Source organism: Pararge aegeria, chromosome 13 (genome assembly GCF_905163445.1).
Source record: "Pararge aegeria chromosome 13, ilParAegt1.1, whole genome shotgun sequence".
Classification (NCBI taxonomy): domain Eukaryota; kingdom Metazoa; phylum Arthropoda; class Insecta; order Lepidoptera; family Nymphalidae; genus Pararge; species Pararge aegeria.
This window is the reverse complement of record NC_053192.1, coordinates 15890839-16012734: the sequence shown is the minus strand read 5'-3', so window position 1 is coordinate 16012734 and position 121896 is coordinate 15890839. Positions and strand designations below refer to the sequence as shown.

Here is a 121896-nt window from a genome sequence, read left to right as displayed (position 1 = left end):
CGAGAAAATCTGCAGCACAGATTTATTAAAAACTTGAGAGTAGGTACTGTACGAGAAATAAATGGCCTAGCCTGAAGTTTTTATCACGCGTGCTGTGGACTTTATCTACTCTATATTAACTGCATACCTCGTGCATACGCTGTATGCATGCCACTGGCTATGACTATATTATACACAATTATTTAAGATCCTCATTATCAACGTATTACCAGCGTACTTCAGGGCACGGGGCTCCTTTACGATAAAGCAGGACTTAGTCATTAGGTAGACATCTAAGCTGGCCAAATGTGGATTGGTAGAATACATAGAGGCATGCATATTTGCTTGAGATGTTTGAATTCACTGTTACTTCTTTACTGACTGACTGATTTTAACTTAGCTTGTTGTAACGTGGATTCCCATTAATCAAGTATACAACTTGAATAATGACTGCGTCAGAAAAGTCTATATTTTATATTTAAATCAAACTATCTTCTTTTCAGGTGTAGCAGACTTGAATCTGACGAAAGTGCTGCTTAGATAAAAGAAAAGTGCGGGCCCACCATCTGGCTGGGCCCGCCGCGGCCATTTAGCACAAATAAGTAAGTGCTACATAAACCATCAGTTTCTAAAAGGCTGATCATTGCAACGATCGTAAAATAAAATACCTGTCAATGTTGACTAGATATTACAGTTAATTTGGATTCTGGTATAAGCTACATGTTCCCAAAATGTTTACATACCCATATAATCAATTTGATATTTAATTATTTGGCTAAACTGTCGTTCATAAAGCACCCACATCAAAAGTCACTGATTCAACCATCGTTGATTGACTGTTCTATTTGGTAATTTGATTAATGATCAGCGTTATAGAAGCTCTAGGTTGATATGCTCGACTGTTCAGATAGTGTTCAACGTGGACTCTTAGACTATTAACTCTACTGTGCAATTTGTGATCGTAGCTGTACGGCAAACTTTGCTTTTCAAAGCTGTATTAGAGCAGAATTTAGGGTAAATATTTCCTAACGGTTGATTCTAATAATCCGCCATAGCGTAAGATTAACTTTTCACTATTAAAGTGTAAAAGTGTATATTGAAGGATCGAAAAGAAACGTTAATTTTATAGTAGTATTTGAAGATATACTTCATGTATGAGAAGGAACGAACTCAGGACTTTCAATTATTAGACCATAGTTCTCAGCAAAGCGCTAGTGAAGTAGTGCTCTTCCGGAAACTTAGAATCTTTTCATGGATTTTGGTAGTTGTCCTTAGCCTGAGCTTTTATCAAGACTTCAACAACTCAAGTTGATGTTTGACCCCGGCTAAGTTTATATGTAAGTTAACTAAGTTAAACTAAATTGTATAGACATATTGAAGCAACAATCTCTACTTTAGCAGTGTTTCTCGAACAGGCGGCAGTTGACAGTAATTATTTAATCTCTATATTCTAAACGTCCACCATAAAATGGAGAAAATGGGAAAAGTTTGTGAGCTAGCAACATTCCGCGGTTGTGAAGGGAGATGTGCGCGGGGCGTTTTCTCTGTTTTTGGACACAATAATGGCTGAACGAGGGTTCTTAAGCACTTTATTCCCTACCTACCCACGTACCTACGTATACAATAGTACCTATTATAATATCTAGAAATTGTAGTGAAGTCATGTGTAATGTGTATATCATCTTGTTATTCCAACATTGCTAATAAAATGGCTTTAATCGTTAACACAATGTGATTACTCTATACAGATACTCATATATTTAAAGTACATACTCTGTGGTCCCTTGTGTCACCGAAAAATAAAAAAAATAATCAAAAATATAATTAACGTCTTAGCATTTCACTAAGAACCAATCAGAATTCAATTATTAATTAATCGTTCAAGTGTGTCACGTAATACGTGGGAGGGTTTCGTAGAAATGCTACTTTATAATACTACAAGTAAAAAATATACCGCAAAATGTGATCCCAAAATTTTCTATATGCCTTAGAGTGTTGTGTCGTCTTTGTCTTGTGGAATTAATCTTGAATCCTGTGGAAATTATCTTCATATTATCTTCATGCCGGTCGTATACATTTATGATTATTTTTTAACACTCAAAGTCATTAATTTTATTAATACCGTAGTGTATTTACAAGTTACAACGTAGGTATTCAACTCACATATATCCAACAATTTTTACTGAGTTATATAATATATCTATATATACCGTTACCGTTACCGTTTTGCAATTCACACCGGTCATGTTAAATTCATAAAATTAATATATAACAAAACCTGCTACTTTCTGTTGAATATACTTATTCATAGTTTCGTAAAAAATGGGCATTTGTCAGACAGAGGGTTTCTTTTTGGATGCGGAACGCCAGAAAAAGTATTCAAATCAATTATTTCTAAAAGCTACACTTTAAAAATACATTAGCATAAAGGACACAATATAAGAGTAAACAGAATGGTCTTTCACAGACTTTGGTGAGGCTTGCGGAGACAAAAATTCTCGAAGCTTTGTCATATTCAATTATGTAAAACCAAAGATACATTTGTGTTTATTTCATTGATATACGATACTCTAGATACATATATCATTCTAAAAACATTATTTCTAAATAGGGGATTCACTCCTTTCCATCCCACTACAAAGCACGGGTCTACTTTCAGAATTAGAGGGGTATAGGATGTTATCTATCTTATCTACCAGCATACAAGCGAATAAGCTGATAAGGTTATACAAAAGTCTAGAATCTTCATACAGAGCTAGGTTAGAACCAAAATATGGACAGACTTGACTTTTCAAACGAGCTTGTAAGTTAGAACTACTACGTCTTCTCCTCTCGTCTTATCAACTCATTACACTAAACCTCGGCCACGGGTCTCCTCTCACAATAAGACGGGCTTAGGCCGTCATCCATCACGCTGACCCACTGCAGATTGGTGGACTCCACACGCCTTTGAGAACATTATGAAAAATGCAGGTTGGCATGAAGGTTTCCTCGCGATGTTTTCCTGCACCGTTAAATCAAGTGATATTTTAATAGCTTAAAATGAATGTAACTTAGAAACGTCAGAGGTGCGTGACGGGATTTTAACCGAAAGGGAATCAGAATCATTACCCACTAGGCTTTCACCTCTTCAAAATGATCAGTTGATACTTCACAGCCTATCATGCAGTAATAAGTAGATTTGAATAAACCAAAGTACGCAACTGAAACTTTAAATTAAAGATCCTTTTTTCCTCAACGTAATATTTCCTAAAATACATTTATTCCGTCATATAGCACGATTATTTTCGTTCGACCTGTAATTCCTTTAGTAACGTTATACAAAGAAATGCTCTAGAAAAATATTGGTGAAAGCCTGTCCATTCAACCGTAAAGCTAAAACCTTACGCTTTAGCACTTAAGGCGAAAGCTAGCCTCATCTTAAGGGGAACTCAAACATAAGACATTAAAGTCGTCTGAAATAAATTGTATCGTCTGTAGCTTTAGTGATAGTGATTAGCGTTACTAACTGACTCACTGGCATAAAGAGAATGTACAGATAAGACACTAGAAATCTTTTTTAATGTGTTTTACATCCGAAATTAATAATCAATCTAACCCGATATCTTCAGATGGAAGATTGCATTTGCTTTGAATTGAAAGTGCTACCCTTTTCTACCCTTGCTTGTAGATAAGGATAGCAATACTAAATTTAGAAGAAGAAGAAGAAGAATAAACACTATTATTGCACGTATAACATACAGGAAAAGAAACAGTAATGGGTATACAGTACACAATGTAGACATGCAAAGGCGGCCTTATTGCTGCAAGCAATCTCTTACAAGCAACCTTTGTAGATAGGACTTACAGCAAGAGAACGGGATAGTGCCAAGAGTGTGAGTGTATAAATAAATTTAATCTGCCATTCACCTGCCATTTAACTTCAGGGTAAACGAGTTCGACACTCACTCTAACTTTTCGGAGTTTGTTTAAAGGTAAAGGAAAACGTCGCGAGGAAACCGGCACGCCTGAGCGATCACCATAATTATCAAACGCATATGAACTCTTCCAATCCGCTCTTGACCGGGTTGGACTACAACCTAAACCCTTCTCGTTATGAGAGGAGTTCTGTGTCCTGTAGTGAGCTGATAATGAAGATATCCATCTCGCGGATGTAAGCTATCGACCCATTATCGGCCCACTACAGGGCACGGGTCTCCTCCCACAATGAGTAGGGGTTAATGCCGTAGTCCACAACGCTGGCCACTGGGCCAGATTGGTGGACTCCACATACCTTTGGGAACATTATGTAGAACTCTCAGGCATGCAGGTTTCCTCACCATGTTAAACCGTTAAACAACATAAATTTGCCCACCAGCTCTCCGGCTATATTATGTCCCATTGCTCCCAACCTGAATTTTATGAAATTAGTGGATAACGTGGGATGATAATCGTTAAAGTCTGCGAACAGAGTTGGAACTGCGTGATGGATTTCTACTCCCAGAGATCTTATGTTATCAGAAGGTCAGTGCCCAGCTGAGGGAAGCAAAGTGAATGAATGAATGAATGAATACACTTTTATTGTACACCAAAGAAAAAAGTAGTTACAGAGATATAAATACATAGCAAGAGAGAACAATTTGGTGGCCTTATCGCTACATAGCGATTTCTTTCAGGCAACCAATGGCGTAAAAGGAAAAAACATAGAAAAGAGGTAGTGATGGGATCTGAATCCCAGATATCTTTAGTAAGAAAAGGTGTCCAGCTATTGGATTTTTTTTTTATTCCATAACAAGTTAAGATGGTAGCGGGCTAACTTGTTAGGGAGTACGGTAGTCATACCCCTAATCGGTTTCTACGCGACATCTGCACGTCTTTGTCGGTAGGGTGGTAGCTAGCCATGACCAAAGCCTCCCAACAGACCAGACCGGAGAAAATTCCGAAATTAGAAATTCCCAAACTACCCCTGCCGGTAATCGAACCTCCCACTTAAATTCACAGCGCTCACCATTGCGCCAGGGAGGTAGCCAAAAATTAAACTGAGCGTTACGTGTGTAACAAAATCCGACGATAATTTATTGTTTTAGTGAAACCAGTTAGCACTCTCATCACACTTCCAATTTTTTATAGTAAAAGTAAAAAGTAATACGCAGCGCAATAAAATCGCAGAGTTTTATTTATTTCGATACGTGGAGAGATTTTAATACAATACGTGAGTGTGAGACGTTAACACTGCTCTATATTCTTAAATCACACCTTTTCAGAACAAAGGGGAATAAATTGCCACGTTGGAATTGTTATGGTCCAAGAGCTAGTGTTACATTTGAAACCTCGTGGATGAGTACTTAGTACGAACATGCGAAGCGGTTTGTTTGCTCCTTTCTAATACGCACCGAAAACTTCAAGACTTCCCATTTCCAGTCTAGAATTAACCGTAGACTCGCTTTGTAGTACTGAAACGCTAGAACGTCAGAGTAGATCTTATCCCCACTATTTTACCTAATTCTCAAATTTGTCTATAACTTTACAGCTGACTTACGGGAAATGAGATGGCTGATACCCTGACTAAAAGAGCATTGTCCGAAGGAGATTATATTGAGGTTAAACCAAACTATTGCGATATTTTTACGAAATTCAAAAAGGAATGTTGCAAAAATTTCAAAACGAACGGTCAAAAAGTAAAGGTATCTGGTATACAATGCGAGCCTACTCGTGTCCCGTGGTTCTGCGAGGTAAGATTGAAGTGCCAACAAGTTATGATGGCATTGAGACTGCGTGCTGGACATGTTTCTCTAAACAAATTTGGATATCTTATAAAAAGGGTCAGTTCACCTAAGTGTGAATACCCTACTAAGTTTGTTGTGGGCTTCTTCTTAGACTAGGACGCGTTTGGAACCCTCGTAGCTTTAGTTTTAAGTTTACGAATGTGGTTATCGCCATCATCTCACTACCGTATAATTCTTATGTACGCATCAAAAGTGCCACCTATGGGCCTACTTGAATAAAGATATTTTTGACTTTGACTTTGACTTTGTGAAATTTGTAATATAGACGAAGATGACGTGCATTTATTGGGCGAGTGTGTTCGGAATAGACCAATGAGGGACCAATTAATATGTAAATTTAAAATTAATCTTTATGATGTGGGGATTTGGCAAAGTATCCTGGCGGAACCTTATTCAGAGGTAGCCAGAATGCTATTCTATTCTAAGCTAAGATAAGAGAAGTAGGAAGTATTAAATTTCGTAAAGGGAACGATGGGGCTGACATTCTTATTGTTAAGAAAAGTCCCGAATAAATAAAGAATTTAAAAAAAAAAGCTTTACAGCTAGTGCTTTTGTCTTAGAGCGACTCTTAAACAACTTATCCACTTTGCTGTAGCTGTAAATTGTTTCAATATGCGAAAGCACCTCCACGCTTGTGAGCGAGCAAATGTTATAAGAAAGAGCTATGTTGGTTTTTCTAGATAAGTTCGCTACGTTTGTTATTATAACTTCTCATTCCTTTATACAAAAATAATATGTTACTATGTGGAGGCCGATTGTGGAAACTTTAATTAAGTTCTGGTCTGGTCAAGTAGACAGCATTTGTATTGTTTAAAGAATGTTCAGTTTAGCACTACTTTTTATTGAAAAATAGTGAGGTCCGATTGCCGCAGTCGTTTGATTTAATTTAATTTGAGTCTCTGACAATATATTTAGCTTTAAACGCCTAAACCTGCGTGATCAAAGACTCATTCCTATGCAATTTTTATTTTTATGGTTGTTCACGATATTGACGATCCACAACCTATGAAAAGGGTCATTTCAGGAGTTTATCTGAAAGTTAAGATCTGAAATAGAGTCCTCTCTGACAGTCTATTTATTCTCATTATTACATAAACCATTATCCCCTATAGGGCAGTGGTCTCCTCTTTGAGATGGGTTTAGGTAGTGAATTGGTGGCAAACACTCCAACATGCAGTTTTACTCACAATATTATCCACTACATTAAGAGATTAAAAAAGTGAGGCCAATATCCTAACTACTAGGCATCACCTTGATAGTTACAGTCATGATATCAACCACTTTTACAAACTTAAACTAGTAATTAACCAGTAACAGATAGCAGTGGGCTAGTGTGTATTGTATAAGCAATAGAAACTATTAAAACCCTACAAACTAAGAGAACCCTAGAGTGAAGACAATATTCAAGCAAACGCCATACTGCCACTATTGTATAAACTAGCTGTAAAGCTTCAGTTTGCTATGTCTCAGTCGGATATTAGTTAGAAACTTAGGGATAAACAGTAGATAATACAACAATCTTATATGTATATAAAATGAGTATTGTATAAAAAATACAAATAAATTGATTACTTTTCTAGGTAAACAGTAACATATTGGGGCTGAATTTTTATATATTACATGTAGTCCAGACAAAATATGTGCTCTTGCCAAATAAATATAAAATCTGTAATCTGGTCACATATCCCCACATGTTCCTTGCATGCCCTGCGAAGTGTCACTCTGGTACTCGGCGATAGTTCCACGTAACATCCGATAAGCAACGAGCTGGGTCCGTCAATTATTCCTATAAAAAACCGTAAATTAACATAAATTTTCCTACCAGCTCTCCGGCTATATCATCTCCCATTGCTTCCCACCTGTTAAGCTGCGCCGGGTGTAATAATAAAAAATAAAATACAGACGCCATAAAGAGAACATAATGTGAACTCGCGCGTGAGAGCTGGCCCTACTTGGTATCCTTACTAATATTACAAATGCGAAAGTATGCTTGTTTGTTTGTTTGTTTCTCCTTCCTTCACGCCCTAACTATGCAACCAATCAACTTGATTTAGGGCATAGAGTTTGTTGAAAGGTCGTACGAATACTTTAATTCACTTCCAATAGAAATTGACAGCTGTCAGATGACAGAGACGGCGTAGCCAAGTTCAATAAACGTCACAGACTTTAAATTTACAGATAATGTGAACTATGGTTTCGGGCCAAAACAAGCTCTTTATTATCTCGGGACACAAATTGTTTCGCACACAATTTGTATTACGGTATAATAAACGCGGACGAAGCATTGGTGGTGGTGGTGCAACATTTAATAATAATCTAATAGTGTGCAATAGTTGTTGACATTACTATTCCACATGACGATAATCTGGTGAAAGCTGAAAAGGAAAAAGTATTTAAATACTGGGACCTTGCTCACGAAATTTCCGCCATGTGGAATGTTGCGTCGACCGTTACCGTCCCGATCGTCGATTCAGTCAATGGTCTTCTCGCAAAAGGCTTCGACCAACATCTTAAGAAGCTTTCGCTTGGTTGTTTGATCAAGGGTCGGATACAGAAGGCAGTAGTCTATGAAACAGCGCGTATTGTGAGGAGGTTCCTCACTCTGGAGCCCTGACAGCCGGTTGCTTGGGCATTCAAAAGCCCCGCAAGCGGAGGGTGGATGTTTTTTTTTTTTATAAATTTTTTAATAGTGTTTTTTATTTTTTTAAGCATTGTTAAGAATTAAAAAAAAAAAGAAAAAGAATAAATGATAGAAAAGATAATAGTTTATTTCAGATCTTATAGAATTTCAGCGATTAAATGATAAGCCTCAGTCATCATTTTGATCTCAGAAAGGGGATCATTCGTAAAATAAATCAAGTTTGAATAGTACAAGTAGTAATAGATCTTTTTGTGAAATAGCTGGACCGGAAAAACACTATTGCCATAGATATTTTTGCTTGTGTTCTGAATCCGAAAGGCGTGGATGATACAACAGGCGTAACCAGACGAGTTCCTTACATGCTCAAGAAGTGTTATAGGTGATGGTTTTGCTTGTACCATCAGCTTGTTCCGTCAATGCATGTTTACTAATTTTGATAAACTACCCTATAATGTTAGGAATTATTGACTATACCCAAAAAAAATATATATTTTTACAGAAATGGTTTATTTATTTATTAATTATTCATAAGTAGTAATAGGAACAACATTCATATAAAAAAATTGTGGTAGAATTACAAATTGTGTCTAGTTCCATTACAGTTTAGTTTATATAAAACGAAACCTCAGAGAAAATTGCTATTGTAATGATTCCTATTGGATTACTTAAACGACAAAAATGCTTGGTTGTGAATTGCTCTAACTTCATAGCTTAATATTAATTTACTGTGAGATTGTGATTACAAAAAATATATACCCGGCTAAGTTTGTTGTGGACTCTTAGCTTTAGGTTTTTATTTTTGTTATTACCACCTCACATTGTCATTTGAAAATATTTAAGAAGCAACCTGGTTAGAGCACTAGTTGACACCTAAGCTTTTTTCATCAGACTCATCTCATGACCATCCCACTATTAATTAGTATCGGCGCCCACCGCTGGGCAAATGTCTCGAGATGTAGGTACACATCTCCATTTCCAAATACAAACATTAACCTCCGCTGTTTAATGGCTGAAACACATTACTGTTCGCGTTAAAAGTATCCATAAGTAGAAATGGTCTCATTACATTAGCCGACAAGTACCCTTACTATGAGGTTTGTAAACTTGCGATCGTAGAACCGCTTTCGAGTATCGAAAAACTATGAATTCAAAGTAAAACGGACCTAATATTTCTATTTCGGGTTTTAAAGTCTTATTTTCGTTACTAACGTTGTTTTCTTAAAATCGTTTCGCTAGGAGAACTGCTAAAAGGTTATGAAATGACTTTAATATTTAAACTTAAAGATCACTAAAATAACGTCTAAATCCGCAAGTGAAATTAAGTTAGAATTAATTTATTTGACTAAATAAGCTCTTTTGAAACGTCAAGTCGAGAAGAAACTAGCAAGAAATTAAGTGCCTGCTCTTTATCAAGGTGTAAGGGATATTTTTTTTTAAACTCTATAACTTCACACACAAAAAAATGGTTTACAAAGGCGGTCTTAATGCTAAAGCATTTTCTACCAGCTTACCTAGGAAATTTAACCTTGAAACTCTTGTTCTAATTAAAGACTTTTTAAATGTGTTTTATCACACAGAGGTATTTAATACACACAGTTTAAACATAATATGACCGATTGAGCTTAAATAATGACAGTATTATAAAAACTTAATCGTATACTCAACCCCAGAAAAAATGTTTGCTCTGTTTGCATTTGATATGCAGATATCACTAAAGTTATTGTATAAAATCAAAATTCATTTATTTCAAGTAGGCCTAACATAAGCATTTTTGAAACGTCAAGTATGTCTGTTTGTAGTGACTCTACCCTCGGTTCGGAAGGCAGATTCTACCGAGAAGAAGCCGCCGAGAAATTCAGCAGTTGCTCTTTTCCAACATCATTTTTGCAATTGAACAATCATTGTTCCATCTAGTGTGAGATGAAAGCGGAGCGGCTTGCTTCCAGCGGTTGTAGCTTAGGATTTACACTGTTTTGATACTTTATAACAGCTTTACGATCGTGAGCGGGCAAATTTCATACTAAAGGAACTGTAGTGACGGTCGTATTCACACTTAAACATACAATAGAAATGAAAGAGAATAAGTGTACCTACGAGCAAAAAAAGCATTATCCCTGATAGACGGGAAAAGTTAGAACAAAGTTTGTACCTACTAATAATAGCATTTAAAAAATAAAAAACGACTTCTGTTTGCTGTCTCAAGAACGGTTAACTAACCAGGGTGCCTAGTGCCTCAGACGACACACTGTACGCATGGTTGTCGGTATAATAACAGACACACGAGGCTTAACACCTACGCCTCGGATTAATTGTAACGGGGCAGCAATACTCTTCGAAGTATTCAAACTCAAAGTCAAAAATATCTTTATTCAACTAGGCCCATAGGTGGCACTTTTGATGCGTGCATAAGAATTACACGTTAGTGAGATGATGGCGATAACCGTATTCGTAAACTTAAAACTAAAGCTACGAGGGTTCCAAACGCGTCCTGGTCTAAGAAGAAGCCTACAACAAACTTAGCCGGGTGTTTTTTTTTGTTATCACCATCTCACATTGTCTTTTAAAATTATTAGAAGAGCAACCTGGTTAGAGCAATAATTCACACCCAAGCTTTATTATCGATTACGTAGTCCTTTACACTATATTATACGGCATATTTGACGGCCGATTGGCGCAGTGGGCAGCGACCTTGATTTCTGAGTCCAAGGCCGTGGGTTCGATTCCCACGACTGGAAAATGTTTGGGTAATGAACATGAATGTTTTTCAGTGCCTGCGTGTTTATATGTATATTATAAGTATTTATGTATCCTATTCATAAAAATATTCATTAGTCATCTTAGTACCCATAACACAAGCTACGCTTACTTTGGGGCTAGATGGCGATGTGTGTATTGTCGTAGTATATTTATTTATTATATCAACCCATTATCGTCTCGCAGCAGGGCACGGGTCTCCTCCCACAGTGGGAAGAGTTTAGGCCGTAGTCCATAACGCTGGCCCAGTGCGGATGAGTGGACTTCATACGCCTTTGAGGACATTATGGAGAACTCTAAGGCATGCAGATTTACTCACGAGGTTTTTCTTTACCGTTTAAATAAGTACCTAATTAAAATATCAGCAAGTGATATTTTAATTAGGTACTAATTTATTTATTTATAATGGACAACCAACAGTAGATACATTAAAACTTGCTTTTTTTTTGGAATGAGTCACATAGTAAATGTTCAACTATTTAAAGGTTATCACAGCATGCATTAAAATGTAAAAAGTCATTCTTATAAATTATTTACAATTAATTATTAGTCAGCTAATATAAACCTTTAAAAGTATAAATATTTAAAGCTAAATTACAATAAAAAATTTAACTAAATCAATTATTAGGAGACAAAACAAAACACAAATTAATTAAATCGTATTAAAATAATTGATTTTGATGTCTTAAAAATAATAAATAGAATTAAACTTAAACTTAACTAACCAAAATGTAAGTCAGGTTAATTAGTAGAACAAATATCAATAACTTTTCGTCTAAACTATACTATACTATACTATACTTCTCTTTATCTCATAACTATCTTTTTTACGCCTTTGTTACACAAATTTAAATGACTTGTACCTTTGTTCTCTTTTATTTATTTCTTGTGTGCAATCAAGTATTTTTGATTGATTATCTCTTTTTCTTGCTTGCTGTTTTTAATAATTATTTAACTATTCTTTTTTCTCACCACTTACTTAGAAATTTTAAATGCATTGATTAAAAATTTAAGTTATTGTAAATAATTGTAATTTTTCGGCAATGTTTAATCTGTATCGATTGTTATTATATGAGTATATATTTTATATATATATAGCAGGTACTGATTAAAATTATTTAATTTTTTTGTTTTTGAAATTTTATTAATTTGAAACTTAATAACTTATTTAAATTTTAATATTGTTTTTAATTTTTTTTGTATTTTTTGTTTTAATTTTTGTAATTTTTGTCATACGGGTATTTGGCCTGAATTATGGCATTTATTTGAATTATTATTATTATGTACTAAGTTACTTCTATGTAAAGACCGTTTTGCCAATAAAAAAAAACGCATGTAACTTAGAAAAGCAAGAAGTGCGTGCTGGGATTCGAATTAAGACCCCTAAAAGTGAAGCCAAAGTTGTTACCACTGTTACGGCAATCACCGCTATCCGTACTGTGAATTCTTATAAGAAGAGTTAACCAAGTAATTTCTTGTCGCATTTAGCGAACGCTGACATCTCATTAATTTTTCACTTGATTAAAACATTCTACCTCAGCACTTAATAAACTAAGGTGACTCCAGCGATCCCCCGACGCAGTCTGTCAGATTAATTAAAACAATGACAAGCGCTGCGGGGACCGGGCCACTCCATTATGATTATAATAATTACCTGAGTTACAATTTGTAAAATAACTCTTACTTATAATATAATATAATACGGCTTATATAGTGCGGAGAATCACTTAGAGCTAAAATCGCATCGAAAGACGCATCATTAAGTCGAGACAACATCAAACTAGTCTCAGGAATCCACTTCACAATACCCGCAGCTCTTGAATATTGGTTGTATAATACTTTTTCTGTTTAAATTTTATATGATATATTTATTTCACTATTCTATCATTTATTTATTTTGTATTTTTTTTTATTTCTTAACAATGTTTACTTATAATAAAAAACCACTATTAAAAATGTATAAAAAAATATATCTACCTTCCGCTTGCGGGGCTTTCGAATGCACAAGCAACCGGTCAGGGCTCCAGTGTGAGAAACCGCAGTAGTCCTGGAAACCTGTAGACCTGTATCCTTTTTTTGTGTTTGAAGGCCTTGTGTATCTGACCCTTGATCTAACAACCATTCGAAAGCCTCTTAAGATGTTTATCAAAGCTTTTCGCGAGAAGACCATTGACTGAAACGATGATCGGAACAATAACAGTGACTCAACACTCCACATGGCGGTCATCTCGTGAGCAAGGTCCGATTGCATAAATATGTATTGTTTACGCCTGGACACTCGAAAATGCTACGCAGATGTATTCAGTATACTTTGATAGAAAATTCGGTACACCCACTTTTTCTATCATAAGTAGTAATAGTTACATATTTTTTCATAACTACAAGCTAGTTGTAGCAAACAGTCTTCAAGTTTAATATATACTCGTACAAAAATGGATTCACTTTATAGTTGGTATAATTATTTTATTCTAATCAGGGGTTATTTTTGTTGTTGAACTAATCTTTTAAAGTTATTCAATGGCAGATCTACGGCACAGTGGTGAATGATGTAGTCTTATAAATCGGGAGGTCCTGAATTCGATCCCCGTTAGGGTCAATTTGGAAACTTATAATCGCTGAATTTTCTGCGCTATCGCTTATCGGACCAAACGAGATAACAGAAAATTCAGCGTTCCGGTTCAGCAAGCGGTTAGGTCTATTTGGTTTTATATAACTGCCATACCCGTAACAGGTTAGCTGGCTAGCATTTTAAACTGCATCATAACTGGTTGTTAAGTAGTTTAAATTGTAATGAAGTGCTAACTTGCAATATAAAAAGATCTAAAAATTATTTGGAATCATATTATAAAAGAGTACACAGAACCCATAAACCCTCTGCGCGTGATATGACACAACCACTTTAAGTAGACTGACGATATCGAACAAGTTACAGGCGACTCTTGAAACGTGGCATAACACTTTGAAGAGTTGAGATCTGTACGGATAATCAATTACTTATGTCCTTTAACAGACATAAATCCACCACATCCATTAAGTACTGCCCTTAAGTCAAAAAAGCAAGGACACTATAAAAACACATTCAAGTAAAAAATATGAAATTCAAGCAAGAATAGTCTATAAAGTACAAGCAAAACAAACTTGTGCCTATAAAGTTCCATACATATTTTAGCAGTTCGAGATTTATGTGCCCTAGTTAATGAAAACAAAAACATAATGTAGCGAAGTTCAACTTTGCTGTTTCGTTATTTGGACGTTTGTCTATTTTGTTTTACGGTGCAAGCAATATCTTAGTAATTTATTAAGTAAAATAACCTTGTAGTGGCATATTTTTAAGAAAAAGAGGTTAAATGTTTTTGATATTACTAGCTGTTTATTTAACTGTGTTTTTGCTGGAGTGTACCATTTACTCTCTTACTATGGAACGGAGAAGTAAAGAGTTAAGAGCCACCACACTTCCCAAATGTTAGCTGCCGGGCTTTTGTTACATACTCTGGCTCTAAGGTGAGGATTATTATCAGGCGATAGTCATCAGTAGACTGGTACGAGTAGCTTAACGTGATCAGAGAAGTATAAATGCCAAATGCTAATGCAAATTTACCCACCTATTCAGTTATCAACTTATGTCAGAAATAGAATGCACTTTTTGACAAACATATTATTTTTTCTCTGGATAAATAATATGTTACAGTAAATTTATAAAGTGGGTAAATAATTAAACTTTTGATAACTATAACTTCATATTTGCCAGATATTTATGTTCATGACATTGAGTTGGTGGGTATTTTGATATAAATACGACTGCATTATCGATGCACCTCAGTCCTACATGGACTCGAACGATGCAAAAATACCTCCCGGTGTCTTAGTCGTTTATCAAATATTTTAACCCTTTCTCGTGTTATTATAACATGTATGTTTTTCAAAATTGAAGACAGACTTGTCTTTTCGATTTTTTCCATATTTTTTACGATCCACCTGCCTGACATCAGTTTTCCTTACAAAAAGTTATTTGAACAATAATATCGTATGAGTTTTAAAGATTTTAACGAAAGGCAGTTATTAAAAAACCACTATATTTCACTACCATAGTTTTACGCCATTCATCAATTTAAAATAACTGTACAGAGTAGGTAAGCAGTATTTTTTTTAAGACTGTCAAAATCGCTGTTATTTGAGGCGGGTAAAGCTTTGGGTAAAAAGGTAAACCGCCGATTCAACTTCCATTCGGGAAGCTTCGTGGCATCTTTCATTAACGACTCCTTGGTATTTGAAGTGCAATTAAATTAAAACGATGTCTTGTAGCTTACACACAGGTTCGCTTAGTTTAATCTGAGGGCTATTAAGAGAGCATAGGGTTTATAGGTTATTGGTGGGGATATTGTAGTGGTAGTAGTTGAGCTTTATATGACCGCTCGTCGGGAGAAATACTACCATTAGGCTTTATTATGAAAATTAAGCTTAATTTGCTATACTCCGCGAAAAGTAGTAGAATCTGGAACGGAATGTGGAACGCCTCAGAGCGAGGTAACGCCGCATACGTCATGTTTTTTCGTGCGTGCAGCCGGCTCCATCGCATTATAAGACGTTGTCATGTCAAAAAAAATTAAAAAAGGCCGTAGTCCAACATGTCGCATAAGTGCAGATCGATAGATTTTGTCTTTGAGAAAATCTATCGATCATGCCGGGCATATCGGGGATGCCGGTTTCTAAACCATGTTTTCGTTTACAATTAGAACAAGAAGAAGAAAAAGAAACACTTTATTGCACGTATAACATACAGGAAAAGAAACAAGGAGTATACAGTACACAATGTAGACATGCAAAGGCGGCCTTATTGCTTCAAGCGATCTCTTACAGGCAACCTTTGTAGATAGGACTTAGTGACAAGTTAGACAAGTGTTATTTAATTGACTTAAACGCACATAACTCAAAAAGTTAAAAGTTGGCTTCGCCCGGAAGGAAGGCTTGTATGTGTTCACTATCACCGTTGTACAGTTGGCGTCTTTCGGTTGAAAATGACGATGACATTTGCTTTCGCTCATTTGATTAAGTGTCAATCACGCAGATAAAAAATGAGATGAAAGTAAATTCAGTTGTCCCTTTAAAGCTATCTCTAACGTGTTTGGGTAATTCATAAAAATAAAAAAAAAAACTTCTTAAGATTTGCTTTGTAACGCGTTTATATTTTATGCTTACATCTATATTGTACACTGTCTTCACCTCTCATTATCTATTCATAACGTTATCTACTCAAAATTCGTTTAGGAAAAATAAGGTGGATGAAAATTTATCTTTGACTAGAATCTGATAGGTGCTTTTGACCTCAAGTCTAAGGAAGTCTTTGGTTATGAAATGTCTTTTGTTAAACCTTACCAAGGTTTTTACTTTGCATTGTTATTGCATACTTACTTAATTCGTATGAGTTTATTTTAAAATTCAGTTTTGAATTAATATTGTAAATAAATATAAGAACTATGAAAATACACACATCGCCATCTAGCCCCAAACTAAGCGTATGTGTGTGTATTGTCATAGTACCTATATTTATATTTATTTAACTTATAAACACACAAACGAATAGTAAAATAAACTAATACGAATGAGATTATGTTTTATAACATGACTGATCAATATTTTTATGAATAATATACATTAATACTTATAATCTTATGTATATAAAAGGCAAAGGTGACTGACTGACTGACTGATCTATCAACGTACAGCTCTAACCACTTGACGGATCGGGCTGAAATTTTGCACACAGATAGCTATTACAATGTAGGCATCTTAAATGGTGGATTGAGTTTGTATAAAATCCTTCATTTGTCAAATTATTTTTCATGTTAATTCCACGAAACTTTGATTTTAGGTTTTCGATTAAAAATAAAGAAATACGTGTTTCACATATTTTAAAAATTCCAACTCCAAAGGCTTCAAATAGGGTATGAAAATGTATATATAAGATCTTGATTTTTTAAGTACGTTCATATTTTTTAACAGTAGCAAGACATTTATTTAAACCTTTGTAGTTAAAATTTACCAAATCAAAAATTTTATTTAACGTGAGCGAAGCCGCGGGCGAAGCTTATATACAGATAAACACCCAGAAACTGAAACATATTCATGTTCATTACACAAACTTTTTCGAGCCTTGGACTCAGAAAGCAGGATGACTGCCGAATGCGCCAATCGGCTGACAAATTTTGTGATTTTTGTTGCTCAATCGACAAGAGACTACTTTGCAAGTCTTTGCAAGTCCTAAACATTCCCTTGAGCGTTTTCAGTGTGTCTGTAATCCAGCTAGTTTAGATACATGTATTATGAGCCATTCGATATGGTTTAAGAATGTAATTGACTTGCGTAATGCATATATAGATGTATGTTTTGCGAGATATTCGTTATAAGTTTGACGTGTCTGTGTTTGTTGGCACATAGGGAATGGTTAAGTCCGTAGTCCACCACGCTAGACCAGTGCGGTTTAGTGGACTCCACGTAACTATGAGAACATTACGGAGAACTCCCAGGCATGCAGGTTTCCTCACGACGTTTGCCTTCACCGTTGAAGCAAGTGTATAGTAAATGCTTAATACACAAACGTAACTTAAAAAAGTTAGAGGCGTGCTGGGATTTCAACTCGGCCAACTGAAAGTAAAGCCGAAATACTAACCCAGAGCTATCACCGCTACTAAAAGCTATCACCAATATCGAGAAAATTTAATTACAACATATTAATAAATATTTTATTAATAACTAGAATTAACTGAATTCTTAAGGTAAATGAAGAAGAAGAAGAAAAAGTCTTTATTGCACATACAAATAGAGAGCCAGTTTAACAAAAAAAAAACTATAATTTACATATACACAGGCCTTATCGCTTGAAGCGATCTCCTCCAGACAACCTTTGTAAACGTTTAATCTATATATATATATATATATATATATATATATATAAAAGAAAGTTGTGTTAGTTACACCATTTATAACTCAAGAACGGCTGGACCAATTTTTATGATTTTTGATTTTTTGGATTCCTCTTAGACCTATAATAGAAATAAAATTAAAAAATCTTTAAAAACGCCGCAGCGACTAAGATTGTGGTATGAGTAGCATTGCCTTGAAATCGCAAAAATCTTTGGCCAATGTAAATGCTAGAGCTCTAGGAATCCTTTTGCAGTTAACTTGAAAATACATTTTTAAAATACTCGTGCCAATAATTCGTGGGGGGGCCATAATAATAGATTACCTTATTATAAATGATATTGAGATGCGTAATGAAAACTTGTCTTCATTTTCAGCTTAAACTCACAGGTGTGTAATAAATAGAAGCAATAACCGTGAAAATGAACTGTTATGTGCGCGGTGGACCCTAATGTAGCGCGTAATACCTATTTAGGATATAATAATACTACTAAATTAACAACGCAAAGCAACTTTTTTTACATGGTATTTCTGGTTTTCGATTGACACTTTTTTTTGTAGTAATAATTGCCCTCTGAAAATGAAATCGAAAATCGACTTCACTTCGCCACTCTTACTTTTCTAATTTACGTGCGTTTAAGGCAATTAAAATATCACTTGCTTTAACGGCGTAGGAAAACATCGTGAGGAAACCTGCATGCCTGAGAGTTCTCCACAATGTTCTCAAAGATGTGTGGAGTCCACCAATCCACACTAGACCAGCGTGGTGGACTAAGGCCCTTACCCTTCTCATTTTGGGAGGAGTCTAGTGCCCTGTAGTGAGCTGGTAATGGGTTGATATGATGTTGAGATGTCCCACCTGATGGTTACCATAAAACCATCGGCTATAATTCACCAATAAAATTCCCTTAGTCGCCTCGTACGACACCCGCGGGAAGAGGGTATAATAAACACTAAATAATTATTTGTATACTTTATTCCGTTTATTTTTTTACATTGATACACTTTACTTTTATACTATCTCGTCCATATTAATATGATAAATGTGAAAGCATGGGGTGTTAGGCTGTCCACCACCAATTCTTCTAGACACGCCTTTAAGAAGTTTACTGCCCTTCAGAACAAAACAGCAAAGCTTAGAGGCAGAGAGCATGGCTGTAGTTTTTTTCAAGACGAGCGTCGTCACAAAAAGTTCTACTACTACAAAAATAGTATAGATAGTATCGTTAAACCTGTTCAATTATAAGAACCTCATAATGACGAAGTCTTCATTGTGAGTTTGAGCACGCAGGTGTGTAATAAATACACGCAATAACAGTTTACAGGAATTGTTATGGCCGCAGTGAATCTTAATGTAGCGAGCAATTTATATTTGGGGTGCAAAATTTCTATTTGAGGTAAATAAGGTATCATGAAAAAAGAGCAATGAATACGTCCAAAATAATGCCGTTTTGCGTCCATCAACCTGAAACGTAGTTGTTTAGCCTCATATGCCTGTAGTTACACCGGCGTTCATACAAACAGTTCTAGGTGACATAAATCAGCACGACGGTAGTACCAACTACTACTCAGGAAGAGCTCCGTCACAAAAGGCTCTAGTTCTACTAAAATAGTATCTAGATAGTGTAGTTAAATTAATGTCCAATTGCTGTGTTGATTGCTTACAGCAATAAGGCCGCCTTTGCATGTCTACATTGTTTCCTGTATAATCTGTACTACTCTAATGTTTCTTTTCCTGTGTGTTTACGTGCAATAAAGTGTTTCTTCTTCTTCTTCAATTATAAGAACCTCATAATGTCGAAGTTTTCGTTGGGATGTTGAGCACGCAGGTGTTTAATAAATACACGCAATAACAGTTAACATAAATCTTAATGCAACGAAAAATTTATATTTAGGCTGCAAAATTTATATTTGAGATAAGGTATCATGAAAAAAGAGCGCATTTTGTTAGTTCAATAAAAAAAAATGTTTACAGTTTTATGTCATTTTTTTTCAATAACTTAAAATTTGAGCTCTCGTTGGTGTAGCCCTCTACAACCTTTCCTTCCCATGACCCTATTTTTAACCTCCTTTTAAGTGCAAAGATGTTTTCTTCTGTTCGGAATTTTTGCCTGAGGCATGCATTTATTATTATTAATGGATAGTAGACAAGTATATTAAGGTTACGTTTATAGTTATTTTTATATATTGTAAAGTATTTAATGTGCTTTTTATATGGGCCTATAAGTTATATAATATAAAAGTATTAATAAATAAAAAAATAATTCCCTACACCAACCTTCCGTTAAAAAAATTTTTTGGCTCGTTTTTCCTCTTCTCATATCTCCAAATAATTCTAATATATATATATATATATATATATATATTAGAATTATTTGCATATATTAGAATTGTAATCCTCTACGGACTTAGTTCAGCAGTGCCAAAGATTAACAATTAACATTTTTTTTCGTGGCACCGATTATACGCGATGCCAACTCCTGTAACTCTATTTACCAGTAATCGAATTACATTTGCGAACTTTGATTACAATGTGATTCTATTTTCTTTGAACAAAAGCCTATAAGGCTGGTCGCACATTAACAACTTATGCTTAAACAAATAAATACCATATTATAGTGGCTCGACACTTCAAGTGCAGGTATGGAAGCTTTGGGCCCTAATTTTCACTAAACAATTTAAGCTAAAAAAAACTAAAATTAATTTCTTGCGCCGTAAATAATTCAATGCTGTAAAAAACTGAGGCCCTAGAAGCTGGGAGTTAAAGCAAGGTTCAGCTATGGCGTCTAACCTTTATCCTTAGCAATGTTCAGGTTTGCGTCCAGCGTACAATCAATAACAACAATTATTCGTTTGAGCTAGTTTTTTTATTGATTAAACTCAGGACGCAAACTTGAATGCAGCATCCTTATGCAGGCTGAATGTTACAGAGTGGCCTCCTCTTTTAGTAGTAGTTAAGCTTTTCATGACAGAGCTCGTTCGGGAAAGTACTACCCGCCATGCTTAGAGCGTTGTTGCCGTAATAACAAGCATATTAGACATAACACCTACGCCTTAAATTTATATACACAGAGTAGCATATTGCAGGACGTGTGAAGAGTTGCCCCTTTTATACGCGATGGTTTTTCACTTACCATCAGATGGGTACTTCAATTATTACTATAAAAGAGTTTAAGAAGCATATGAATATCAAATCTCCTGCTCAACATGTGACAACATGCCTCGGGTGCTATTTCTTTACTTGCAACGCGTATTGCCTAAGCTTGCAAAGCGTTTTAGGCTTTTTGGAGTCACACCAGGCTGCATAATATTAAAACTATTTTAAAACATATTTAATTACTACTTAATTTATAAATAGCCATAGATATGTACAAAAGACTATGAGTAAAGTTTCTTTCTTACTTAAGCAATCGATGGTTTGCTAAAACGATCAAAAGGTCTATTGCGACTAGCCTTATAAATACAGTTATACTCATTTATAATTCTTATATTAATTAAAAATAATTGAATGCTAAGCGCTCAAGCCGCGACTGGCAGAGAGTTGCAGGTTCAAATCCTGCCAGATACGAAATATTTATTCGCATTTTAAAATTGATAATAATTCAACAAAGGTTTAAAAAAATAATTTAACAAAAATTACAATAACTCAATTTTAATGAATAAAATTTTTCTTAAACTGACGCTTAGATAAATCCATTCCAGTCTAGAACTGGAATTATGTAATCAGCCGTTATTAATATAACCTAGATGTTATACAAAGTAAAACAAAAACTACTAGAGCGTCATATAACCGTGGAGTTTACAACTTTTCAACACATTTGCATGAATCACTTTATGGTCCGATAGCACATTTATTACTATGATAACGGCATAACGATGCCGCGGGTATGGAAATGTTTTAATGGCCCATTCCCATATTAGGAACTTGTGCTGTTAACTAACTACAATAAAATGGTATATTGGCTTTTTGTCTTTACGCTGAGTACATACAAAACTATATATTATATATAATTCCGATATTTAATTTGGCTAATAAGGCTTATGATAAAGCCAATGAAATTTAGCATGCTAGCTGATCTGATTAGCGGTTCTAAAATCTATTTGTGTTTATCGCACTTGAAAAGTGTGTACATGTTTTTAGTAGTAGGTATATGAGAGTCACTGATGTAAAAGACATATACTAATTTCGGCATCGATGGTAGAAGAGCCGTAGCTTAATTGATTAAAGCGCTCAGACCGCAATTGCCAGAAAGTCGCAGGTTCAAATCATGTCGGTTCCGAAAACTTTTATATGCATCTCAGATTTATAAATTTGATAATTCCTCCACGTGTAGGTAAAAACACTAAAAAAAATTTTGAAATTATTAAAAAATATCATAGAATTCTGCATAGAAACGCTTGAAGCCTGAACGCCAAAGAAATGCTTTAAATCCTGTCGGTCAACATTTTTATAGTTTGTAGTTTTAAATTTATAAAAAGGTATATGAGACCTTTTTGTGTCTACTCTGGATAAGTACAACTTCCATACTTATTTCTGCTACTAAGCAGCAATGCTGTGACTCGGTCTAAAGGGTGTGATTGCCGGTGTAACTACAGTCACTTGCGCCTAAGATTTATGGACACACGGTGGCCTTTTGTAGGACATCTTCCTTTCATGCCCTGCAAAGTGTTGCTCTTTTTAAGACGATGGTTTCTAACTAACCATCAGCACGGCTAGCATGGGCAGCAGACAAATAGCTCCCCAGGAAAGGATGAAAATGTATCTACTCCCACAGCTTTATCAACTCTCAGACCATTAGCGCACAAGTGGAAATAATATCCAAATAATATATGAAATTCAAAATTCACCCAGCACTTTTGAAACGTCAAGTATGTCTGTTTGTAGTGACTCTACCACGGGTTCGGAAGGCAGATTCTACCGAGAAAATTCTAAAGAGAAGCCGTCAAGAAACTCAGTAGTCAAAAGTCAAAAGGGCACTTTTACAACATCAACAATTTACATTTTATATTTTAACATTAATTTTTCCATCTCGTGATTTCTTTGCGTAATATAAACAGGGATAAACTTCTCCTATTTATGTTACCTTGCTATAGTAGATGGACAAGTTCATTATATACATTTAAAAATAATCTTTATCATGTGGGGATTTGGCAAAGTATCCTGGCGGTACCTTATTCAGAGCTAGCCAGAAAACTATTAGATCTTAAGGTAAGATAAGAAGTAAGTATTCATTTTCGTAAAAGGAACGATGGGGCTAACATTCTTATAGTTAAGAAAAGTCTCGAATAAATAAAGAATTAAAAAAAAAATTATATACATTGTCAATTAATCGGGAGATATAATTTTTGTGCCTGACTGTGGAATATTTGTTCCCTGCAGATAGGCCATCAAATTAAAAATTGTCTAGTTATAACTGTCACCACTACAGGACACGGGTCTTCTCTCAGAATAAAACAGATTAATGCCATACTCAACGACGTTCGCCTTGAGTGGATTGGTAGACTACGCACCTTTGATAACATCATAGAAAACGCAAGTTTCCGTTTATCATTTTCATTTGCGGTTAAAGTATTTGTTGCTTATGTGATATATATAGCTTAAAACGCACTTAGTTATGAAAGAAAGAAAGGGAGGCCGAAGTAAAAAAAAGTTCAGACCGCTAGTATATATTCCGATCCGTATAACTTTCTAAGTGTATTTTTACTATCTACATCTCATCGGCTTTCTTCGACAATTGTCTTTAAAATTTTAAAGGAAAGTATGCATTTCGACGTTTAACCTAAATCGCATGTGCAGTTTGTCGTGAGACAAAATATCGTACTTCAACTCACTCTTGAATATATAATGATCGTGATATACATCGAAATACCACATAATACTTCACATCACATAGATTCACATTATTATATAGATTTAGGATCTAGAGGTGAAATGTTATTAAAAAGAGAACAATTACGACTACCCGCATTTATAAATTGTACACTTTTTGTTAAATTTATTTATAATTTTACTATATCTTTATGTGATGTACAATAAAAGTGTATTCATTCATTCATTCATATTTTTAATACAAATTGAATCAAAGTATGTACTAAAAAAAACTCTAAGAAATTAATTACTTAAAGAAATTCAATTTATAAATCTAATTCACAACGACATAACCAAATGAGCAAGTTGACTTCCCAAACGGACAGGGGTTCCCCTCAAACTAGTTAACAGTGCGCGAATATCCTCGTGAATTAAGCGCGCACCGACTTTTATAGCCTCGACACCACCACGCAGTCCCGCCCTCCACGACGACGTCTCCTGACTATTCCTCCAACAATAGATACATTTCTATATGAAATATACTTATGCACCGTTCGAAAGTAATTTGGAATTCACTTACACGTAGTGTACAGTAGATTTACGAAAGCTAATAAAAGGAAGTTTGCGCACCATCACCATCATTTTCAACCTAGTAAAAGACACGTGTCTCCTCTCAGAATAACAAGGTTCTAGGTCGTTCACCACACAAGCCTTGGCTTCACACTGCGTAGACTTCATACAAATCAGAAGATTAAGGACAACTCTCTAGCAGGTTTCCTCACGATGTTATCCTTTACGATTAAACTGATATTTAATTCCTTCAAATGTGGTTCAAACCAATTTTACCAACTTATATATAATTTATTTACTTTGCATAGCCAAAAAAATAAAGTTTACGTGATTTATACTCTGTATTTGTACATCACCGATTTCTGATTATTTAGTCAGCAGACATTATTAAAAACGCAAATAACTCTGAAAAGTCTGAGGTGCGTACCGAGGATTCAACTGGGGCCCCAAGAAAAACAGGACAAAGTGTCAACCGCTTGGCTATAGCCACTCAAGATTAATAATCTGTGAATCAATAAGTTTAACTAGTAGTAAAGCTTTTTGTGACAGAGCTCGTCCGAGGAAGTACTACCACCATGTACCATGCTTATTTCTGCCGCTAAGCAGCATTGTTGCAATGCTGTGTTCCGGTCTGAAGTGCGTGGGCTTCTACGCCTCATGTTGATGGACACAGGGCTACACTTCACGATATGTATTGAAACTTACACCAGGTTTTCTGAAATAAGATCTAGATTGAAGATTCGTATCCCAGAAGCGTATGATGGTTACATTGGGCGCGCTGACGGTAATATTAAAACCAATCCTTTATATCCTGAGATTATATCAATTGTTTGCGATCTAAAGGGGAATTTGAGCTTAACGTATCATTTAACGGTTGTATGCATACGGGAGTAGATGCCTCCGAAGCCTTTGCAAAGTTATTTGCGAATGTGTTTCTACCTGAAGTGCCAAATTTAAGTGTAGATCAGGCTTCAAAGCACTGACAGCCATATTCCAAAATTTACAGTAACTGACGTCAGATATGGCATTGATAAACTTAAACAAAATTCAATGGGGCCAGATAACAAAAATACCTTAGTCTTCTTCTTTGTCATATTTTACATTTGATATTAAAAATATGGCAGTACCCTTCTCAATGGAAGATGACCCGAGTTACACCGATTCCTAAAAACCCTTGGATGTGTTCCTTTCATGCCCGCGAAGAAATTCATCATCATCATCATATCAACCGATAGACGTCCACTGCTGGACATAGGTCTTTTGTAGGGAGTTCCAAATTCAACGGTTCTGTGCCGCTTGGATCCTGCGGCTACCTGCAACGCGCTTAATGTTGTCTGTCCACCTCGTTGGGGGTCGACCAACGCTGCGCTTACCAGTTCAGGGCTGTCATTTCAGCCCCTTGGGACCGTCCTTTCTCCGAACTACGTGCCCGGCCCATTGTTGGTAACTCTGGTTCTTCTACGAATCTCCGCATTTCTGATTCGATCGCGTAGAGATACTCCGAGCATAGCTCTCTCCGTCGCCCGCTGAGTGACTCTGAGCCTTTTTATGAGGCCGATAGTTAACGACCATGTCTCAGAACCATAGGTCATCACTGGCAACACGCACTGCTCGAAGACTTTCGTCTTCAGGCACTGAGGGATTTTTGACGAAAAGAAGTCACGAAGTTTCCTGAACGCTGCCCATCCGAGTTGAATTCGGCGGTTCACCTCCTTCTCGAAATTGGACCTACCTAACTGGATCTCGCAAAGAAATTATAAGGTATAAAAAAAAGTCTCCGGTATGCTCTAAGACAAAAAAGACTTAGTTCCGGTAGCAGGTAAGTTTGAATGCTTGAACGAACCATTTCCGCACGTGCAATGGAAGACCGGTAACTTAAAATGCCTTTCTACAACTTTATTCAACTTTTAGTTAGATCTTTCCACCCTGAATTTATTCCGTAATGGATTATTCCCGCTACACTGTTTGCATAGTAACTACGTCCAATACTTAATATGTATAGATAGATTTAACTAGTATAGGTATATAATGTGAAGCGGTGATAGCGCAGTGTGTAGGAGCTAGACTTCACTTGCGGGGGACCGAGTTCGAACCACGCACCTCTTACTTTTCTAACTTATGTGCGGTTTAAGCAATTAAAATATCACTTGTCTCAACGGTGAAGGAAAACATCGTGAGGAAATCTGCATGCCTGAGAGTTCTACATAATGTTCTCAAAAGTACGTGGAGTCCACCAATCCGCACTGGGCCAGCGTGGTGGACTACGGCCTTAACTTAACAATGGTGGGAGGAGACCCGTGCCCTGTAGTTGTGCGGTAATAAATTAGGATAATGTAGAATCTAATTGCAAAGAAACGATTTGTCTGACGATTGGCGCAGTGGGCAGCTACCCTGTTATCTAAGTAAAGATTTTAAAATAATGACAGTGTATAGTCAGTACATATTTGAAAATTTAATGTACGTTCATAAAAACATTTCTAAATTTAAGAAAAAATGTGACTGCAATAATTTAAGCATTAGAAGTAAGAATAAACTTACAGTGCAATATAGTAGGTTACATAAAATTCATAATTCGTTTAAAGGAAATTGCATACAATTCTACAATAAACTACCAATTGACATCTTGGAGATGTCTCTTAAAAAGTTCAAAGTTTGTATTAAACGTAAGCTTATAGAAAAGTCCTATTATAGTATAAAGGACTACGTAAACGATAAAAAAGCTTGGGTGTAAATTATTGCTCTAACCAGGTTGCTCTTCTAATAATTTAAAATGACATTGTGAGATGGTGATAACAAAAAAAAAACACTCTGCTTAGTTTGTTGTGGGCTTCTTCTTAGACCAGGACGCGTTTGGAACCCTCGTAGCTTTAGTTTTAAGTTTACGAATGTGGTTATCGCCATCATCTCACTACCGTGTAATTCTTATGTACCACCATACCACCATGTAGTACCACCTATGGGCCTACTTGAATAAAGATATTTTTGACTTTGACTTTGACTTTGACAAGGCGATGGGTTTAATTCCCAACAGGAGAATGTTTGCGTGATGAACATGATAGTTTTTCAGTGGCTGGGTGTGTATTATAAGTGCAGATCGCAATCATTTCAGTCATCAATAGCCTACGACTGTAATAAAGGATGTTACAAGGACCGCAATGTTACGGACCGTTATTGACCGTTATTTGTTACGGGAATAGATAATTAAATAGCATAGGATATAGCATAAAGATGTTAAGATTATTTTTTTAAAAAAGCGACACCATCGCGTTGGTTTTAACTTTATAAGTATTCTGTAATGATAGTGTTAGAATAAGAATATAAATAAATAAAACAAAATATTTATTAATTCACTTTGTTGGAAACCAATAAAAATGATTTACAATACGAGCCACGTCCACGTCCGAAGCGAGAATAACTTAAACAATTTTAGCAAGTAAATGAAAAATTTAGTTTAAAATTCTTATATCCACATATACAATTTATATAAAGCATACGTATACAATTCCAATGGACCTCTTTAAAAATGTGTGTAACAAAAAATATGAAAACTAAATATGCGTATTTAGTTTTCATATTTTGTTATGAGAATAACATGGAGGCAAAAGATCGAACCGTGCAGAAAAGGATGTGACTCAAACTTTTTTTTAAAGGAAGAGAAATTAAAAATATATAAATTGATGGTTGGATACTTCGATATTTGCGGACGCAGCCACGGTTACAGCTAGTCATATAATACGTTAAAACATCGCGCAAGTTAAATTTTTCTCGGAATAATGTTCTCAGATTTACGTAAGTTTACGTAATGAAAATTACCAAGAACAGGCAAGCAGGGTTCATTTCTTATAAAAAATACAGAAAAAGATGTCCTGTGAAGGACAAAATGGACGTTTTCACTTTGGCTTCAATTATAAGGCTCCTCGCCATTCCAATTTCATTAGCGAAAATGTTTCGAAAAACTAATTAATTATATACTTGAGTCTCAACACTGCCAGCAATAATGGCTTTTTATCAGCAAACATAACAGTTATTATAATTTAATTACGTTTAAAATTATATTATCATATTATTACATTATATATAATCATATAAAAAAGCGTCAATAATTGTTACTCCCGCGTAGAAAGTTAATAATAAATTTCCATAGTATTTTTCTTAAAGGACATACTTTCCGCCTAATTTTCAGTATAGTGCGAAGGTGTTTTCCAAAAAGGTGAAGTGTATTGTAAATTCCAAAAGCGAGCTACTAGGAAAAATTGGAACTCAAAAATGTATAAATATAATATAGACTCCGTTCCAGGGTTATTTATAGTTAATAATTATTTAGAAACAATCCGAAACTTCATTTTCATTAAAGAAATTTTAAAAAGTCTTAAGTTATATCTTTATCACTATAATATAGGTACTTCTGTGGAATTTAGTATATTGATATTTAGTTAATTTTGGTCTTATTGTATATTTCTATGTTACCTACTAACATGAAATTCCATTTCTTTTAATAATCTTTATAGCGGTCTTCACATTACCAAACTAGATGGCGCCACAACGATCCTGCAACGCATTTTTCATACACACGCACGCGCGCACACTCGCACACACACACACACACACGCACGTACACATAACATAATCGCACTCACACTGCATGTTTTACTCGCATGTCAGAAATTAAAAAAAAAAGTAAAAAATAAAAAAGTATTATATAAACAAATTGAGATAAAAATGTGTTTTGTAATGGAAGAGCGAGATCTTCTGGCGCAGGTTTTAAACTTAACAGAAGTTCTCCGCCTTATCTGCTATTGTTTTATGTGAACAAATAAATTTTCATTTCATTTCATTTCATTTCATTTCAACGCGCTAACGAAGTGTTTACAAAAATTGACAATATATACAACTTCCAAAGATCCGACCAGACCTCGGATCCCGAGCACGATCATCTGTTTGGAGGAAGATTTTCTTATTGTTACGGTCGAGCGTATCACCATAGCTCATGTACAACCTTGAAAGTAGTTAACTTACTATATTTTAAATTTTAGTACGTAGTACCTTTTAGTATTTATATTGATTTAGGCTGAGCTTTTTAATACTAAATACATGTTTGTTTATAGCCATATAACTTCATAATATTCGGAAAACCTTTCACGGGAATTCCAAGCCAGAATTGGAAATAATTTATGATATAAGAAATATGGAATATTCCTGTATCACTGTAACGCCTCATCCTTTGTGAACGCTTCCTTGAACCATTTTTTTTGCATGTTTAACGATTCCTAGGATTCGAGGGGTGGATTCTCTTCGTATAAAGTTACAGAGAATTTTGTTTTCTCCATAGTTTCAAATGTGTCCTAAAATCAATTTAGTTTATTGGCGGACCCTGCTTTCTGAGTCCAAGGCCGTGGGTTCAATTCCCACAACTGGAAAATGTTTGTGTGATGAACATGAATGTTTATCAATGTCTGGGTGTCTATATTTATACTATAAGTATTTATGTACCCATAACACAAGCTATGCTTACTTTGGGGCTAGATGGCGATTGTGTATTGTCGTAGTATATTTATATTCTTTTTATTTGTGTATATATGTGACATCATTAAATCATAATAATTCTACTTCTAATTTGGTCAGTCAACTCGGTCACCTGACAGGGAAATGAATGTGTCATTATCATCATCATATCACGCACAGGGCGTTTACAGGGCACGGGTCTCCTTCCACAATAAGAAGGGGTTAAGGCCGTCACGCTGATCTAGTGCAGATTGGTGGACTTCACACACCTTTGTAAACATTGTATGCAGGTTTCCTCCCGATGTTTTTTCACCGTTGAAGCAAGAGATATTTTTATGAATTAAAACGCACATGACTTGTAATAGTTAGAGGTGCGTGCTGGGATTCGAACTCGCCCCCCGAAAGTAAAGTCGAAGCCCTACCTACTGGGCCATCACCGCATCGAACTAATGTGTTGGGTGCGTACACATACATATTTAATATTCTTCTGGTAACATTGTATGACCTAGCCTATTTTTGGCATAATTTTAAAATTAATTTGTCAAGGAGATGAAATATTGACACAAATAAAAATTCATAAACAATTAACACACTTATACTAAAACTTTCTAATACGCAGACGCACCTGCATTAAACATGGTGTCCTAGAAAGTCTAATGTGTTCTATCTCATTCTCTCTCCGGCTGAATCCTATACATTTATTCTAAAGAAGTTTCACTTAAAAAATGAAAATCAATAAATGATAGAGAATAAAAATCTTTTACAGTTTTAATTTACATTGTTTTTCTTTTTCTTTGTCGATGAGAATCCACCATCCCTCCTTAAACTTTTCACATTTTCTCGTAACACTTTAAAATCCACAGTGTTATTTACTCTGAATTTGAATATCATAATTAAGAGTTTGTAGCTCAACGCTTTGATAGCTTGATACTTAAGATTATTCCCCGTTAAGGGGATACGTAATATGCAGCGGTTCCCTCTGCAAAATAGTGGACCACAAGGCCTAAAACATATTATCGGTCCTGTTCGTTCAGAATCATCATCATTATTTCAGCATTTCTTCGTCCATTCTTCTTTTTCATTTTTGCTTCTCCCTTTCTGATCCGCAGCGCAAAGGCCTGGAATGCCCTCCCATCTTCCGTCTGCCCCGATACTTTTACTCTCGGTACCTTGAAATCAAGAGTGAATAGGCATCTTCTAGGCAGTGGCGTGCATAGAGGGTACGCACAGGGTATGTAGATGATATAAAATGGAGAAAATCTCCAGTACGAGTTATAAAAAACTAAAGGATTACTACTCATTGTAAGAGTTATTAAAAACCTACCCTTAAGTATTTATAACACGTACTGGAGATTTTCTTCATTTTATATCATCTGCATACCCTGTGCATACCCTATATGCACGCCACTGCTTCTAGGCAAGCGACCAATCAGCAACCATCAGGTGTGATTGCACTCAAACACTTGTCTATATATTAAAAAAAGCCTTTTTGTGGCAACTGCAGGACTTCGGCTTTTTCCAATAACGTCCGATATCAATATCGCGATGGAGGGCCACCTTATACGACGCGTGTAAAGACAAAGAGAAGTGGTAAGATACTTAGGTTATAGACTGCCAATTTCGACTAGCTAATTGCGTCTTCTTGGAATCCTAGCACGCACTTCTCACTTATCTAAGTTACGTGCGTTTTAAGCAATGTCAAAGTCAAAGTCAAATATTTGTTTATTCAAATAAGCATATTAGATGGCACTTTTGATGCGTTGATTATATACAAAATGTGCACATAGCAGTGAGTAGTGATGGCGATATCTACATTCGTAAACTTGAAGCTAAAGCTAAACGCGCCCTGGTTCAAGGAGAAGTCCAAAATAAACTTCACGTTCTTTCATTTTCAAACATATCACATTGTCATTTGAAATAGTTAAGAAGCAACCTGGTTGGAGCAATAGTTCACACCCAATTTTTTTTATCGTTTACGTAATCCTTTATACTTACTATTTTTCCTTTATACTGTAATATTAATATACTACGTCAATACAAAAATCGCCATCTAGCCCCAAAGTAAGCGTAGCTTGTGTTATGTTTACTAAGATAACTGATGAATAAGTTTATCAATAATATACATAAATACTTATACATACAGTCAAAGTCAAAGTCAAATATTTCTTTATTCAAATAGGCACATAGATGGCACTTGATGCGTTGATTACATACAAAATGTGCTCATAGTAGTGAGTAGTGATGGCGATAAATACATTCGTAAACTGAAAACTAAAGCTACGAGGGTTCCAAACGCACCCTGGTCTAAGAAGAAGCCCACAATAAACTTAGCCGGGTTTTCTTTTTGCTATCACTATCTCACATTGTCATTTGTAAATATTTAAGAAGCAATTGCCTGATTAGAGCAATTGTTAACAACTAAGCTTTTTTATCCTTTACGTAATCCTGTATACTATAAGCTTTTGCTAAGTACAAAGTTTGAACTTTATTTTAGTTTGAATCTGTATATCAAATATACTCGTATCTATTGCTTCTATCTATATATCCTCGTAAATATTTGTTTATATTTGCTTTATAAATAAAGTATTGCATCGGGAATTCCCCTGGTAATATAGGCTATGTCTTTTCTCAGGCCTTTTTCTCGATGGCAAGTTATAATTGAAACTTGATGGAATCGGCGGCATCTTTGAAAATATGATAATTATGCAAATTTGAAACTTCCTAAGGGCCTTCCTTGAATAATATTCGGGAGTTTCGTTTCGTGAATAAATTATTTTGTTAGGTTCGAAATTTTTTTTTTAAATGTCAACTTTGTGAATAAGTGGTTTATTCATCGATAATAGATATCGAATGCCCCTGCCAGATATCGAATCTGGGACCTTTCACTTATAAAACACCAGTGCTAACCGACGGAGCTCTATTATTGAGATCGATACTGAAACCTACCTGCATAATCATTTTATATTGTACTGCTGAATACAGATTTCCTTTCTCATAGTAGAGAGATGTAGACCCTCAATGCCAATCCAATGTGGATTGGCGGGCTGCACCGTTTGATATTGTTTGTAACACCAGTTTCCTAACACCATGGCAAAACACTATATATTTCTTGATAGAAAAACTCTTGTCTTACGATTTTAAACAGATCTAGTTTTGAACACTAGGACTTCGTTACCCGAAGCCAGAAATGCTAATCACTAAACTAGGAAGGCACTAAAGCGTCTCCATAGATATAAAATATTATATATTCAAAAATATAGGGCACTCGGTCTAGGCAAAACTGGAGCAATATTATGAAGAAAATCCTAAAAAGGCCCATTTATTTTCCTTTCAGAATCATGTAGTAAGATACTTTATCTCATCCCAGACAAACCCTAAACAAGGGAAACCCATTTCATGAAAAAATTCTTAATATATTACATAGAAACTAACTTACTGACTCATAAACTCTCTCTTTATTCAACTTACGAGTATTTACTGTATGTGGACGGTTTATTATGATATTATTCGTATACTTAAAATAGTTGGAAAATCCAAAAGTGCACGCCTCATAATCTTATTCATAACAATAAAATTGAGATTATTTGTAAAAAATAACTTAATAATAATTTTTCACCTAACGAAGGCTATTAGGTTATCACAAAGAAATATAGGTAGTAATTTTTTTTTTTTTTAAATTGGAGATACTTAAGAAGTGGCAATAATGTAAACCAAAGGAACAAAATTTTTCCTTAGAAATTCTTTATTTTACGGATTACAAAATTAAAGTACTACTCATTATTACGTACTGCTGTAGGTGGTAGGTAGTAGGTACTCAAATGTGAAATTTAAAGCTGCTGCTTTTGCATTCTAAAATTTTATGAGATCGCCGGTAGAAACAAAAGGTGGTTTCTACTCAACTTAGAGGTCTAGGGGCACTAGACCTCTAAGATAAGTTAGCATGTGTCTGGAGTAATATAATTTTTAATTGCTGGCTTTAAGACAAGTATAAACATAGAAGTCTCGTAAAAACTAATTGAGTTGCCTTGGACACGTGCCGCAAATCCCTAAGGCGATGCTAAAAATTGTTATAATAATAATATGAATATTAAATTTTTAGTTCACGCCTCGAGCGATAGAATAAAACGGTAAACTTATATATTTCACTTTGATGAAGCCAACCGAGATGATATTAAGTACTAAGTTTTATCACCTATAAAGCCTTGCTTTAAAACCTGCGCCTTGATTGCATTTAAGTGGCTTTTATAACTTCCGACACGACATCGGATCTCAAGAGTATATTACTTTGTATGCCTCTGTGCTTGCGAGTTGACAGTGATGACTGGGCCTCAAACATGGGCACTATGTGGATAAAATTGATGATGAGGAAAGTTATGTTATTTAAATAGAAGATACCCAAAACAGAAGAAATAGAATAAAAGACCTGATTCACACGATAGAGTACGAATGGAGCCGTAAGTTGTTTGCATGTATCCATCCTTTGGAATATCATCCTCAACATGCATAACTGTAAAAAATCAAATCATGAGCTATGTTCTTTAAATGTTATAAAATAAAGTCATGTCAATAAAATCATGAAGTGCCAGTTATTGGATAGAAGCGGGCGTTACTTTGCGGATTTCCATGATATATTACGTCAATTGAGTCAACATGTCCCGTGTCTTCCGGTTTCGGAGCGAAACGTGCGTAGAGGGTACATTGTCGAAGATCTGTTTGGTGTGGAGTATAAAGATTAAAAATTATATAAATTACACCATACAGAATCTCCTCTATTTCAGCAAACTAAGCTTAATTTTCATAAGTGCCAGTTATTTTTTATAATTTTAGCTTTCTGTAAAATATCACGTTAACTATGCCGAATCTCACACTTCTTTAACGTGCAACTAGATTTTAGTTCCTTTAAAACTTTTCGTACTAGCCTATGACACAATTAGTGATTGTAGGATATATCCTACAGTATTATTATACTAGCTATTGGCCTCTTTCCTCGTCCGCGTTTATTACGGCTTCTTAAATTCCCGTAGGAACTGATTGTTTAATCTAACCGTCCTTTAATCTAACTCTATGTCAAAAATAAAGTTGATTAGTTGTTTAAGCATATCAACACATTACCTGCCCATTACATCGCACGAGTCTCCTCCCATAACGAGCAGGTTTAAGGCCGTGGTCCGCTACACTGGCCCAGTGCGGATTGGTGGACTCCACGCCTTTGAGAAAATTATAAAAACTTTCAGACAGGTTTCCTCACGATGTTACACTACACCGTTGAACCAAGAGCTATTTTAATCACTTGAAACGCATAAAAATTAAAAATGTTAATCGTCTGTGCTGGGATTCAAACTCAGCCACCGAAAGACCTATCACCGCTTCTACCGATTGGTTTCTTGCTTAGAGCGTAAAGGAGGGGCGAATATTAATAAGGATGTATATATCGAAAAGACATAGTGTCGCAGTCGTCACGCTAAACTAAGTGTAAAACTATTAACCAGTCTAAAACGGAACAGAACCGTAAACCGATAAAGACCTATAAAAACAACGAGTCTGGCTTGCGTTGCGGTGGATTTTATTTTTCAACTGAATAAGATTTTTATAGGTGTCATCATCTAAAGAGCCTATCTAAACGTAGTGCCAAGTGTGATATGTATTACGCAGTAAATGCAGCCTAAGATGGTAGCGGGCTAACCTGTTATGGCCTACGGGCTATAAGCCATAGGTACCCCTAAACGGTTTCTTTGCTATAACGTACAGGAAAGCCGTCACGTCATTGTCAGACGAGTGTTAAAACCATAGAAAATTTTGAAATTATAAATACTCATATTATGTCCGCGAAGCGGTGATAGCGCATTGGGGAGCCCGACTTCACTTCCGTGGGGGAGTTTGAATCCCAGCACGCATCTCTAACTTTTATTTTTATTTATTTATTTATACTCTTTATTTGTACGCCACTCAGAAAAAAGAGCCAAAAAAACACATGAAGAATAAAGCAGGATACAAAAGGCGGCCTTATCGCTTAGTAGCGATCTCTGCCAGGCAACCTTAGGATTAGAAAAACTAAAAAGAAAACATATAGGTGGGGTACACTATTTAGTACATACATACGAATATCTACATACTAATACATAAACCAGACTACACAAATAAAAAAAATACTATTGATAAATATAAAAAATAAATATCCGAATACATATCTTAATATACCATAAATACTTAAATATAAGTTTGAGTAGACAAATAAATAATAATAGTCGTCTTTACTGAGCGAGATAATGAGCCTTAACAGCATTTTTAAATATGCCCAATGACTTCGACTGTCTTATGTTCAATGGGAGTGCATTCCACAATTCAGTAGCTTTGACAGTGAACGAATGCTTATAAAACTTCGTTTTGTGGAACGGCATGCTCAAAGTCAGCGCACGACTCGATCTAAGTTCAGACTGCACTCGAAAAAATTTAAACTTCTCCTTAATCGACCACGGGACCTCCGTATAAGCCGTTCGCCACTACGCCAGCAAGGTCTTCAAAGAATATAGCTTATTCCCGGTACCGTAATCATCTTTATGTTCCGTAAAACAAACTCCCGTGTCTCTGGTGGTATAATATTTAATGAAACCTTTTACCTATATAAATAAAAGTAAGCCCGTAGAGGCCACGAATCCTTGAGGCTGTATTTATTAGAGCATGTTAAATGATTAGAGGCGGCTGGGATCGTGGCACAAAATAATATTAGCTTAGTCCAACCACACGTGACTACACGTGAATCGTGTAATCCAATATGATCAGGTAAATATTCAGTTTATTTCTAATCTCAAAAACCAACATTTGACTCTAGCGAACGATCTGCGTAAAGGAGACAATCGTTTTTGTATGGGTATAAGGCCAGCATAAAATTATGACGTATTAATGAATTGCAAATGAATTTGATTCTTATGATCTCTATATTACTTTTATTTTATTTGGAACAGTTACAATGGCACTTAAAATACTAGCAAGGGTGGCACTGCAATAGTAAAAACTGTGCTGCATGTACCACCGCCCACCTCCGAGTTATATTACAGTAATTATACAAATGTTCCGTTAGATTTAGTGTGTGTGTGTGTGTGTGTGTGTGTGTGCATGTGTGTGTGTGTGCGTTTAGATACTCGTACGTACTACAGGATGGCTAGGGATGTCATATATTTGATAGAATGAACTCTTCCGTTTGATTATAGCTCATTTGCAGTAGCCATGTAGTAATTTTCGTTTCAGCTAGGTATTTAGTCATAGGATAGATATTTAATTTTTTATTGATCTTGTTATATATATAGGGAGCTAAGAATGAATGTTGGTGTTTTTATTTTTACTATGTATGATTATTAACATATATAATATCAAATACTATACTATATATATACTACGACAATACACACATCGCCATCTAGCCCCAAAGTAAACATAGCTTGTGTTGTGGAAACTAAGATGACTTATGATTATTTTTATGAATAACACTCTTTCCCATGAGACGAGAGGTTCGTGCCCGGCCTTTAAACGTTAGAAGGCTGTGGATTATCAAAATTAAGCTTAATTTGCTATACTCCGCGAAAAGCAGGAGAATCTGTGTGATGTAATTTATAATTTCTTCAATCCTTATACTCCACACCAAACAGATCTTTGGCAATATACCCTCTACGCACGTTTCGCTCCGAAACCGGAGCATCCTCAGGAGATGTTGACTTAACAATGAACATCTTAACAATTATTCATTCAATTTTGATAATATATCATGGATTTCCGCAAAGTAACGCCTGCTTCTATCCAAGGCTGTGGATGATTTTAATGATACTCAGTGGGAGTTTCATTAAGGAGATGTTTGCGCCACAATAAAGTACTGCGCGAAAAAAGGTTAGCCGGATAAACAAGAATAAAAAAGGTAAGAAAACCAAATAACAGAATGCGGTTCAGTGATCTAATTTGATATATCCTAATTCGGTGTGTTCAGAGTAAGGGGAACGAAATGAAATTGCGATAAAAATGTGTCGAGTCGTACTTTCTGGGATCGACGCTAACCTTGTTTTGTACATGAAGTAGGTTATTGTAAGCAAATTGAAGGTGAAATAATATTTTATCTTTGTTTACATGTTTTGCAGTGGACTGCGATCTCAGCGTAGGTCACTGTGTAAGGTTGCTTTGAGCTTGACTTAATAGGACTAACATACACTACAGCTCTATAAAAATGTTTTCATTCATAGCACAAGAGCAAACATTCCGCCTTATAATAATAACAATAATAAACCCACTCAGAAAGCAGGTTCGCTGCCCACTGCGACAGTCGGCCGTCAAAGATAAAAGAGAATTAAAGAATGATAAACCAAAATTATTACATAATATTCAATTATGCGCATCACTGCCACTCCAATCCATTTCAAAGTGACTCACATACCAGCAGTCCAACCTGCAAGCAAGCATCTTCAGGATGCTGTCGGTGCTCCCCAGCAACCTTCGCACCAGGGAGCCACATTTTTTGCGCATTGCAGAAGCAGTTGACTGTCGCTTCCGCAAACGTCCCTGATGCGCCACAAAAGCGGGGCAGCTTCATCAACACCCTGAATGCATTATTATATTATCTTCTATATATATAAATGCGTGTTAGATGGGAGGTTGAAATTAGAAAGATAGCTGGTGTAACCTGGAAGAGGAAGACCTATAACAGAAAAGTGTGGCAAGCTCTAGGAGAGGCCTTTGCGGAAACGCAAGACAATCTTAAAACCGGTGTCAATCTGACTATTTAACATTTAAGTTTATTATTAAGTAACTTTAGATTAGGATACATTTCATATTTTATTTTTGTAAGATTGTTCAATAAAGGTAAAAATTTTTGACTGACTGACTGATCTATCAACTGACAGCTCTAAGACAGTCCACATGACGGATCGGGCTGAAATTTTGCACACAGATAGTTATTACAACGTAGGCATCCGCTAAGAAAGGATTTTTAAAAGTTCAAACCCTAAGGGTTGAATGGTGGATGAACACTTTGTATAAGATCCTTTATTCATCAATTTATTTTTCAAGTTTGAATCTATGAAACTTTGATTTTAGGTTTTCCATTAGAAATAAAGATGGAGGATGTCAATTTATATAATTTATATAGTTTCTGATTTTTAAAGTAATTTACGTTCATATTGTTCATTTAGCAGCAAGACATTTTTTTAAACCTTTCTAGATAAATTTACCAATTAATCATAAATTTAACTCAACGTGAGCGAAGCCGCTGGCAAAAGCTGGTACATACAATATACATAACGTCTTATTACATAATTATGTCTTACATATAACTTACATCGTTTACCAAAATCCCTGCTCCGTGTAATATTACCACGACTCGTTACTCTAGGGGCTTGGCAGCGACATGTTCACGTCTCATGAGGGCACTAACCGACCGCGGAGGAGTTAGTGCTCTTTTGTGTGGCGGCTTTATTCATGAATACTGAAGAGGTATGGGCGTTATGAAACGTTATTTAATATCCTTTCGAATCAGACTGCTAACGAAATTCTTGAACGTATGTAAACTGCTACTAGATCGCCCGCACAGTTCGTTTAAGTCGGCGACCTCCCTGGCGCAACGGTAAGAGCTATGAATTTAAGTAGAAGGTACCAGGTTAAATTTAGGAATTTATATTTTATGAATTATCTACACCAGACCAGACCAGACCAGGTATGGTGGGCGGCTTTGGCTGTGGCTAGTTACTACCCTAACGACAAAGACGTGCTGCTAAGCGATTTAGTATTCCGGTATAATGTCGCGTAGAAAACAATTAGGGGTATGACTACCATACCTTAAAGTACATTCAAGGTTAGTCCGCATCTTAGACTGCATCATGACTAACCACCAGGTGAGCTTGCGATCAAGAGCTAACTTGTAGTGGAATAAAAAAAAGTACTTAATGGCGTAGTATAACAGGAGGTTTAAGAATATTGCAACTAACATAAAATAAAGGCTTAAGTGTTTTTTAGGCTGTTAAATGGTTAAAGCGCTTTTGAACAGCGTGCAGTGTTTTGTGTAGCCAAAATATAATTTTATTAAAGTATCCCAGGTATTTCAGACCGTACATAACATCGTTAAGCTGTATTAAAAGTGGTACTTCTGTGTGATGTAACTATTATGAAAGGTTACTTACATCGTTTGACAAAAATCCCTAATCCCTGCGACCTTACTCCAGGGAGGTTCTTCAGCTACTTGTTCTCGTCTCATGAGGACACTAAAAAGGTTGTTACTGTATTAGCCTCTCCCTCTGACCGCTTAGCTGGTTTTGATTTTTTCTGAGGTTATCCAACCACAGGTTTAAAAAAATTGTAACTATAATGGACGTCAAAATAAAGGTTTAACGCTCACTTCCAATCGCAGGTCAATTTATTTATTTAACTGTTTATTTATATACCACATTATCAATACACACAAACAGAAAAATAAACATGAAGAAATAAGAAGAATACCAGAGACCTTATCGCTTGATACTACATACTAATAAATAGACTCAATCAAATTGAATTTTGATTTTTTTTTGAATTTAAATAGTCAATAGCAGATAAAAGTCTTACAAGAAAGAAAGAAAAAAATACATTTATTCATGTTAAGTCTTACAAACAGTTCATCTTATAATAATATAGTAACAATCAGTGGCGTGCATAGAGGGTATGCCCAGGGTATGCAGATGATATAAAATGAAGAAAATGCCCAGTACGAGTTTTAAATACTTAAGAGTATGCTTTTTATAACTCTTACAATGCCTATCCTTATGTTCTTTATAACTCTTACTGGAGATTTTCTTCTTTTTATATCATCTGCATACCCTGTGCATACCGTCTATGCACGCCACTGGTAACAATGTCTGTGTAACACCAGACAGAAAGGCACCATTTGCCATGCATTTAAGGTACATGCAAGCCGCTGATTTTCAGCTGACACTCGAGTGACGATGCGGCAAATTAAATAAATAAAAGTAATTAAATAAATAAATAGAGTGAAGCACAGGTTATTCCCATTAAAGAAATAAAAGTGATAAACGCAGCAAAATTATGATTTTTTTAAAAATTAATAAAAAATCTGAAATACTGTAAATTACATCATAAATAAATCATCATCATCATAACCTCAATCAATTGACGTCCACAGCTGGACCTAGGTCTTTTGTTGGGAGTTCCACAATACACGGTCATGGGCCGCTTGCCTCCGGCGGGTTTTAGCTACTCGCTTGATGTCATCCGTCCGCCTCGTTGGGGGCCGACTTATGCTGCGTTTACCGGTGCGGGGTCGCCATTCCAGCACCTTAGGACCCCAACGTCTATAGGTTCTCCTAGCTATGTGCCCCGCCCATTGCCCCTTCAGCTTCGCGACTCGCTAAGCTATGTCAGTAACTCTAGTATTCTACGGATCTCCTCATTTGTGATTTGACCACGTAGAGATAAATAAATAAAGAGATAAATAAATAAATAAATGAATATACTACGACAATACACACATCGCCATCTAGTCCCAAAGTAAGCGTAGCTTGTGTTATGAGTACTAAGATAACTGATGAATATTTTTTATGAATAATATACATAAATACTTATAATATATAGATAAACACCCAGACACTGAAAAACATTCATGTTCATCACACAAATATTGTCCAGTTGTGGGAATCGAACCCACGGCCTTGGACTCAGGAAGCAGGGTCGCTGCCCACTGCGCCAATCGGCCGTCGAGATACTCCTAACAGCTCTCTCCATCGCCCGCTGAGTGACTCTGATATAATAAATTGTTATATCATAAATAAACATATTGTTGCAATTATATAATAAGTGTTAATATAACAAAATATAATACGATTTGTATATAAAGATAACAGATTAACTAAAACTCACATGCCCACCTCTATGTAATTGACAAATCAATCACAAACAGTCACAAGAGTCATCAGGACTTCTTATTCCAAATCAACGAACAGTATCTATACTATTACATAACAGAATAATTAAAAACTAAACTAAATCAAAAAAAAAATTACATGAAATATTAATATGCAATATACAAAAAGTTACAAATTAAAATTTCGTCCAGGCAGCCCTACGTGGAGTTTAATATACAGCTTGTAAATCGGAGAGTCGTACCGATTTATTAATGCTTTCAGAATGCCGTTACTGCTTACCCACGTTCTTTTCATCAAGGATGCTATTCGTTTTCTTCTGATGGCAAAAAAGTCATCAGTATGTTACAGTGTTTTCTTACAACACGCAGACTATGTTCTCTCGAGTCGCACATAGCTAAATGTAAGTAATGTTAAACGTCCCCCCATATAACAAATACGCAGCAGCAAATAAATTACATCTCATAGGTTCCAGCCGGGATGTAATGTAATGGAACACCTTGGCTATAATTAATTACGCGTCCCGACGTCATTTCTCCCTCGCTTCTCACTTAATTACGTCACAAATACCGCAAGGAGGTGGTTCGGTATATTTCCCATCCGTACAAAATTTGTATTCGTTGACCTCAGAGAGGTCTTAGAGTATACTTAGGTTCATTCAGGTTTAACTTCGGAATCAAGAAACGTTCAGAATTTTTTTATAGTAATCATTGACGGATTGGCATTTATAAGTAAATGAAATTATAAGTAAATGAGTTGAAAAGAAGGAGAGTAACATAAGCTCCTTCCTATCCAAGGAAAACGAGTCCCACGGGATTTGTGGACAGCAAAAAAAACGCAGGAAACAGCAAGTAAACATAATCACCGTATCAACCCATTACCAGCCCACTACAGAGCACGCGTCTGCTCCAACAATGAGAAGGGGTTCAGTTAGGATTGGTGAATTCCACAACACCTTCAGAACAGTTTGTAAACTCTAAGGCATGCAGGTTTCCTCACGATGTTTCCCTAAACTGTTGAAGCCAGTGATATTTTAGTTAGTTAAAACGCACATAACTTTGAAAAGGAGGTGCTTTGAGGTTAGAGGTGCATGCTGGGATTCGAAATTAGCCCGAAGGTGAAGTCGCGCCTACCCAATGCAGTATCACCGCTTCACCGCCTCACATATCACCGCATTGCCGCCTTAGCTTTATGTGTCTGTAATTACATCAGCAATAACGCATTCCTTCAGGCCCTAACCCAGAAACGAGTCAATTTTCAGCACAGAATTAGTTGAAAGGACAGAAAGTAACATAATTTCCTTTTTATCTAAGGACAGTGAACGATTCCCACGGGATTTCTAAACAACAGTATTTATTACTGTTGTTCTACTTCTGTTGTTCTGTCGCTTCACATCCTAACTAATAGTATATAATATAAAATAAAAGCGAATAGGGACTACACCTCCTGTTACCGAACAGCTAACACATCTTGCACACAAGTGCAGTGGTGCTAATAAAAGGTGTCATTTACGGTATCACGTTACTGTGGAAGAGGGTCCTAATTACTTTGTATCACAATGTGAATTTTAAATGGTAATTAGTTGAGTCATTGTTTGCCTCGATAAGCTACGGGTTAGCGTGTATAGCTACCAAACACAAGGTTCGCTACTTTGTGAAAGTCTATAATTTACTTTAAACATTTTTTTCATAGTTGACGGACATAGATGGCATAACTTATGGTATGCGCAAAACTATCGCCTATAAACATAGCAAACCTTTGAAAGGCAAGGAATACATCCTACAATTTGCTAAGCCTCACGTCACTGTTATATACCAACCGACTTTAGCGGCAGAAATAAACAAGGTGGCGGTTGGTACTTTCCTTGACGAGCTCTGTAACGGAAAACTCTACTGCTACTTAAAACGAATAATTGTTAAAATTATTCATTGTAAAGTTTCAAAATATTCTGTAAATGGTGCAAATTTGAATTTGCATCACAAACAGAATATTTATTCACTTAGGCCTATCACAGGCTTATAAAGCGTTCATATATCCGTATCCCTATCGACAAGGATAGTACTAATATTATAAATGTCAATGTAAGTTTGTTTGTTACGCTTTCACGCAAAAACTACTTAACCGATCCTCATGGAACTTTGTACACATATTCTTGGAAGTGTTAGAAGTAATATAGGATACTTTTTATCTCGACATTAAGCTCGGTTCCTTTGGTAGAGGGGATGAAAGTGTTTGACGATTTTACACCATAACTCCGACTAATTATAACCGATTTAAATAGTTATTTTTGTACTATAGAGGTTATAATATGTGTTTAATTTTGCCCAAACTGTAGTTAAATATACGATACTGAACACTTTAATTTTTTTTTGAACTACAACTAAATTAATACCACATAAAAAAACAAAATCAAACGCAGACGAAGTCGCGGGCAACAGCTAGTGTTTACATACCAACATACAACAGCCGGGTATTTTTTTTGTTATCATCATCTCACAGTAAATGAATAGTAAATGAAAGCTATGATGTTTATTAATACTAAGCAATTCACACCCAATCTATTTTATCGTTCTTTGAATAAATAAATAAACAGTATGTAAACGGTACGTTTTTTTAATATAAGACAAAAATATGTTAAATGTAATTTGTGAAGCTAAAACAAAAACAGTTATCATTAATTTAATTAAGTCCAACTGAAGGGCCAATAAAAGGTTTTGGGGTCCTCCAGAAAGGTCTGAAAGCGACCGCGGCTACCGCAAAACCTTTGAAACCTTTCCCATCGCCGACCTGTAACCGATACAAATATTTTCTTCAAAGCGAACGGTATACAGACAGCTGTGGTCACAATTATTATCAAAATAGATATTATGCCCGCTGTTTTGAATTGAAATTCAAAATATTTTATTTTAAAGTAACAAAACCTAAAGGAAACTGGAATACCATCCCTTATAAACAGAGTTACCCCGCATGGGATGAAAATAACTTTTTTTTAAATTATTAACGATAGGAAAACAATCATGCCTGTTAGAAGGCAATGGTGAGATCTAGGTTTGAATGCTCTTGCCTAGGAAATGCCTATTTACTCTTTCCTTGAAGGTATTTAAGTTATACGTGGCAGGAAACACAGTTGCCAGGAGGGCGTATAACATCCTAGCGGTACGTATCGATTTTTTTTGACCTGTCGCTTAGCGGCAAAGACGTGCCAATAAGCGGTTTAGTGTTCCGGTGCGTTGTCGCTTAGAAACCGATTAGGGGTGTGACTACCATACTCCTTAACAGGTTAGCCCGCTACCATTTTAGACAGCATCATCAATTACCAACAGGTGAGATTGCAGTCAAGGGCTAACCTATAGTGGAATAAAAAAAAAGTTTCTTGCGTATTGATTATGTATCAGTTACATAAGGATGTCACCGCACATGGCGTCTGGCTGTTCTGTCTAGGAACTGGAGTACTCCCTGAAGTATATCCGGTAAAACGTGGTAGTGGTAGTTTGCATTGCAACATTCAGCTTAGCGGAAGAAGGATTTTCCCGGACGAGCTTTGGCACAATAAGCTCTAATAGGTACTACTAAACATAACACAATTATTATAATTGACTGATATATTGAATATAATTGACAATTATTGAATTTGACGGCCGACTGGCGCAGTTCGCAGTGACCCTGCTTTCTGCGTCCAAGGCCGTGGGTTCGATTCCCACTACTGGAAAACGTTTGTGTGAAGCATGAAGTTTCTTAGTGTCTGGGTGTTAATACGTATATTTTAAGTATTTATGTATATTATTCATTAAAATATTCATCTTAGTACCCATAACTTACATTTTCTGGCTAGATGGCGATATGTGTATAGTAAAAAAAAACTCGCGCCTACTTTAAAATTTTGTCTGTTTGTAATTACTCTACTTTCGGTTCTAAAGGCATAAGTATTCCTATCAGAAGCATCTCATGAGTTGATCTTATCCAACATATTACAATTCATTATTCTATCTCGTTAGAGATGAAGGCGATGCGGTGTAGTTCCAAGAAACCTGTTAATTAAGAAATTCATCATAGTTTAACCTTATGCATATATATAAAAAAAAAGTATAAAATTATAAAATGTAATAAATTGTTTAAGTCATGTTATTAGTATATGTGTAAACTTTATATCGGAAAGAGCGAGACCTCCAAATACAGGTTTTTTCCAAACTTAAATGGAGGTCTTAGCCTATTGTTTTGTAATGAAATTATGATAGCAAATAAATAATTTTTCATTTTTCATTTTTCATTTTTTTCATATATACCACGTTGGTCTAGTGGTTTGTATGTATAGCTATGGATCATGAGGTTGTGGTTTAGATTACCCGGGCGGGCTACAAAAATTGTTGTGGCTTTTTCTGTTAAAAATATCTTTATACTATTGCAATATTTCGCATTTATGATAACGATACATTTCTTTTTGTAATTTTATTCACTTTTCGTTAATATTAATTAAAACTTAGTATTTCACCTTTTTATTTATTTATTTATTTAAGCCTTATAACTTACCTATACTTATCTTATACAACTACAGTGAATTATGTACTACTTAATCTATTATTCAACTTATTATTACTTTATGTATAATTTTTATGTATCAGGAACCCTCTTCGGTGAAGGCCTCCTCCAAGACTTGCCATCTTTTCCTATCCTGAACTATTTGGATCCATTGTGGACCCGCGATTTTCTTAATATCATCATCCCATCGAGTACACGGTCTGCCTCTGTAGCGCTTGCCTGGTGGGCCTCTCCATGTTGTTACTGTTTTGGTCCACCTGTGATCTGTGAGGCGCGCCACGTGACCCGCCCATTTCCACTTTAGTTTTTTTGCGTAGCTTAGTGCATCTATTATTTTCGTGGCTGATCTTATTTTTATGTGCCTTTTCTTGTGTAGCTTTTTAATGTTTAGCATGCTCCTTTCCATTCCTCTTTGACGTGTATTTATATTGTTTTTTGTTTTATTTGTAAATTTCCATGTTTGGCATGCATATGCCAGGCATGGAATAAGGCATGAATCCATAACTTTCTTCTTAAGTTTTATAGGTATATATACAATATAATAAAACAAATGTTCTTACTCTCAATTCCATGGATAAAATAAACTTGGTAAGAGAAAAAGTCTAACGATATACCGAGTTTGTAATCGATCTTGATTATTGTTAATAGAAAAAAGTTATCTTTATTAGCCAATTGACCATTCGTATTCCCCTCTAGAACTAAAGCTAACAATAAACTCCAAAGCTCCGGGGATTAATAACAAGAAACAATGACTGATAAACCAAAAAGCAAGTTGGGAAATGTTACAAATAGGTTAACACGACAGAGTTGAAAAGTTGTAAGTAAAATGTCAAAATTAGGCAAACACAAATCGCCTCTTCTCCAAACAAGCATTATTCAGCCAGCTCCCTGGATAAATTACTCGTGTAACTGCCTTTTAATATATCTGAGTTTACAACTGTATAAGAACAGTGGAGAGCAGACTTAAGATTTATCTTGTTATTTTAATAAATTAACAAATAATAAATATACTACGACAATACAAACGTATACGCGTATACAAATAAAGTCTAAATATGTGTACTTTCGGAGTAGATAGACATATTGCCATCTAGTTCCAAAGTAAGCGTAGCTTGCGTTTTGGGTACTAACGTAACTGATGAATATTTTTATTAAAAATATACATAAATACTTTATACAGATAAACATCCAAAAACTGAAAACATTTATGTTCGTTGCACAAACTAGTTCCAGATGTGGGACTCAGTAAGCAGGATTGGAATCGAACCCACAGCCTTTGACTCAATCAGGTTCGCTGCCCACTGCGCCAATCGCCAATAAGTTCTACTGAATACAAAGTTTAGTTTATCTGAAAAGTATTTACGGCGACTTCGTTAGTCTATTTTTATTGACATCATGTCTTTTATAATGTGAAATGTCATCTTTTATTCATTTGTCTTATAGTTAACCATTTTGTAGTTCCATCTAGTAAGTGACCCTGGATGTTAAAATAACTTAAGTAATAATTAGCTAGTTATAGCTGTTATGTTGTAACGTTATGTTATTAAGGCCACGTGGATGCCTTCTTGCACGTTCCGGAACATAATTTTTCATTATTTCCTAAGCTATACTATGCCGTATAGGGCAAGTTTTATCAACATCAGATTATCTTTATAATAAACTTTTTTTTAGGAACCAACATTTTTCTCCTGAAATGTTGATTGAAAGTTGATTTTAATTTTGTATGGAAATTTAATGCGACCCTATTTTAAATCTACTAAGGACCAATATAAAGGTAAAACATAGTCTTTTTGGATGACGGTCCGTTTAACACTTAAATAAAAAAGATAAGAACATACATTTTCTCCTCATTGATTTGTTTACGAATACTAATATTTCCGGCTGAATCTAATTATTATTAAAATTTAATATAGCCTATTTAACTCCAGATATAATAACTTCCTAATGATTATGGAATTATGAATATCTGTTCTGTAGTTTCAATTCGATTGATTACCAATAAGCATTCCAACAATCAAACAAACAAATATTATTTCTGTATAATATCAGTATAGATATTCTAGGGGATTTTGTATTCAGGCTAATCTCTAGTTCTACGAGTTTGATTTGACACATCTTTTCTGCATTTTATAGCCCAAATGACGAGAAAGAGTAAACCGGCGTTTTATTTATTTGCACTTATATTAAATCATAAAGTTAAGATCTTTTTAAAATAAAGTTCCCAATTTCTATGCGATATAGAATTCGTAAAGAAAGCGGGCTTTATATACGCAACTGTTGAATAGAAGTTAATAGGTTGTCTTAAGACAGTATTGTCTAGTATCTGCGCAATCTTGAAAACCGTTTGCAGTAACTCCACTTTTTATGTGAGAACTCGTAATGATATTAATTTCATATTGTAATGGCCCCTAAGCTTTTTGCTGAGGGTGTAATTGTGTATAAAAATGTGTACATAAAATGTCTGTACGAACTGTATTTTTAAATAATTTAATGCAATTATATTATGAAATAAAATAATTTTAGCTGCATGGTTGCAAGTTAAAATGATAAAAGGTTTAAATTAAATGTATAAATAATAAGAATCCACATGTTTCAAAGAGTTATGAGTTTAAATATCCAAACTAATATTAAGAACGCGAAAATTTGTCAGTCAGTTTATTTGTTTTTCTCTTTTGTTTGTGACATATTATATATATCTGTCAAATATGCCTGCATTTATAATTTTGGGCAGTGTGATGATGGCAGATCGGAATACATTTGTCACCACCTCTGTTTCTGCCGCGAGTATCGTACGAGGCGACTAAGGAAATATAACGGAGAACGGGCAGCAAAGTTCTCTTTGGTACTATTGCGGTACTACCATCTTCCATGATCACCAACCCGTCTGCCCAGCGATTATGGGCAAACCCTTCCGTTGGGATAGGCTTTTAGTCCAGCAGTGGACTTTTATAGGCAATCCGGCACCTTCGCTTTTAAGACCACAGCGCTCACAATCGTCAGGGAGGTCAACAAATTTATTTCGAAGTTACCAGACGGCAAAATTTAATGTCGTTTATACACATACACACAAATTTGTTGGTAGATAAATTTAACCAAAGTATCAACCGTAATAAATGTTTGACAAATTCCGTTTGAGCAACAAACGTATTTCAAGCGACAAACTGCGAGATCGAATAGCGAGCTTTACAAAGTAGAATACACACGAGCTGGATAAAAACTTAAATGCGCTATACAGGTTGAGAGAAAGAAAGAAAGAAAAATTTATATTTACATAATGTTCTGTGTGGCCCAACCTAGAAAAACGGTGCCAGCTCAGCATTGTGCTAAGCTTCAACTTTTACTAATAAATATTATAAATGCGATCAATCAATCAATCAATTTTTATATTTACATAGGTGTTAATAAATTTTTTCACGGATTGGCCTGACTGATGGTGATGTGTGTATTATATATTTTTAATATATATATATTAAAAATATCTTGGTTAATAAGTTATAAGATGGAAACAAACAAGCAGGCAAACTTTTAGATTTATAATATAAGTACGGATAACTCTAAATATATCAAACAATTAATCATATTCGCATAGCATGGGAGACAAAAATTAAAAATAAATCCTTTCAGAAACGAATCTCCCTTTGCAGTCTGCAAGAAAACGTAAAATGCACACTCACTGCAGTTTATGCTCTGTGGCTATAAAAGCGATAATTTGAGTTTCAATGTCTGGAACATAGACTATAAAGTGATGCTATATTGAATTCAACGGTTGAATAATGCTTTATTGTTCTTTACCCGTCATGTAGGAGCCAATATGGAGAGCTGTACTTTCTTGATAAATAGCCTTTGTTTTTAAATATGTCTGCTATAAGTTCTGCTGCTTTTAATTGAATTTTCTGCATTAAATTTATGTAGCAAAAGTGTATTAATGTATAATAATATAATAATAATAAATAATAAATAAATATACTACGACAAAACACACATCGCCATCTAGCCCCAAAGTAAGCGTAGCTTGTGTTATAAGTAGTTCGATAACTGATGAATAATTTTAAGAATAATATACATAAATACTTATAATATCTAGATAAACATCCAGACATTGAAAAACATTAGTGTTCATCACACAAACATTTGTGGGATTCGTCTAGTTGTGGGAATCGAACCCGAGGCCTTAGACTTAGAAAGCAGTGTCGCTGCCCACTGCGCCAGCCAGCCGTTGAATATAGGGCCTCATAAGAAGGCTCAGAGTCACTCAGCGAGCGAAAGAGCTATGTTAGGAGTATCTCTACGTGATAAGAAATGAGGAGATCCGTAGAAGAACTAAAGTTACCGACATAGCTCAACGAGTCGCGAAGCTGAAGTGTGAATGGGCGGGGCACATAGTTCGGAGAACCGATGCACGTTGGGGTTCCAAGGTGTTGGAGTGGAAACCCCGCACCGGTAAACCAAGTGAGTTGCGGGAAGCCGCTGGATTCAAGCGGCCCAGAATCGTGGAGTTTGGAACGCCCTACAAAATATCTATGTCAGTAGATCGTCGATCGGTTGACTTTATGATGACAACGACATTAAATTTTGCTCTTTCGTCTAGTGGTTAGAGTATTCGACTAAGGATTAAGAGGTCAAAAATTGCTAGGATTTTGTTATTAAAAAAGATCTTAGTATCCCTTAGAAGAATTTGATTTTTTATAGTAATAAATTAGGGACAAAGAAATATAGCTTTGAGCTTGGAGATGTCTCTTAAAAAGTTCAAAGTTTGTATTAAACGTAAGCTTATAGAAATGTCCTATTATAGTATAAAAGGACTACGTAATCGATAAAAAAGCTTGGGTGTAAATTATTGCTCTAACCAGGTTGCTCTTCTAATAATTTTAAATGACATTGTGAGATGGTGATAACAAAAAAAAAACATCCGGCTAAGTTTGTTGTGGGCTTCTTCTTAGACCAGGACGCGTTTGGAACCCTCGTAGCTTTAGTTTTAAGTTTACGAATGTGGTTATCGCCATCATCTCACTACCGTGTAATTCTCATGTACGCATCAAAAGTGCCACCTATGGGCCTACTTGAATAAAGATATTTTTGACTTTGACTTTGACTTTATACTTTGATCCGTCCGTTTTTTCGTCTTCGCTACGGACACATTTCACTAAACAGATCTGCGTTTATGCTCAAAAAGAGTCCTTCTCGCAATTGTCCCGACTGTGGTGTGAGGGAAGATGTATATCACAATCTGATGGAATGTGTCCGTAGCGAGGTTCAGAATAAAATGTTTGCTGATGTTAACATAAGCTTGTCAAACCCCTATTCTGAGGCCACGAAATATTTATATAATAGATTTAAGATTAATGTAGGTAGACGTAGAATAAGCTAGTTTGTAAGGTAGTAATTCTAGACCCACAAGAGCTACATAGTCACTTAAGTGACTCAGCTCTTTAAAAGAGATAAAAAAAAAAAAAAACTTTGACTTTAGCCTACCTGATGATAACTAACCCCTTCACAGGGGTATGCCGGTGTTTTTTTTTTTTTTTTTTCGTGAGGAAATCCTCATGGATACCACTACCCCACGGGGAGGTGCAGTGGTTATGCCGGACTCCTACCGACTAAAACCCCACGGTGTTCCAACTCATCGCCTGGTGACTGGGTCATGGGAACGCTTTCGCACACAACCACAACCCAGTCAGCGGTGCCTACTGAGGCAGGCACTTCCCTGTAACAACTTCGGATACTACTGAACACCACCGAAGGCAAACCAGGAACACGGGGTATGCCTTTCAACTCGAGGACCAAACTCCGACGGGCGACAGAATAGGGGGATGCCCTGGATTAAGTCCTGCAACGAGCCACCCTGTGGCTATCAACCTGAGATGAAGAAGTTAAGCCTCAGGTAAAAAGCCTGTAATTACACCGGCAACAAAGCCCTGTAGACAGCAATGCAACAATGCTGTTTTGCGTCAGAAATAAACATGGCCGTAGTGCTTCCCCGGTCGAGTCGCATTAAATAAATAAAATAAAATAAAAAAATAAAAAAAGCCATTTATATCTCATCACAAATATATAAAATTAACATTGATTTTAAATATTATTTGTTTGGAACAATGAACTTTCACATTTGTTGTATAAATATAACCTAAAATAAACTAATTGTTTTATAAATATAACCTAAAATAAACTATTTAAAACTAAATAAAATCTAAAACGTCCTCGAAACCACCGCAGCGAGGCACAGTTCCTAAGATGCTGGCAGCATTGCCCCTTCGGATGGCCAAACTAATTCGTTGGCCAATGTAACTGCCCGCTCTAGGATCACCGGTAGACATTTTAAATTCTATTTAATACAAAATATACAGGTAAGTCTTCTTGACCAGAGTTAATTTTTATTACCGTGCATTGACTTAGCATAAGTTTCATTTATTCATGTCAATATATATATATATATAAGGACTACTGCCTTCTGTATCCGACCCTTGATCCAACAACCAAGCGAAAGCTTCTTAAGATGTTGATCGAAGCTTTTCGCGAGAAGACCATTTACTGAAACGACGATTATTATTATTATATTTCATTTTTTGTGTTATTTGTCATGTGTCATGTGTGGATGAGAACCCCTTACGGGTATAGGCCTCCTCCAGATCTTTCCAGGATCCTCGATACGAGGCTTTCTTTACCCGGTCTGTCCCAGCTATCCAGCAGATGTCGTCTGCCCATTTTGATTAGATTTGGTCGAGACACATTAAGCTCTGCTATTTCTAATGAATCTACTATCTATGTCTTATGTCTAAAAGCCTATTATACTATAGATATTTATGTAATAGTGTCGAAGTTTTAATTTATTGGCATAATAACCAATTTATTTTCATTCATCAGACACGTCTACGGAGATAAAGTGTCTGTGAAACATTCCGGTCAAGGAAACCTTAAAATAATTGACACAAATCCGAAACTGTGCTGAGAAAATGACAACAGTACTTGCTTCTGTATTTTTTCAATTATTACAGTTTGTTATTGAATAATTAAATAAATAAATATACTACGACAATACACACATCGCCATCTAGCCCCAAAGTAAGCGTAGCTTGTGTTTTAGGTACTAAGATGACTGATGAATATTTTATGAATAATATACATAAATACTTAGAAAATACATATAAACACCCAGACACTGAAAAACATTCATGCTCATCACACAAACATTTTCCAGTAGTGGGAATCGAACCCACGGCCTTGGACTCAGAAAGTAAGGTTTCTGCCCACTGCGCCAATTGGCCGTCCTCATCATCATCATCATCATAATAACCCATTACCAGCCCACTACAGGTCATGGGTCTCTTCCACAATGAAAAGGGGTTAGGGCGGTGTCCACGACCCTGGCCCAGTGCGGATTGGTGGGCTCAACACACCTCTGAGAACAATATGGAACACTCTCAGGCATACAGATTTCCTCACTATGTTTTTCTTCACCGTTGAAGCAAGTGATATTTTAATTACCTGAAACCCATATAACTTCGAAAAGTCGGATGTGGGTTCTGTTATTCGAAATCGGCCCCCAGAGAGTGAAGTCAAAGTCCTACGTACGATCCGCTAAGTCCGTCCTAAGTCCAAAGTCCGCTATCATTTAGTAATTATATTTCTTTGTCCGATGCTTAAAGAGAAAATGGTAGTACACAGAAATACTTGTAGCTCGGCATTCAGCCAATATGCATTCCGAGGCGACATGAACACATACCACCGTGTCAACAAATGCAATAACGTTTTATTATGTACATACATTTATAATTTAATATTTCATTGAACACAAAGGAATTTTGAAAGGAAACCAATAGTCAAGATGACTTATTTTTAAAAAGCAGCCCTATGTTTTTCGGATGCATTTATTATATTTAAAACAGTTTCTTATTCTTGCAGATATTATAGGGTTTTCTATTATTGGAACACACATAAAAATAGCTACATACTAATATATAAACCAGATTACACAAATACAACATTACTATTGTCGTATTTGTGTATCGTATCAGGAGCATGACGGTATAAGAGAACGTACAACGGACGGTCAGGGCAACCAAGTACGGAGACAGGCCCAGGAAAAGAAATAAGAGAGCGTCATGCCGTTTAACGTGACGAGATACAAGATGGTTTTATAACCAAGGTACAATACTCAGCTTAGTACAAAAAAACACACCGAATCGAGAACCTGCTTTCCTGAATTCAGTTAAAAAGTAAAAGACGTACCATAATCCAATTGGATGCGACGTGAGACGTAAATTAATGTTCTCGCGTGTTTCGTACAAAATTTATTATCCGATTGAAACTCCGAACTTATGAAAATTCACTTTGTTCCGACACAAAGAACCACGGAATATATGGTAATTGGTTAACAAAGGACCGGCTAACGAAGTATGAATATAGCTCAGGTGGGAGTTCAATAACTGTTGGTGTTACTGTTGAGTTCGCGACCTTATAGGTTCCTCATCATCATATCAACCGATAGACGTCCACTGCTGGACATAGGTCTTTTGTAGGGAGTTCCAAATTCCACGGTTCTGTGCCTCTTGGATGGATCCAGCGGCTACCCGCGACGCGCTTAATGTCGTCTGTCCACCTGTCTCTGTCTGGGGTTCGACCGACGCTGAGCTTACCAGTTCGGGGCTGCCATTCCAGCACCTTGGGACCCCAACATCCACCCTTTCTCCGAACTATGTGCCCGGCCCATTGCTGCAGCTTCGCGACTTGTTGTAACTTATAGGCTAACGTAACATATTTTTGCCTAGCTGTTGCCCGCTTTTATTACAGTTTCTGGGATAAACATAGTCTATATTATTCTCTGTCATTTCAACTTTAACCCTTGCATATGTCTCTTAATAAGTTCAAAGTTTATGTAAAATATAAGCTCATAAAGAGATCCCATTAAGAATGACATGTATGATAAAAAAGCTTGGGTATTAATTGCTCTAACTTCATAGCTAAAGATTAACTTGGCTGTAAGATGGTGATAACAAAAAACCTGGCTACGTTTGTTCTGGGCTCTTCTTTGACCAGGGCGGGTTTGGTACTCTCCTAGCTTTAGTTTTAAGTTAAGGAATGCAGTTATCACCCTCACCTAATATTAGTGTTAGCATAAAAAACATTTTTGAATTTGAATTTTGAATTCATATCAACCCATTACCGGCCCTCTTCTCCTACAATGAGATCTGGTTAAGGCCGAAGTCCACCACGCTGGCCGAGTGCGGATTGGTGGACTCCACACACCTTTGAGAATATTATGTAGAACTCTCAAGTATGCAGGTTTCCTCACGATGTTTTTCTTCACCGTCGAAGCAAGTGTATTTTAATAACTTAAAACGCACATAACTTAGAAAAGTTAGAGCGAGCTGGTATTCGAACTCGGCCCCCCGAAACGAGCTCGAGCTCTTACCCAATGCGCTATCACCGCTTCCTTTCAACTTACTCTATGTTAGCTAACTCTTAGTTACGGCGTAAAGGAAGGACAAACAAACAAACAAATAAATATAAGCACTGGCGTGCATAGAGGGTATGCAAGGGGTATGCAGATGATATAAAATGAAGGAAATCTCCAGTACGAGTCATAATAACTTAATGGTAGGCATTTTATAATTTTTACAATGCCGATCTTTAATTTTTCTATAACTCATACTGGAGATTTTTTTCATTGTATATCATCTGCTCACTTAGTGCATACCGTGTGCATACCCTCAATGCACGCCACTGAATATAAGTAAAGATTAATAATTGGCGTGTCAAATAGCCCAGACAACTGATTAAAATTGGAGTTTTGCTGGAAAGCAATTTTCCTTATTATATAAACAAACGCTACGTGTTTGATGGCGGTTGAAATGCGCTGGATATAGGCGACACAAAATCGTGATACGAGTATGTCGAAAACCTAGCAAGAGATATCCTCCGGTTGACATCTTGATGGTTTTATTAAACATCCGCACATCGTATTTACATCCGTCAAAGTGGTAACCTATGTCCGTCAACCTGAAGCGTAAGTCATAACCCTCAGGTGCCTGGAATAAGTCCGGTAACCACGCCCTGAAGACCGTAACACAGCAATGATTTTATGCGGCAGAAATAAGCATGGTGGTAGCATCCTCGGACAAGCTCTGTCAGACAACTAAAACCTTCTTTTTTAAATGCTGAAACCTTGCATGCGTATCGTCATAGTTAAATCCCCTTTAAATATTATTGAGTGTTGGCACCAGCAAGTAAATTATGTTCCGCAATATGCTTCAAAATGCAGTTTATAATGAATGTTTCGTAAACATCAAATCTCCCAGTGAATCGTCTTGAATAATATATTTTGTAAAGATTTCCAATTTCTACGGTAATCTTTTAAGGCGTTTATCCGCCAACGTATTGCATCGCATATGACACGTAATTTTTTTTTCAATAAATCGAATACTTTTCAAATAACTCATAACCTACATATATCGTTGGTGCATGCATATACCTCGATGTTCGACCCTCACTTAGCCAGTTTTCAGTATTTCAAAGCAAATTTCATTTACTCGTAATCCAACACAAGGAGGCGTTTTAAAAATGAACTAAATTGGCACTGGGCCGAAATACTTCCAAAAATCCCGAAATACGAATTTAATGATGAACACATAACCATAAATATACAAGTTTTTACTGCAGCCATTTTTAATGCTTGACAGCGATCTCTTTTGAATCCATACTAATATTATAAATGCAAAAGTGTTTTCTGTTTTTTTATTACTCTGTTTTTGGCTCGACTACTGCACTGTTTTTGACTTCCCTGGCGCAACGGTGAGCGTTGTGAATTTAAGTAGGAAGCCCCGGTATCGATTCCCGGCAGGAAAAGTTTGGGAATTTATAAATTTTTAATTTTCTCTGGTCTGGTCTGGTGGGAGGCTTTGGCCGTGGCTAGTTACCAACCTACCGACAAAACGCCGCTAAGCGATTTAGTGTAGCTATTTCTCTTAAAAACCGATTAGGGGTATGACTACCACACTCCCTAGCAGGTGAGCCCGCTACCATTAGACTCTATCATCGCTTAGCACCAGGTGAGATTGCAGTCAAGGGCTAACTTGTAGAGAATAAAAAAAAACAAATAAAAAACATAGATAAATACGTACATACGGCAATAGAAACATCGCCATCTAGCCCCAAACCAAGCGTAGCTTATGTGATGGGTACTGTGATGACTGATGAATATTTTTTTATGAATAACATACGAGTATATAAATACTTATATTACTTTCTTGCTCTGTATTTATATCTCTGTAATTACTTTTTTTCATTTATTATACAGATAAACACCTAGCACTGAAAAAACATTCGTGTCCATAGCACAAACATTTTCACACCCTTGGACTCAGAAAGCACCAAACCAAGCGTAACTTATGTGATGGGTACTGAGATGACTAATGAATATTTTTTTATGAATAACATACATAAATACTTATATTACTCTCTTGCTCTGTATTTATATATCTGTAATAACGTTTTTTCATTTATTATACAGATAAACACCCAGCACTGAAAAAACATTCGTGTCCATAGCACAAACATTTTCACACCCTTGGACTCAGAAAGCAGGGTCGCTGCCCACTGCACCAATATTTAAGTTGGGTTTTATCCTTAAAAACTCTGTCATCTACACAAATTAGCTTAGCTTAGCAGCAAAAGCGATCGTGATAAAATTTGTACAGCTTTCTACATAGAGGACGCGGACGAAGTTGGCAACGGCTACTAGTGTTATGATACTGTCTGCACTGACGATTTATTTATTTTAATGTAAATAATAATGTTAAGGAAAACTTAAACGATAAAAAAGCTATGGCATTAATGACTCTAACTTCGTAGCTTAATATTAATTTGCCGTGAGATGGTGATAACAAAAAGAAATACCAAAAAAGAATTACCCGGCCAAGTTTGTTGTGGGCTCTTCTTAGACCAGGGCGCGTTTGGAATACACGTAGCTTTAGGTTTTAGTGGGTGAAGTTATCACCATCCCCTTACAATTATTTAAACATACATGTATGAACACTCCATAAGTGCCTGTGATACATAAATGAAAAAGAATATTTGAATTTGAATTTGTTACTGATTTCTGTAACTTTCGTTACATAATCCCTATCCCTATCCCTATCCCTACTATCCCTACTAATATTATAAAGACAATGTAAGTTTGTTTGTTACGCTTTCACGCTAAAACTACTAAACCGATCCTCATGAAACTTTGTACACACATTCTTGGAAGTGTTAGAAGTAATATAGAATACTTTTTCTGCCAACATTAAGCTCGGTTCCTTTGGGAGAGGGGATGAAAGTGTTTGACGATTTTACACCATAACTCCGACAAATTATAACCGATTTAAATAATTATTTTTGTACTATAGTAGTTATAATATGTGATTAGTTTTGTCCAAACTTTGTGTAGATATGAATGTGGTTGGAGATAGAGGACAGAACTGCGGACAGCAGAAAACCCCTCATTTAAGGCTAAGCGATACCGAATACTTTAATTTTTTTTAGAACTACAACTAAATTGAATGTCACATCAAAAAAAATCAAACGCAGACGAACTCGCGGGCAACAGCTGGTAAAATTATTTATTTACCTATCGTGTTAGTTTAACAGCGCTCGTGTTTAAGGTTTCAAACATCACCTAATTAGAATAATGATTCGCTTAATTAAGATTAAACGTTCCTAATCTATATCTAACTGGGCTAACGGCAATATCATTATACACAAAACACAAATCACAGACTAGATACCAGAATGGATATAAAATGTAATATATTATAACATTCGCTTATCCGGGTAATTTATGTCTCGTTTATGCTAGTTCCCTTGAAATCTTCCCAAAATTACGCGTATAGTACGCTCAGTTAGAATCCCCGTGATGTTCGTTTAAACACCAAATACACAGGACTGGGGGCGGACTAAGTCCCGCGTTAGTATTCTGTTTCACATTTTGCACACAACATCATCTTCATCATCCTTCATCATCCTCATTTTAGTAACTTTTTTAGTAGAGCTTTTAGTGACAGAGCTCGTCCTGGGAAGTACTACCGTCATGATTATTTTTAATAATAATAATAATAAGAATAGAAGCTTTCGCTTGGTCGGATACAGAAGGCAGTAGTCCTTGAAACGGCGCGTAGTGTGAGGAGGTTCCTCACTCTGGAGTCCTGACCGCCGGTTGCTTGGGCATTCAAAAGCCCCGCAAGCGGAGGGTGGAAGTTATTATTTTTTTTTATAAATTTTTAATAGTGTTTTTTATTTTATTTTTAAGCATTGGTAATAATTAAAAAAAAAAAATAAAGAATAAGAATAAATGATAGAAAATTTATAATAATAATAATATCGTTTATTTCTTTCATCAAAATTGCACATATAATGAGTTGACGAACTGGCTATTCTAGCTAAATTTTATCTGTGTTAAGGAAACCAGCCCTCGCCCCCGGAACATACATAGACAGATTGAAATTAAAACATTACTATTATGTAGCTTTAATTGTAACTTTAAAAAAAAAGGAAATAATAAAAATAGTTACTAAAGTGTGTGTCTGTATATATATATATATGTGTGTGTGTGTGTGTGTGTGTGTGTGTGTGTGTGTGTGTGTGTGTGTGTGTGTGTTGTATTATAAAATTGAGGTTGGGTTCAAGTAACAATGACAATAAGGTAAATTAAATTAAAGTTAGTAAGAAATCTTCTGTTTCTTCGTAAGATTTACTAAGCAAAAAAGATGTTACTTTATTTTAACACTGAATGAGTGGTAAGTTATGAATGAACACTTCTGCGTTCAGTTTATTATACAAGTAGGGCCCAGAAAGTGGCAAAACCTTTTTGTAAAGGGGTACGCAAGCTACAATTTTTTTCCACAAAGGAGCATAGCAAAGCAGCAGCAGCAACCTAGACCTCATCATTGCTTTCTAACGGGCATGATTTTCGTCAAGCGCTGGCCTATCGTTAATAAAAAAAAAAAATAAGCATTGTTACAATGCTGTGTTCTACGGGGCTTGGTTACCGGTGTTATTAGAAGCACATAAGGCTTGACACCTTTGCCTCAGGTTGCTGGACACAGGGCGGCATGTTGCATGACGCGTTCCTTTCATGACCTGTTTAGTGTTGTCTAGTTTATAGGCAGTGGATTTCACCTAAACATCAGGTGGGCCTTATACGGGGTCTGTCAACTTTTACTATAAAAAAAAATCAATGTCCCACTACTGATCCAGACGTCATCGCAGGAAGACAAAAATGAGCATATACCTTTGAAAACGCTCCAAGTTATTTACAGCCGGGACCAGCGGTACTAAAACAAGACTGTTTCCAGTGGCTCCAAGCAACTCTGATGTTGTCGGTCAACCTTGTAGGCGATTACCAGTAAGGGGTCGATATTCCAGCAACTTAGGACCTCAACGTGATGGAGGTTGGGGTCCCAAGGTTCTCAGAGCTACGAGGATTGCCTATTCCCACTTCAGCTTCGCCACTCGTTTAACTCTTTAGACGGCCGATTGGCGAAGTGGGTAGCGACCCTGCTTTCTGAATCCAACGCCGTGGGTACGATTCCCACGACTGGAAAATGTTTGTGTGATACCTTATTGTGCTCTTGTATGTGTATCTCTGTAAATTCTTCTCACTGTGGTGGTACAATAAATGTGTATTCATTGATTCATTCATACATAAATGTTTTTTAGTTTCTGTGCGTTTATAGGTGTATTATAAGTATTTATGTATATTATTCATAAAAATTAAATCGTCAGTCATCATAGTACTCAAACTACGCTTACTTTAGGGCTAAATGGGGCGATGTGTGCATTGTCGTAGTATATTTATTTATTTATTTATAACTCTAGTTTAGTTAGTAGTTGTAGTGTACGTTAAATTTTTCTGGTCGTGGCCCAAAACCGAATGCTCCAGCTTCTGTGTGCTTAATGCTTTAGAAATTCTCTATTATTATGGTACTGCGGCTATGGGATACCACTTTCCAGGCGGCTCTATGTGGAAGCGAATATAATGATTAAATTCAAAACTCAAATTAATTTCCTGCCTGCATATTTAGTATGAAAACTATTATTTCGGTGGTGGTTGGTTTATAGAACTACACTAGCTTCGGCTCGAGATTTTGCGAGGCTTCAAATTGAGACAAGAGAATAATAAAAGTGAGAGCAAAAAGACTGAAATATAAATTGTCAGATTCGGCTTTAGGTTTTGTGGGAGTTTAGAATTGCCACCAGAGAAGAATAAAAATTAGAGTGAAAAAAACTGAAATAAAGAATTTCGTTTGTGGTGCATAAATATCATTTACGTGACATTAAGATCTAGCTATTCTAGCAGGATTTTTTTGATTTCTTCTGGTTTAAAATTAAGCCTATTTTTGTGTAAAAAATGACGTCTGCGGTACATAAAGCTATTGTTAATGTACATGAAATAAGGTTAATAATACAGGTCATAAGCTACTTCTCGCGAGTGTGAGTGAAGAGAGTGAGCGTGGCTTCTCCAGATGCAGGGAGGAACACCGTGGGGTTTTGGTTTGGGGGATTACCCCATAAAAAAGGTTCATACGGTACTTACTTGTCAAATTTCTAACAAATCGGTGTTAGTATTATGGCATTAATTCTCAAAAATCCAAATGGCAAAACTTTTAAATTTCCTTTAAGTATTGATATCTAAATAGATATTAAATTTAGATACCACCCAATCGTCACCCTGATAGTAAAGAGTAGAGCTCTGATACACGCCTTCTCTACTACTACGCTCTTCTCTAATGTATCTAGAATGTGAGTTGGGCCTTAATAATTTAAATAAAAACTTGACTTTGACTTCGATTTATCTCTACTTATTTTAATTATTTTTCACCGAGATTTTTGCAACTTGACATAGCTTCAATTTCGCACTGAAATGGCAACGGGCAAGGCACATAGCTCGGAGAATCGATGGACAGTGGGGTCTCAAGGTGCTGGAATGGCAACCCCGCATCAGTAATCTCAGCGTTGGTCGGCCTCAACATGGTGAACAGACGAATCAAACGACTCGCTGGGAGCCACTGGAAACTGCCCCAGACCAAGGATTTGAAACTACCTACAAAACAGTAGCGTGTATAAACTAAGCGGGCAGATGATATAATATGAAAAAAAACTGCAGTACTAGTTATAAAAAAATAAAGGATAGGCATTGTTAGAAGTATAAAAGTCCTTTAGTTTTTATAACTGGTACTGGAGATTTTCTTCACTTCTTCGAGATATTATCTGCATACCTTGTGCATACCCTCTATGCACGCCACTGCTACAAACCCCTATATCCAGCAGTGGGCATCAATTGGTTGTAGTGGTGATGATGATGATGATGATGATGATAGCAACATATGATGAAACTTGCAGCAATAACTAGCCGGTACTAAACACAAAACATGTGGTCGCATAGCCCACCCACGCGTTCCGATCATCAAAGTGACGCATATCTCTCTCCTGTCGATCAACTCACTATTTATATAACAGCCAATGCACTGGCATTTGTTTGAAAGGACACTGGGTTATTTATTAATAGAATAGAAAGATTTTTGCGTAGTCATTGCTTAGAAGCAGTTCCTTTCTTTTTGACGACGGGACGCACCGTCTTAATTTTTGTTTTTAGATATAATTGACGAACTAAAAAGATGGTACCTGAAAAGACATTGCCTATAAACAGGGCAACATTTTGAAGGGCGTGCAAGGAAAAAATCCTATAAAGAACCACCAAGACGTAGGTGTTAAATTAATCAATACTAACTTAATGGTTAAGGAAAAATTGTTGCTAATATACTAACAATCTATGGATGGAAACGTCTGAATTTAATGATTTTATTATTATTATTATTATTAAGCCTCATGTGGAACAAAGAAGTACTGCTTTGTGGTACAAATAGCATGACAGTAGAACTTCCTCATGAGAGCTCTGTCACAAAAAAGCTATGCTTCAGATACAAATGTATATGCCAAGCATGCCATGGGTGGCGTGCCAGTTGTTGCTACTCATAGGATGCTTGGTGTTATCACAGAACAGTCCCACGTGGCCAGCAGGTTTAGTACAATACAACTTACTACATAATACATGGAAAATACAAAATGGAAATAGACAAAACTAGTGAGTACCCAACTATAGGTGGTCTCAAAAGATAACAAACAACGTAGACCAATTAGGCCACCTAAACGTTGGTGTCACCAATATTGCAGGCAAAAAATGGAACAGAACTGCTAGAGATCGAGAACCTTGGAAAAGGCTTTCACAAACAACAATATCATGACGATAAAAAAGGGAAAATAAAACACTACCTACTACCTACCTACCTACTATCATATAGTTAGGTTACTAGTTTTAGAGCATAAATAATCTTTGATAGAAGTAGGCGTTACTTTGCGGAAATCCATGAAATACTATGCAAATTAAGTTAATTTATATTTTACACAGATCTACGGCTAAAACCGGAGCATCCACAGATCTTGAAGTCAAAGTCCTACCCACTGAACCATCACCGCTTCAAGTTAATATTACAATGATTATATATTAAATTTTACATTTGAAACAATGTTTTGCAAATTAGTAAGAAAAGTATCACATAATATCAACTTTCATTTAGGACTAATTATATTTGGAGTGTACAACTTTTGCAAAGAGCTTTGCGCTGTATAAATGGTGTTAGATTATAAACACTAGGTCTATGGTAATTAGAACTTGACCTTTTAAATGTAAAAAAATAAATGAAAGGGATATAAAAACTAGAAGGTTCTCTTTTTTGGTCCAAATAATTTACTATTTCAGTAAATATTAACAGATACAATATAGTCGCACATAAATAACCCGCTACTAAAATAAAAATTATATAACACTAGCGTACCCTACCCTACCCTACCTTAAATGGGGCTCTATTTAAACAATAAACTTACATCATTGAATTTTTAATTTATGTCTCATAATATATTAAATCATTTATTTCTCTCCGTATTCATTCTCTCCTATTCTCTTCTCGAGTGGGTGAAGATCATTATCTACACCCATGTACACCCAACAATTGAATATCATCATAGTAAATAAAATCTGTATTTGACAGTTCAAAAATAAGAGTGCTCCGATCGTCACCAAAGTTTACAGGATTACTCGCCAGGTCAATCCGGAGATTCCCTGAAAGTTAAAATCGGTCCAGCCGTTTCGGAGCCTATACGGAACATACCCACACACTTTCTCTTTTATATATATATAGAAGAAGAAGATAGATAGAGATAGTCTTCCACTTTTGGTCTGGCGCTATTGCGTCTTCACATTAAGACTAAACGCGACCAGCTCTTGGTTAACCAGACCATTGGACCGATTTTTGGTACACTGCATTAATGAAATGCATCACGTTCCCTAGGCCCAGAGATTAAAACAGACATAACCTAAGTTTCAGTGGAACGCTCTCCCCCACCTAATCCATTGTGTTAGGAGACCCGTGCTCTGTAGTGGGCCGAGAACGGGTTGATATGATGATGAACCAAGGTTGGCAAACGTAGCTATCACCATCAGTTGCCTTTTCGAATAGCGAAGGTTCGTAAATTCCTGTCTATCTATCGCGAGCCGAAATAATTCTATTGCACCTGCGATTCCAGTACACTCTCCGATGTTACGAAACCAGGACATTTTCCTGAAACTAACCCCCCTTTCTTCAGAAAACTTTTCTCTTCTCTTACTTGAAAAAGATCATATCTTGACGGCCAATTGGCGCAGTGGGCAGCGACCCTGCTTTCTGAGTCCTAGGCCGCCGATTCGATTTTCATAACTGTAAAATGTTTGTGCGATGAACATGAATGTTTTTCAGTGTCTGGATGTTTAAATGTATATTATAAGTACTTATATTTATGTATATTGTTCAAATAAATATTCTTCAGTAATCTTAGTACCATAAAAAACAAGCTACGCTTATTTTGGGGCTAGATGGCGATGTGTGTATTGGCGTAGTATATTTATTTTTTTATATATCTCGTGCTTTAGCACGTGCCCCAGATATGCCATATTCGTGACCTTGAAGTTCACGGCATTGGTTAACTTCTTTAATAGTCCAATCCTCCCATCCGGATAGCAAAGCAAATATATGTATGTGATCATACATATATGTATGAACACTTCATAAGGCCTGATAAAGGTCTACATGAATGCAGAATTGAGTTCTAATTTGAATTAAATTTGGCAGAGTGATGAGTGCAAGCTTTACTTTGAAATCGCACATAGAGTCTTATCTCGGGAAATTTTCCAGATACAGTTTCCAGATGTAAAAAAAAAATATGGTACAGCATAGCAGCGCAACTGATAGTAGCAAAACTTTGAATGGAGATAGCTCGCATCCTAAAGAAATACACGATATGTTTTAGCCAGGGTAAAAAATAATTTCCAAAAGTTTTTTTAAAAAAGCGGAGCCAATAACCAGTATTTTTTTGGGATAACTTTAGCCTACACGAAGCTAAACGTTTCTAAACAAATGAAACGACAGCTCACATATCAAAATTATACGAGTCTATTGAGTTACCTAAGAAAAACCAAATACATACATACAAGAAAAGAAACCAAGTCTGCGAAATTCATAACCTTCGGATTTCGGGCAAAGAAAACATGACCCATTTCCCGGAAAAATTGCACCGACATTGAAAGTTACCGGGAAACAATGCGCACCTATGGAAAACAATAACGCGTGTCCAATGACCTTTTAAACGTCCAAAAGTAACCGTGACGGATTCATCTGCTCACGCGCAGCTCCAAAAATAACACCCTACGCTCCCGTATCGAGTTGCCTTCAGTACAGCAAAGAACGTGGACAACAACGCCTGTGATACAAACCTAGTCGAACTGTCCTTATTAAGTGACACCGCAAAAATGACAAGTAAATAAGTGCTGCCTACCCCTCGATTTTTCCCAGCTTGTGAATTGTTTTGATTTTGGATTTCTCTCCAGTGTTATTTTCTAATGTGGCTATATAAACGCTGTAAGTACGCGCTTCGGGTTTTAAAATAACTGTTAACCTACAAGGTAAAGTGTACGGAAATAACTGCTAACCCACTCTTAACTTAACGTAAGCCCTAAAGTGTTATATATATCTATATAATATCTATATAAAAGATATCAATTATTAATGATCAAGTTCCTAAGTTTGGTGATTGTTTTAAAATTTTGCCTCAAGTTCGAAATGCAATACGTGCGTATTTTTAAATACTTCTGAGAAACAGCGCCCTCTGTTGGACGTTAAAGTTAAACTCGTGCTATACTAACGTATTATCGTGTGTGCTTTTCCTTTTATTTAAATTTTCTATTTAACAGCTAGTTTAAAATAAACTTTCAAAACCTAAGCAGTAAGCTTGTACAACGCCTTAGATAATGATCGCCTTAGATTAAGTGACACCCCAAAAATTTTAAATTAACATGACGTATGCCCGATATTTTTTTCCTGATAATCATCTTGGATTATAAATCACATAAAGAATTTTTGTTTTAAAATAACTGAAACGATTTGAGGTGCTAGTATTAACTACCTAAGTAAAAATAACAGAAAATAAGAAGTGATATAATGAAAAGAGAACTTAACCTCCATAATATTGGAGGCATCAGAAAGATGGGAATCTCTAAAAAATACATGCAAGCGATAATACAAGTAAAGGAAAGAGACGAAAGTGAGGGAATGTAAAAGGACAACGACGTTAGTGGCAGGCCAAAAGGCAGGTACTAACGCCTAGAGGGCAAGAGGGTTTTTAGCCGGTAGGTGTCCAGCACTATCCAGACGGATGTCCATGAGGATTTTTCCCTCCTAATTATTAAAAAAAAATGCTTTATCGATTTCCCTGGCCCAGTAGGGAGTTCTATCATCGGCAGGCATAATTTGGGAATGTATAATTTCTTAATATTCTCTGGTCTGGTGAGAGGATTCGGCTTGTTCCTACCATACCGACAAAGGCGTGCCGCCAAGCGATCTAGCGTTTTAGAATTTTTTAATGGCGAATATAGTATCCAAATCAGACAGTGCTCATTAATTAAGTATTTTTATTATTAACTTTATTAAGGTGAAATATAATTCCAATTAGTAAACACAATCATAATCAGACAGTTAGTTAATAGACTTGACAGTATTCGAGTGTTACATTTTAGTAATAATCTCTAATCTTTAAGAATTTTACTGAAGAGCACAAGCTTTCATACTGGGGCAATCCAAAAAGTTCTATATAGTTTGTAATAAGAAACATAAAAATTCGCTTGTGTCCGCAATTGGCAAAAGCCGGACTTATCATATATCGATAAGTACAATCGGTACCGACTACCACATCACTACTTCCTCGACGACTGAGTGAATGCTTTGTACGTAACTGTTGCATAGTTCCGAGTGCTACCCTCGTTTAATTTAAAAATATAGGATTAATATCTTTAACAGTTCAATGCATTTAATTTTTATATAAACGTACGTCTGTACTAAGTTCTACGTAAAACAAGTTATTATTATCTGTTATGTGGCTCAATAAGTTGTTAAAAATGTTAAGTTTATATGCTGTAAAGTTTTAAAAAGGTGTTGTAACCTGCTAAACTGTAAGTATATTATTGATTTGTTCAACCTAGGCTAGTCTCCAGGATATGAACTGTAATACAATTATTTAATTAATAAAGATATTTTATAAACAAACAAACAAAACAAACTGAAGAGCACGTTTATTTATTAAATTACCTCTTTATAAGCTAAGCTAATAATTGCTTAGCTTCTTAATTTGAATAATAAAGGATGACCTATCAGCCAATCACAGATCGAAACCAGTCTAGCAATTCTATACCTGCGTTGTTAATCCTTTGAGTACTGACTCTATAAACAGTTAAGCCCCCGTATTCAATTTAAATACTAATTTTAACATTTTAAAGACTAGACATAAACTAACATCTCTGCTTTTAATTTTAATCGTTATTATTTACTGATCTAAAATCTAGTTTGAGTTGAAATATTCAGTCACTGTACAGGAAGTGATTTGTTATGTTAAAATTCCAGAGTCTTTCGCGGGATTCGAGTGGGATTAAACGTGACTTCATGGTTTTTAAAAATGAAGTGAATCTTTCATTTTAAATGATTTTCATTTTACGCATTCGCATGATTCATGATATGTAGGAGCTCACATCCAGAAACTTGACATTCCAACCGAATGTAAACAACTCAATTTTTCGGAAGGTTGAACTAATTAATAATCAGTCTGTTGACATATCTGACATTGTTTAATATAGTAAATATATAATAAATAACAGGGTCCAATTATTTATTTTTATTATTATCATAGAAAATTATCTTCTTGATCTTCTAATCCGTTGCTAACAAGTAATTTATACGAAAACCCAAATTACTAGTTATGTTGATGATCAACGTTTCAGAAACTGATTTAGGCAAAGGGAAGCTAAAAACTAGACTTTTTCATCGTTTTTTTTTTTGGTGCATATAATATACTAAAAGTGGGTAGTGCTTCGGCCTCTCTTTAAATGGGACCGAGAACGATCCCTGGCACCCATCTCTAACTTTTCAAACTACTGTGCGTTTTTAATATAAGTAAAAAAAACCACTTGCATTAAAATTTAAGAAAAACATCGTGATAAAACTGCATGTGTGAGAGTTCTCCATAATGCTAGCAGAGAAGTGAAAATTCTCAGTTGACCAGCGTGGCAAACTAAATAGTTAATTTACTAGTTTTACTATTGATCAACGTTTCAGAAACTGATTTAGTCACAGTGGAAGTGAAGAACTAGACTATGCACTAAACCCTTTTCATTATGAGAGGAGACCAGTGGCTTGTAGTGAGCTATTAATAGGTCCATAATGATGAATATATGAATGCATAATAATAATTGATCATTGATACTATTCCACATGACGATAAATCTGAAAAGGTCTGGTGAAAGCTGAAAAGGAAAAAGTATCAAAATACTTTGACCTTGCTCACGAGATGACCGCCATGTGGAGTGATGAGTAGAACGTTATTGTTCCGAAAGTCGTTTCAGTCAATGGTCTTCTCGCCTAAAGCTTCGACTTCGCTTGATTGCCCGTAGGATCAAGGGTCGGCTACAGAAGGTCCTTGAAATGACGCGTATTGTGTGGAGGTTCCTCACTCTGGAGCCCTGACCACCTTTGCACTTGCAGGGCTTTTGAATGCCCAATTCAAAAGTGGAGGATGGATGTTTTTTTTTTATAAATTTTTAATAGTGTTGTTTTAATCATAATTAAGAATTGGTAAGAATTAAAAAAAAAATTAAAATCAATAAATGATAGAAAAATAACAATTGATCCATACAAAATATGTCTACACCCCAAAAAACATTACCCTTCAATGCGGGGCAGTCAGGTAAAAACACACATTTCACCACTTATCAATGTCTAAAAGCGAACAAAGCGTAGGAGCGTATAAATATTTAAATAAACGGCTGACGTAGAAGCGGCCTTCACGCCGTGACGATGTGTTTTATTCATTGCAATTCATATCTTTTGTGTTTCCGCTGTCAGATGGCACGTCATTGCCTGAAAACGTGTTGGCTTTCCTTGTACTTGTACTCCTGTAAGCCGGTTTTTGTAGATTTCTTTGGATTTACTTCGTCTTTATGTATTTCCTTATTCCGTTTTTGTTTGTGTACAAAGCTCAGTTGGATTTTGCATTTCTTTCTCTTCCTCTTGAAACATGTGTGAGAGTTAACCTAACTTATAATATAAATGTGAAAGTATGTTTGTTTGTTTGTGCTTCTTTCACGCCCTACCTAGCCAACCAATTAACTTAATTTTTGGCATAAAGTTAGTTGAAAGGACGGAGAGTAACATAAACTATTTTCATCCTAGAAAAACAAATTCACTAGTTTTGTACAATAAAGTAAAGTAAACAATAAAGTAAAGTAGGATGTGACCCTAGTCGCATTCCGAGCATGTCATGACAAGTCCCGACCTACCAACTACTTAATGTCCCCCAGTATTTGACAGATCGTAGTGAATAAAAAGATAAAAAAAAAAAAAAAACTAGTTTTGTAATAAACCGTCATCAACGTCGGCAACAGCTAGTAGTAGAATATAATAAATGGTTAAAATAAAATATACCAGTACTATCTTTATCATCTCATAACGATTTGTTATAAGTATGAAAGATTAATATACCTATGTTTATAGCCACTCGAGTCTATGAAAACATAGTCTTTGATTAAATGTGCTTCAACAGATAGTATCACATATTTATAATAAGAGCTTCAATAATAAACTTCATAATAGTAAAGCAGTTTAGTAAGCAAAAATATTTCATTCGAGTTCGAAAAGTGTTGTTTCTTTTGTGGCGAAATTTTGTGTCCTTTTGTCCTGTTGGTAATAGCTTTTATATAAATACTATACTCTAAATTCATCTCTACATATTTCCTTGTTCCTTTTTATTAAAATGAGTTAACATTTTTTTTATCTCGTCACTTGAATATTAAATAATTTAGTTAGTTGAAATAATTAATGTCAAATATTTATTACACGGAGCGGTGATAGCCTAGTGGGAAGCGGGTAGGACTTCAACTTCAATTTCGGGGGGCCGAGTTCGAATCTCAGCACGCGCCTCTAACTCTTCCAACTCGTTTTAAGGAATTAAAATATCATTTGCTTCAACGGTGAAGGAAAACATCATGAGAACAATATGAAAAACTCTCGGGTTTTTCATATTGTTCTCAATGGCGTGTGGAGTCCACCAATCCGCTAGGCTAACTAGTTTAGGGGTCAGGATTCCAAAGATTTATTGTACTGAGTTTTTATAATATATATTTTCTATTTCTATTTCTATTTCTATAACTCGGTCGACTACGGCCTTAACCCCTTCTCATTGTGGGACGAGGTGCGTGCCCTAGAGTGAGCTAGTAATGGGTTTATATGATGATGATAATTGCTGCAAAATGTGAGTGAGGTTATCTAAAACCTACAATTTCTTTTGCAACAAATATATTTTGTTTTTCTTTTTTAAATCTCCCGTCGTGCTTACGCCGTAATCCTGTCCTTGCAGACTTACAAAGCTGGTATTTGAATATTGACTTGAATCTAAATTCGCCTCTTGGTATTTCCTTATTCCTTTGTCAACATTTCAAAGCCCTGTCACAAGTTTTTTTTTACTTTAATTATAGGATTTTATCAATTTGACGCATATTTTTTAATGATATCGCAAATCTCCGTCATATCAGAGCTGATTTACCTTTCAATAATTTAGGTCCCAACGGAATCTAAGAAACTCCGTTCTGGTCAACATCGAACTCCTGTAGTTTCCCTATGTCCGTCTGTACACAGCCGTAAAAATAATTTTACTTGGAAAGTATTATTTGGCATGGGTTTACATATTATAAATGACACCGCAAGGCCCAAAGTGGTAGAATAAAATCATGAAGAAAAACTGTACGTCACTTTTCCAATTCGTATCGTGAGGATGAAATTTTTTTTTCGACTATCTGCTTCAGGTCCTTAAAGAATTATTTAAGATTTTTGATTTTTTTTTGGTTCAGGGATACGCATTGTAATAAAAAATAAATCGCAATAAATTCATATTTATAGTTGTTTTGTTATACTTTTCTTTTTTTATGTACTTTTGTGGTGTGCAATAAACGTATATTCATTCATTCATTCATTAATATTTAGTAGTAGTAAAGCTATTTGTGACAGAGCTCGTAGTAAGTAGTACTTTTATGCTTATAGTAAGACTTACTTGTATTTTTTAGGTATAGTTGTATAAGGCAGCGTGGCCGAGTGGTCTAAGGCACTGGTTTTAGGCAACAGTCCGAAAGGGCGTGGGTTCGAATCCCACCGCTGTCAAAATTAAATTTTTAGTATTTTGTGCAGTTTTGTTTAATCTAAGCTTAAGTCTTAATTATGAAAATTAGGCTTAATTTGCTATAGTCCGCGAAAAGCAGGAGAATCTGTATGGTGTAATTTATAGTTTCTTCAATCCATATACTCCACCCCAAACAGATCTTCGGCAATGTACCCTCTACGCACGTTTCGCTCCGAAACCGGAGCATCCTCAGGAGATGTTGACTTTACAATAAATAATTTAGTCATTGTTAAATTAATTAATTAATAATATATCATGCTTAATTTTCTTAATATATCATGGATTTCCGAAAAGTAATGCCTGCTTCTATCCAATACCTAAGTTTGAAGCTACATATCGTCTGCATCTTTACTCTGTTTATGTAGATTCTATTAGCCAAAAATGAGCCAATCTCCATGTATCTATGCTTCTGGTAAAAATGCAAAAGTTTGTGCGTTTAATTTTATTTTCCGTAGCAACGGAAAAAAACAGTCAACGTGATGGTTTGTGTAATAAATATTTAAATGGCCTGAAAGTAACGTAGTCTGTTTATAATACCGGAGATTTAAGATTATAAAAAGAAGACAAAGTCGCGGGTAATAACCAATAAAGCCATATTTCAGTTTTGGACCTGACGACGGAGAATATTTTAATACGCAGCTTCTGCCTCCGGTATTAAAAATGTAACACACACCCTATAAAATATAAAAAAGAAGTAATAAATAACCAGGCGAAATGTTTAATTAAATGGCCGCTTACAGCTGGGACAAAATGTGAAGGAAACGATAAAAAGAATCCGCCAACCTTGTTCGAAATAACTCTTGACGCTAACGCTCAGTAGCCCTAATACGAGATTTGCTTGCTCGCAATCGTTTTTGTTCATCAAAGTCTATACAGTCAAAATAAAATTAAGCCTAATGTCACTCGTAATAAAGTCGCAAATCCTGTACTAAAACGTTGTCGAAACTACGAGCTAAAGATTTGTAGGCAGATTTGAACTTTAAAACAATTTACATAAGATCTATTTTGCTCCGAAGTTCAAGTATTTCTATACTCGATAACGACTCCTCAATTGCGAGCGAGCAAATCATGTACTAAGGCTACAGATAATAAACAGGAGCTACGTGGCTCATTCCGCAATAAAGATAATCTTGATCCAAACATTTGTGTATTTCTCACATGTACTCTGTGACATTGGAAGGTTATTGATAGTCAGCAGGCGCTAGTTTGCGGAATTCCATGAAATTCCGAAACAGTTATTTGCTCTAATCCACAAGCCAGTAAAGCCAGTTGCAGATCGATAACTAAGCTACGCAAATGCTAAAATATAATATCTAAGCTATACTACGCAGAGCTAAACTAAAATAAATAAATTAAATCAAGTTGAAGCCGTCTCAGTGTTCCAATATATAAGAAATAGTTTAACAGCTTCAATAAATTACTTTATATGTTCGCACATAATTACCGTATGAACGACACAAAGACACTGAAAACATACGCGAAGGTGTGCCAGGGTAGGAGGGAGGGGATTATTGTAGCACTTGTACGCAGCGATATACAAAACTATCTTAATTTCGCATATTTTGGTGAGCACATAGCTGCATAGCTCTCATATAGTTTGCATTGTTTACAGTCTGCAAACATGTATGAAAAACTGCGTCAGCTTTGCAAGCTAAGCTAAAGTTAGCTTAGCTTTTATTATGCAACCCGCGTAAGGGTGCATTGTTGCTAAGTGAGTGAGACCTAAACTAGGCTATGAAACTATAAGGCTGTTTCCACTAATACCAGTGTAGGTAACTCTAGCGCATCCTGTTAGATAATGGACTTAAGGTTTAAGGTGCAATGCAAAACTGTAGTCATGTTTGACTTCGTTAGGCTAGGATTGGCAAAATTATATGTTCCAGGTTATTGCAAATTATAGGGAAATCAACATAATGATAGTAATATAAAAAAAAGTGTTAACATATGATAATTGTAAAATTGTTTTCGATTTGCTGTAAATGGATCCGCACTATTTTTATTCGTACATTGCTTAGTATGCCCTGCATGTTTATTTTTACTTCTAGTTTACAAATTTGCAATAATTTCAAATTATTCTCATCATTCTCAGTTTTCCAAGATGTTCCTAAGTCTTCTGGGAATTGAATCAGGGATTTCCTACTTATAAATACCAGCACTCACTATTGCGACAAGGTCGACGTAAATAATCATCAACGCATTGTGTACATTGGCGGCTTTATCTTTACATAGCGGTCTCAATCATACTGATGATACCAAATTAATAGTTCAAACAAAATAAAAAACACGCTTGGTAAAAAACTAATTTCTACCTTTTAGTATAGTTTATTTATATTTTTTCTTAAGCTGCTATTTTTAGTTTTAGCAAATTAATTATCCATTCCCCATCAAATTTGTTAATATTAGAGAAATCGGCTAAAGATAATGGTTGAAAATTAAAATTAACATCATTCCTACTTTATCGGCTAAAGATGAAAGTTAAATAACTTAACAAAAATCTTGAAAAATTTAATAATCTTATCAAATTAGTGTATTGTCATCGGTTATCGATATATAAAGAGGGTCAAAATCAAGTCAGTCGAGTCGGTTACAAACATACATACAGGTGAAGCTAATATAAAGCGTGTAAAAAAACCCGACTTCTCGAAATGCGTTACGTTGTGGCAGAGATGTCTTTAAACTTTCTACATTGTATTTAAAACTGTGACAGATGTAATGATATAATGCTTTTGTCTCATTAAGAATCGTACGTAGGTAATTTGGCTAAGAGTTACTATGAGTCATTACATATTACGCAAATGAAAGGAAAAGTAAGGCGCATTACATTTTCTTTCTCACTGTTTCCGATTCTGGACATTTTCTCGATCAGAGTGCTAAGTGTAAGATTTTCTATCAAAGTACACTCATTCGATCGTGTGAAAGTTAGCTACGATTTATATGGAATCGAAAGAGCGCCACCTAGTGACAGTACAGTACAGTTTGTAATCTCAGAATACTTGATTTTATAATACAAATTTATGTTTATATAGACGTGACGTCATTCGGCGTTTCACCGTACTAAACTTGGAAGACGTACTGTCACTAGCTGTCACTAATTTTATATTGATCTAATAATAATTCATATGATATGAAAAACGATATTTTATTTTTATTTATATCCTTAGTGAGATTGTTATTTATTTTTAATAAATAAATCTGCAAAATCTGCCCGTCCGCCATTACAGGTGAAACGCTGAATGACATCATGTCAATATAAACATAATTTTGTTCCAAGTGAACTACGAAATATAACAAGTATTTCGTGATTACAAACTATCAGTTGCTCCGTTTTGTGTTATCAATACCAAAATCAATAAACTTTAGGTATGGAACAAGTGCTTTCTATACGTGGCTCTAATTTGCCTATGCTGGCACGAATGCGGCCATGACAAGAAACCTTTAATTCCTGCAAAAAATAAGATAACCCGAAAATTTGTTAAGTTGTTTTATACTGTAATAATTCGTATTCTATAAAATCTGCCAAGCGGACGTTCGAATGACGTTTACTCCAGACGAAACTATTCCCAGCTTTACGAAAACATTCATTGACGAAACTGCCAAAAATACCGAATGAGATCTTACCGTTTTTAATAGAATAAGCGGAGATTTGTATAAAGCGTCATCGAATTATGAAGGCGTTTCGTGGAATTTAATAAAAAAAAAACGTTAGAGGAAATATATACGTAGTGTTTATCGTATATATATATCGTATCGTCACATACGATAATCTTAGTTTTTTCAATCAATAATTTTGACTACCTTCTGGAGTAGTGGTTCGCTCTGTGGTTTGAAGTGTGAGGTTTCGATCCCAAGCAGTGGAAATTCAAGAATTTATAATTTTTGACTTTTCGTGGCTTCGGCTGTTACTAGTTACCACCGTACCGACAAAGACGTGCCACTAAGTGATTTAGCGTTTAGGTTCTGGAAAGTTGTCAATATATGGGCGGCTCGTATCAAGTCATCGTTATCAACTCATTACCGGCTTAATTACAGGTCTCCTATCAGAATTAGAAGGGTTCAAGCCATAGTCCACCACGCTGGCTAAGTGCGGATTGGTGGACTTTACACGCTCTTTAAAACATTATATAGAACTCTAATGCGTGCACGTTTTCTAGCGATATTTCCCTTCACCGTTAAAGCATGTGACATTTTATTGTTTGATTCAAAAAAAGGCACATTACTCCGAAAAGAAAGAGGTCCGCGTATTGGCTCATCTACAAGGCTATCACAGCTTTTGTGTGGAAAGTAATCAAGAATAAGAGACATTTACCCACTGATATATTTATTCTCTTTGAACATCAACGTAGTATGAAATTAATGTAGTTACATTAAATGTAGTTTCACGCAACAATGTTTGAAACTCTGTACGGCTTTGTTGGTTTAATTTGGCATCATACACTAGTACGAGTGAGATTTCATCAGACCAAACCAACTAAAGACGTTTGAAAATGTAATAGTACTAAGTAGATTACTGAATTTAGAGATGAGATTTACAAACTCACCTGATGGTAAGTGATGATGCAGTCTAAGATAGAAGCGGGCAGTTACATTTAACCCTATCCCTAATTGATTTTTACGCGACACTGTACCGGAATACTAAATCGTTAAGCGGCACGTCTTTGTCGGTAGGGTGGTAACTAGCTGCGGCCGAAGCCTCTCACAAGACCAGATCTGAGAAAAGTCACAAATTATAAATTCCCAAATTACCCCAGCGGGGAATCGAACCTCTAACTTAAAACCACAGGGCTCGTGGTGATTTTACTCTATACCAAAAAACTATATGATTGGTTGCTTGGTTAGGATGTAAAGGAAGGACAAATAAACAAACAAACAAATGCACATTTGCATTGGTACAGATATTATATATTAATATTTATTAGTATTGATATATTTATGTTTGCGTAAATATATTCTTATATAAACCGTATAACGTGGGCTTCTTCTTAGATCAGGACGCGTTTGGAACCCTCGTAGCTTTAGTTTTAAGTTTACGAATGTGGTTATCGCCATCATCTCACTACCGTGTGGTTCTTATGTACGCATCAAAAGTGCCACCTGTGGGCCTACTTGAATAAAGATATTTTTGACTTTGACTTTGACTTTGAACATAAATGAAACCCGAAATAATACTTCACAGGCTTTAGGGGTACGAGTACATTATTAACTGTCTCTGAGACTTTTCTGTGAAACTGAAAAAGTATAGTTTTGAGAAAACCACTGCCATAATTTTTCCTTAAAAAAACAGCCCAAACATCACATGCGAAATTAAAATCAATTGACTCCTTCCACGTTATTAGGTACGCGTCACGTAGCGTAGGTACTATGCACGTGTCGATTTTTTATCTTCAATAGAGTTGTCATAAGTAAACACTTAGAATGTTTCAAATTAACTTGTATGGAAAAATAATATATTAAAGGGTGATTCCTTATGTAATATACTTGTGGATTCTGCCAGATTATTTCGTAATTCACACAGAACACGGTGTATATTGAAAAAATCCCGGAAGAAATATAAACAGAATTAAAAAAAAACCGGTTCAGTATGGGATTTCTAGACGAAGCCTGTACGATGCACAAATACGCCATATTTATCGACGGCGGCCCTCGTGCTGCCTGTAGAATATAGACGGCCACTCGTGAGATGCCCGAGTGCTATTTATAAATCCAGCTGGATCTTCGCATATATCGTATACGCCAATTATAAACAAAGTATTTTAGGTGCATACTCGTAAAATTCACACGTCACTAAATTTTGCCGTCTCGTACAGTTTGTTGAAAAGGTAAAGATTTGCGTGTACTACAAAAAATATAAACCCCGCCAAAATTTGACTGAGCGAAAATACCTTTTCCATAATGAATATAAACAAGGTATTTTAGGCAGTAAATGAAAACCTCACCAAAACTGACACTTTTTCGAAACTAAAATAAGTTTTTCATAGTATATGATATATCATAAATAAGGTATTTCAAATTGTGATCTGATGATAGTTGAACAGTAAATATTTACGTGTACTTTAATACAACAAATATAAACCCCGCCAAAATTTTACTGAGCGAAAATAACTTTTCCATAATGAATATAAACAAGGTATTTTAGGCGCATACTTGCAAAATTCACGCGTCACTAAAACATTTCGGTCTCATACAGTTTGTTAAAATTGTAAAGATTTGCGTGTATTTTAATACGGCAGATATGAGATATGAAAACCCCACCAAAATTAAAAATTTCTGAGCTAAAATAAGTTTTCCATAATAAGACGCGATGTGATTCCCACGGCGAATAAATTTAAATCTTACGCATTGTACCTAAGTTAAGTCAGGTGATGAAGATGATGATGAATATATAAAGCTGTAGAGGCTGTTTGAACCCGTTTAGCTTAGGAACTACTAGTCCTATTTAATCTGTAGTTCAGAAAATCATACTGAACAATATCTGTTTATAAAAAAATATTAGGTAAACAATATTACTAGCGCCCAATTGCGATCGAAGCAATTGCTTTCCATTTAGAAATTACTGTTGCGATATCGCTATTGACAGATTTCCCCATGCATGGATACCTTTAAACTTATCCTGGGGTACACTTCACACTTCTCGCTACGAGACATGTTACGTGTCGCGCAACCAGTTTCCATCATCGGGGGTCCCAGGGAAGGAGGTTATGACCTCTTGTGATACATAAAAGTATTCTATAGGATATATTTCGAAGAGTGTGCTTAAGAACTATTTGATCTAGTTCCCCCCTTGTCTTTTTACCATTGAACCGCGAGGCACCGTAAGGATCTGAATCCCTACGTGGCCGATATACCACGGACGCGTACGAAGCGCTTCGCATCTTCTTTTCTGATCCGCACCGAATGCAATGCCAGCTTCCATTTTCCCCAGTGCCTACAATATGAGTACCTTCAAATCAAGAGTGAATAGGCATCTTCTAGGCAAGCGCGCTATATCTTAGGCTGCATCATCGCTTACCATCAGGTGTGATTGCAGTCAAGCGCTCGTCTATACACATAAAAAAACGAAAAAAAGAATGACCCTGTATCTTTTATTTGAAATCTCTTTTTTTCCATTACAGATACTTAAAGCGGTACAAATATAAAAGATGGAGCAGTTTGAGTCGTTGCTTACGTGCTGCGTATGCTTGGATCGATTTAGGAATCCAAAGCTGCTACCATGCCAGCACAGCTTCTGCATGGAGCCGTGCATGGACGGCTTGGTCGACTATGTACGGCGGCAGGTAGGCTAGAAAACCTTCTTTTAATTATTTCTTTTTACAGAAATCGCGAATTCTCTTTTTGACGAGCTGTAAATACTAAAGTATATTGCAATATAACTTCAAAAACATCCGTTTTATAATTTCCATTTACATACATTAAATTTGTAATTTATAGACTGGAAAATATGTTATTCCTCCCTTTAAAGATCGACATCTTATAGTTTTTATTTTATAATGTTGAAAATAATATATATCTTAATTATTCTACCAACAACCGTTGTTAAAGCGCCCATTTGGAATAGATTATTATTGACTTCAATAATAATCTATTCCAAATCTTCGAATAAAATAATAAAGTACTTGTAATGCCATTTTGAATGGCAAGGAAGGGCGGTAAAAGGTTAGCACTTATTTATTTATTTGACACATTAATTTCAATCGTTAGGTAGGTATTTCAGACATTGACCCTATATTGTGCCTGAGAGGCCTTGAGTCTTGAGACAAGCAGATGTGTCTTACCTGATTGACGGCACTCCAAAAGAGTCCTTAACCTGAGTGCATAACACTGCAGTGCAAATATCTATATGACAATGTCCAAACTATTGTCACGATTATTTTGAAATCGTAAAAAAGCTTGAGTTTATTAAAAAAAAAACTTTTATTCCAGGTTAAGTGTCCGGAATGTCGTGCCGAGCACCGAATTCCTTATCAGGGGGTGCAGGGCTTCCCTACAAATGTCACGCTTCAAAGGTTCTTAGAACTTCATGCTAATATAGCTGGGGAACTTCCCGATCCCACGGCGGGGCAAGTTATGGAAAGGTGCAATGTATGCTCAGAAAAAGCTTATTGTGCACCATGCGCCCATTGCGACAAAAAAGTTTGTGAAGACTGCAAATCTGCTCATATGGAAGTTCTTCGGAGAGAAATCGCGCGTATTAATAATCAAATTCGTCGCGGTGTTAATAGAATTCAAGATATATTAGCTATAGTAGAACGAAATACGGCAAACCTCACAACAAATTGTGGTGCAGTTGCTGGAGAAGTTGATGAAATACACAAGAGACTTTCAAAGGCTCTGAAAGATCGAACTGACTTTTTACGTAATGAAGTAGATCGCTACCTAGCTACAGAACTTAGAAATTTAACTCACCTTAAGGACAATTTAGAATTAGAGTTAAGTAATATTCAAAGCAATAGTGATCTAGCTGATAAATATATGAATGATGATGTTGAATGGGAGGACACGGAACTAGTTGATACGAAAGAAATCTTCCTAAAGACAGTAGAGTTCCTTAGAAACTTTGATTATGAAGCCGGTGATTATAATCGTAGAATAAGATTTATAATGACTCACGACCCAAACCAACTGGTCATGCATGTGGCTAGTTACGGTGAGTTAAATATCACTCAACCGAATGCGTATTCTGCTGGTCTACAGCAAAGTCAAGGTCTAACAAGATCAAAAAGTGATCATCGATTAGCGACGCAATTTCGCCAACAAGAGGAAGCAAAGGGATGGGTGGAAAATGAGGAACCCATTTTAGGAGGTCGTAAGTTTGGAGAACGTCGTCCGCCTCCACCAGAAAAACACACTAGAGACTATGCTACAGATGATTATAGTGGTTATGAATCCGAGCATAGACCCTCCCGTAGGTTCCGCTCGCGTTTTGTAAGGAGCCATCAACAGGACAACGACTCTGACACTGAAGCTACAACCCGGGCTACAAAAACCGAGCAGAAGGAAAAGGAAAAAGAGAAAGTCACTGATACTGAAGATGCTACACGTGGTCCCCTTAGTGGAATATTTAGACTAAGCGATTGTCCGCGGGTAATGCAAAGAATTTTGGACGTAGAGAGTGGTAAAAAAAAGGAGAAGAAGGAACCACCTCCCCCACCGAAGCCAGTCCAACCAACGCCTCAACCTCAACGACGCCCCCCACCTCCAGCAAGGCAACAAAGTGAAGATGATGAAATCACGCGCCTTAAACGACAGAATAAAGGAGCAGCTTCTTCTCAAGAACCTGACCGCACACCCGCGCGACCAGTAGAGGAAGAACGAACCACAACAAGTCGTAAACCACCGACACCAGCTCGTGAGGTGAGTTGGGAAGATGAATAAAAGTGACGAAAAAAACGAAGCACCTACAATTTAGAAAATTAATCATCGATACTAACATGAAAAACGCGATAACTAACTAGGGCATTCCATAATTACACTCCACGTTAATTCATACTCACACAAACACAACACTATAAAAATTATAACACACCGCGTTATTGGTGCAATATCGAATTTCCATATATTTCTCAGGCCTCCAGTGATGCTGAATCTGATGATGAATCTGTTGGGTCTCTGCAAAGAAATCAGCGAAAGAATACCGCACCTGCACCTAAGACAACCGCCACGAGAAGGCCATCTGCGTCTGATACACCTACTGCACACCGGCCGGCTGCCCGTGCAGCAAGCACCGAATCTAGCGCCTCTACAGAGAGTTCCGGCTCGGCGGTAAAACACACAGGTGCGATTCTAAGTATCGCAGAATTGAAAGCAAAATACAGCACTGATGAAGCGAAACCAAAACCGAGATCTCGTTTTTTGTCCGCAGGCAATGAACGATCAACACCAGCGACAACGAATGGAACCGCCGGCGGCGCACAACGGGTGCAAAGTCGGTTTGTTGGGTCACAGCGACCAACGCCCGCCCCAGCGCCCGCCGAGCCGGCGCACGAGGACTCCGATACCAGTTCTGAGGAAGAGACTGACTCTTCTGAGGAGAGTGAGGAAGAGCCTGTGACGCAAAGGAAGCCCGAAAGTCAGACGATGGCGCGAACCGACATTGGCCCTCTTCTAGCAAGAAGTAGCAATGCTCGAAGTGACGCACAAGATAACAAAACCAAAGATGCGCCTGCCCAATCGCGATACAGAACTCGCCCGCCACCTCAACCCGAAGAAGAACCTGCTCCTCGATACAGTGCTGGTGGATCTTCATACAACAGTCGCTATGGTAGCAAACCAAAAGATGAAGAGTTAACATCATCATTAGATGACGATACGAAATATCCAACCGCCCGATCGAGGTATCTCGCCTTGAAAGAGCGACGTAATCGCCTTGCACGCAGCAAGAGTAGCCACACGGGTTTTGGTGGAGGTGACGACGATGACGATGAGCCTGTTTCCCCTACGACCGCTTCACCTTCAGCATATCTTGCGGCTCGATACGGCTCCGGCACCGGTGGTACGGAGTTGTCTCGCAGCCGATCATCCCACGCGCTAAAATCAAGAGAGAGCTCTCCCGAACGCCCAGTGACTGGCGAGAAGGACGGAGCGGCCTTGAGTTCCTGGGCGAGGTACTTGAAGAGCAAGTACGGCTCGCGAGGGAAAGAGCGCGATCCGAGTAGTACATCTTCAAGTACAGCCCGTCGCCTGTCTCTCGGGCTGCCTTTGCGCTCAGCTAACGAGCTTGCCAGTTCTGATGACGATTCAAAAAACGCGGCAGGCTCCCCCATCTCCCCTACGGCGGCTACAGCAGCGGTAGCAGGTTAGAATGACGAGTGGCGTGTATATAGGTTTGCGGCTTCAATGACATGCGTGGACCAACCAACAAAGACAGGTTTTAATCTTATTTTTTTGGCACAGGTTTCGCAGCAGCAGGTTCCTCCCCTAGGAGCCAGTATCTGCAGAAACGCCGTTTACAATTCAGTGTGGGGAGTCGGGGGAGCGAACCAGGTTGTTTTACATGGCCTCGTGGTATCGCTGTAGGGCCCGACAATATAATGGTCGTGGCTGATTCATCCAACCATAGAGTACAAGTAAGTTAAAGTTTATAATTAGTACAGTAGTCTCCAAGCTTTTTCGACTACCCTGAAACTTGCACGTAGTTTAGGTTGCTCAAGAAGAGTAGTCTGCAAACTATTTTGCTGTTATCAAGTGAGATTTCACGTAGTTCAAGATGGCCAAGAAGATTACTGACTAGTCTTAGTATCTACTGAATTTTAAAATAAATAAAATTTAAATTATCGTGAGAAGAGTGCTGTATAATAATAATATCAACCAGTAAATCTTCAAAGTTGGTCTCGTAGCTCAATCAGCTAAGCATTTAAAAATTTGAATTAATTCCAAATGTACGCATATAACTTTATATCTTGTATAAGTATAAAAGATCTCATGTTAAATGTATAACTATACAAGATATAAAGTTATGCGCATATATATTCTGAAAGCTTGAGCTTAAAACAAGGATATTATTTCCTTTTTCGTCTCAAAGAAATACAGAAATTGAACACGTATGAAAACGACAATAACCGCTAGTAAATCATTGAATTCTACTCGTATACATTATGTTGAGTAATTACAGTACAGATAAAATGAATGAATATTTAAAAATCACAATTTACACAGCGCAAATCAATATAAAATCTTAGTGCAATGATGTGAAATGCAATCGTATATCAAGGGAATTCATTCCGGGCCAACGCCACTGGTTTTACAAAGTTATGCAAACATTGCTGGAGTGTGTGTGTGAAATATAAGTAAATCTACATATTTCAAAAGTTTATGGTACATAATTCCGACTATTGTTGGCTATGCAGCAGGCATACATTTTTCAATATTGGCTTGAATTTTTCTTAATTGAAAAAAGTTTATTTTTATTTTGAATAGAAAATTAAAGTTAAATTACTGGATAATCTACATTATTATCTTGCAGCCTTTAGTTTTGGTTTATCCAGCAGTCTTAGGTATTTAATTGTAGTATAACACGGCACGGCACGCCTTAAGCCGATTTATCAAGAAATTACAATCTCCCTATATACAAATTACAAACACAAAGCAAAAAAAAGTTTTAACTTAGTAAAATTCTTATGCAGGGGGCTCTCGTAGAAGTCCTGGAACAGAGACCTGCCACATGTCTCTAAAGTAGATTGGTGGGCTTTCACACTTATTGACGGCCGATTGGCGCAGTTTGCAGCGACCCTGCTTTCTGAGTCCAAGGCCGTGGGTTCGATTCCCACTACTGGAAAATGTTTGTGTGATGAGCATGAATGTTTTTCCGCGTCTGGGTGTTTATATGTATATTCTAAGTATTTATGTATATTATAGAAACAAATATTCATAAGTCTTCTTAGTGCCCATAACACAAGCTACGCTTACTTTGGGGCTAGATAGCGATGTGAGTATTGTCGTAGTATATATTTTTTTTCATTATTTAATGTCGAATTGACATACGGGACCTACGGCTTTACACTACGCAGGTGTCCGCAATTGGTGAAAGCCGGTATAAAGACTTAACACTCAACACTAGACCATGGATATCGTCAGAATCGATTTTTTTTTGCTAAATCTAATAACTCTTGTTAAAACAAGTCTCTTGCTCTCCAGGTGTTCGATTCCAACGGCATATTCGTAAAGGAGTTTGGACAGTACGGCAGTGGCGAGGGAGAGTTTGACTGTCTCGCCGGCGTTGCGGTGAACCGCATCGGACAGTACATCATCGCTGATCGATACAACCATCGGATACAAGTAAGCCTTCTAAATTATTCTTCTCTTTCTTTTGTTTCTGGCCTGTTTCCGTAATAGATTACCCGGCACTTCAGTTCTCGAGGTTGCTGATCGCCAATGTTGTTGATGTTGATCCCCGCTGGGTTACTCTAGTCAACTGACCTCACATACAAAAACTGCCTGTCTGTTGGTAAATTACTCTCATCCCGTTACCAACCCCACTAGAAGGGAGCATGAGAAGGTGTGCAGTTTTCCTCATCATGCTTTCCTTCACCGTTAAAGCAAGTTTTATTTTAATGCATTAAACATAGCTCCGAAATATTTTTGTAGTAGTAAATATTTAAAGTTTTGAATGTAATGAACGCATCAAATGTGCCATCTATGTGCCTATTTAAATAAAGAAATATTTGACTTTGACTTTGACTTTTGGCTATGGAGAAGCGAAACCTCCACTTTTACGTTAAGTCACGTAATGCGAACGGCAAATATTTTTCCCCGGTCACCGGAATACAACCCTTGTACAAAACTTTGGGAACGCTTGTCAAAGTGTCACGCGCAGTGTCTAACTTTAGACTGCGAATCTTTGAGAAGATTATGTAAATAGCTGGGGGAAACAGACGACTCTTTAATGATGTCTCGGTTATTTTTTTGCTGACTGCCCACCCGTGGAACCTCGTCAAACTAAAATCCACTACAAGGTTTTTTTCTTATTGAAGTAATACTTATTTAGGCGCGTTACGGACGATGAGAGAAAATTTTTACGATGCGCGCGCACATCGGCACAATAAACCGACACTCTGAAGTTAACTATAAGGTTTGACAGCGTATCTTTAAATTGTCAAAGTCTGCCATGGCTTTAACAGTCCGTTACCGTCTCAGACTAAACCATAACTAATCAGTAGGGGTGATTGTAGATAGCTATCTTGTTAGGGAATAATAAAATACACTCTTTCGTTTTACAATGAATTTTTCACTGAGAAATTGTTCATTCTAAAGATAATATCACGCGCAGAGATTATATTGCTGAAGATCTGTCTGGTGTCATAAGAAGAAGGGGTTGGGACTGTAGTCCACCACACCACACCTTTGAGATCATTATGTTGAACTCTCAGGCATGCAGGTTTCATGATGTATTCCTTCACCGTTGAAGCAAGTGATATTTTAAAGCACATAACTTAGAAAAGTTAGAGGTGCGTGCTGGGATTCAAACTCTGCCCCCCGAAAGTAAAGTCGAGCTTCTACCCAATGCGCTATCACCGCTATGTATGGTGGAAAAAAATTTAAGAAAATATAAATCAAACCGTACAAATTCTCCTGCTTTACGCGGAGTATCTATCTATATATATATATATATATATATATATATATATATATATAAATATATATAAAAGAGAAAGTGTGTGGGTATGTTCCGTATAGGCTGGACCGATTACAATGAAACTTTCAGGGAATCACCGGATTGACCTGGCGAGTAATCCTGTAAAGTTTGTTGACGATCGCAGCACTCCTATTTTTGAACTGTCAAACTGTCAAATACAGCTTTTATTTACTATGATGATATTCTATTGTTGGGTGCACATGAGAAGAGAAGAGAATAGAAGAGAATGAATATGAAGAGAAATAAATGATTTAATATATTATGAGACTTAAATTAAAAATTTAATGATGTAAGTTTATTGTTTAAATAAAATAAAGCAAAATCTAGCCCGGCCAAGCGGGCTGGTTACGCTTGTATACTATAAGCTTCATGCTTATTTTATATCATGGAATTTCACTCAGTAAAGCCTTCGCTTATACAAAGTCTATTGATGATATATGTTGCTATCTTCAAGCAGTATTGGCGAATGCAGAGGCGATAAACATCTTCAACTAAGCAATGTTTCTCTTATGCAGCTTGATGTTGTATATTGATCATCTAACGCAACGTCAAAAGCCCCGAAGTCCAATCTAGAATTGAAAGATCACCCCGTTTGTTCACAAAGCATGTTCCGGTATCTGACCGCTACAACACATTTCTATATTTCACGTATGGGCCATCGGTTTCGTTCGTTTTAAATCTGCAGCCCTGACGTTACAAATATACCGGGTTCTGCATTTCTGATGATAAATGTTATGTTATACTCGTGCAACAAAGACTAAGCGAAAGGATAGACGTAATCTTTGTTACAACCTACGAATACATTGAGGCAAAAGATCGCTGCGAATAATAGTAAAAATTAATCAATCTTTCTTACTCGAGACATGGACACTGGACATATTTGTGTGACCTGTCCTACGGACTCCTACCACAGGCCGAGACATAGCAGAACAGTAGCATTTAACGATAACAAACTAAAATCGTTAATTATCATGCAAGCAAGTTGTCAGTTTTGCGTCGTGTCGGATCTGCCGTCCCATCGGACTATAGAGTGAAGAAATAGAGAGTACATCTAAATTTACGAACACAATTAAGCTATATAATATCTCCTGTTCAGTTGGGTAATCTCTCTGTAGTTTTAAAAACTATATGTATTCGTATAAATCGTCAGCTTAGGTAGGTACAGCGTTTTAATTCTGTTGCAACTAGCGCTATAAACATACCAGGCATACGTTTTCCGTGATGAATTTTTGTATTACATTCTAAGCGCAAAGACTTAAAAAAATTGATTCTTACTTAAGCAATTATAACATATGTAGATATGTTATAATTGCTTAAGTAAGAATGTATGAATGAATGATTTGAATGAATGAATGAATGATTTGAATGAATGAATGAATGATTTATTTATATCTCCACATTACTTATAAGTATGAGTACAATATAATGTTGCTTACGGGCTATTTTGTTACACATTTATAATGTGGGGACTGATGCTTGAACTAGGTAGAACCTGTATCTTAAGCGACCAGGCCCTTTCCCCAGGATAATATATACAACAATATAGTTTAAGTAATGTTATAATTGCAGTTATTCGATAATATTTAAATTTAAGTAAGAGTAACTTTGTGTTAAATATTTTAAATAATGAATTCCTTTATTTTAATAGAAGATTTAACTTATGCAAAGATTTTAGATTTATTAGAATGAATAGTAAATTTTTTTTATTTTAAATATTAATGTCTTATAAAATGTAGTTTATAGTTTTTCGTGCGTGTATGTGTGTATGGAGTGTGTGTGCGTTGTTTGTGTGTTTGTGTGTGTGCTTGTGTGTGTGTGTGTGTGTGTGTTGCGTGTGCGTGCGCGTGTGTATGTGTTAGGCATATGTGAATCATTTCAATATCTGAATAATGCTTTCATTGTCATCCTAGTTTAGCCCACTTAACCAGTCATATAATCGAGTTTTACAATTATGTATGTTTAACTTATCAATATTGAGTTTTTTGTTTACCTGATTATAAAGATGAAAGCATGGAAAATTATGAGTAAATATTTTTTTAAATTTATTAGTCGCAAATTTTTGATAATGTCGCCTTTTTCCTATGTTATTAATTTTATTTTTATTTTGAATATGATATCTCATAACAAGTTTAAAATTACAAACTTAGAACTATACTATTTAATTTACCAGACCGGACAACTCTTTCGTATATATTTTTTTCTCAATCTGAGCTAGTAAAACAATAAAAGTCTTGTCGGTAAATAAGGCCAGTACAACTTATTGACAATTAATTAAACACAGGCCGAAAATGTTACTCAGGACGCGTCTGAGTTCTACATTTCTGAAAATGATTTCTCTACCACGCTTTGCCCTCTACGTTAATTTGTCACCACCTAGCCCACTTACAATTGGAAAAGAGTTTTTAACTAGTCTAAGTCGTGTTGAACGTGTTCTATATAGACGCGGAGTCTTTTTCGAGTACAGACAAACTTGAACATCAGAGTGAAATAGATCTTATTTGCGTTGTATTAATGCTCTAATTTGCTAACAATTCCATTTACTTTAACGATACATATATGATATGCGAAAACAACTCCTCAATTGTGAGAAAACTACACTCCTACTACATCTGTAGCCTTAGTACGAGATTTCCTAGATCACATTCGAGCAGTCTTTTTCGAGTATTAAACTTATTACTGTCAAAGTAAAATGGACCTAATGACACTCGTTTTGGGGACGCACGTTCTGTCCTTATGATGGAAATAATTTTCTGAATGCAAATAAGATAACGAGTCCTCAACTGTATTTAGGCTACTGATGTGGTAGGAGTGAAAGTCGATGCCAAGTTGCAGTGCTTGAAGTCACGTTGTCAACGCCTCGCGGGTGATGAGTTCTCCAATCGTTGACGGTGCATTGAAAATTGGATTGAGGCACTGCCTCTTTGGTGTAGTGGTTATAATATTCGGCTGTAGATGACGAGGTCTTTGGGATCGATCCCGGGTCGGGCCAATAGTCAGTATAAGGTTATTCTATCTAGAAATTCCTAGTACAAACTCAGAGTTTGCGGTGATTCGAATAGCACGTTAAGCTGTCGGTCTTGCTCCTGATCTCTTACCGGTCGTGCCGGTTTGCTGTCCCACCAGAGTATGAGAATGAGAGAATAGAGAGTGCATCTGTGTGCACCGAAATATTTCACGCGCAAGAGGAGTAAGAGTTTAATAGGCCTTGATACGGTATTGTTACCTGTTAGTACGGGGTTCAGTTTATACCTGAGCAAAGACCTTTATCCCCTTTAACCTGTCAACCACAAGTATTATGCAATAGTGTCACGTAGAAAACTTCGTTAGCGCGACTCAGGTTAATTAGTCGACTTGTAAACAAGATCAATTGGGAATGTCAATTCATTTCTATTAGCCAAACGAATACGAATGAAGTAGGGAAGAAATAGACTAAGTTTATATGCTTGATAGTATACCCGGCTGAGTTTGTTGCGGACTATTCTTGGGAGTATTTGGAACTCTCATAGCTTTAGTTTTTACACTTCATTTAAACGGTGAAGGAAAACATCGTGAGGAAACCTGAATGCCTGAGAGTTCTCCATATGGTTCTCAAAGGCGTGTGAAGTCATCCAATCCGCACCTGGTCAGCGTGGTGGACTACGGCCGTAACCCTTTCTCAGAATGGGAGGAGACCCGTGACCTGTTATGGTTTGATATGATGATGTAAGTGACTTGAAAAATGCTTTTTTTTAAAAACTTCGTGGATACAAATATTTAAAAAAACCAGAAGTACATTTAAATTATATGCCACACGTCTCTATTAACTGTTTCTATGGAAAACAAAAACAAACGCAGGCAAAACCGCGGACAGCAGCTAGTAGGATATATGTTTGTACCAGGAATGTATGGAAGAACCTCGTGATTTGTAATCGAACATGGTAACCACTAGATCAACGACGCTGTCAAAGCTATCAATGGGGAATGTTAATTAATTTCAATTAGCGAATCGAATACAAAGTGCCGTGGGGGATAAAACCGTAACGCGATAACTCTAGTTACTCTATTGGGAGTTCGGAAATAATTGGCGTCGCGTGTGTTGAAAATATGCATAGATTTTTAGGATGTCAGAAAAAAAATTAGACTATAAAAATTAAAAAAGCCCCCTGACAGCAAAAATAACCTCTAAAAATTAACAAATACCATATACATTCAATATCATAAATAAAAATAAATATACTGCGACACATATTGCCATCTAGCTCCTAAAGTAAGCGTAGCTTGTGTTATGGATATTATTTTTATGGATATAATTTTGCTATGATTAGCCTTGTGTTATAGTACTGAGATAACTGATGAATATCCGATAGTTCAATCCGATTTTGTAGGCTGTTTAAATATTGGAAATTAATAAAAGAAACGATAACCGACAAATGGCTTTAAATATTTTGGCTTTTGAACAGCCTTATTCGTCCACTGCTGGACATATATCTTTAGTAGGGAGTTCCATAATCCACGGTCCTGAGCCTCACGCCTCCAGCGGCTCCCTGCGACTCGCCTGATGTCATCTGTCATCTGCCATATTCTTAGATTTTATCTTATATCTTTAAATGAGCAATTCTTTTATATATATAATTGGAATCTCAGATTCGGCTCCAACGATTTTTATGAAATTTAGTATACAGGGGGTTTCGGGGGCGATAAATCGATCTCGCTAGGATTCATTTTTAGAAAATGTCATTTTATTTGTGTTTTCCGGTAATAACCGATTTGGTGCAACGAAGTTGCACGGGTCAGCTAGTAATAATCAATCGTCAGGTTTTTATAACAAATTGGCTTTATAAGTATTGTTTAATCTGTTTGGAGGGTTCCGTAAACAAGGGTGTCACGCAATTTTTTATTTAGCGAGTACATTTGTAGGTCCGTTGGTCGATAGGGAAATAATCACCAATAATTTTTGGGAATGTAATGTAAATGTAATTTATCTACTTTGGGTTTAATTATTGCAATTTTCTTTAGGATCTCCAATTTTATTTCAAAAAAAATTACAACCTATATATTACGTTGTGATAGTTTAGCTTTATTTTTGACCAGTACTTTCGAAGCCTATTGGATACAAACAAACGAACTTCCTCCAAATCTTTCCTCTTTATAATATTAGTATAGATATTAATGTGCTATCTCATCTATGCTCAACAGTAAGAGTGTTTATGAGCTTAAGATAATGATATTTTTTACAAATATATATGTTTTTAGATACTTTATTGCACACGACACTAAATTAAAAGTACCCTTAGAGCGTAATTAGTATGCTAGCAATCGTAGCTTTGTTAACGAATATCGAACCACTGTAAAGTTGAAACAAAACTCCCCCTAATGTCACTCGTTTTAGCGTCGCCAATTCTGTAATGTGCTGTTTCCATTTTACCAAGAACGTTCACTTTATAAGTTTGACGAGAGCTTGAGCGATGAGCTTTAAAACGAGTCGAATAAACTCCATTTTACTCTGACGTTTATAGAGTTTCGCTAGTAAAACCGAGGTTCGATTAAGAGAATAAAAATCTCATAATTAAAGTACGTAACAAACTTCCAGACTTATGTTGATCTAGGAACGACAAAGCCAAATGCATTGCTAAATAATAATAATAATAATAATAAAATTAGTTTGATTCAGGTAAAACCCTACTCAAAATACACGATATTGAGAAGGGTTTTACCTGAATAAAAAGAAGAAATTTTTATAAAAAAGTAGTAAAGTATTTTAAAATATATAAAGAACGCTCTCTGCATTATAAAGTACCTTTTTACAATTTTATTTTTTTACAGGTGTTTGACCCCGCCGGTCGGTTCCTTAGGGCGTTCGGCAGTCAAGGCACAGGTGATGGCAAATTCAACTACCCTTGGGGCATAACCACAGACGCCCTCGGATTCATATACGTGTGTGACAAGGAAAACCATAGAGTTCAGGTTTGTATTTTTCATGCAGCCAGCATTTTCATCTTTTTAATTTTAATGCCATTACAATTTTAATACTTTTTACCCACTATTACCTTTTTTAATTTCACTATAAATTTTAAATTAAAGTTATAAATAAATAAATAAATATATTACGAAAATACACACATCGCCATGAAGCCGCAAAGTAAGCGTAGCTTGTGTTATGGGTACTAAGATGACTGATGAATATTTTAATGAATAATATACATAAATACTTATAATATACATATAAACACCCATTAATATTCATCACACAACTATTTTCCATTTGTGGTATTCATATTATTTATTTCCTATTTTCTATATTCCAACAAACTTTATACCAAAAAGTGTCTGATTATTATAAGTATTTATGTATAGTATTCATAAAAATATTCCGCAGTCATCTTAGTAACCGTAACACAAGCTACGCTTATTTTGGGGCTAGATGGCGATGTGTGTATTTTCGTAGTATATTTATTTATTTAATACTATCCCAAGGTAATGTTTTTTTTTTTAGGTATTCCAATCTGATGGTACGTTTGTGGGTAAATTTGGCAGCTTTGGCTCCAAACTGGGCCAGTTGGAGCATCCTCACTACATAGCCGTGTCTAGTACCAACCGTGTATTGGTTTCCGACTCCAACAACCACAGGATTCAGGTCTTTGACGTGAATGGAAGGGTGCTGTCCTCGTTTGGAGAGGAAGGGTCTGAAGATGGACAGTTCAAGTTCCCAAGGTTAGTCGAACAAGTAATTTTTGAGAACATTCCAGGTCGTACCCATTTTAATCCCCGTTGCTTGCCGTACGCTAGTAAACAATAAAACAATTCTGCCATAGACTTATTGTATTACATTTTGCGGTTTAAAATTCGACTTCAAATATTTCAATTGTGAAACTCATGACAAAAGTTCGAGAAACACATAAAAGTTATCAACAAAACTTGTTATATCTCGTTTTGTTTTCTGAAGTACCAACCCATTGTTTATTGCTTGAAGTTTTTTGTATAGGGACTTTACCTTTTGTTTATTATTTACGAGTCGAAGTCGTGCCCTTGAACGATGGTACGCTTTTGTGAAACTTTCTCTAAGAAGACAGTATGACTATGAAGGGTTAACAAGGAGAGAACTGGAGTGAAACGGTTAAAGTTGTTGTTGAGTTAGCTAAGAAAAACAAAAAGAAAGGTTCACCGCCCCATTTCATTCGAAATATCATTCCGAACTGCTGAAATGAAAGAAATTTATCTTAAAGTAACATCTGTAGAGAACATTCTCTCACTAAATTTAAAATTTCACGCTTCAGTAAAATAAAGTGAAAAATGCTACTCTAATTGTTATAACAGTAGACTATTCCATTATATGCAACTCAGCTACGCTCCGCCTACTTAACTCTGTTCCATTCCGCTCTACTTTTACCCTCTCCACTTCACTCCACCCTAGAATGGAGTGGAGAGGTACTGATATACAAAATGGGTTCACATTTATGCAGCGTTTAAAAAGTAAACTAAACAGCGTATAGCGCCCTTTTTTCAAATCAACAATATTTATTATATTCAGAGCATCTTACATAGTTTCATACATAGTAGGATAGTAACATGTTAAATCAATGGTTCGACAGATCTGTCGAAGGTTTTTAGCTAATGGCGAGCACAAGTTTTACGCCATACAGATTTTCCTGCTTTTCGCAGAGTATAGCAAATTGAGCTTTATTTTCATAATATATCATGGATTGCTTCAATCCAATATTTAAAAAAAATATTCTTTTAAATAACGTTGTTATTTAAAATTTATATATTATGTAAATTATAAAAATTATAGTAGGTATTACTTTCAGTTTTTATATATTCTGAACCGGAATAAAAAATGGCAACCCTAAGAATTTATAATGTTAATATTCCAGGATGCAAGATATCTATGGGAATCCAGTACTGTTCAGTTATGGTTTTATTAAATATACATAGATAGATACTCGTATAATTCATCGGTTCTTAACCCCATTACAAACTAGCCGTGTTTAATCCGCCTGCTAAATGTCTACCCCTCGTGCATTCCACTGGTCTCTATTATGTAATGCACTAAGATCTAACCAGATTAGTGTCCAGAGATGTGGGTGTGCTCGGAACAATATACGACAAGCAACATGACTCCATCACAAACGCAAATTAGTCAAGCCTGTATGCAGTATAACGTGGGGCTTTGCGTTCAACGTCATGACAAATAGCATAGCTATTACTGATGCATTACAAGCTAAGCTCGTCATTAGACGTCACACAAGCTAAGGAGACAGTGTCATTAAAGTTGGAAATCTAGTTGTAGTCTACTGTTACGAGAGTTCATTGATTTGGAATTAGAACTACTGATGTCTCTTGTTTGACTTTAACACGATAAGTACCAAGTACAAGTTACGTTCACGCGTGATTATGAACTTGACGTAATATTAATAACGTTAGTATAAGTTCTTTGTAACACTGTACTACAGATCGTCTGTAGGATAACCATAATAACCTCCGAATCTATAATATTACTTTGGAAATTATGGATTAATGAGGGTAGACTAAAAACTAGGTTACACGGGCAAGAGTGTTGAATGGAGTCCTAATTTGAAGTAAACTTGCCTGTCATATTAATTAAGGCGTCAAGGGACAATATCGATTTCTCGTTAGAAAAGCCGTAATTATGGGACTAGTTCAGAATAAATTGTAGACCTTGCTAATTGGCCGCTTCCATTGGATCCTTGCAACGTTTAGTACATTTCGTTTTTATAATCGTCAATAACGCCACACACCAAACACCGACGCAATAACTACAGGGTGTGTGTATGTGTGTGTGCGTGTGTGTCTGTGCGTGTGTGTATGTGTATGTGCGTCTGTCTTTAGGAACGTAGCGGATGAACGTTTGAAACGATTTAGTTGTTGTTATTTCTGTCTGAAAAGTGAATAAGATTGTTTGATGAAAATCGGTTCAAGATGACTACCGCCCCAAAAATTACAAATTTACAGATTATTCTACAACTCTGATATGGGTATCAACTAGGGGAGGCCTAGTGAAATAATGTACACTATATTAGAAGTCGGGGTTGTTATTTGTTACATTTTTATGTAGAGATTATGATATCACAAAAATCACCATTCTTTCTATTTTTAAACATACTCTACAGGTTACAAAAAATTAACTATACGCTTGGCGGAGATGCGAAGTCAAGTGGATAGCTATTTGGTAGATATATCGCGATCCTAAAGGCACTCCGAGAGCAGAACTCAATCTGAATATATCTTAAATAATTTACTCTTTTTAATTCGCATTTCAATGGGTGGTTTGAGAACAGTTTAACAGTGAAGGTGGCTTTGCTTTTCCTGGCTGGGCGTAGTCTGGCTGGCACGCTAGTATCCTACAGATTGCTACATCCAATCTACACTAATGGACTAGCAAACCAACGTCTCCAGCTTTACTAAATTCACACTTTGTTCCTCTGTCTGTCCGTCTGACAGATCCTATTACTTCCAAAACGAGGAACACAATTGACCGAGCAAAGCGTCCCCGAGTTTACCAGAATGAATTTAAGCTTGGTGCCCATCAGCCCATCTAAACTCTATTCCTTCTGGAATAAGGAACATAATTAATCCAGCAAAGCGGCGCACCCGAGTTTACTTGAGTGAATTCGAAAATTATAGGACTTTGACCGAATAAAAAATAATTTCCAAATTAAGGATAATATTATTGACAGAGCAAAGCGTCTTCGCCGATTTTACTTAGGTGTTTTTTTTTTCTATTTATTGCACCACAACTTAGACCTTCACTGCAATCTTACCTAGTGAGTGATGATGCCAGTTTAAAATGGTAGCGGGCTAACCTGACATGGGTACCTCAGATAGATTAATTATTAAGAAAGATGCGGTGATACCTAAAATTCGGTAACAACTCCGTGGTTAGGACTTCGGGCTTCACTTTCGGGGGTTCGATATGCAGCACGCACATCCTACTTTTCAAATTTAAGTGCGTTTTAAGCAATAAAAGGATCACTTGCTTCGACGGTGAAGGAAAACATCCCGAAGAAACCTGCTTGCCTGCGAGTTCTCCATAATGTTCTCAAAGGCCTGTGGAGTCCACTAATCTGCACTGGGCCAGCGTGGTGGAATATGGCCTTAACCTTTTTATTTAAGGGATGAGACCCTGGCCCTGTAGTGGGCCGGGGTTGATATGATGATGATGATGAATCATTAAGACGGAATCATGAAGTCAGTTACCTTTTCCTTTCCAATTTTTTCTAAGGCTAATTCTAAACAAAGCATAAATATTTTAACATTTTAGCACTGATACTAAAAAAACGTGTTTAGTAATTTTGCCAACGACCCTATATTAGGGTCCACGTTATTTAGATTTGTTGAACTTAATGTAAGCGAGCATAAGCTAGTCTAGGTGAAGAAGGCGTATCAACAAATTCGAATTTTTCATTAACGTTTTTAATCTGTAACTGAACACTAAAACTAAAATGTTTGGAACCTTTTAGTTTTAGTGTTCAGACGCACCCTGGTCCTTTCTATTGATCCAATAGAATCTCATAGTGCAATATCTCACATCAAGTGATATCGCAGTGTTGCGATAATTTGTCATCGAGTAAAAAGAAACGTTAAGAGGCCATATAGGCTATTAATAGTAGGCTCGTCAAAGGTTCGAGGTGAGTTGACAATAGATTCAAGTCCTTGGCAAGTGTAAAGCTATTAACGTCCCTTGTGATCGGAGTGAAAGCCTATTGTACGAAACGACCCAGTTTAAGTTTAAGCAAATACTTAAAGGATACTTACTCGGTGCTATTGATTTTAAATTAATAGATATTTGGGATTAAAAGATAATAGTATTGTAGTATAAGGTAATAACATAGGAACCCCAAAATAAATAATATTACGGCACATCGCAATCTAGCCCCAAAGTAAACGTAGCTTGTGTTATGGGAACTAAGATGACTGATGAATATTTTTCATTGATTCATTCATTCTCATCACACAAACATTTTCCAGTAGTTGGAATCGAACCCACGGCCTTGGACTCAGAAAGCAGGGTCGCTGCTAACTGAGCCAATCGGCCGTCAATTAATTCTTGCCATAGCGATATCTTTAATATTTCCGTTTTAGGAAATACAAGAACTAAAGAACTGCATGTACTTCCGCCAGGTGAAGTCACAACTACGTCATTATCAACCAATTACCATTCCACTACAGGGGATGGCCGTAGTCACAGAATTAAGAACCTACAGAATCCGTTTACACGGCATATATGGAAGCATCGAAAACCACTCCACTTTAGTAGTGTTCTTCGAATAGCCGATTAGTCACTTAATTCATTTAGCAGTTGACAGTAATTATTTTACCTCTAATCTTCTAAACGTTAACCATAAAATGAGCGAAATGGGAAAAGTTTGTGAGCTCGCAACATTACGCGGGTGTGAAGTTTAACGTGCTCGCGACCTCTTCTCTGTTTGGCTGAATGAGGATTCCGTATGTTCTTCATTCTGTGGCCGTAGTCCACCGCGCTAGCCAATTGCAGATTGGTAGACTACACACGCCTTTGAGAACGTTATGGAGAACTCTCTCGCATACAGGTTTCTTAACGAGGTTTTCCTTCACTATTAAAGCAAGCACATTAAGGTCCTGTTTGGGTCCTGGTGCGTGCCTGAAATGAACTTGTTTCCTTATTACAACTTTTGTTATTATTTTTTTACTGACAAAGATGTTTTTTTCACCAGGGGTGTAGCAGTAGATGACCAAGGCTACATCGTGGTAGCAGATTCCGGAAACAACAGGATCCAGATCTTCCATCCTGATGGGACCTTCCTAAGAGCCTTCGGTTCTTGGGGCTCCGGGGATGGAGAATTTAAGGGTCTGGAAGGCATCGCTGTTATGTCTGGTGGTAACATCATCGTATGCGATCGAGAGAACCACAGAGTGCAAGTGTTTTAAAGGTACCTACTCATATATTAATTTATTTCTTTGAATTCACGTTTCTTACCGACACTTTACCTCTGTAAGATGTATTAGAGCAAGGTGTCAAAATCTATGCTAATACCTTTCTCCTATGAGAGAGTTCTCAAAATAAATAAATTCAAAATTCATTTATTTAAAATAGGCCCCGTTTAAAAGCACTATTGAAACGTCAAGACAGTCGGTTGGTAGTGGCTCTACTACAAGTTTTGTTTACCCCCTAATGTTAATATTGTTATAAATAAATAAATAAATATACTTCGACAATACACACATCGCCACCTATCCCCGAAGTAAGCGTATCTTGTGTTATGGGGGCTAAGATGATTGATGAATATTATACATAAATACTTATAGAATACATAAAAACACCCAAACACTGGAAAATTTTCAGTTTGATCACACCAACATTTTCCAGTTGTGGGAATCGAACCCACGGCCTTGGACTCAGAAAGCAGGGTCGTTGCCCACTGCGTCGTCAATTTACGTACATAAATTAAATTTCCAAATATACGTACAATTATGCACCGTTATAATTTTAGCTTCTTTAAATTTATCTCTTAAAGACATAATGCTGTGAGAGTAACTAAAATACACAAGCCTGGCCAAGTTTCTATATCAGTCATACGACGTGTCTTTTTGACCGCGCATGGTGCAGAGCTCTGAGTCTTTGAAAAAGTCTTATAAAAAATAGGCCATTGTTATTACTTTGATGTGATAATAATCGTTAAATCCTCTTTTCTGTACCTAAGAGAAGAAACCAGTGTACTACTTATTACAGTAGCGTGCATTGGGTTTCTTACCAGGGTATGCAGACTGCAGGAAAATTTAATATAACGGCTAAAATTCTCCTCCTTTACGGGTTATATATTAATTTTAGGGTATGCAGTGCTTTTCTGCATGTATGAAGTGCACGCCACTGACTTATTATCACGAAATATGTTTTAAAGGTTGAGATTTCCCCATGGTTAGAAGGATTCTAATTCTTTATAAGTTCCTTATAAAAATCCATTATTTTCCCTCGATCAGAAGAATCCTATGCTTTTCCAAGAAGACAAGCTATCCCAATATTAATTTAGGGTGCTCAGTAGGACCCGCAAATAGGGAAAGAGTATCTAATAGTATGCAGTGGCGTGCATAGAGGGTATGCAGAGGGTATGCAGAGGGTATGCAGATGATATAAAATGAAGAAAATCTCCAGTTAGAGTTATAAAAAACTTAAGGATAGGAGTAAGAGTTATAAACAGCCTACCCTCAAGTATTTATAACTCATACTCGTGATTTTCTTAGTTTTTTATCATCTGCATACCCTGTGCATACCCTCTATGCACGCCACTGATAGTATGTATGAAAAATATAAAAAAACGACTTTAACACATCATTGAATGACTATCACTCGATGTGGAGTTATACTCGGAGCTACACGATCAAATCAGTAACAATAAGCTTTAAATGGTATTCTGTTTCATCTTGGAAGATATTGTTTATGATATTAGGGTTACAATAATATAAAAATAACTTTACTTTAAATAATCAAATCATTTGATTAGCAAGTTTTTAGCGTAAGCCTATTTATTACGTTAGTCCAGTATAAAGTTTGTTTTAAACAATCTGGTTTAGAGGCTTCATTTAAAATGCTTTACATTTTAAATGAAGCCGGAACCTAAGGCATCCTCTTTTAAAAGTTTGAATACTTACCTAATGAAATTTTTAATTTAAATAAGGTTTGACAAGAAGGTATATTATGTTTCTCTTTATAAGTTTTTATATGATAGTTATATTTATCTTAATTCTCTCATATAAACAGACAAAATGTTTCTGTTCTTTTGTTAACAGTACCAAATTAAGTTACCTTTACTTGGCTCAATCATGGCACTTTTTGACTTTGTTACTTTTGTTTCCAAAGAGTATCAGTGAATCGTACCCAAAGGATTAACAAACTCGGTTCCTTTAAAATCCTATCTAGGCTTTAGACACTTTCACAATCATTGCTACGATAATAATATAACCCAGTGGTTAAACTTCTTGATTATGCTGGGAGAAGTCCACTGGTAGTGTTATACATGCGCAAGATTACGTCAAAATCGGTTCAGTGGTTCAAAGCTTGCATTAGTAATAAGCAAACCGACTTTCGCATTTATTAATAAGATAATTTAAGAACAGGAATATTCATAAAAAAAAATATTCATTAGCTATCTTAGTACCCATAACATAAGCTACGCTTACTTTGGGGCTATATAGCGATGTGTGTATTGTCGTAGTATATTTATTTATTTATTTATTGACTCTTATTATATGGATTTAGAAAACCCCACTTCAGCTATAACTATTTTTTGTACAGGTATTATTATTTTGAATCTCGGCAATCAGTTAAATAATTTCTTACTCCAGCGAATCGAAATCTGTACTTATTATGGTTATATCGCTTAGTTGCAAAAGCTATAAGCGTGTTGGAAACTAAAAGTTATGATTGGTATCTTACCTTTGCTACATAATAAGCGAGGCTTCAACGGTAAATTGATCTAAGTAGTTGAGCCTAGATATAGTTTGCATTTCTAACACGGATATTGGATATTTTTGCAAACAAACGGTTTAGGCGGGGTTTTTGCAAAACCAAAAAAAAAAACTTGGACAGAGAACAGCGTACTAAAATAAAGTATTTATGCACCAAATCCACAAAGGGCTACGAAAATGTCGGTTACATAACTTCCAAATCGCACTGTACTAGTTTCACGAAAAATGAACCCAGCTTTCAAGCTGAAAAAAAGGTCTTTTGGGCTTAGGCATTTATTAGTTTTTTCTTTACTTAGTCCACCAATCCGCACTGGGCCAGCGTGGTGGACTACGGCCTTAATCCCTTCTCATTGTGAGTGAGACCCGTGTCCTGTAGTGGGAAATGAGGATAGGAAGATTTATTAGTATTTATTTTTACTACTGTTGCCTTCTTCTGTTATCACTTTTTTCAACGGTGAATGAAAACATCGTGAGGAAACCTGTATGCCTGAGAGTTCTCATGCTCTTAAAGATGTGGAGTCCACTAATTCGCACTGGGCCAGTGTGGTGGACTACGGTTTTAACCCCTTTTAATTGTGGGAGGAGACCCGTGCCCTGTACCCCGTACCCCGTGTAGTGGGCCGGTGATGGATGAACATGAGGATGATGACGACTGTGTTTTTTATCCAAAAAATAAGATAATTCGTTTTTGAGTGGTTGCGCCTTTGAGGTCATACTATAATGAAGTCTACTTCATTAATAGATCCACTTCACATTACATTTCAGATGTGTTAAAAAGATTGTTTTTTTTTCAGATTTCCTGTATTCAACGAACGTGAGCCATAATAATTATAAATTAATACAATAATATTTTATACGATAATGAGTTTGTAAATAATTGATTATCATTTAATTTCAAAGGATCAGGGCTGGTTTATTTTATCATGTCAAGAAAGATAAATCTTTTTTCATATTTATAGCTGAAAGTTTGGACACGTTTATTTACAAACCACCCTAGTACCTACATGAATCAATAAACACTCTTTTGTTGAACAAAACACAGAAAGCAAAAATAAAATAAACTAATTTTGCAAATACATAAGAAAGATAAGAATGGAGGTACAATTTGGCGGCCTTATAGCGATCTCTCCCAGGCAACAGGTACCATATATAGATACACTAAAACATATAAATACAATACTAAAAATACATATATAAATCCATACATAATATCCTCAAAACATAACAGGATAAACATCAGAAAACGAACAATACTGGTACCCTAACGATGCTTGACAAAAGGAGACACCATGTTGAGCCATCGTGACCAACTTGTCCAAGACTGCTAGATTCTCGTCTCAAGTCTTCCTACGCCAAAAGGCCTTGGCCCAAACCTATGCTAAACTTGCGGAGACCGAATTATAAATAAGAATGCAGAAATTTAAATAAGCTGTTCGCTCTCAAATCTTAACGTGTTTATCTTTAGTTATTTTGTTCGCATTCATTTCCTATCACACAACTCCATAGCTTATTCCATTATTGTTGAAATCAACACGATGAAAAAGTTTCAAATGCCGTTTTAAATTCAAAATAAAAGTTGAAACGCACGAAAATTCGCTTAATACAAATTTTCATGCATTGTAAACTTTTAAGCTGAAAATAAATTTGAATTTATTCGTCGAATCGAGTTACTGATAGTATTTTATTTGAGCTCTATGTGTACCATTTAAACTATTCAATTTTTAAATTAACATACATTCTGCGATATTTTTAAATCACGTACAAGCGTATCGTTTTTATCGAGTTATATTATTACCTACTATCAATGCAACACTTTACTAAAAAATACCGTTTCTTTGTTTGAACCTAATGCCACAGAAATACCTACTGTAAGCTTATAGTTTATCAGAGCCAGGTTAACAGGCAAAGTGTTTTTTTCGCACCGTGTATTAAGTTTTAGGGAAAACGATCTGCGCCCGTAAGTCTGCTATAACAATTATTGTTTCTTAATAGTCGATCAATAACATCGTAGTACTGCATATAAAAATGGCAAAAGAGGTTTGTTTGCAACAAGGTTCTACATTCTTTGAAAGGCACTAACGATACAGGCTTTCCTCGTGTACCAACTAAAAAATTGCTTAGTGTAAAGTAATGTCTCTTATTTTTTTTATTAGTATTTTATTGCAATTGTGTCTAATAGACTCCGCTATTACAATATTTTTAACGACAGTACAAACGCTACCATCTGGTCCCAAAGTAAGCGTAGCTTGAGTCCGCTATCTGCGCCAATCATCCGTCAAAATAATTAATTATAATAGCAGGCTTATGCCCCAGATCGTTTTTTATATGCGATTTACAATCATTATTATTTATAAAGAAGTATCTTGAAACAAATGAAGCAATATATCACATATATGACATAAAATTTCCGAAGCTCTGTCTGTCCCTAGAAATAAATAATATAATTCTCACCATTACTTACTACTAGTATAATTATATCGTTCTAGTCAGATAAAATCAAATAGTAGATAATAAAAATAATGTAACCAAAAAGTTTTGCCAAAAATCTGTATTTATATCGCAAAAATTACACCAAAAATGTAAAAAAAAAATAAGCCACGTATTCATCAGCATACATTTTGTTTCTGAAACATTCACAGATGTGTTCTCTACAATTTAATTACTTGTTTTTAAATTTTTATTTCAATGTTCTTGCCACTTTTGAACAATCCACTTGATGTATTTCTAATAAGTTTTTTAAACTCGCTTCTCAAACATATTTTATTTTAAATACTAGAAATATAAATTTATCTCAAATTGCGAGCAAACTAGGCTCAAACCTTGCATTTCTATAGGTAGAGTCAAAGCCGGAATAAATCATTATAGAATAATTCGTCTGAGGCATTTCGACTGCGACATCTATGGATGAGATCGATCCGAGAGAGAGGAGTCCCGTCCGTTATGGCAAAACATTTCTATAATGTATCTACGTTTAAAAAATAAAACACAATAGTTTAGTAGTAAATACGTGGCTTCATAATATACTCATGTACACCTAAAATAAATTACCTTTTATATTTAAGCTGAATAACCGTTAATGTCAAGCTTTTTAAACGAATTTTATATATTTAATGTTATCGAAGGTATGAAATTTTAATAGAGTTTAAGGTTATTGACGATTATTGAGTACATAAACTGTATGCTTTTCAAGTTCAATATTAAAATTTGTTAATAAATTACATTGTTTTATTTTTTTACTCCAATGCAGGTTGGTGGGTTTACTACTATTGTCACAATAGTGAGACTATTATCACAAGTGATATTAACCGGGAACAAAGCCTTAACGTGCTTTTTTTTAGCACAGGTGTTGACGCCAATTTGTTAACTCCGTGCTGGTACTGAGAGTTCTTAACAGAAAATCCAATACGTAGACAGGTTTTGGACGGACCTGGGGTCAACCCAACACTCCGTGATCCTGACCACTATACCATATGCAGTCTATATGTTACTGCATTTCATATTTAAGATTTCTGATTTATTTTGTATTTTTTTTACGATTCGAACCAAAGAAAAATATATTTTTCTAGGGAAATAATAATAAGCTGTCTAAAATTAATATTTACAATAAATATAAAGCCGTCTAACTGTTCACTTATGGGTATGGTACCCAAAATGCTGGCGCTATTGCCCCTTTGAAATGCTAGACTTATCCGTTGGGGTAAATAAGCGCCAGCTCTTGGGTCACCAGACGTAAGGACCAATTTTTGGGTTTGACCAAGTTTTGACACGATGTTAGTAAAATTTTTCGTGTCCGAAGACCATGGGCCCAGAGTCTCAAACGCAAACGCCGCAACAACGTAGTCATTACAAATAACGGAGTATTTACGGCCCTTAAGCATTTAAAGTTTTAAACAGATTCGGCAGTTGCTACCGCTTTATGGGACGTACTCGGCAAGTGAGAAGCTGCCAACGTATCAACGCAGGTCGCATCCCGCACCAGTGCACGGCCCATCGACCACGGTACTATAGACATACCGTCTGGTCTCTTGCCATCATCCCTAAACAAACCGGGAGGTTCCAATTGTACAGGAATAGCCGCAAAGGCCAGAGCGCGACTGACTATATCATTGTATTATTACTATAGTTAGCAATTACGATTTATCTTAACTAAAAAAAACAATTAATAAACAAAAACTAAAGAAAACTATTAATAATTATCAACTTAAGAAACACTTTATGAAATGATTATGCAAATGGACAGCAATTAACTATAACGTCCGTCTATCTCTGGTACTGAAGCCGAACTGAGCTCCGTTTGGCGTGCGCGCAGCCTTGTACGCCGCGCGCCCCTCCAAGTCCGCTTGCCTCACGCCACCGCATCATCCGAGTAGGCCACGCCCCCAAATATGACTAGTCAAGACTAATTCTCTGCTAATTCTATAATAATAATGTTTATATTCAAACAATCTTTAGTCTAAATAATTAAGTAAATAGTGGTTTATAGAATGGTGCATCCATGTCACCCTAATTGATATAATCATCGTCGTTATCATTGCCAACTTATTAAACACCCACTAGAAGGTCAAAGTCTCCTCTCAGAATGAAAAGGGTTTAGATTGGGCATGTGAACATAATATGCTTCTATACGTTTAGTATTATTTAGGCTTTTTTCATATAATTTGAATCACTGTCAGCTAGACCCTTGTCCTGGTGTCCTGGGGAATGAAATCCAAAGCTTTTAGGTCATCAATAAATGTCCTAAACTCGGTGTCGGCGAGTGATTGATGTTTAGGTTTCTCGAATGTACCATGTGAATATTGAAATTGATACGCATACAAAAGAAAGCGAAATAGATTGATAGGCTGTAGAGAAAGTACTAAACTTTTTGACCGACTTCAAAAAGGAGGAGGTTCTCAATTCGTCGGAATCTTTTTTTTTATGTACTCGTATGTTACCCGATTACTCGAAGACCCCTGAACCGATTTGAAGACTCATTTAAATAATATGGAAATCGGTCGAGCTGTTATTTAAAAAATCAACAATATAATGTAACCCAAAGTACCATATTATTGCCTATAAAGTTCACTATTTGGTGATACATAAAAATATGTACCAAGGTGAGAATATATCTAACTATCATATCTAGGTCACAAAAGTAGCGTTTTTAATCTAAAATATAATTAGATCGCCGGTAGAAATAAGTATTTTTTGCTTTTTAGTTCCTGGGCGTATGCTGTAGTAGATTTTTTTTGAAGCAAAACTTCTTTAAGTGCGACTAGGGATTGTATCTAGTATCTCCGATTTTATCGTCGACGTCTGTGTAATTTCCGCTATTTAAAAATAATAATTTAGATTGGTCGTAAGTATATGCCATATTAAGTATTATATATATGCCATAATAAGTATACTCCACGCTTTTTGACTTATACGCCAGCTAGTGGCAATATTTCATAAATAATTATTTATTTATTTCCAATATTTTGAAGAACCTTTGAACTTTTGCAACTGTTTTCTTTGTATTTTACCTATTGTTTTGTGTTGCAATAAAGTTTTTCTATTCTAAGGTACATCTCAAAGATACCAGTGGGTAGTGCACAGGTGCGTTATTAGGAGAGCCCAGAGGCCCTAGGAATCCCTTAGGAATCCCTTATATGTGCAAAGGATTGCAACCGCCCACATAACCCTATCTTCACTGAAGTCGGGTATCTTTGAAGAAGATTTTCCCAAAAAAAGGACTAAGTGTAAAGACAGTCACGGGTAACAGCTACTATACAACCAATGTTACCTATATACAAAATATTTTCCCAGCCGCTGTTTGAAAACGTTTTACCTTTTTCGTATTTACGTTTGATTAGGCCTGTCACAAGCTTTGATTTCCCACCGGCCCCGATATTGATAAGGGCCAATATGTTACAATGTTGATGTTGGCTTAATACGCTTACAAGGGTATTGGCAAGCCAAGTGGAATCACCTTCCACAACTGACGCTAGATTTATTACAAACAGACAAAATCTTCGATAACGTTTTTAGCCCACGACGCAAAAACGACTGTGTTTTTGAGGTTGTTGTGTTGGTGTGTGTGACTGTCTGAAGCATCGTATTTTTCGAACGGATGAACCGATTATGACGTTGATTTTTTAATTTGAATTAATCGGAAGAGTTCTTAGTTGAATGCTTGACGAAAATTCCTTCAAGATGGCCGCTGTAACAAAATGGCGGATTTATATATTTTTTCACAACTCCCTCATTATGGGTATCAACTGAAAGGATTTGACTTGTTGAACAATTTACACTACATTGAAAGTCGGGGGTTTTTAAATTTTTAATTTATGTAATTTTGCTTATTTTTTCTCGTTTAAATACTAACTATCAACTTGTTGCCCTAAATCGGTGAGGTCATATTTAATTTATCTTCATAAAATAACTGTAAGTTTGACGTTAGAAAAGTCCCAGTATTATTTTTTGTGGTTTGCAGTGTTCCTTGTGAAAATAAACAATACAAAGAAAAACGAAGACATATTGGAGTCGTGGTTGACGCGGAGTGCACACAGTGTGTCTACGACTCCGATATCATAGCGAATCAGGACCCAGTATAGTTATGTTTTCGTTACTTATATTTTAGTAAACCTAAATAGGCAACTAAAAATAAATAAATAAATATACTACGACAATACACACATCGCCATCTACCCCCAAAGTAAGCGTAGCTTGTGTTATGGGTACTGAGATAGCTGATGAATATTTTTTTATGAATATAATACACATAAATACTTATCATATACAGATAAACACCCAGACACTGAAAAACATTCATGTTCATCACACCAACATTTTCCAGTTGTGGGAATCGAACCCAAGGCCTTGGACTCAGAAAGCTGGGTCGCTGCCCACTGCGCCACTCGGCCGTCGAACTACGGGGGTAGATAAACAATTTCTTTCTAACTTACCTTCTTTAAAACGCAGCGTTGGTGGTTACTCCCTCTTATTACACCAACCACGCCAAATGAGCACAATAAGCAAATTGTTCACAAATACCTATAAATTAAAACGAGATTACTCTACAATATGCTGAACGCGTCTGACAGCCATTTTAAAAAGACCCCTCGTCTCTTACTCGAGCGTGCTTCAGAATGCAGAGGTAAGTAGATACTTAGAGTTGATAGAGCTTATTTTATACTGGTTTGCAAGGCGGTGCAGTGCTTTAGACCCGCCTAGTGCTCTCGTATGCCGTTCACAATATATGGACGACGGCAGGATGCTTTTAAATGTATTGCTTCGAAAATTATTCTGCAATAATAGGTGCTTTGAAGACCTGCCTGACTCAGAGGGGAGCGCTGGCAACTTTTAAGTGAAAGGTTTTTGGAGATTTATAGAAAGAATTATTTTAATTAGGCTACCGTGTAGTTTCTGCATCGTTTAGAGTCTCATACAAAACTGAAGTGTATCGATTTATATCAAAATCAATTCATGAACATTGGTTTCGAATCAAATACAATTTTAATTGTTTCTTGTGAAATATTTATTAATTAAATAATAATTATTACAAGCGTATTTCTAAAAAACCTAACCAATTTAATAAAATATCTGGTAAATATGAATTTAAAGTTATCAAAAGTTTAATTATTTATTCACTTTATGAAATTGCTGTAACATTAGACTGCGGACCTTCAGTATGTGCTGGTGTTCGAATCCCAGCATCGAACCTGTAACTTTTACATAACTTAGTTATGTGTGTTTTAATTAAAATATCACTAGCTTCAACGGTGAAGGAAAACATCGTGTGGAAACCTGCATACCTGAGATTTCTCCATAATGTTCTCAAAGGTGTGTGAAGTCCACCAATCAGCACTGGGCCAGTGTACGGCCTTAACCCCTTTTCATTGAGAGAAAACCCATGCCCTGTAGTGGGCCAGTAGTGGCGGTAATATGATGAAATTTACTACTCTCTAGTTAAACCTCACCTTGATTATCTTATAGAATTCCGTAAAGAAAACTAAAACTTCATCTTTAAAAAAATACTTTTGATGTACCTTTATACTTTATCTTTATATTAAACTATATCATTTTTATTCTTGCTGTTTTTGATTAATTATGTACCTATTCTGTTCTTTCCCACCACTTATTTCCTCACTGCTCTGCTCAATGCTTTTAAAATTTTCTATTATTGTAAATTAACTGTACTTTTTCGGCAATGTTTAGTCTGTTATAAGATTGTTATTATATATCTATTAAGTTTCTTCTATTTAATGACTGTTTTTGCCAAAATAAATGGTTGTCTGTAAAGTCGGCTTACTGACTTTAGTTGAACGTGACAACGTCTTAAGAAAATACTGATGGAATGCTAGAGAGACAGATGTCCAACGCGGAGGCCGACTGAGCCTCTTTGTCGCTCGTTCCGCGCTCTCGCTTGCACTTCCAGCCTTGAATGGAACGCCTCAGAGCGAGTTAACGCCGCATACGTCATGTTTTTTCGTGCGTGCAGCCGGCTCCATCGAATTATAAGACGTTGTCACGTCAAAAAATGTAAAAAAAATAGAATAGATAATATTTTGAAGAATTGAAGAATTTGCAAAAACTAACTTAAAATGTCTACAAATCATTCATAATAAAATTATCAAAACTACTTTACAACTATAAATTTCTAACACTAAAAAAAAGGACTTATACCGAAACTTAATTAATGAACGTACAACAACTATATTACTATAATACATATATTCTTATAAAAAAAATTCAATCCAGAAACATTCATTCACAATTAAACTTTACAACTAAACTTGGATCACAACTTTGTAGTGCTAATAACGTTTGCTTAAACAAACCACGAACTTACGGTAAGAAAAACATAAGCTTTGAAGGAGCATTAATGTATAATGAATTACCTAACGACATTAAAATAGAACAAAATTTCAATATTTTTAAGAAAAAACTTAAAACCTTTGTAATTGACAAAATCTGAGTGCGGTTCTGGCTATGTATGACAGTATGAAGTATTTATAAATTTACCCTAAGTTTTTTATATTATTTCTGATTGTTTTGTACGTGCCGTTGTTTGTAGTTTTAATATAATGTTACAGTAAATTTATAAAGTGGGGATATAATTAAACTTTTGATAAGTATAAATTCATATTTGCCAGATATTTATATTCATGACATTGAGTTGGTGGGTATTTTGATATAAATACGACCGCATTATCGATGCACCGCAGACCTACATGGACTCGAACGATGCAAAGATACCTCCCGGTGTCTTAGTCGTTTATCAATTACCTACATAAAAATAAGTTGCAAATATTCTCATTGAGTGAAATTGTAATTTCTTTTGAGAAAATAAACGTCTTTAACCACAAACAGATAGGAATTTCATCACCATTAACTGTAAACAAAAAAATATATTAATGAAACAATATACAGAAGCTCTGTTTTAAAATTAATTTTGAGTTTCAGTCTCGGTCTATTTATCTAGGAATATTATCATATGACTTTCAAGTCATATATGTGATGTTCCTAACCTTATTACATGACAGTTCCGAGTTCATTATTGTACAAGGGTTTAAATTAAGGGACCCAACTGCGCGTATAAATTAAAACTTGCTCCTCTGTAGTTTAGTTTCCATTGTCATTTTTGTTGATAAAATGTGGGCAGGAAATCTACATTTCTCGTTAAACAACAATTTTCGTAGTTTTTTCGTTTTGAAAGCTACTGCTAGGCGGGCGTCGGCTACTTCAAAGATGTTTCTTTTCTTTATTGATATACTGCAAATAGTTAGTGATGATGCAGTATAAGATCGTCGCGGATTAACGTATTAGGGAAAATACATCTAATCGATTTCCACGCGACATCACACCGGAACACTGGATCGCTTAGCAGCACGTCTTCGTCGGTAGGGTGGTAACTAGCCACGGCCAAAGCCTTCCACCAGAAACATCATCATCACTTCAACCGATAGACGTCCACTGCTGGACATAAGTCTTCTGTAGGGAGTTCCAAATTCCACGGTTCTGTGCCGCTTGGATCCAGCGGCTACCTGCGACACGCTTAATGTCGTCTGTCTGTTGGGGGTCGACCAACGCTGCGTTTACCAGTTCGGGGATGCCATTCCAGCAACTTGGGACAAACAACAACGGCCATCCTTTCTGCGAACTATGTGTCCGGACCATTGCTACTTCAGCTTCGCGACTCGTTGAGCTATGTCGGTAACTCTGGTTCTTCTACGAATCTCCACATTACTGATTTTGACAAGTGGCGGTATAACCACTTCACATAGGCTAGGCTGAACAAATGGCACAGAGGATGGATTTGAAGGCATGTAAATGCGAGGAGATCACGGAGCCATGTATAAATTCTGATCTACTCACTTAAATCGGAGGAAGTATTATTTAGCGAACTCCAGGAAACATTATATTAATTTTGAAATCCAAGCTTGACAGAGGTTTTAAGCCTCATGTGCCTCTAATCACACCGTTTACAACTGAAACTGAAACAAAGCATTGCAACAATGCTGCTTAGCGGCAGAAATAAGCATACTATATAATGATTATGTTACTAAATAAGCTATACGTAGATGCGAGTTCGCTTGTTACAATCACTTATATATTACTGTCGAGTCGGCAAAACAAAGTTATCTCGTGCGCCGCATGGTGCTATTTTAACGTTTTGGCCAGGCGATTTTGTTTCTGAAAGTTAATTACAGTGCTTTTAATAAATGCTCCTCATTCTTTTAGCAGCAAAATTATTAATCCCATATTCTTGTTTCACTTACTTCGATGAATAAGGAATTCTGTGAATAAAACAAATGAACTCTATCAAAACAGTATTGGTCGGCGATATCTCCTTCCATCGCGAATCTAATACAAACTTATTTGTTAGAGGGACCAAGATCAATCGGTCCCTTCGATGTAATGTACTTCCATCTATTCCTTCCATTGTGTTACTTCGTTCATTATGTTCTAATCTAAGATATTAGATGAGATTTCTTATGCTTATTTATTGATAAAACTTATCCGTTTACTTGTTTGGAATGTAATCATCGCAAAAACGACGGCTTTTTATAAGTTTGACGTGCAATGGATGATTCAGACCAACCAAGTACGAAAAAGGCCCAGGAACAGAAGAAGAAGAAGTTTGACGTGTGTGAAAACGACGAGGTGATATACGTTTTATGTTTGTGTACGTGTTTGTGTGTGTGCGTTTACCGATTTATATTTAGTTTTTTGTTTGGAAACTGATTAATTCTGGAATGTTCCTATGTTTATTGAAAATCGATCCAAGATAGCCTCCCTCAATATATTTTTATATATATTGAGGAAGGTGCAATATTATTATATATATATATTATATAGTAAAAAATTATAGTTTATTATTGTTTTATTTTCAGCATCGGTACAATTAATTTCGCTAATGATAAGTAAAAATAATTATTTAAAAAAAAAATATATTGATTACGTTAACAAGTTTCTGGCATAAGTATCAATTATATTTACAAAATTCTTTTTTAAACTACATTAGAAAGTTAATAAAAATAATTAATACATTCAATTAAAAGATAATAATAATACTTTAAAATATCACACAGGAGAATATTCTATTGTGCTAACTCGCCCATAAAAAAGGTGATTCCATTTTAAACATTCAGTAATTACACCTTGTTACAAATTTTCTTAAACTGTGAAACGAAAAATTCTCCGAACATCGCTTCGTACTTTAATCTCAAGTGTTTCGGGCTTAAAAGACCCTTAGAGAAATGAAAATCGTATAATATCGCCGAGGGAAAAATGCGCTCCAAATTGTTATTCAGGAAAGTGTAAAAATTGGTTCACTGTTTATATACCTACTTACTTACACGTTTAAGTTTAATTTCGTAGAAGCTTAAGTAACAGGAATGATGCTGGAATTCTGTGATAGTTATTTTTTTACTACCTATTTATTTTTAAGTAGCTACTTTGAAGTATTATGGAATGATCTGTGTTTATATATTTGTCGGTCATAGATTATTACCTCCATAGATTGTAACCCTTTTTAGTGCTTTTTTTAAATTAATTTCCAGCTATTCAAGATGTTTGTTTATCATGTTTTTTTTAAAAGGTTAAGTATGAAATGAAATTGGGCAATCGACTTCCATAAAATGAAATAACCACCAACAATTCTATAAAATCCTACCATATGCATCTTTTGATGCTTAGTAAGGGGGTTATTGCATTCAGGATTCATATATATATGTGCGTTTATTTATTCTACCATACCTTCTAAATGCATGTACGGTTTATAAGATTCGATCTAATCTCGCATCGGTACAAGTGACACTGGCTAAAATATAAAAATAAAAAAGTATACCTACATGGCAACAGAATGGCGCAATTTTCAAACTTATGAATTCCTTCGGTGACTTTGGTACAGTAAATAATAAATAATAATAATAAAAATGCACTAAAGTTAAACAAATATGGCGTCAGATCACTTGATCAAATTTGTCACGTGTTGGTAATATTGACAGAGTAGTTATAAATGAACGTTTGAATAATAACATAATTAAAGCGATTACCGAATAATATGATTTCAACATTACCTTTTCAACGCTATTACTTTCTTGCTAATTTTATTACATATTTGATGTAATGGATATAATAATCAGCCCCAAATTTGCAAATGTTATGTAGATTGAAAAAAAATCTTTATTCATTACCCGTCAACTCGTTCCTATTTGTCATAATTTTTTTCTTTTTTGGTGCGAAAACGAAAGAAATAAGACATAAGTTTTCTGCTCTCATATTTTTTATTGATTTTAATTAATAAAAGTGCTTATTTTTACAAAGGATGTACCTGTAAGTAGCCTCATCCTGCCAGTCTGCACCCAAATATTTGCACAAGAAATATTTCCCAGTTTTCACCGTGTGGTAATATAACCTTACTTTGACCCTGAAACACTGAATTATCACTTAAGCGACTGCAGATTTTACAAGCCAATACGCTCATTCCTATCATTCACTCGATGGTGAACTTTAATTTCATAGCACTAAGGATTCATTCAATATTAACGTTTAATTTAGATTGAAATACTTTTGTGTTCATTATAAACTTGTGTGAATAATTTGTTAAAAAGAACAGTGGAAATATTGTGAGCAGAATTGAAATGTCGTGACGGGTATATTTTGTTTACATTTGATGCATTAGCCCATGATTTGAAATACAAGTAGTTATTTATTTGTGTATAAACTTCATTGTGGTCTTCATAAACCTATTTAGTTTTTTTGAGCTAAGTACTGGGTTTTATGTGTGCTTGTAGCTGAGAAATAAGTACTTAAGGAATAGAACGCATTTATTCCGACAAAGTATCTCGAGGGTATCAAGGAGGTCCTTTAATCGCGCCAATAAAGGAGATAGGCAAACAGGTCCCTAAGGACGCGGGATCCGATTGAGAAAAAACCAATTGTACAGAACACCCCCCCCCCCCCCCCCCCCGTGATAGTAATTTAGTTGAGTAACGCTGTTACAATACACTTAGATGACTTATATACACCTACCCTTACTTTCTGTAGGTAATTAATGTCTATAATTATTACATTAGGGGGTCATTGATACGATTATAAAGCATATCTAAAAGTTTGTCAAATTACACTGATTTTAAACGTGCAACGCGTAAAACTTTTTTTTTCGTAATTATGTGTGCTTTAAATTTAAGGAATTTTAAATATTGCTTGCTTTGACGGTGAAGGAAAACATTGTGAGAGAACCTGCTTTCTGAAAGTTCTCTATGACTAAAAGTTACTGAAAGTTTTCGCTGGTATGTTGAGTCTACCAATTCGAATTTGGCCACCATAATGGCGTACGCCCTAAACACTCTCTATTCTGACAGAAGACTCGTGCTCTGTAATGAGTCGCTAATGAATTGATAATGACGATGATGATGAAATACATTTTCTGAACGTAGTAACTCCGCTAGTGTAGAGAGGTTGCCGTGTTTCGACAAAAGGATTGCTCTTACTTTTTTGTTAAGAACCTGTTTGTTACAAAATTGCTTACATCAATCTCAATAATAATATCATTTTGGGTGTCGTGCATAGAAACCCTTGCGTGCGCTAAGCGACATATTAAGTAAATCGCACACTACCGCAAGACCCGGAAACGGCACACGAGGTGAATGGAAAAAAAACCGGCCAAGCGCGAGTTGGACTTCCTCACGAAGGGTACCGTACCAGTACCTTTAAAAAACGGCTAAAAATAATGTCTGCGGGAGTGGTCCAAGGGTTTGATTCCTACAGCTGGAAAATGTTTGTGTGCTGATCATGAATATTTTACAGAGTCTGGGGGTTTTATCTGTATTTGAGTATTTATGTATATTATTCTTTAAAAAATATTCATCAGTTATCTTAAAGTACCCATAACACAAGCTACGCTTAATTTGGAGCTAGATGGCGATGTATGTATTGTTAAAAAAAAAACAAGCAAACCCGTCTCATATGTTGTCTGGGAGGTCCCTTTAATATTAATTTTATTTTGTTAATTTTTTGTATTTGTTGAATACATAACAAGTTCAACTGCCTCTCAACGTTCATGAGATACAGCCTGGTGACAGACAGATAGCCAAACAGGCAGGCGGGCGGACAGTAGATTCTTAGTAATAGGGTGCATATATCTTCTTTTGGGTACGGAACCCTAAAAAAAAGAGAAAATACATTTATTCTTTTGAACTATTGTAAAAACAAAATGACTCTCTATAAAATTTAAAATTCGATTGGTTACACAGAAATATGGGAATAAACGACACTGAGTATACGTCATAGCTTGTAACTTAATAAATTAATTCAATTAAACGTTCACAATAGTGATAAAAGCAATGCACGTAAAAGAGATTTTAATAAAAAAGTCAGCAGCATGTGACGGCTGGATTGAATTACCTACCTTTGCGTTGTATCCCGACTGAACTCTTTGCAATACTTCCAACTTCCAACTCTTGCTTATTTTGGGGCTTGTAATCTATTTTACCATGAAAGACAGGCAGGTAGCCAGGCGTCTAGACAGGCGTGCAGACAGGTGGGCGTCAGGTGGGCAGTCAGGTGGGCAGTCAGGCGGGAAGACAGGCGGGCAGCCAGGTGGCCAAGCAGGCGGGCAGACAGGTGGGCAGTAAGGCGGGCAATCGGTGCAGTAGCAGACGCGGTGATTGCCCAGTAGCATTCGGAACTTGACGGACTTCGGTGGTATTACTTGACGTTTCAAAAGTGCTTATATTAAATAAATTAAGATTTTTCTTTTAATTATATAGCCTCCATCCTTTTTGAGTCGATTGACGTTAAATTGGCAGTACAAACTGATAAAGGAAAAAAAGAAAAAATATTCAGTTATATCGTCCTAAATATTTGGAATTCGAATTTCGAACCTCTGTTTCTGAAGTCAGTTAGGAAATCACTCTCCCCGGTATAAATCAAATGGCATTAACTTTCTTATCCGTTAAAAGGTAAAGCCGTATATCGGATATGGGCTGACCATAATGTGCCAGTAACGAGTATCTCAGAGTAACGTGCTCTGATAACACGGTTATGGCCCAAGTTGTAAGGACCCTAATAAATTAGGTATTAATAGTCGGCCGGTCGTTCTGGCGACTGTCTTACGTGCCGGTGAGAGTGATATTCTAGAAGTTTACTTGGGCCCGATTCTGTATTATTCATTACTAGATGTGCCTTGCGGTTTCGCCTGCGTAAATTACGGGATAATACCTAAATAAATCAGATATCAAATGTGAAGGTTCTTTGGTACTGGAAGAGCCAAATATACAAACCTATGATAATAAGTACATACTATAGCATTTCAACATATTTAAACAAATGACTGTGATGTGGGCGAATAATATATCTGTTGTTGTTAATCACTTACTAATTGAAACCTTCAATCACGTAAACATTTCCAATCGTAAATGCCCGTCCCGAGGACATACTTCGGTTGTGCCTTATTTAAAATACTCTCAATACCGTATAACAAATGACCGCACTAATAAGCCAGCCAAATGATAGCACTACATATTAGTCGAAAGCGCTGGGTAAGCAACGTTGATCCAAGTCAGTAAACAGATTAGTCCGTCTTTGGAAGTTTGGTATCCATCAGTTTCAGCTAATACCTATAACGTAACTGTTATTTTGGTATTCAGAAGGGCTTCCAAATAAAACACTGTCGTCCCGATATAGCTATATTCCAAACTGAGTAGTCATAGCGCGGATGCAACCGCATGCCTTCTCTGTGTAACTACCCACACGTATAACAGTAACATAGTTTTATTTATTTATTTGTTTTATTATAAGACTAGGTGACTAGACTAGCTTTCGTTGCCCGCGTTTATTAGGGTATTTTGCAAATCCCGTGGGCACCGATCGTTTTTCTGTAGCAAAAAGCCTATGCTACTCTCAATTCCTTCAACTAACCCTCTGCCAAAAATCATGTTTGCTTACAAGATTGGTCGCTCGGTTAGGGCTTAAAGGAAGGACAAACAAAAAGACAAATTTTCGCATTTACTATATTAGTAGGGATTGTTCCTTTGTGTAAGATAACAGACATTCTTGTTAAACGACTTTTTAAGAGGCGGAGTTTTTCTTAAACTATTCATTTATAGATTCCCTCAGAGACCCACTGAGATAAAATGCTGAAACTGTTATGAAATTTTAATAACGTTTTTGGTATTGTTTAAAAATTTTATATTTTTTAAAACTCCATTTAGAGGTATAACACAGAAAAGAGGGATAAAAGATTTGTGATTACTTGTATTTACTTTTACACGACATAATTCTGTTAGGGTTAAACCGTGTTATAATGTTGATGATTACCTTGTAAAGAAGCTAACAATTATTTATTCCGCTAAAATAATCCTTCGCCTGAAAACAACTTGTTTTCTGTTCTAATCATTTATAAACTTCTATCACACACAGAAAACAGCCTTGGACTCAGAAAACATGGTCGCTGCCCACCAATCGGTCTTCAGTTCATTCAATCGCACATCATAACTTACCTAGAGCGATAGAGCTAACTTGTAGTGGATTAAAAAAAAACTGGCGTCTGTAACTACAGATTCACATGACTGTAAATGTTGTACACACAATGTCATAAACCAATGAATCTCTTCAAATAATTATGATTTCTCTACACTTATGTATATTTATTTCTAATATAAAGAGGTACTTAATATTATGAAGAAGTAAAAATTGTGAGTTTGTGAGATTCTGTTCAGCAATCTCACAAACTCACAATTATTACTTTTAGAAAATTCTTTCACCGCTATAAAGCCAAATTTTTTGTGAGTACCATTGGCTGTATATTAAGTGGTAGCCGGATTTGCAAAGTATATCTATCCTAACATTGGTTGAATACTAGAAAAGTTCTGGAACTTGTGAACATGTGAAGTCGAGGCGAGTCACTAGTATAACATATAATTCACAGGTAAATTGTGTTGTCGCTAGGTATATGTACAAACGTCTACACGAAAAATATAACCGCAATTCCCTATTTGTTTAATAAAACGAGCCAATTTCATATATTTTCGGAGTAGAATACAAATACATTAGGCAAATGGAAAACTCTCGTCGGAAGGAAATTTTAAGTTTATATGCATGTAAGGGGAAAAATGCGTCCCAAAATTATTTTCTTAGGGCTTTTCCTACACAGAGAAATGTGTCCGGAGTCTCTTCGGAATACACAACCTATTTTTTTAGCTTTGAAGAATATTTTTATACATATGATATTTAATAACGACAAGGCTGCTTGGATGAAAGCCACTCCGCTCTCATCTTTCACAAAACAGAAATATTCTAAAGATTGTTAAACTATAAAATTATGTTGGAAAAGAGCCATCTGCTGAGTTTCTTGCCGGCTCTTCTCAGTGGAATCTGCCTTCCAAATTGGCGGTAGAGTTACTACAAACAGTCTGACTTGACGTTTCAAAAGTGCTTCTAAACTAGGCTTACCTGAAATAAATGAATTTTTTATTTTTTGAATTTTTGAATAGAATATCTAACTTGGTCACAATACAATCATTTTACTTTTAAATATCGTCGCTTTTCTTTTACACGCTTTACAAATAAAGAAGATAGCTAATGCTAAAGCTATGTAATACACATAAATCTGTATCTGTATTTTATAAGTATTTGTATATATTATTATACAAATATTCATCAGTCATCTTAGTACCCATAACACAAGCTACGCCTACTTTGGGGCTCGATGGCGATGTAGGTGTATATTTATAGTATATTTATTTTATAAAAAAAAATAAAAATACTTTTTATAAACAGATAAACACCCCGACACTAAAAACACATTCATGTTAATCACACAATCATGCTCCAGTCGTTCGCATCGAACCCACAACCTTGGACTCACAGAGGAGAGTCGCTAAGGACTGCGCCAACCGGCTGCCAAATAATTATATTATTATCCGTTTAAATAATTGTGGATGATGATCCACAAGCTTACCAAACATTTTTTTTTATTCTTGTTAATAGTAAACTTTTTTTAGGTCTGGCAAGTGGAGAAAAGGTAGTGCAAAATAAATGCCTTTTTTAATCTATTTAATGTCCAATAAAACATGAAAAATTCAATTTTACAATATACGACTACGGTTTTTCGCAGATAGAGCTCTGTATCAATTCCCCAGACCCTTATAAATCGTTCTTTGAATCAATTCTAGGAAATTGGAGCCCGGGCAAAATTAATGGTCCCGAAACATTTAATATTCGTTAATTTGTCTTTTGTTTTATTTACATTTCATTTCTCTAATTCGCAAAGGTCAATTTCGAATAAGCTTTTATTTTACAAGTATTTCCTGAGATGTCGCTACAGTCGCTATAAGACTGGTGTGAAATGCATATACTAATTTCGGCATCGACGGTAGGAGAGCCATAGCTTAATTGGTGAAAGCGCTCAGGCCGCGATTGCCCGAGAGTCGCAGGTTCAAATCCTGTCGGTACCGAAATTATTTGTATGAATTTTAAATTTATAAAATTGATAATTCCTCCAAGTGTAGGTAAAAACACATAAAAAATTATAAAAATAAGTATTTCCTGATTCCTATAGGTCCACAAAAGCGGTGATAGCTTGTGATAGTGAGCGAGGCATCAGCATCAGGGGATCTAGTACGATCCCCGGCGTAAACGCACATAACTCTTACGGCGTACGCACACGCGTAAGAGTTATGTGCGTTTTAAATTTAAGCTATTAAATATCACTTGCTTTAACGGTAGATTTCTCTCTCTTAGTTCGCAATAATGTTCTCAAGAGCGTGTGAGCTTTACCGATCCGCACTTGGCCATCCTGGTAGGCCTAAACCCTTCTGATTTGACGGCCGATTGGCGCTGTGGGCAGCAACCTTGCTTTCTGAGTCCAAGCCTTCGATTCCCACAACTGGAAAATGTGTGCGTAAAGAACACGAAAAGTTAAAGTCAAATTCAAAAATATCTTTATTCAAGTAGGCCCATAAGTGGCACTTCTGATGCGTACATGAGAATTACACGGTAGTGAGATGATGGCGATAACCACATTCGTAAACTTAAAACTAAAGCTACGAGGGTTCCAAACGCGTCCTGGTCTAAGAAGAAGCCCACAACAAACTTTGTTATCACCATATCACGAATGTTTTTCAATGTCTGCGTGTTTATCTGTATGTTATAAGTATTTATGATGGATATAGACGCACTTAATAACATGTACACACACACTCACACACAAACACACACTCACGCGCGCACACACACAAACATAAACACACCATACACACCAAGACACACTACTCAATCGTTTTATTTTAATTTTATCTTGTTTTTGCTATGGAAGAGTAAGGCCTCCTGACACAGGTATTTTGATGCTTACTAGGAGGTCTTCACAACATGTATCATTTACAATGTAAGAAACGAAATAAACGATTTTTTTTTTTTTTTGTTTTTTTTTTTTTTTTTATGTGTATTATATTAATTAATAATATTCATTAGCAACTTTATGAGTACTAGGATCGCTGATGAATATTCTTAAGAATATAGTTAGTACCCATATCACTAGCTGCGCTTACTTTGGGGCTAGATAGCGATGGGTGTATTCTCGTTGTTTATTTTTTATTATGAATGCCGACTCACTACAGGGCACGGGTTTATAATTAATATTTATGTATACTATTTAAAAAAATATTCATCAGTCATGTTAGTACCCATAACACAAGCTACGCTTACATTGGGGCTAGATGGCGATGTGTGTAATGTCGTAACTCATGTAATGTACGCATCAAAAGTGGCATACTTGAATAAAGATATTTTTTACTTTGACTTTTGACTTTGACTTTGTAATATATTTATTTGTTTATTCTTCGAGGAGACCTGTGCCCTGCGGTGTGCTGGTAATATGATGACGATGATGATTTATCTATATATCTATGGCCAGTGAAATAGGATCCATCGAGATATCGGATTGGAGTTGAAGCATTGAACTATTAGTTACGGTGTAGCCAGCTACAGGAGTCAGGTGCAATATTGATGAACGAGGAACACAGCGTGCCGTGCGGTCTTGAGATACATCGCTCACCGTTAACAAATCTCCGACCAGATTTCAGTAATTGTTTTATGTTGTTTAACATTTGTGCCAATTTTGTTGAATATAAACTAAACTTAATTAACAAGTTCAAAAATTATCATCATCATATCAACCTACAGCTTATTACATGGCACGTGTTCTATTGTCAGACTGCAGAGGGATAAGGCCGGTGCTGGCCCAGAGCGCTTTGTTATGTTAAATAATAATAATATATTATTATTAAACATAACAAACAATTAATATATATTATTATCATTTATTAAAGTCTTTATTCGTATACCACAACATTAACATACACAAAATAAAATAAAAACAGAAAAATAAAGAAAGAAGTTGAATACAAAAGGCTGCCTTATCGCTTAATAGCGGATATAGTTATATACGCGTTTTAAAAGCATTATGGACAAATCATTCTCGTTTCCCCACGAAGTTTTCATTCACCGTTGAAGCGAGTTATATTTAATTGTCTATACCGCCACTATAAAGCGGTGATACCCCAGTAGGCAGGACTTCCAAGCTCAAATCCCTACGCGCACCTCTACCGTTTTTAAGTTATATGCGTTTTCAGCAATAAACATATCACTTGCTTCAATAACTTTGTCGG

At 35.9% G+C, this 121896-nt stretch overlaps 1 protein-coding gene and 1 non-coding gene across 6 annotated transcripts; both read left to right on the top strand.

Moving 5' to 3' along the window:
- Positions 1-493: 493 nt before the first annotated feature.
- Positions 494-103731, top strand: LOC120628544 (RING finger protein nhl-1). 5 transcript variants are annotated; one of them, XM_039896948.1, is made up of 11 exons: positions 66173-66341; positions 79305-79466; positions 80113-81543; positions 81757-81964; positions 82052-82984; positions 83083-83255; positions 84823-84963; positions 92123-92263; positions 92793-93010; positions 98011-98226; positions 101554-103731. In XM_039896948.1, the coding sequence occupies exons 2-10, from the start codon at positions 79332-79334 to the stop codon at positions 98222-98224; spliced, it is 3594 nt and encodes a 1197-aa protein (XP_039752882.1). In that variant the 5' UTR covers positions 66173-66341; positions 79305-79331; the 3' UTR covers positions 98225-98226; positions 101554-103731. The 5 variants fall into 5 exon arrangements, with proteins under 5 accessions (XP_039752881.1, XP_039752882.1, XP_039752879.1 ...); XM_039896947.1 differs by lacking the exon at positions 66173-66341 and adding an exon at positions 494-581 and having other exon boundaries at positions 81757-82984; XM_039896945.1 differs by having other exon boundaries at positions 66173-66239; positions 81757-82984.
- Trnal-uag lies at positions 72097-72176 on the top strand. Its single transcript has one exon. It is a non-coding gene; the product is annotated as a tRNA-Leu (tRNA).
- Positions 103732-121896: the final 18165 nt, after the last annotated feature.

Coding starts and splice junctions, on each gene's coding strand:
- LOC120628544 (XM_039896947.1), top strand. CDS start 79,332: ATGGAGCAGTTTGAGTCGTTGCTTACGTGCTGCGTATGCTTGGATCGA. Junction 92,264..92,792: donor AGGAAAACCATAGAGTTCAG/GTTTGTATTTTT, acceptor TTTTTTTTTTAG/GTATTCCAATCTGATGGTAC. Junction 93,011..98,010: donor GGACAGTTCAAGTTCCCAAG/GTTAGTCGAACA, acceptor TTTTTTCACCAG/GGGTGTAGCAGTAGATGACC.